The 143,985-nt window shown below is 36.7% G+C and overlaps 1 protein-coding gene across 1 annotated transcript; it reads left to right on the top strand.

Annotated features, from left to right (window-relative positions):
* The first annotated feature begins 61,105 nt into the window (after positions 1–61,105).
* LOC113616556 (terminal nucleotidyltransferase 5D-like) lies at positions 61,106–130,725 on the top strand. The gene is made up of 2 exons (XM_027099951.1): positions 61,106–62,267; positions 130,031–130,725. Exons 1-2 carry the CDS (start codon positions 61,106–61,108, stop codon positions 130,723–130,725), a joined length of 1,857 nt encoding a protein of 618 aa, XP_026955752.1.
* The last annotated feature ends 13,260 nt before the right edge of the window (positions 130,726–143,985 follow it).

The following is a 143,985-nucleotide window of genomic DNA, read 5'->3' as shown; positions in this document are numbered from 1 at the left end:
CTGGCCTCATTTACTCTATCAAACAAAAATTCCTCAAAATTTCTTTCTGGTATGTAGGTATCACTCCAGAGTTTCTAGAGTAAGACTTGTTTTTTATATCATGACTCTGCCACCTTTGACTTCTGGAAAGTTAATTTCCTCATCTATAAAATTAAGATAGTATTATTTTCTTCATACATCTGTTGTAAAGATTAAATGAGATAATATACTTTGCAGTATTTAGCAGACCACAAGAAACACAGCTAATGTTCAATAAAAAGTTAATATTTTATTGTTGAGCAGCAGCAGTAGTAGAATAATTTTAACCGTAGTAATTGTTCTTATCACTATATTTTGTTTTGTCATAGCAATATGTTGTGTCATAGCAAATGTTAACACTTAGTTCACTGATTAATTCATAAGTCTCATTTTTGCTGTTTGATAGTTTCCCATGAGATTTTAAGAAAAGTTGAAAGTATTGTGACTTTCATTATTTATAAAGCTAAATAAGTTTCTCTAGTGGTGGGTGAGAGTGAGAGAGAGAGAGAGTGTGTGTGTGTGTATTCTTTATGGAATTTATTCCACAACCTTAATAATGGAAAAAGTGTTCTTATTGAGAAAATAGTACAAATGTTTTATTTTTCTAGCACTTCGGCTTTAACATAGATCTTATATCGTTTGCTGTATAAATTAACTTTAGGATTTTGCCCGTTTATTATAATGCACTTAAAGTAGTAATACTTTCCAAAAAAAGTAAAAACAGTATTTTTGTCTACAGTTTATTATTTCATTTTTTTGAATAAGGACTTTCTCAGTTATCCTTTGTCTCATAGAAGACACAAGAGCTAAATATTTTTATAGTGGCATACCACATATGCATTTTTCTAAAAGATATAGATATATATTCCATTTGATTTTTAGGAAAGATTAAGAGAATGGATGTCTGATTGAATGCTCACTGTGTATTTTCTCATTTAATCATCAAATAGACATATGAAGTGTATTATTACCCCCATTTCCCAGATAAGAAAACTAAGGTACAAATATTAAGTAACTTATTCATCATAATGTAGTTTATAAATTATAGATACACATTTAAGCCCTGGTGTGTTAGGATTCTGAGACTATCATAATCTTTATCTGCTATATCATGCTGGTTTCATGGGAAACTATCAACATCGATGTGGATAGAAATTATATACAGTTTATAAATGAAAGATGAAAGACTTTAAGAATTTAATTTACTCATGGTTCCATAGCTATTAAATGGCAGAGCTTGAATTTGAATTTATATCAGTTTAGTAATTCCAGAGCCTAAAATATATCATATTTTTTAACCCAGATAGCTGATGAGAAGTCGTCACAATCCAGTAATTATTTGTATTGCTCATAATAATGTAACATGATACTCTTTATTGTGAATCTTAATATTTATCTCACATTAACAGTTCAATTCTGGGTAGAATCCTGATTTTATATCCCTTAGTTCATTTGACATAGTATGGAGATTAATAATACCTTAAGAAAAATGGTTCCAGAAGGATTCTCAAATATATCCAGAGGTTCTTTTGATTTACAAAATGTTTTGATTATTTTAAAACCCATTCAGTATTTTCCAATGTTGTTAAATGTGTTATGCATAGTAGTCAAAATGTCTTATGCACAATCATGAAACACCTGTTAAGCAAATCCAGTATAAAAGTACAAAAAAGTACAAAAAATACAGGAGATAGAGAATGAATGAATGAATTCCTAATACCCTTTATCCTTCTTGGCCTTGAAATTTGGAATCACAAAGTAAACAAGGCTAAAAGCATACCCAAGAAAAGTATAAGCTCTTTTAACCTGCTTTTCTTTTGATTACTGTGGATTTTTTTTAACATCTTCATTGGAGTATAATTGCTTTACAATGGTGTGTTAGTTTCTGCTTTATAACAAAGTGAATCAGTTATACATATACATATGTTCCCATATCTCTTCCCTCTTGCGTATCCCTCCCTCCCACCCTCCCTGTCCCACCCCTCTAGGTGGTTACAAAGCACGGAGCTGATCTCCCTGTGCCATGCGGCTGCTTCCCACTAGCTATGTATTTTACGTTTGGTATTTGTAGTGAGGTGGATGGACCTAGAGTCTGTCATACAGAGTGAAGTTAGTCAGAAAGAGAAAGACAAATACCGTATGCTAACACATATATATGGAATCTAAGAGGAAAAAATGTCATGAAGAACCTAGGGGTAAGACGGGAATAAAGACACAGACCTACTAGAGAATGGACTTGAGGATATGGGGAGGGGGAAGGGTAAGCTGTATCAAAGTGAGAGAGTGGCATGGACATAGATTACTGTGGATTTTAAAAGTCAGTAGAATTTTCTAGCCTATCTATTTAAATGCCAAAGTATGTCTAGTGCTCTGATACACATTTGGTCTGTCATGTTTTCGTGCTTTCTGGCTTTCTGATATACTTGCTATTGTTGCATCACACTGACATTTCCCCAACCAGTAATTTAATTTTGACATATAAAAAATTGCTCAAGGTCAGATGGTCATTGAGGTATATGGTAATTTTCTGATATTCTGCATTTTCTGATTAAGGAAAATTATTCTGCTTGATAGTACAATATACTATTTAACAAGCATGACTATAACAACTGATAATAATAGCTAAAAAGGGATTCCCAGGCTAAATGTAAGCTTCTATAACTGTATTTTTGTTGGCTATAATTATCATTTACTATGGATTTCGTATAAAGAATGACAGTGAAAGGTTGAGGATAACAAGGATTTGAAGAATACACCTGCTAAAATAAGATTTCCCTTAAAAAAAAAGTAATGAGAGGAGTATTTTATTCACATTTTGTGGCAAGTACAGGCACCTAACAATATTTTCAAAGTGGCAAAGAATAGTGGTAAAAATTGATAATGTCTAGAGAGATCAAAAGATTTTAAAATATCAAATTGATATCAGAGAATCCACTTGGTACTAGAATAACAACAACAAAAATAGGGTATCAATAGGAAAACAAAGAAGTATTCAGAAGTAGCTATCAGCTTTTATTCAAATTTACCCATAAAGAGCAGGATAGGAATTAAACTGGACTACAAGTTAGAAGTGCCCAGGCTGAAAAACAAAAATATGATTGGAAAATATGGAAAGTCTTACATTTAGAAAGAACAATGGAAAACCTAGGTTCTTGGTGAAAAAGTCCAAAAGTTATAGGGATATAAATGCATATGATATGCTGAACCTGAGGCTTGATTTTCTAGATAGGCTCAGGAAAGAACATTTCCAAATTGAGGAGGCAAGAAAACAGGTATGAAACATGAAATAATGCCTTAACATTTGCTAGAATTATATGGACTAACTGGTCAATAAATGTTGATGGAACTTCATATTGAGGTCTGAGCACATAAAAATTGGGCAGGATAATAATCATAACTACATAGTTTGGTTCATCTCGTAACCAGAGAAATTAGATTCTAAAATTACTGATGTCATGTGTAAGGCTAAAAAGTCAAATGAATCAATAAGTATTTTGTAAGTATAAGTTAAGTATTTTCTAACTCTTGGTATAATCTAATGCAGCTTTGGAAAGTCGTTTTTGTAGGAATCAGCTCATATATGTAGCTGCTGTGGGGCCTGCTTTATTTAGTTGAACAGCACCATTTCAAGTTACACATTATGGTAATACATGGCATTCAGAATAAAAGGAGAAAGAATACTCAGAGCCTCCAAACTTGAAGCGATCTTAAAGACACAGTAGACCTCTGAACAGTGTGGGGATTAGAGATTCCAAACCCCCGTGCAGTTGAAAATCTGCATATAACTTTTGACTCCCCCAAACTTAATTACTAATAGTCTACTGTTGACCGGAAGACTTACCTATAATATAAACAGCCAATTAACACATATTTTGTATGTTATATGTATTATATACCGTATTCTTAAAGTAAGTTAGAGGAAAGAAAATATTAAGAAAATCATAAAGAAAATACATTTACAGTACTGTACTGTATTTATCAATACCAAAGTTTAAGTTGTCTATTTACAAGATGAATCATCTGTTTGTTAGTACCCACATCAATGTTGTCTTATATGATAGAAAACACTGTAGATGTTTTACATATTACTAACACAAGGCATCAAAAGTGAAAAGATAATGTGAAACAGAAATTCATATTTATTTATAGGTATAACAGTTCATGCATTAATAATGAAGAAGCAGCAATATGATTGATTTATGGTTAGCCTAATAAATAATACAATTGCTTTACAGTAGCCTAGCCTGTACACTAAGGAATGAATCATTATAAAGTTTTTATGGCATACAGTATTACAGACATATTCATAATACAGTATTAGGAACATTGTTACATTTTTTTTAAGAACCACTTAACCATGATTATAGGCTGATATGCAGTTTCTACCATTGAGAGAGAGAGGCATACTGTAGCCTAAGGCTAACTTAAAAATCAGTAAGGAAACTAACACATTATTAATGTTATATTAAATATCACTCACTTTATGCCTATGTAATGATAGGCTATCTACTTCAATACACATCATGCACATGATGTTCCACATGATGAATGCTTAGGCAATGATGATGTTGATGGTGACACAAAGATATCTCATACAGTTCTTGCCATACAGTTATTAGATTTTCACAGACACACATACACAACAGATAAATTTATTATCTGTATGAAATGATGATTATTTACTATTTATTAAGTGGAAGTGTATCATCACAAAGGTCTTCATTCTCATAGTCTTCATGTTGAGTAGGCTGAGGAGGAGGTAGAGGAAAGGTTGGTCTTGCTGTCTCAGGGATGGCAGAGGGGAAAGAGGTGGAGAAGGTGGAAAGGGAGGCAGGAGAGGCAGGCACACTTAGTGGTGTAATTATGGAAATACATCGTAATTTCTGTCTGACATTTTTCCATTTCTCTAAAAATGTTTCTATTTGGTACCAATCCTTCTTCCACCGTTTGCTTTAGTTTCAGTGCCTGTATCATAGAAGGGTCCATGTTGTAAAGTAAGTCAAAAGCAGTCTTGAATAATCAGAACCTTTCTGCCAGATTGTCAAAATCACTTTGTTTTTTGGCACTGCTTTTTCTTTCTTTCTTTTTTTTTTTTTTTTTTTTTTGCGGTATTTGGGCCTCTCACTGTTGCGCCCTCTCCCGTTGTGGAGCACAGTCTCCAGACGCGCAGGCTCAGCGTCCATGGCTCACGGGCCTAGCCACTCCGCGGCACGTGGGATCTTCCCAGACAGGGGCACAAACCCGTGTCCCCTGCATCGGCAGGCAGACTCTCAACGACTGCACCACCAGGGAAGCCCGGCACTGCTTTTTCTATGACTTCTTCCTCATCATCTGGCACTGGTTCTGAAGCACTCGTCTCCATCAAGTTGTCTTCTGTTAAGTCCTCTGGTGTGGTGTCTATCAGCTCTTGAATTTCTCCAAGATCCATATCTTAAACTCTTCACTCCCTATCTTGTTTGCCATATCCACAATCTCTTTCAAAATGTCCTTGATTGGCTCTGTCACAAATTCTGTGAAGCCATGCACAACATCTGTACACAGTATTCCATAGAGTGCCATGTGTAATGAGCCTTAAAGGTCCTTATGACCCCCTGATTTAGAGGCCGTTAGAGATGTGTTTGGGGGCAAGTAGACCACTTTGATGCTTTTGGTGTTGAATTTGTGGGGTTCTGGGTGACTAGGGGCATTGTTCAATATCAAAAAGAACATTAAAAGGCAGTCCCTTACAGCCAAGGTATTTCTTAACTTCAAAGACAAAGCATCAATGGAACCAATCCAGAAAAAGGGTTCTTATTGTCCAGGCCTTCTTGTACAACCAAAAGACTTGCAGCTGGTGTTTATCTTTTCCATTCAAGTCTCAGGGATTAGCAGCTTTATAGATAAGGGCAGTTCTGATCATAAACCCGACTGCATTTGCACAAAACATTAGAGTTAGCCTATCCCTTCCTGCCTTATATCTTGGTGCTTGCTTCTCTTCCTTACTAATAAATGTCCTTTGTGGCATTTTTTTTTCCAGAATAGGGCACTTTCATCTGCATTAAAAACCTGTTCAGGCAAATATCCTTTCTCCTCAATTATTTTCTTAATGGCATCTGAGAACTCATCTACTGCGTCTTGGTTAGCAGAAGCTGCTTTTCCGTTATCTTGACAGTTTTAAGTCAAATCTCTTTATAAAATTATCAAACTATCCTTTGCTGGCATTAAATTCTCCAGCTTTAGCGCCTTCACCTTCCTTTTGCTTTAAGTTGCTATATAGTGACCTGGCTTTTCTTGAATCATGTTAAAGTCTATAGCTATGCCTTTCTTATAGCAATCCTGAACCACATAAAGACTGGACTGTCCATATGACATAAAAAGGTATTTCACAAAAAGTGCAAAGTTTTCATGCCTGCCAGTGTAGCTGCAGTGAAGTCTTCACAAGTTTCCATTAGTTTTTTTTTTTTTTTACAATGGTCCTTACATTGGATTCATTTATCTTGAAATGGCAGGCAACCACAGCTGCAAACCTCAATCTATGGTATATATAAAGAATTCAACTTTTTCTTGTGTGTCATTTACAAGGCTTTTCTTTGCTTCTTGGGAGCACTTCCAGCATCACTAGCCGCACTTTGTATGGATTCCATGGTGTCATTCAAGGTTTACGATATTGTACTAAACATGATGAAAAATACTCGAGACTCAAGAGAGATGACTTTATACTGCAATATGCAATTTGCTGGAGAGAGGAGCTGCTCACATGGAAATTATTAGTGTCACACTGCCTTTTAAGTGGATACTGGCGACACTTGAGCTCACCTCAATAGCAACAGGAGGTGGCTATGAAATTATTACAGTAGTACAGTATGTAGTACAGTTAATTTATGCAGTTATGATTTAATACTACACCTTTACATTTGCTTACATTTCTTTTGACTGCAAATGGCACCATGTATGAGCTGTGTGTGCATAAGTTTTGATAAATTTTAACTTTTTATAATAGATTTGTGTATATTTTATGGTAGTAAATGATAAAATAAACTAGTATATACATATATTTTATACATTCATGACATACCTAACTTTTTCTTATTTTTTCGATATTTCTAGGCTACATGGTTCATCTGAGAGTTTTTAAAAATCGTTGCAAATATCCAATAAATTTTCCAGTACATTTATTGAAAGAAATCCGTGTATAAGTGGACTCAAGCAGTTCAAATCCGTGTTGTTCAAGGGTCAACTGCACTCTGATTTAGCCCATTGTTTAGGTAATTCAGTAGCAATCTCATCTACAATGTGATCAGTAATCTTGTATAACAACAAAACAAAACAAAACTCTGTGGGCAATAGTTTTTCATCTTGATTATTTTCTACATTGTTTAATATCCTTGGCAGCCAAGTAGTCCTTTCTTTGTTTTGTACAGTACAACTTTATTTTAAATCTCTTTCTTTTCCTCTTGTCATTTGTTAAAATGGGGGAAAAGGAGCGGAAGCAAAAACAATATTCAGGTTATTTGCAAGTTTTCTTTGAGCTCAGCTAATTCAGGATCATGGCATAGTGTGTGTGTGTGTGTGTGTGTGCGTGTGTGTGTGTGCATGCGTGTGTGTGTGTGCGTTCATGTGTGTGTAAATACATAATCTATCTTCCTCATAATCGAGAATATAATATAATGTATTTTTTCTCACCAACCAGGAAAATGGTCACAAGTCATTTTCTTAATTTTTAAAAATTCCTCATTAACATTATTCTTCTCCACTGTCCACAGCATTGATGAAATAGACACCTACTCACATGGTAAAAGCTCCATAAGGAGAAAAACACATGGCTATTTTGTCCACCACTCTATGCTCAGTGTTTAGCATTATTCTTGGCAAATAGAAGGCACTCAATAAGATATCTGTTGAATGAATAAAGGAATTTATGGCCCACTGCGTTCTGATTTTCTCTTCCACTACAGAAATTGCTATTGTTATTTATCACTGTTGTTATTTATCTAACTTCCAAGTCTGATGAACATTTTTTTAAACGTCTTATTTTACTAGGTAACACAACTTCATTTCACAATGTTGATTGCACTGTTGATTTCTCTTTGAAACTTTCTACTTCATAGCCCTCTTAAACAAACATTTTTATTGGCTCTCCTTGTACATATTTAACTGTATTTTCTCTATGTATTTCCTGGACTCCTCTTCACCATCTAAATGTAGGTATTCCCAGGATTCTGTTATGCAGCATTTTTCCTGATTTCACACTCTCTCCTTGGGTTAACTAATTTACAATTTATCTTCTGTTACCTATATAATGATGACTCAAAAATCTATATGTCTAGCCCACATTTCTCTCACTTTAGCTTCACACTCCATTATTCAACTCTTGCTGGATATCTCTGTCTCATAGGCACTTCAGCATATCTAAAATTGACCTCATCATTTTTCTCTCAAAAGAGCTCTTCATTCAGTATTTTCAGTCTCATTTAGAGACACCGTTTACACCCAGTTACTCAAACCAGGATTTATCTTTTATTCCTCCTCCTTCATATTGTACATTTAATCAGTCACTAGGTCCTGCTGATTTGATATAACTATTTCTTGAATCTGTTCCTCCCTTTCTATTTCTACTACCACATAGTTCAGCCTCTCACCATCTCTTGTCTGAACTATTACAGCTTCATTCAGTCAGTCAGTCATTTTATTCAACAATATTTGCCTTACCTCTATTCTTATCCCTTTCAAATACATCTACTCTACAGCTACCAGGAAGCTGTGTCTGAAGCAGAAGTCTTATGATGCCACACCTCAGCTTAAAGCCCTTTAATGGTTCCCTATCATTTGCAGCATAAGATTCACTCTCTTTAACATAGTCACATAAGATCCATTATGATTAGGCCTCTTCCTTTCTCTTTTAGCCTTATATTCTACAATTATTTGCTTTATACATTGTTTTATACCAATCCAGAGCTTTGCCTCCAAATCCATATGATGCTATTTATCACTTCTGTGGATTTGCTTTGGACTTTATTCAGCCTGGAATTCCACCTTCTCTAAAACCAGAGTTTAAGACTCGGCTCAGATGTCATCCCTAGAAACCTTTTCATGGCCACCTCACTACCTCCTTGTATAATTATAGCATTCTTTGTACAGACAGATTGATTTATATTTTTTGGTTAGTGCTTCCCACTATATTGAACTTTTTGAAGGTAGTGACTCTATTTAACTTATATTTATCTGAGTCTGTTATAATAATTCATTTGAAGTACCACCTAGTGGTACTTCTCTAGGTGGTACTTCAAAAATATTTATTGTAGTCAATTGATTTATTGTGTGTGTGTGTGTGTGTTTGGTTTTTTATTTAATTTTCTAAAACATTTTTATTGGAGTATAATTGCTTTACAATGTTGTGTTATTTTCTGCTATATAACAAAGTGAATCAGCTATATGTATACGGATATCCCCATACCCAATCCCTCTTGCGCCTCCCTCCCACCCTCCCTATTCCACCCTTCTAGGCGGTCACAAAGCACCGAGCTGATATCCCTATGCTATGTAGCTGCTTTTATCTTTGCCAAAGCTATACCTTTGGGCAGTGATTCCCTAAGGAATCAAGAGCTTTGAGTCATTGCAGGTGATCTCTGTCTTTATTTGCAAAAAAAACAAAAAAAAAACTGACATAGTTTAAATAAAATCCCCAATACACAATTACTTAAAAGTGTTATTGAATTTTTCAAAATTATTATTATTATATAGTTATTCAGTTAGTGACACTGAACATGACAACTACTGTCATGTGGGATTCTGGGAATATTTTCAGTATTAAAAAGGGTCTTGGGCTTCCGTGGTGGCGCAGTGGTTGAGAGTCCGCCTGCCGATGCAGGGGACACGGGTTCGTGCCCCGGTCCAGAAAGATCCCACATGCCACGGAGTGGCTGGGCCCATGAGCCATGGCCGCTGAGCCTGCACGTCCGGAGCCTGTGCTCCGCAACGGGAGAGGCCACAACAGTGAGAGGCTCGCGTACCACAAAAAAAAAAGAAAAAAAAAAAAGATGTCTTCATACTCAGAAGCTTGGGGACTATTATCTTGTATTGTAAATCATGGAAAGCTGGAACTTACTCTTTTTTTTTTTTTACATCTTTATTAGAGTATAATTGCTTTACAATGGTGTGTTAGTTTCTGCTTTGTAACAAAGTGAATCAGTTATACATATACATATGTTCCCATATCTCTTCCCTCTTGCATCTCCCTCCCTCCCACCCTCCCTATCCCACCCCTCTAGGTGGTCACAAAGCACCAAGCTGATCTCCCTGTGCTATGCGGCTGCTTCCCACTAGCTATCTATTTTACGTTTGGTAGTGTATATATGTCCATGCCTCTCTCTCACTTTGTCACAGCTTACCCTTCCCCCTCCCCATATCCTCAAGTCCATTCTCTAGTAGGTCTGTGTCTTTATTCCTGTCTTGCCCCTAGGTTCTTCATGACATTTTTTTTTTCTTAGATTCCATATATATGTGTTAGCATACGGTATTTGTCTTTCTCTTTCTGACTTACTTCACTCTGTATGACAGACTCTAGGTCCATCCACCTCACTACAAATAACTCAGTTTCAGAACTTACTCTTTATATTAACCTCTTTTTTCGTAAAAGACCAGTTACTGGCACTAATGAATGGTAATAATTAAATATTTATTATAGCTATGCTATTTCAGTCAGTGTTAATTGAGCTCTTATTTTTTGCCAGACCTTTCACTAGATGCTATTGAGGGAACCCAGAGATATAAAAGGTATATGGACTTCCCCTTCTGTATGCACAGTGATGATTCTGCTCCAGTTATCTCATAATATTAGATATGAGTGATTTGGAGGGCTTGGACTTTTCAAGTAGTGTCCTATTTTATTTGAATGCTGTTTTCGGAAGCTTAAAAAGGAAGTTTTTCATGGTATGAACATGATTCATTCTATGTTATGACTAAAAGGAAAGAAATGTTTCACAACAAATACAAATGTTCTCATTTGTTTATGTTTGTTTTTATTTCCATTACACTAGGGGTGGATCAAAAAAGATCTTGTTGTGATTTATGTCAAAGAGTGTTCTTCCTATGTTTTCCTCTAAGAGTATTATAATGTCTGGTCCTATATTTAGGTCTTAAATCCATTTTGAGTTATTTTTGTGTATGGTGTTAGGGAGTGTTCTAATTTCATTCTTTTACATGTGGCTGTCCACTTTTCCCAGCACCACTTATTGAAGAGACTGTCTTTTCTCCATTGTATATCCTTGCCTCCTTATGGGACCTAATGAAACTTAAAAGCTTTTGCACAACAAAGGAAGCTATAAACAAGATGAAAAGACAACCCTCAGAAAGGGAGAAAATATTTGCAAATGAATAAAAACACAAAAGATTAATCTCCAAAATCTACAAACAGCTCATGCAGCTCAATATCCAAAAAACAAACAACCCAATAAAAAATGGGCAGAAGACCTAAATAGACATTTCTCCAAAGAAGACATACAGATGGCCAAGAGGCACATGAAAAGCTGCTCAGCATCACTAATTATTAGAGAAATGCAAATTGAAACTACAATGAGGTATCACCTCACACCAGTTAGAATGGGCATGATCAGAAAATCTACAAACAGCAAATGCTGGAGAGGGTGTGGAGGAAAGGGAACCCTCTTGCACTATTGGTGGGAATGTAAATTGATACAGCCACTATGGAGAACAGTATGGAGGTTCCTTCAAAAGCTAAAAATAGAGTTACCATATGACCCAGCAATCCCACTACTGAGCATATACCCAGAGAAAACCATAATTCAAAAAGACACATGCCCCCCACTGTTCATTGCAGCACTATTTACAATAGCCAGGTCATGGAAGCAACCTAAATGCCCATCGACAGATGAATGGATAAAGAAGATCTGGTACATATATACAATGGAATATTACTCAGCCATAAAAAGGAACAAATTTCCTCTCTAGATCCATCTACATGTCTGCAAATGACCCTCTCTATTTTACATTTGGTAGTGGATATATGCCCATATCACTCCCTCACTTCGTCCCAGCTTACCCTTTCCCCTCCCCGTGTTCTCAAGTCCATTCTCTATGTCTGTGTCTTTATTCCATGTTGATGGATTTCTCCTCTTTTTCTAAACCAGGGATTCTCAAGGTATGGCCCCTGGACTAGCAGTATCAACATCACCTAGAAAGTTGGAAATGCGCATTCTCTGATGCCGCTTCAACCTTCCCAATCAGAAATTCTGGGGGTGGGGTCAGCAATCTGTGTTTTGAGAAACCTTCCATGTGATTCTGACTCAAGCTAAATTTGAGAACCAGTATTCTAAATAAAACAGTTTCTGCCATTAGTACCATCATTCTTCTAGTCACCCAGTCTTGAAATCTTGAAGTTATCAAATCATGGAATCTTTGGATTTGGGTGAACTCTATAGAATCTTCTCATTATATAGATAAGGAAACTGAGGCACAGGAAGTTAAATAATTTGACCCAAGCCATATATCTAGTCCTCTCGGTTAACCATTGTTTCCTGATCTCCTGTATATATTCATCACCAACTGTGACTGATTCTAAAGTTATATTTGGTATCTCCCATTCTTCTGTTTTCCCATTACTGTCATCATGCTTCCTGGCTTTTACCTCTTACCCCATCTAATTCACTTTATGTACTGTTTCTAGATTAATCTTCACAACAAACATAATTTTTAACAGTCACTTTCATACTCAGAAAATTTAGTGTCTCATTGAGGCCTAACAATTATATTTTAAATCTATCTGCTACAGTTCTTCTAAATTATATAAACCAGTCTGGTTTACTCTTTGCCTCCCATGTGCCTGCCTGTGTATTCCATTTCTTTCCCTTTGTTACTATTGTTTTTCACATTCTATTTTCACTTGTATGTTTATAATTTTCCCTTCCTGGAACATTCACTCCATCCCCATTACCTGTTTATCAGAATTCTACCTTTTTTTCAAATTAAAACCTAAGGTCCACACCTAGAAGCCTTTTCTCATCACATCCAGTCTCTTCCTTCACTGAACTCTTATATTCATTTTCTGTGCAGTTCATTGGGTACTTAATTATATATACTACTTGCATTGCTAGTTGACTTTTCAGGTGTATATAAACTTATTTTGCTAGCTAACTTGTAAATTTTTTGTAGGCAAGGATAGCGCTTTATGTTTTCTTATGGTCCCTGAAGTGCTTAATGTAACAGGTGCTCAATAAGCTGGTGATTTGTAATATTGCAGAAATGATAACTTGATAAGTTTTGCTGCAATGAAAAATCCTAATTGTGTACCAGTGTAGAGCTATATTTTGTACAGTTTGTATATGTATATCTTCAGTCAGTTTAATTCAAGTGACCTTTTCACCCATTTGTTCTGTGATTATATTTGTTTTCTACCTCCTTTCTGTGCACATTTCTAGAAGACAAGAAAACTTTCTGTGAAAAACAATGTTTCTATGCTAATTTTTAGTGAAAGTTGATGTGGTAATTCAAGCATAGTATTTCTGAAAAAAAATAATAGAAACTTTTAATGACAAAAAATGTTGAAACTCAAATCTTTAGCCTACAGAGTTCTAAAAAAACATAGCCCTATTTTTAGAGTACTGGTATTTTTATTCTCTTAAGAATTTAGCTTTGTGTTTACTCATGTTTCTGGTGAAATGGAATAGCAGATTGTAATAAAGAAGGCAACAAATATTATGTGTCATATGTTGTTCACTTCTTATTTGATAGAAATAGGTTTTTATGCCTCTCTATATTAACTTGAATAACAACCATTTTCTGAAATGTTCACACTGTTGGGCTAGAGAAGAAATTTCAATGTTGATTTTTTGGAGGGTGGTATATGATAGATCTCTAAGACAGTTTGGTATTTTGCTACTTGTAATGATTAAAGTTTATGGCCTAATTGCTTATTCCACTGGACTTTAATTTTCCTCTCTTGAAAGAACAAGAGGTAAATAATCTACTCACTGTATTACAAATCCTTTTTTTTCTTTTTTGTTAATCTCAATTTATAAAATTAATAATGTGCTGAGAAGTTTCTTGTATCTTTAGAGTGTTGCAGTTTTCTCTCTATTATAATTAGAAAATAGTATATGCAACAAAAATATCTGCTAGAAATGGGTACAATCGGAGAGTTATTTCTTTTATGTAAACATTGATGGCTGAAATTTATCTTTTTGTTGAACATACCACTCTTCTTTGTGTATTTTAGTAACTTTTCATCCTCTCCTTCCAATTACTCCCGTCTTGCACATCTTTAAGTCAAACATTATTTTCAGACTTAATAGAATGTGCATTAGGTAAATGTGTCTTTAAAAACCTATTTTGAAATTGGCTATTATCGTTGTAGTCAGGCCTCAATTTTTTATGTGTTGATTATTTTGTGGATAAACTCCTTTCTTGATTTTAGCTTTCTCCATCTGTCATCATGTTATCATGTAGATTTCCTTTGCTGGGTAGCCAATGTATGCATATTCAAGGAATATAATTTAATTTTATTATTTCACCTAATCAGAAATTTCCTTAAAAAGATAAATCTGCTATCAAAAATCGGTAATATAAAGTCAAACATAGTAGTTATTAGGATTATCCATTGTTTTTAATTATCTGTTTCTTTTTACTCTCACACTAGCACTCATAATCAATAGTAAACAATTAACTTCCTATATCATGACACATATTTAATCATAGTGGGAAATTCAAGACAAATTAAGAATATAGTGAGCAACTGAGTTTAGGAGAAGGCACCATCAGTAGGGCTGAAGACTATCATAGGGGCTGCTGGGGCCATTCTGCTTATTTTCCCATTTTTTCCAAGGGTCAACACTAGGTATTAGCAAGGATTTTAAGAAGAATATAATAGACCTACAAAGGTACTGAAAAAATTAACCGTTGTGTGTCCATCATAACTAAGAAATTGTTTCTTGTCAATAATTCAGTTTGTTCCACTATCTATTTTAGTAGAGAGCCTGACTCTCTCTGCAATCTTATCACTCATGTCTCTAAATAGCATAAAATGTTTTCCTCTTTAGCTGCTTCTTTTTCAAGCACAAATATTTACATTTATGTCAAATTCTGAAAATTAGTCTTAATACCTTCATTACAATCCATACCAGCTGTTTGACTTTAAACAAGTCATTTAACCTTTCTGAAACTCATTTTTTTCTGATGTAAATTGAAAGGATTACCTACTTTTGTACATATATACATGCCTGCTTTACACCTGCACATATACCCGCACACACACTCACACACACACACACACACACACACACACACACAGCTAACTAACACAGTATTTAAGGTACTGTTCTAAGTACTTTATATGTAGCTCATATAATCTTCAAAATAACCCATGAAGTGCAGATTATTCTCATTTTACAGATATTGAAACTTATTCAGAGGGACGCAAAATAAGTATCTTAAGGCAAAGCAGCTATAAGTGCTAGAACCTGGAAGTAAATCCAGTTAGACTTCAGAACCTCGCACCCACTTTTACTACTGTGTTATACTACCTCTTCAAAGCGTTTTTAACTTTCCATTTGCCATGAATTTCTCCCTCCCTCCCCCTCCCCTCTTCCTTCCCCACTCCTCGTTCCTTATTTTTTTCTACTCCCCTCTCCTCCTCAGGTCTTACTTTTGTCTTGTATCTGTAATGTTATCCCCTTTCCTCTTCTTAGGTTTTGATTTCTCACTCCATACAACACTGGTTCAAAATTCTCATTTTCTAGGACATACTCCTTGGTAAACACCACCTTATTCTAAACACTCCTTCATGGATATTTATATAATGTTTTAGTACTTTATTACTTGGCTCATTTTTGTTGTTGTTTTTAATTGGATTTACATCATAGCCAGGTATATTTTTGCCTCATCTACAATTCATGTACTTTGTTTCCAAAAATGTGAAAAAAAAATTTAGTAGAATTATAATTTAACTTCATGGGGGAACTCACTAAAGAAACACATGGGGAAATATTTTCTAATATAATCACCCAGTAATTCATCTATTTTGTAAATATTTTGTTTGCTTAAGGAAGAACCAAACTATATATTTGTTTGCACCATATTTTGTGCAAACAGATATATAAACAGCATTTGACATTAATCTATGGAAATTTCTTAGAATGTACTATAGGTTGTGCTTTTAGTTGGATTTTATATGTTTCATCTTTTTTTAAGATGGAAGTATAGTTGATTTCTGTTTCATATATTTTTTAAGGGCAAGAAATGGTCTATTTTTCTCACAAATCATTGGGCCTAGAAAATGGTATGAGCACATAGAGTAGTGGTTCTCACTCTTTGCTGCACATTAGAATCATCTGGGAGCTTTTAGTACTCTCAGTGGCCAGGCCAATTCCATCAGAATCTTTTCTAGGGGACCCAAGCATCAGTATATTTTAAAGCTCTGCAGGTGCTTGTTGCAGCAGGTGCTCAGTGAAAGCTGCTAACAAAGATAACTTGGATAAAAGGAATAGATAATTATAATGAAAAGTATTGGTATTTTTGCTCCCACGTACCTACGTTAAATCCCTGGTAGCTCATTAACTAACTTATTTTAGTCAAGTTACTCTTCTGAGTCTTGGTTTGTGCACTGTAAAATGGAAATAGTAGTAGTATATATCTCATGGGGTTGCTGTGAGATAAATGGGACAATATATGTAAAACACTGAGAATCGTGCCCTTGAATAATAATTGCTCAATACTAGCTTCCTCTTAATTCATAGATGTTTACTTCCTGTTAAAAATGAGGTTGGTCATTAATCATTAGAGAAAGGCAAATCAAAAGTACAATGAGATGTCATCTCACACCTGTCAGAATGGCCATCAAAAAAAAATCTACAAACAATAAATGCTGGAGAGGGTGTGGAGAAAAGGAAACCCTCTTGCACTGTTGGTGGGAATGTAAATTGATACAGCCACTATGGAGAACAGTATGCAGGTTCCTTAAAAAACTAAAAATAGAACTAACATATGACCCAGCAATCCCACTACTGGGCATATACCCTGAGAAAACCGTAATTCAAAAAGAATCACGTACCAAAATGTTCATTGCAGCTCTATTTACAATAGCCAGGACATGGAAGCAACCTATGTGTCCATCAACAGATGAATGGATAAAGAAGATGTGGCACACATATACAATGGAATATTACTCAGCCATAAAAAGAAACGAAGTTGAGTTATTTGTAGTGAGGTGGATGGACCTAGAGTCTGTCATACAGAGTGAAGTAAGTCAGAAAGAGAAAAACAAATACTGTGTGCTAACACATATATATGGAATCTAAAAAAAATGGTCATGAAGAACCTAGGGGCAAGATAGGAATAAAGACACAGACCTACTAGAGAATGGACTTGAGGATACGGGGACAGTGAAGGGTAAGCTGGGACAAAGTGAGAGAGTGGCATGGACATATATACACTACCAAACGTAAGATAGCTAGCTAGTGGGAAGCAGCCACATAGCACAGGGAGATCAGCTCAGTGCTTTGTGACCACCTAGAGGGGTGGGATAGGGAGGGTGGGAGGGAGGGAGACACAAGAGGGAAGAGATATGGGCACATATGTATATGTATAACTGATTCACTTTGTTTTTAAGCAGAAACTAACACACCATTGTAAAGCAATTATACTCCAATAAAGATGTTAAAAAAAAGTAAAAAAAAAATGAGGTTGGTACTGTCACAATGCTGCCATCAGTATCATCATTTTGATGTGTTACAAAATAGAAGCTGGGTATAATCTAAGGATAGGATGCCCCCTTAGGTCATGGTTGGATAATAGCTGTCTGAGTATCATTGAATTACCATGCTATAACTGTTTGGTTGATAAAAGATTTTCTTTAACACATTTGCCAATATACAATCTTTTACACACAGGCTAAATTCATTGCTGTTTCTAAAATAAAAAAAAATATTTGATGAAATCCAAGGCAAATCTCTTTTTTTAATACTTTATAAAAGTAGTTCATGATATTTGTGTGTTTTCAGTGTTTGGGTGCACAATATCTTATTATCTTGGTGTCTTCATTTTAGGCTATAGACTTTGTAGAGCCCTGCAAAAAAAAAAAAAACTGGAAAAACTCTACATATAATAATTGTTTAGTGAGAACTTAAATTCTTTCCTCACAGTTATTAAGATAACTGCAAACATTTCTTTTTTAAAAAATCCAGGCTGTTTCTTTGAGGGAAGAACACTTCAAGCTGGTTAACTATCCTGTACTTCTTCTGTTTATAAAAGTGGTTTCTACTGTGTTCTTGTCTTATATAACTGAATTATAATCAGCTTATGTCACAGCAAGGACCAGCATGTGAGCTACAAAGTCAGAGTGAGCAACACAATGACACACCTGTCAAACATATTGATCTCTATTTGTTCTCATATCAAATCAGCTAGTGCTGCAAATTTTCAGTGGGAGATATTTTCTAGCAAATGGGTCTGATTTTTGGTTTTCTTTTCCTTCTCTGATAGTGACATGGCAATGGCCGTACATCACTTAAGCAAATGAGGAAAATACATATTTTGGTCCCAGCCAAATGTATTGTAAGTGGAAATTTGAAACCTGAGGACTGGTTGGCTATATTTAATTAGTATGCAGTAAATCCCATAAGTTAGAATGCTGGGCAGTGAGTTATTTTGGTTAATGAAATACTGTGGTTAACTTTAAGTTACCACACATACCACTTATGGCTTATTATTTCTCAGAGAAATCAGTTATAGTAACATATTTATCACAATAACTGTTTTAAACTTAATGGTGTGTAATTCAGAAGACATTTGAGAATTTAATAGAATTGAGAATTTAATCTCAGGATCGTAATCAACGTTAACTGATATATATGATGCCATAGATGTATAAGGTATAGCTGAAGCTATACTAACCCTATGACAGATGGTTACTTTTCTCAATAAGTCCCTGATATCAAATTCCCTTTCTGTCATTAACCTTTCGTGAAAAAGAATGTACAAAACATAATAATTCCAGTTGTTTTTAAAGATCTCAATGAACAGGGCTATACAGAATTTATTGTCTTTTCTCTTCCTAAATACCTTCTATTATTCATCTTATTTTACTCACAACATTACGTTACCCTTTCTTTGTGGGATTTTTTCTCACTTTATTCTCTGAATTTCTATCTTCTTTATTTCTATCTTGGTTCACTCTTTTTTTTAAAAAAAAAATGACATTATTGGATGCTGGAGATGTTGACCTAAAACAAATGGACTGTAAGGTATTTCTCCAGCAAAGATGGGCTTATTTGGGGTCAGCAGAGAATTGCAGTTTGGGGTCTGCAACAATGGTAAGCCATGTGCAAGTTCCCTCATGGCAAGGGAAGGAGAACACTTTTATAGAGAGGAAAAGGAAAAGGGAGGGCTATAGTAAACAAAGAGTCTATGGCTTTTCATTGACCTAGTTCTTTCCAGGAAAGAAAAGGAACCTTCTTCCTCCTGGGCTCTGCTGTTGTCACAGGCATGAGAGGTTTCCCTTCTGGTCTCCCAATTCAATTTAACTGAGGTTTCTGTTTATTCATTTTTTACATTTCCTCCTTTTGATCAAGATCTTCCTTGGAAAACATCGCTGATCAAGAGTCAGGTTTTCTAGTTTCAGCAGCTTTTTGTCCTTCAGTGTCTGTAAGGACCTTTCCTGGATGTAGTGTCTCATGTAGGAGGGAAAGTACACAGATTGGAAACCTAGTAAGGTCACATAGTAACAAGGAGGAGTAGGAGGGAGAACTCTCAGGTACTTTTAATCTAAAGTCCATATGTTAGTAAGATCATAGACACTGGAGGTCATCTGAAGTGTTATGCCATCATCAAAGGTTTGATGACAAACCTCCAACAGGTCTAGATATCTTGGGAAAGCTGTCTAATCAGATGCCATCTGCTTCAATACTGGGAAATCTTTACTTTCAGGTCACAGATGATATGCAGGTCCAGTCAGGGTTCAGTGCTTTCCTTATGGTGTCACATGAATCCCAGAGTCTCTTCTTTGGAGTTTGGTGGCACAAAGCTTGGTTAGTAGTACTTGATAGGGCCTTTCCTGGGATGTTGAAGAGAGTTCTTCTGGAGGTGTCTTTTCCAATAGACAGAATCTCTAAGTTGCAAGGTATGATGCTTAAGGTCTTCATCTCCCACACTGTGAAAAGATTGCTCTACCCAATTGTGGTGGTTTTTAATAGAAGCTATTAGGCCTTTGCAATATTGGGGTATCTCTCCTTTAACCAGCTGTGGGTCAAAAGAAGGAGGAGTCAAGTGCATTGGGCATCCTGTGACTATTTCAAACGGTGAGATTATATTAGTTCCAAAAGAGGTGAATCTGAGATTTTTAGAAGGACATACAGCACTGCTTTTGGCAAAAATATTTGGAGGGCCTCTACAAATTTTGTCATTTGAGTCTAATAATGCCATAATTAAGGGAGTTAAACATAGTTAAAGTGTTGTAAAACCGTAAAAACAGTGTAAGACTTTTCAAAGTACCTGGCTAGTAAAATGGGTTCTTCCATCACGATGAAGTTTGAGAGGAGTTTTCCAGGTAGGGATGATCTTTTCCAAAAGGACTTTAACCACAGTAGTGGCATAGCCTGTCTGCAAGGAAAGGCTTCAGACTAGTGTAAAAACATACAGACCATATCTAAAACATATTTATATCCATTATATGGAGGAAGTTGTATGAAATCCATTTGCCAGAGCCTGAATGGTCCATTAGGCAGTTTTAAATATCCAGGAGTAGTATGAACAGGCTTCCCTGGATTGTACTTGGGACAAGTGGAACAAGTGAGGTAGGCCCTGTGCTATACAGTAGGTCCTCATTGATTATCTATTTTATATATAGTAATGTGTATATGTTCATCACAAACTCCTAATTTATCCCTCCCTCCCACCTTTCCCCTTTGGTAACCATAAGTTTGTTTTTGAAGTCTGTGAGTCTGTTTCTGTTTTGTAAATAAGTTCATTTATATCATTTTTCTAGATTCCACATATAAATGATATCATATGATATTTGGCTTTCTCTGTCTGACTTCACTTAGTGTGATAATCTCTAGGTCCATCCATGTTGCTGCAAATGGCATTATTTCATTCTTTTTTATGGCTCAGTAATATTACATTATATATATATATATATATATATATATCTCACAACTTCTTAAGCCAATCTCCTGTTGATGGGCACTTGGGTTCTTTCCATGTCTTGGCTATTATTTTATCAAATCAAAAATTCTCTTTATTAATTTCTTTTTTTTAACGGAGGATAGTCAGAGACTAAAAGTACCCATCATGTACAAAGTTTGGTATGAGGAAGCATTCAAGTGGCAGTTATTATTCTTACTGCTTCAAGAAGTGTTTTGTTCTTGTGGTTGTTTTGTGTGTGTGTGTGTGTGTGTATGTGTATGTGCTTTGATGAAAAACATGAGGAAATTTGTTTACATTTTAATTGCAATACTGTGCAGAAATAATCCAAAAATACTGGAATTTCATGATTTTTAGGATTCTAATCTTTTTAGATTATTAACAATGAATCCTGTATTGTAGAGAAGCTAAATGATAGTTTCTGCTAGAAGTAAAGGTTTCAATTTCTGCTGGATGGTATAATAGACAGAAACCCAGGAATGTCTAGATCCTGCTTTGCCAATTGCCCCTTCTCTTTTTTTTTTTTTTTTTGCGGTACGCAGGCCTCTCACTGTTGTGGCCTCTCCCGTTGCAGAGCACAGGCTCCGGACGCGCAGGCTCGGCGGCCATGGCTCACGGGCCTAGCCACTCCACAGCATGTGGGATCTTCCCGGACTGGGACACGAACCCGTGTCCCCTGCATCGGCAGCCGGACTCTCAACCACTGCGCCACCAGGGAAGCCCTCCCCTTCTCCTTATAGAGTTTCTCTGCAACCAACAACAAAGCAGAATGAGAATCAAAGTTTCTCTTTATTATTAGCTGGTCTAGCACCTGATACCCTACTGTAGGGCTATGCTGCATTCTGTGCTACAGCATGTGGTTTAGGATTAAGATTTTAGGACCAGTGGGGATAGTGACTCCTCTTTACCCTTGGAATTAAAATATTTGCATTAGCGATCTCAAATGGAAATATTTGAACCAGCACCCCATTTCTAGGTCTGGGCAGAAGCAAAAAAAATACAAAAATAAAATAGATGATAGAGTGTGTGAAGCAGATCACGTTTTAACTAAATTGAGGTAGTATAGGGGAAATAGAAAGGAAGAGAGAAAAAATCTGCTCATCCTCTCTTAGGGAAGGTGACCTAAGCTAGATTTGAGGCAGGAAACTGGAGATAGAGATCCCACATTCAGGGATTCTGCATTGCATTAACATTAGAGGGCACAATTCACTTCCTAATCTATGAGAATGGTGTCTTTTAGAGTTAAGCAATATGTGGGCATTTGCAAAACTGATCTTTTTCAAATTTATTGACCATTCACCCATTAGTACCTAGCACAATCTGGGGCCTACACTCTGAACATTCTGAGTAAGAGGGTGACCCAAACCAGGCTTAGCATGGGAAAAGGGAATTGGAGTCTTCTCCTACAATTCCTAACCTAAGAAATTTGTATATGCAAATGTCAATGTACAGTACAGTAAAAGAGGATAATCCACCAGGAACTATGAAACTAGAAATCAAAATAGTAAAAACATGATAGCTCTGAATCTGAAGCTAAATGTTTTAGATGTTGTAAATGTATGATTCATTGTGTACCTGTATGCAGAGGTAAATATAAAGGGATTACAATGGTCAGATTTTTTATTAACTTACCAGCATGGTATTTTTGAATGTTGGAATGTTACTTTAAGTTCCAAACACATTTCCCCCTAAACTTCAGTGAAGTATAGAATATCCAGCCCCATTTTCAGCATTTAACTTAAGCTAATATTAGGAAAAATGCCATTTCCAGAAATTTTCTGGAAAACACTTTACAGGATCCAGTGAAGATGGCTATTTAATATAATCCAAATTGTTCTCTGTTATAGTCACACTTCCATTTTTTCCATCCCCTAATTTACCTCCTTAACAAAATCTATTATATGTTTTTATTATATTTACTATAATTACTATTATTATATGCTTTACTATCAAAGATGAATAAGCTAAGACTCCTGCCATTAAGGAGTACTGGGTATATTTCACTCTTTTCCAATCAAAAGATGTTTATAATTCATATTAAATGCAAATAACTGGAACACATGCTTTGAGGGTATGAATCCTCCACTGGACCATGAGGTACTTGAGGGCAGGGACTGGTCCTTATACATTCTCAAATTTACAGTGTCTGGACTATAGTAAATTTATGCTTTCAATCAGCATATATTTCTTGAGCCTCTACTATGTTCAGGTCAGTATTTTATTTGCTTGGGATACAGCAGTGAACAAAAAGTTTGCCCTTATTTTAACAGTATGGTGGTAGGTAATAAATTAGGTGAATGAAAAATATAGAATATTAGAAAGTAATACATGCTAAGAAGGAAATGGAAGGGAAAGGGAAAAAGGATGAGAGGTATGTGGAGTCAGGACAATTAAAATTTACAAAGGATAGCTAGGGAAGGTTTTACTGAGAAGGTGACTTTCAAGTTAAAACCTGAAGGAAGTAGGGGAGCAACCATGTGGATATATGGTTAAAGCATATTCCAGACCAGAGAACATTCTGAGGTGTTAGTGTGCCAGGCATGTTCACAGAAGAGCAAGAAAGCCAGTGTAACTAGAGTGTATATAAAAAGGAAGAGTAGTTGATGAGATCAGAGAAGTAATGGGGGGCCAAATCATATAGGTCCTTTTAGGTCATAGTCAATACTCTGCTTTTTATGGCGTGAAGCAGGAAACCACTAGAGGGTTTGAGCAGAGAAGTGCATAAACAGACTTCCATTTTTAAAGGATTACTCTGGTTTCTGTATTTTTAAAAATTTGCAAGAATATTAAGGGTAGAAGGAGGGAGATAAGTTAGGAGGCTATTTTGATAATCCAGGTAAAAGATAATGATAGTTTGGGCTTCCCTGGTGGCGCAGTGGTTGGGAGTCCTCCTGCCGATACGGGGGATGCGGCTTCGTGCCGCGGTCTGGGAGGATCCCACATGCCGGGGAGCGTCTGGGCCCCTGAGCCATGGCCGCGGGGCCTGCGCGTCCGGAGCCTGTGCTCCGCGGCGGGAGGGGCCGCAGCGGTGAGAGGCCCGTGTACCGCAAAAAAAAAAAAAAAAAAAAAGATAATGATAGCTTGGACCAAAGTGGGAATGCAGAAGTGGTTTGACATCTGGTTTTATTTTGAAGGTAGAGCTCACAGCACTTGTTGATAAATGTAGGTGTGAGTGAAAGAGATGAGCCCATAATAGCACAGCTAACTGAGATGTAGGCAACTTGCATGAGGATATGTTTTGAGGTCTTGAACTCTATCATAAACTCAATTTTGAAATTGTTAAATATGAGAAGCATATTCAACATCAAAGTAATTATGCCAAGGAGGCAGTTAGATATACAAGTCTGCAGTTCAGGGTAGAGGTTGAGCCTGGAGATTTATATTGAGGAGCAGTCATCATATAGATGGTATTTAAAGCCATGAAACTGATACAGTTTCTCAAGGAGTAAAAGTAGCTTTAAAAAAAATCCTATCCCACCCCTCTAGGTGTTCACAAAGCACCGAGCTGATCTCCCTGTGCTATGCAGCTGCTTCCCAATAGCTATCTATTTTACATTTGGTAGTGTATATATGTCAATGCCATTCTTTCACTTCATCCCAGCTTAGCCTTCCCCCTCCCCGTGTCCTCAGGTCCATTCTCTACGTCTGCATCTTTATTCCTGTCCTGCCCATAGGTTCTTCAGAACTTTTTTTCTTTTAGATTCTATATATATGTGTTAGCATGCGATATTTGTTTTTCTCTTTCTGACTTACTTCACTCTGTATGACAGACTCTAGGTCCATTCACCGCACTACAAATAACTCAGCTTCATTTATTTTTATGGCTAATATTCCATTGTATATATGTGCCATATCTTCTTTATCCATTCATCTGTCAATGGACAGTTAGGTTGCTTTCATGTCCTGGCTATTGTAAATAGTGCTGCAATGAACATTGTGGTACATGACTCTTTGAATTATGGTTTTCTCAAGGTATATGCCCAGTAGTGGGATTGCTGGGTCATATGGTATTACTATTTTTAGTTTTTTTTTTTTTTTTTTTTGCCATACGCGGGCCTCTCACTGTTGTGGCCTCTCCCGTTGCGGAGCACAGGCTCCAGACGCGCAGGCTCAGCGGCCATGGCTCACGGGCCCAGCCACTCCGCGGCATGTGGGATCTTCCCGGACCGGGGCATGAACCCGTGTCCCCTGCATCGGCAGGCGGACTCTCAACCACTGCGCCACCAGGGAAGCCCAATTTTTAGTTTTTTAAGGAACCTGCATACTGTTCTCCATAGTGGCTTTATCAATTTACATTCCCACTGACAGTGTAAGAGGATTCCCTTTCTCCACACCCTCTCCAGCATTTACTGTTTGTAGATTTTTTTGATGATGTCCATTCTGATTGGTGTGAGGTGATACCTTATTGTAGTTTTGATTTGCATTTCTCTAATAATTAGTGATGTTGAGCATCTTTCCATGTGTTTTTTGGCCATGTGTATGTCTTCTTTGGAGAAATGTCTATTTAGATCTTCCACCCATTTTTTGATTGGATTGTTTGTTTTGTTGACATTGAGCTGCATGAGCTGTTTATAGATTTTGGAGATTAATTCTTTGTCAGTTGCTTCATTTGCAAATATTTTCGCTAATTCTGAGGGGTGTCTTTTCCTTTCCTGTGCAAACAGTTTTGAGTTTAATTAGGTCCCATTTGTTTATTTTTGTTTTTATTTTCATTACTCTTGGAGGTGGGTCAAAAAAGATCTTGCTGCAGTTTATGTCAAAGAGTTATCTGTCTATGTGTTATAGTATCTGGACTTACATTTATATCTTTAAATCACTTTGAGTTTATTTTTGTATATGGTGTTAGGGAGTGTTCTAATTTCATTCCTTTGCATGCAGCTGTCCATTTTCCCCAGCACCACTTATTGAAGAGACTGTCTTTCCTCCATTGTATATTCTGGCCTCCTTTGTCATAGATTAGTTGACCATAGGTTTATCTTTGGGCTTTCAATCCTGATCCATTGACCTATATGTCTGTTTTTGTGCTGGTACCATAGTGTCTTGATGACTGTAGCTTTGTAGTATAGTCTGAAGTCAGGGAGCCTGATACCTCTAGCTCCATTTTTCTTTCTTAAGCTTGCTTTGGCTATTCAGGGTCTTTTGTGTTTCTGTACAAATTGTAAAACCTTTGTTCTAATTCTGTGAAAAATGCCATTGGTTATTTAATAGGGATTGTATTGAATCTGTAGATCGCTTTGGGTAGTAAAGTCATTTTCACAGTGTTGATTCTTCCAGTCCAAGAACATGGTATATCTGTCCCTCTGTCTGTGTCATCTTTGATTTCTTTCATCAGTATCTTATAGTTTTCCATGTACAGGTCTTTTGCCCCCTTAATTAGGTTTATTCCTAGGTATTTTATTCTTTTTGTTGCAATAGTAAATGGGATTGTTTCCTCAATTTCTCTTTCTGATCTTTCATTGTTAGTGTATAGGAATGCAGGAAATTTCAGTATATTAATTTTATATCCTGCTACTTTACCAAATTCATTGATTAGCTCTAGTAGTTTTCTGGAGGCATCGTTAGGATTTTCTATGTATAATATCATGTCATCTGCAAAAGTGACAGTTTTACTTCATCTTTTCCAATTTGGATTCCTTATATTACTTTTTCTTCTTTGATAACTGTGGCTAGGACTTCCTAAACTATGTTGAATAATGTTGAATAATAGTGAATAGTGGTGAGAGCAGACACCCTTGTCTTGTCCCTGATCTTAGAGGAGATGCTTTCAGTTTTTCACCATTAAGAATAATGTTTCCAGGCTTCCCTGGTGGCGCAGTGGTTGAGAGTCCACCTGCCAATGCGGGGGACATGGGTTCATGCCCTGGTCCGGGAAGATCCTACATGCCGCGGAGTGGCTAGACCCGTGAGCCATGGTCATTGAGCCTGCACATCCAGAGCCTGTGCTCCACAACGGCAGAGGCCACAACAGTGAGAGGCCCACATACCGCAAAAGAAGAAAAAAAAAAAGAATAATAATGTTTCCTGTGGGTTTATCATATATGGCCTTTATTATTTGGAGGTAGGTTCCCTCTGTGCCCACTTTCTGGAGAGTTTTTATCGTAAATGGCAGTTGAATTTTGTCTAAAGCATTTTCTGCATATATTGAGATGATCATATGGTTTTGATTCTTCAGTTCATTACTATTGTGTATCACATTGTTTGATTTGCATATGTTGAAGAATCCTTGCATCCCTGGGATAAATCCCACTTTTTCATAGTGTATGATCCTTTAAATGTGCTGTTGGATTCTGTTTGCTAGTATTTTGTTGAGGATTTTTGTGTTTATGTTCATCAGTAATGTTGGCCAGTAATTTTCTGTTTTTGTGATAACTTTGTCTGGTTTTGGTATCAGGGTGATGGTGGCCTTGTAGGGTGAGCATGAGAGTGTTCCTCCCTCTTCAATTATTGGAAGAGTTTGAGAAGGATGGGTGTTAGCTCTTCTCTAAATGTTTGATAGAATTCACCTGTGAAGCCATCTGGTCCTGGACTTTTGTTTGTTGGAAGATTTTTAATCACATTTTCAATTTCATTACTTGTGATTGGTCTGTTCACATTTTCTATTTCTTCCTTTTTCAGTCTTGGAAGGTTGTCCTGTTCTTAGAATTTTTCCATTTATTCCAGGTTGTCCATTTTATTGGTATATAGTTGCTCGTAGTAGTCTCTTATGATCCTTTGTATTTCTGTGGTGTCAGTTTTTACTTCTTTTTTATTTCTAATTTTACTGATTTGAGTTATCTTCCTTTTTTTTCTTGATGAGTCTGGCTAAAGGTTTATGAATTTTGTTTATCTCTTCAAAGAACCAGCTTTTAGTTTCATTGATCTTTGCTATTGTTTTCTTCACTTCTATTTCATTTTTTTCTGCTCTGATCTTTATGTTTCTTTCCTTCTACTAACTTTGGATTTTGTTTGTTCTTCTTTCTCTAGTTGCTTTACATGTAAGGTTAGGTTGTTTATTTGAGATTTTCTTGTGTTTTGAGGTAAGATTGTATTGCTATAAACTCCCCTCTTAGAACTGCTTTTGCTGCATCCCATAGGTTTTGGGTCATTGTTTTCTCATTGTCATTTGTTTATAGATATTTTTTGATTTCCTCTTTGATTTCTTCAGTGATCTCTTGGTTATTTAGTAGCATATTGTTTAGCCTCCTTGTGTTTGTGTTTTTTACAGTTTGTTTTCCCTGTAATTGATTTCTAATCTCATAATATTGTGGTTGGAAAAAATGCTTGATACTATTTCAATTTTCTTTAATTTACAGAGGATTGATTTGTAACCCAAAATGTGATCTATCCTGGAGAACGTTCCGTATGCACCTCAAAAGAAAGTGTGTTCTGCTGTTTCAGACGGAATCTCCAATAAATATCAATTAAGTCTATCTGGTCTATTGTGTCATTTAAGGCTTGTGTTTCCTTATTAATTTTGTATCTTGATGATCTATCCATTGGTGTAAGCAGAGTGTTAAATTATCCTACTCTAACTGTGTTACTGTCGATTTCCCTTTTATGGCTGTTAGCATTTGCCTTGTGAATTAAGGTGCTCCTATGTTGGGTGCATAAATAGTTACAATTTTTTTTTTCTTTTTTGCAGTACGCAGACCTCTCACTGTTGTGGCCTCTCCCGTTGCGGAGCACAGGGTCCGGACGCACAGGCTCAGTGGCCATGGCTCATGGGCCTAGCCGCTCTGCGGCATGTGGGATCTTCCTGGACTGGGGCACGAACCCGTGTCCCCTGCATTGTCAGGCAGACTCAACCACTGTGCCACCAGTGAAGCCCAAATATTTACAATTTTTATATCTTCTTCTTGGAATGATCCCTTGATCATTGTGTATTGTCCTTCCTTGTCTCTTGTATCAGTCTTTATTTTAAAGTCTAGTTTGTCTGATATGAGTATTGCTACTCCAGATTTCTTTTGATTTCCATTTGCATGGTATATCTTTTTCCAGCCTCTCACTTTCAGTCTGTATGTGTACCTAGGTCTGAAGCACATCTCTTGTAGACAGCATGTATATGGGTCTTGTTTTTGTATCCATTCAGCCAGTCTGTGTCTTTTGGTTGGTGCAATTAATCCATTTACATTTAAGGGAATTATCGATACATATGTTTCTTTTGCCATTTTCTTAATTGTTTGGGGTTTGTTTCTGTAGGTCTTTTTCTTTTCTTGTGTTGCCCACCTAGAGAAGTTCTTTGAGCATTTGTTGTAAACCTGGGTTGGTGGTGCCGAATTCTCTAAGCTTTGGCTTGTCTGTATAGCTTTTGATTTCTCCATCAAATCCAAATGAGTGCCTTGCTGGGTAGAGTAATTTTGGCTGTAGGTTTTTCCCTTTCATCACTTTAAATATATCCTGCTATTCCCTTCTGACCTGCAGAGTTTCTGTTGAAAAATCAGCTGATATCCTTATGGGGATTCCTTTGTATATTATTTTTGGCTTTTCCCTGGCTGCTTTTAATATTTTTTCTTTGAATTTAACTTTTGTTAGTTTGGTTAATATATGTCTCAGCATGTTTCTCCTTGGGTTTAATCTGTATGGGACTCCCTGTGCTTCCTGGACTTGGGTGACTATTTCCTTTCCCCATTAGGGAAGTTTTCAACTATAATCTCTTCAAATATTTTCTCAGACGCTTTCTCTTCTTCTTCTGTGATCCCTGTTATTCAAATGTTGGTGCATTTAATGTTGTCCCAGAGGTCTCTGAGACTGTCCTCATTTTGTCTCATTATTTTCCTTATTCTTCTCCATGGCAGTTATTTCCACCTTTCTATCTTCCAGCTCACTTATCTGTTTTTCTCACTCAGTTATTCTGCTATGGATTCCTTCTAGTATATTTTTCATTTCATTTAATGTGCTGTTCATCACTGATTGCTTGTTCTTAATTCTTCTAGGTCTTTTGTAAACATTTCTTATATCTTTTTGATCCATGCCTCTATTCTGTTCCTGAGATCTTGAATCATCTTTACTATCATTACTGTGAATTCTTTTTCAGGTAGATTACCTATTTACTCTTCATTTATTTGGTCTTGTGGGTTTTTACCTTGCCCCTTCATCTACAATGTATTTCTCTGTTGTCTCATTTTGTCTAACTTTCTGCATTTGTGGTCTCCTTTCTGCAGGCTGCAGGGTCATAGTTCCTCTTGCTTCTGTTTTCTGATCCCTGGTGGATGAGGTTGGTCCAGGGTCTTTTGTAGGCTTCCTGGGAGGAGGGACTGGTTCCTGCACTCCTGTGGGTGGAGCTTAGTCTTTTCCCTCTGATGGGCAGGATCTCGTCATGTGGTGTGTTTTGGGCTGTCTGTGATCTTAGTACGACTTTAGGCAGCCTGTCTGCTTGTGGGTGGGGCTGTATTCCTGTCTTGCTGGTAGTTTGGCATGAGGTGTCCAGCACTGGTGCCTGCAGGCAGTTGGGTGGAGCCGGGTCTTGGTGTTGAGATGGATACTCCAGGAGAGCACATGCCAATTAATATTCCCTGGGCCTGGGAATTCTCTGGTGGTACAGCATCCTGGATTCAGCATTTCCACCCTGGAGGCCCAGGGTTGACCCCTGGCTGGGGAACCAAGAACCTGCAAGCTGCATGGTGCATCCATAGAAGAAAGGAAAACAAAGGAAAAGAAATGAAACAACAAAACCCCAAGACAAATAGCAAAATCAAAAACAAACAGCAGCAACAACACAATAAAAAGGAAGAAAGAAAACAGACAAACCAAACCCAAGATAAGTGATAAAAAGAAAACCAAACAAACAGAAACAAAGAAACGGACTATAAAGGCAAAAAACCCCACAAAACAGGGCTTCCCTAGTGGCGTAGTGGTTAAGAATCTGCCTGCCAATGCAGGGGACACGGGTTGAAGCCCTGCTCCTGGAAGATCCCACATGCCATGGGGCAACTAAGCCCATGCGTCACAACTACTAAGCCTGCACTCTAGAGCCCATGAGGTACAACTACTGAGCCTGAGTGCCACAACTACTGAAGCCCGTGCACCTAGAGCCTGTGCTCTGCAACAAGAGAAGCTACCCAATGAAAAACCCATGCACTGCAATGAAGAGTAGCCCTCACTCACCACAACTAGAGAAAAAAGCTCGCATGCAGCAACAAAGACTCTAGACAGCCAAAAATTTTAAAAATAAATAAATAAATTTATTTTTAAAAGTAATAAATAAAACACATAGAAACAATCAAAAAAAGAACAAAGACAAGAAAAAACACAGAACAACAAAAAAGTAAATAAAAATAGAAAAAATATATTAAAAATAATATTAAAAAAATAATAAAAACATCAACTGAACAAAATGAAACAAGCAACAAAGGAATAATAGTAATAAGAATGTTTTCCTGGCGCCTCCTCTGTCAGCATCCTTGCTCCCACAGTGAGCCACAGCCATCCTCCACCTCCCCAGGGAGCCCTATAATACCTCTAGGTAGGTCTTTGGACCTGCTGTGGGCACTGTGGGGACAGCTCATAATCTGACCTGGCCCAACTCTCACGTGTACTTGCCCCCAAAGTCCACTGATTTTAATGCTAGACTGGTCTCAGTTTTAGGAACACTTGTTGTCTATTCAGATATTTCAGAGATGTAGGATTTACCAAGCCGATTGTGTTGATTTAATCTGTGGCTATGCAGCTGCACAGAGATATTTCAGTTCCTCTTCCTTAGTCGCACCATCCCTGGGGCTCAGCTTTGGTTTTGGCCCCAAGTCTGCATGTTTGCCACCCTTAGGTATCTGTTCCCTGCCCAGGCGATAGTGAGTGAAAGCAGTGGCTGATTGGGGCACACTTACTCAGGCCAGGGAGGGGTACGTTGGCCACAACTGGGGTGTGCACAAAGTGCCTGCAGCAGCAGTGACCAGCAGACAGTTGCAACAGACTGGGGCATGCTCACTCTGGTGGGAGTCCCTCCCAGTGCTCGCGGAGGCATGGACTGGTGTGTGGGGGCTGTAGTGGCCCCACCTCTTATGTGCCACTCAACAATGACACCTCGTTTCCTAGGCAGACCATGTTTCCTCTAGGGCATTCCAGGCCATGGAGCCCCTCACTCCTGTTCCCTCTGTTGTATCTGTGCAGCCAGCAGTGGTCCTCTCCCCAGATCTGCTCTCTCTCTCTTTTTTTTTTACATCTTTATTGGAGTATAATTGCTTTACAATGTTGTGTTAGTTTCTGCTGTATAACAAAGTGAATCAGCTATATGTGTACATATATCCCCATATCCCCTCCCTCTTGAGCCTCCCTCCCACCCTCCCTATCCCACCCATCTAGGTGGACACAAACCACTGAGCTGATCTCCCTGTGCTATGCAGCTGCTTCCCACTAGCTATCTATTTTACATTTGATAGTGTATATGTCAATGCTACTCTCTCATTTCATCTCAGCTTCCCTTTCCCCACCACCCCCATGTCCTCAAGTCCATTCTCTACGTCTGCATCTTTATTCCTGTCTTGCCACTAGGTTCATCAGAACCATTTGTTATTAGATTCCATATATATGTGTTAGCATATGGTATTTGTTTTTCTCTTTCTAACGTACTTCACTCTGTTTGACAGACTCTAGGTCCATCCACCTCACTATAAATAACTCAATTTCATTTATTTTCACAGCTGAGTAATATTCCATTGTATATATGTGCTACATCTTCTTTATCCATTCATCTGTCAATGGACATTTCGGTTGCTTCCACTCTCTTAACCCCACACTTTAGCACTCAGCCCCTGCCAACATTGGCAGATTCACATCTCAAGCAGGGGCACCCAGGGCTGATTCTGGAGGAGGCTTTGTGATGGGCAGCACTCAGGACCTTGGAGCCTACACGGGCAGAGGCGGCCTTGGCTTGAGGGGTGGGTGAGCCTGCTCAGATGGGTGTCCCTCCCAGTACCCACGGAGGCTGAAGCCAGCGGGTGGTGAAGGGGGTTGCAGTGATGGCTCCACCCCTTGCACACCACTCAACAATGACTCCTTGTTTCTATGGTGTCCCGGGCTTCCTCCGCCAACTTTCCCAGTCATGGAGCACCTTACTCCTGTCCCTTTGGGCTGTCTTTTCACAGCCAACAGCTGTCCCTGCCCTGGGTCCATGCTCCAAACCCCACTTTCCAACACCCATCCCCCCTCTGCAACAGGAGACACATGACTCCAGCTGGGGTGCACAGGGCTGCGACACAGACCATGAGCGCAGTTTTTACCCTGACCTGCCTTCCACAGACTGTCCGCTGCATTCCCCTTTGATCCCCTGAAGGTCTCTCTGTCCCAGCTACTTTCTCCACCATGTGGGGAGGTTTTTGAGTGCGGGAACCTCTCCTCACCTTCAGCTTCCTGCCAGAGTTACTGGTCCCTTTTTTGATTCCTCTTTTCTTTTTTCTTTCTTTCATCTTACCCAGTTGTGAGGGGATTTTTCTTGTCCTTTTATGTGTCCGAAGTCTTCTGCTAATGTTCAGCAGGTGGTCTGTGAGAACTGTTCCATTTGTAGATGTATTCTTAATGTACTTGTGAGGAGAGATGAATTCCGCATCCTCCTATTTCATCATCTTAAATGGCCATGCCTTCTTTTTGGAATTCAGCGTATTTATTAGTCCTCTTCTTGGTTCCACTTTTGAAGAAATTCACAGTCCAAAGAAAGTGTTGCTTCAGCATCCCCAGGAGAAGCTCTGGTCCAAGTTCTGATTGGAATTCCAGGCGAGGCTGCTTGCTGAGCCCTGCCTACTCTACCTATGCTGGGAAGCCCTCAACTGCCTCTGCAGCCAACCATTCAACTGAATGTCTGTCCCACAGCTTTTGAATGCACCATTTTCTATCATATTCTTTCTCCCTCTCCTCATCCTTCTTCCCCTCTTTTTGTCCTCCCTTCCCTCCACCCCACTGTGTTTTAGTTTAGATAATTTCTATTCATCTGTCTCCAAGTTCACTGATTCTTTTCATAAATATATATTATTTATATTTGAATCTCTTTCTGTTCTATTGTTTTCTCTTTCCTTTTTTTTAACTCATAATTATTTGCTTTATAATTGAACAGAATGTATAGGACAGAAGAGACTAGTGTAAATCATATTTATGCCTGGAAATGAGCATGTCTCTTTGGTTAGGCCTTTAGTGTTGGGAATTTGAAATAATCTAATCAGGAATTGAAGTGGATGTGAAATTTGGTCTTGCTGTGATTATTCTCAGTGTACCACCTGCTTCAAATTCCTCTAGATCCCTTGTGCTTAGGTGAGTGCTACATTGCTGGGGGATTTTTCCAGTGTTCATATCACACCTTCAGCTTTAGCCTTTCTTTGTGGTCCTGTGCTTCAGAGAAGGTATTTCTCCACATTTTTACTTGAAACATGACTCTGCTGATGGGGGCAGGTGAGGATATTCTCTATTGTCTTGTTTTAGGTTCTGTCCTCCATAGGCCCTGTGCCCCTGGTTCTCCTGAAGAGGGCTTTCTCAGTGATCTAGCCCTTTTCCCAGTGTTAGAGGCTGTTTTTGTTTTGTTTTGTTTTCTATTACTTTCCTCTAGCCACAGTGGGTCTTCAACTGTGCCCTAGGGATGACAAGGTTTGCTGTCCTTCCCCTAGCAACTTAGGCTTTTGTTCCAGAAGGTAAAGTGTTCTGGGCAGAGATTCATGTTTTTCCCACATTGGTAACCACTCCTTTCCCCCAGGTCTATACCATGAGGTAGGCTTTCTCTGGTCTCCTGCCCTGCCCTCAATGTTTTGTTTTGTTCTTGTTTATTGCTGTTGTTTTTTATGGGAAGCCATAGAGGTTTGTGGAGAAAAGCCTGCAAGTTGGGTTAGAGCTTTCCATAGTCTATAGATCTCAAGGGTTCTATATTTTCATGCTAGCTCACATACAGCCTTCAGCAATTTGTTAAAAAAATATATCTGAACTTTTCCCTGCTTGTATGGCAGCCTATTACCCTCCCATGTACTTCTGCAAATTAGCCAGTGCTCATGTTCCATTCTTGGAAGCACCTGTCTTTCCTTAGATTTCAGGCCTGCTTGTTGCCCTGTGACCTTGACTCTCTGATAGGTTCATGGAAATTTATAATTGTGTATATTATCCAGTTTATCTTATTGTAACAGTGGGAATGATTCTCTTTCCAATTTTCTGCATACCAAGTGGAAGGCAAAATAACCCCTACAATGTTTTTGTTAGAATAATAAGATCTAGCGATATGTAAAAGTTGTGGAAAGAATGTAAAAATCACAGAAAGTAGAGCAAACATAGCTATAATAGAGCACATTTGGACAGCTATTAGGAAATTAAAAGGAAAAGAAGATAGAGAAATTAAGACAGTTTTTGTTATAAAGTGTAAATGCTTTAAGCCTTAGTGATATAAAAGTGATGGCATAGCTAATAACAAGCATGAGTGAGATAAAATGTCAGTATGCTAATTTCATTATCTTTCATAGCATGGAATCAATAAATTCCAATAAAGTTAAAATAAGTAGTTAAAAATACAAAAATATTTTAATGTCAATGTAGTAGAGTTGTTTTACTTTAGAAGAATCTTAAAAGCTAGTCTACATTGCTGTCTACTAAATTAAAATTGATTTAATATTTTATTATAAATAATATTATAATATCCTTTTGTAGTAAAATCATTTATTTCTAACTTTCCATATGATATATGCACAGAGAGAACAAAGTGCTTCAGATTGTGTTTTCTCAAATTTTAGCACTGGTAGGATTCAAGATAATTTGTTTCTATCCTATTTGCAATTTTTACTGTTGCTTAAATATTTTTAAGTGAACATGTATCATTTTTACTAAAAGGAAGTCAATGTGCTTTAAAAAATCAATTAAATGCATTTTGAGTAAAAATTAAACTGTCTGATTACTTCTTAGAGTTTAAAAATTGAATCTGCCACAAAAATCAGCAAGATAACAATGTGAAATACATTTAATATACTGTTAATTACCTACTAATATGCTATTATTTTCCTTTCTTAAACCAGGAATTTCTGACAGTTTTACATGGAGTCTTATGTTTCAGAGACCTTAGTATCCTTTACTAGCAGTACTTCTCATTGAATTTAAGTAAATGTCTGTGTACTTCCTAATAGCACAGGGTTCTCAACCTTGACACTACTAAAATTTAGGCTGCATAATTCTTTATTGTGGGAAGCTGCCCTGTGCTTTGTAGGATGTTTAGAACATCCCTAGCCTCTACCCACTATGTGCCAGTAACAATCCCCTGTCCACTATTGTGACAACAAAATATATCTCCAGACATTGCCAGATATACTCTAGGGGGGAAAATTACTCCTCGTTGAGGACCATGTAATAACAACACTTTAGAGGAACTATTCATTTTTTCCACAGCTTTAATAATTGAAGAAAAGTTATGGGATTTTATCTCACTGACTCTAATCAGCCATAAATAATTAATAAGCTCTTGCCCCAAATCTTCCTCTGACCTTATTGTATGAATCATTATACTTTTAATTTACCATCATATATCTTGCTGTTTTCATGCTTTATTTTCCCCCAGTAGATTATAAGATCTCCGAAGTCAAGAATGGTCATCTACTTCATATATACATAACCTTGCCTTGTACCTTATGCATTATGTGACTTCAGTAAATGCTTATAGGTTTAAATCAACCTATTCTTATTGAGAAAAGCATTGTGCTAGGCCTTGAAGAGCATACAAATATGGGAAAGCCTAGTCTGCTCCTTCAAGAAGCATATTAGGAACAGAACTAAAATAAATATATTAAAAATTAGTAGAAAGGAGAATATGCTAAAAGCCATAAGAAAGATACAAGCAAATGCCAAAGGTAAGAGAGATCAGGAAAGGCTTCAAGGACAAAATGGGTTTTGAAATGGGCCTAAAGGATGGCTGTTAGGCAGGTTTATGGAGAGTAGAGGGTAGAGAAGGGTTTTTATAGGCATAGTTTAAGGGAAGCGTTGAGGAACAAATTACTGGAGATAGAAAAGCTTAAAAGTATGTTTTGGAAATAGCAAGAAATGATGATATAAAACCTATTGGATCTTTCGTGATTAAAGTCATATTCTATTTTTTATTTCTGCCAGACATAAAACATCTTTATCATCAAAGAAATCATGGTGTTCTATGTAAGGGATTTGTATTAATTTGCTGGAAGTTTTATTAGTATAGTGAACATTTGGAATAATGTTAAAGCAAAGGGGTTCTTATGCAGCTTTATTTTCTATCTTAAAAATGAAAGTTATTTAAAGTTATCATTTATGAGTTTTATACAGTTTTTCTTTCTGTTTGTTTATTTCATTTTGAATTATCACTGTACACAGTGAACTATGATTTTATATTTACTAAATATTTTCTGTTCATTTTTCCGTCCCTTGTAATGTGAGTTTGCTCATCCAAGTGGCAGTAGAGAGTTATATAGCGCTGGCATATAGATGAATTGGGGAAGAGAAAATAGCTATTAGATTGTAGTTACCCTTTTCCCATAGGAACAGCAACAAAAATCTTCCTGTTCAATAAAAATATTTAAAATTTCATTATGTAAAGCATACAGTAACCTAAATTAAGCTTTGGGTGCAAATAAAAATCAATGGGAAACTCATGCTTTTAGATTGTCCTTTTGAGTAGCTCTCAAAGTGTAGTCCAAGGACCCCTAAGAGGCCCCAAGATCTTACTGGAGATCCATGAAGTCAAACTATTTTCATAATACTAAAACATTATTTTCATTATGCACTATGTTGACATTTTCACAATGGTACAAAAACAACAACTAAAACTACTATTGCCTGAGCATGAATCAAAACACTGGTACTAAACTATAGTAGTAGTAATTTGTATTCTTCACCACAATGCACTCAGAGGGGGAAAAGAAGCCAGTTTCACTTAATGTCTTTGATTAAGCAGTAAAAACTATTAATTTTATTTGATCTAGACCTTTGAATATATATCTCTTTAATTGTACAACAGAATGGAAAGTAGGCAGAAAGCACTTCTTCCTCACACCAAGTATGGTGGTTGTCTCCACATAAAGCACTTAGAAGATTGTTTGCATTGTCAAACTTTCCTAGCTGCTTTTTTCATGGAATACCATTTTTATTTGAAAGAACTAGTAACAAACTATGGTTATTCTGATTTGGTTATTTGACATATTTTTTTCAAAAATGAATGACTTGAGGCTTTCACTTCAAAGAAGACAACTGATGGTATTCATTAGCAATGCCAAAATGTAAGTTTTCAAGCGAAAATTGGAATTTTGGAATTAAAAAATAATTCTCAGTTTTCAGATTTACAATATTGCATTAGTTTCAAGGTGTACAGCAAAGTGATTCAGTTATACATATATTTTTCAGATTATTTTTATTGTAGGTTATTACAAGATACTGAATGTAGTTCCCTGTGCTATATGGTGAATCTTTGTTGCTTATCTATTTTATATAAAGTAGTTGTTATCTGTTAATCCCATACTCCTAAATTATCCCTTCCCCCTCCTTTTCCCCTATGGTAACCACAAGTTTGTTTTCTATGTCTGTGATTCTGTTTTGTATATACATTCATTTGCATTATTTTTAGATTCTACATATAAGTAATATATAATATTTGTCTTTCTCTATCTGACTTCCTTCACTTAGTATGATATTCTCTAGGTACATCCACGTTGCTGCAAATGACAATCTTTCATTCTTTTTATGGCTGAATAATATTCCATTGTATATATATACCACATCTTCTTAAAGCAATCATCTGTTGATGGGCACTTGGGTTGTTTACATGTCTTGGCTATTGTAAATAGTACAACTATGAACACTGGGGTGCATATAGCTTTTTAAATTAAAGTTTTTTTATCTTTTTTGGATAAATGCCCAGGATTGGGATTGCTGGATCGTATGGTAGCTCTAGTTTTAGTTTTCTAAGGAATCTCCATACTGTTTTCCATAGTGGCTGCACCAATTTACATTCTCACTGAAAGTGCACAGGGGTTCCCTTTTCTCCACAACCTGTCCAATATTTATCGTTTGCAGACTTTTTGATGATAGCCATTGTGACGGGTGTGAGGTGATACCTCCTTGTGGTTTTGATATGCACTTCCCTAAGAATTAGAAGTGTTGAGCATCTTTTCATGTGCTTGTTGGCCATCTGTATGTCTTCTTTGGAGAAATGTCTATTTATCTTCTGCCCCTTTTTTGATTGGGTTGCTTGATTTTTTGATATTGAGTTGTATAAGCCATTTGTATATCTTGGATATTACGCCCTCATCAGTCACATCATTTGCAAATATTTTCTCCCATACCATAGGTTGTCTTTTCATTTTGTTGATGGTTTCCTTTGCTGTGCAAAAGCTTTCATGTTTGATTAGGTCCCACTTGTTTATTTTCACTTCTATTTATTTTGCCTTGGGAGATTGATCTAAGAAAATATTGCTACGATATATGTTTTAGAAAGTTTTGTCTATTTCATGTCTCATATTTAGGTCTTTAAACCACTTTGAGTTTATTTTGGTATATCGTGTGAGGAAGTGTTCTAATTTCATTGATTTACATGTAGCTGTCTGCCATTCCCAACACAACTTTTTTTTTTTTTTCTAACATCTTTATTGGAGTAAAATTGCTTTAAAATGGTGTGGTAGTTTCTGCTTTACAACAGGGTGAATCAGCTATACATATACATATATCTCCATATCTCCTCCCTCTTGCATCTCCCCCGCACCCTCCGTATCCCACCCCTCTAGGTGGTCACACAGCACCAAGCTGATCTCCCTGTGCTATACGGCTACTTCCCACGAGCTATCTATTTTATATTTGGTAGTTTATATAAGTCCATGCCACTCTCTCACTTCATCCCAGCTTACCCGTCTCCCACCCAATGTCTTCAATTTTGTTTCTTTTTATGGCTGAGTAATATTCCATTGTATGTACATACACATCGTCTTTATCCATTCACCTGTCGATGGACACTTAGGTTGCTTCCATGTCCTGGCTATTGTAAATAGAGCAGCAATGAACATTGTGTTACATGACTCTTTTTGAACTATGATTTTCTCAGGGTATATGCCCAGTAGTGGGATTTCTGGGTCGTATGGTAGTTCTATTTTTAGTTTTTTAAGGAAGCTCCCTACTGTTCTCCATAGTAGACTTATCAATTTACATTCCCACCAAAAGTGCAAGAGGGTTCCCTTTTCTCCACAACCTCTCCAGCATTTATTGTTTGTAGATTTTTTGATCATGGCCATTCTGTCTGGTGTGAGGTGATACCGCATTATAGTTTTGATTAGCAATTCTCTAATGATTAGTGATGTTGAGTATTCTTTCATGTGTTTGTTAGCAATATGTATATCTTCCTTGGATAAATGTCTATTTAGGTCTTCTGCCCATTTTTGGATTAGGTTGTTTGTTTTTTCTTTTTCATATTGACCTGCATGAGCTGCTTGTAAATTTTCGAGATTAATTCTTTGTCATTTGCTTCGTTTGCAAATATTTTGTCACATTATGAGGGTTTTTGCTTGTCTTGTTTATGGTTTCCTTTGCTGTGCAAAAGCTTTTAAGTTTCATTAGGTCCCATTTGTTTATTTTTGTTTTTAAGTGCATTTCTCTAGAGGTGGGTCAAAAAGGATCCTGCTGTGATCTATGTCATAGAGTGTTCTGCCTATGTCTTCCTCTTAAGGGTTTTATAGTGTCCGCCCTTGCATGTAGGTCTTTAATCCATTTTGAGTTTATTTTTGTGTATGGTGTTGGGGAGTGTTCTAGTTTCATTCTTTTATATGTAGCTGTCCAGTCTTCCCAGCACCATATACTGAAGAGGCTGTCTTTTCTCCATTGTATATTCTTGCCTCCTTTATCAAAAATAAGGTGACCATATGTGTGTGGGTTTATCTCTGGGCTTTCTATCCTGTTCCAATGATCTATATTTCTGTATTTATGCCAGTACCATACTGTCTTGATTACTGTAGCTTTGCAGTTTAGTCTAAAGTCCAGGAGCCTTTTCCCTGCAGCTCATTTTTTCTTCCTCAATATTGCTTTGGCTATTCAGGGTCTTTTGTGTTTCCATACAAGTTGTGAAATTTTTTGTTCTAGTTCTGTGAAAAATGCCATTGGTAGTTTGATAGAGAGTGCATTGAATCTGTAGATTGCTTTGGGTAGTATAGTCATTTTCACAATGTTGATTCTTCCAGTCCAAGAACATGGTATATCTCTCCATCTGTTTGTATCATCTTTAATTTCTTTCATCAGTGTCTTATACTTTTATGCATACAGGTCTTTTTTCTCCTTAGGTAGGTTTATTCCTAGGTATTTTATTCTTTTTGTTGCAGTGTTAAATGGGAGTGTTTCCTTAATTTCTCTTTCAGATTTTTCATCATTAGTGTATAAGAATACAAGAGATTTCTGTGCACTAATTTTGTATCCTGCTACTTTCCCAAATTCATGGACTAGCTCTAGTAGTTTTCTGGTAGCATCCTTAGGATCCTCTATGTGTAGTATCATGTCATCTTCAAACAGTGACAGATTTACTTCTTTTCTGATTTGGATTCTCTTTATTTCTTATTCTTCTCTGATTTCTGTGGCTAATATTTCCAAAACTGTGTTGAATAATAGTGGTGAGAGTGGGCAACCTTGTCCTGTTTCTTATCTTAGAGGAAATGGTTTCAGATTTTCACCATTGAGAATGATGTTGGCTCTGGGTTTGTCATATATGGCCTTTATTTTGTTTAGGTAAATTCCCTCTATGCCTACCTTCTGGAGGGTTTTTATCATAAATTGCTGTTGAATTTTGTCAGAAGCTTTTTCTGCATCTGTTGAGACCGCATATATTTTTTCGACTTCAATTTGTTAATATGGTTTATCTCATTGATTGATTTGCGTATATTGAAGGATCCTTGCATTCCTTGGATAAACCCCACTTGATCATGGTGTATGATCATTTTAATGTGCTGCTGGATTCTGTTTGCTAGTATTTTTGTTGAGGATTTTACATCTATGTTCATCAGTGATATTGGCCTGTAGTTTTCTTTCTTTATGACATGTTTGTCTGCTTTTGGTATCAGGGTGATGGTGGCCTCATAGAATGAGTTAGGGAGTGGTCCTCCCTCTGCTATATTTTGCAAGAGTTTTAGAAGGAAAAGTATTAGGTCTTCTCCAAATGTTTGATAGAATTCACTTGTAAAGCCATCTTGTCCTGGGCTTTTTTTTTGTTGGAAGATTTTTAATCACAGTCTCAATTTCAGTGCTTGTGATTGGTCTGCTTATATTTTTGATGACTTCTTGGTACCTGGTTCTTCTGAGAAGGTTGTGCTTTTCTAAGAATTTATCCATTTCTTCTAGGTTGTCCATTTTATTGCCATATAGATGCTTGTATTGATCTCTCATTATCCTTTGTAGTTTGCAGTGTCAGTTGTTTCTTCTCCGTTTTCATTTCTATTTCTATTGATTTGAGTCTTCTCCTTTTTTCTCTTGATGCATCTGGCTAATGGTTTATCAATTTTGTTTATCTTCTCAAAGAACCAGCCTTTATTTTTATTGATCTTTGCTATTGTTTCCTTCTTTTCTTTTTCATTTATTTCTGATCTGATCTTTTTGATTTCTTTCCTTCTGCTAACTTTGGGAATATTTTGTTCTTCTTTTTCTATTTGCTTTATGTGTAAGGTTAGGTTGTTTATTTGAGATGTTTCTTGTTTCTTAATGGAGGATTTTACTTCTATAAACTTCCCTCTTACAAGTACTTTTGCTGCATCCCATAGGTTTGGGTCGTCGTGATTTCATTGTCATCTGTCTCTAGGTATTTTTTGATTTCCACTTTGATTTCTTCAGTGATCTCTTGGTTATTAATTAGTGTATTGTTTAACCTCCATATGTTTGTATTTTTTACAGATTATTTCCTGTAACTGATACCTTGTCTCATAGCACTGTGGTCAGAAAAGATACTCGATAAAATTTCAATTTTCTTAAATTCACCAATGCTTGATTGGTGACCCAAGATATGATCTATCCTGGAGAGTGTCCCATGAGCACTTGAGAAGAAAGTAGTGTATTCTGTTGTTTTTGGATGGAATATCCTATAAATATCAATTAAGTCCATCTTGTTTAATGTATCATTTAAAGCTTTTGTTTCCTTATTTATTTTCATTTTGGATGATCTGTCCATTGGTGAAAATGGGGTGTTAAATTCCCCCACTATTATTGTGTTACTGTCGATTTCCCCTTTTATGGTTGTTAGAGTTTGCCTTACATATTGAGGTGCTCCTATGCTGGGTGCATAAATATTTAAAATTGTAATATCTTCTTCTTGGATTGTTCCCTTGATCATTATGTTGTGTCCTTCTTTGTCTCTTGTAATCATCTTAATTTAAAGTCTATTTTGTCTGGTATGAGAATTGCTACTCTGGCTTTCTTCTGATTTCCATTTTCATTGAGTGTATTTCTTTATCCCCTCACTTTCAGTCTGTACATTTCCCTAGATATGAAGTGGGACTTTTGTAGATAACATATGCACAGGCCTTGTTTTTGTATCCATTCATCCAGTCTATGTCTTTTGGTTGGTGCAATTAATCCATTTACATTTAAGGTAATTATCAGTATGTATGTTCCTATTAACATTTTCCTAATTGTCTTGGATTTGTTATTGTAGGTCTTTTCCTTCTGTTGTGTTTCGTGCCTAGAGAAGTTCATTTAGCATTTTTTGTTAAGCTGGTTTGATGGTGCTGTATTCTCTTAGCTTTTGCTTGTCTGTAAAGGTTTTAATTTCTCTGTCGAATCTGAATGAGATCCTTCCTGGGTAGAGTAATTTTGGTTGTAGGTTTTTCCCTTTCATCATTTAAATTTGTCTTTCCACTCCCTTTTGGCTTGCAGAGTTTCTGCTGAAAGATCAGCTGTTAACCTTATGGACATTCTCATGTATATTATTTGTTGTTGTTCCCTTGCTGCTTTTTATATTTTTTATTTGTGTTTAATTTTTGATAGTTTGATTAATATGTGTCTTGGCATGTTTCTCCTTTGATTTATCCTGTGTGGGACTCTCTGTGCTTCCTGAACTTGATTAACTATTTCCTTTCCCATATTAGGGAAGTTTTCAACTATAATCTCTTCAAATATTTTCTCAGATCCTTTCTTTTTCTCTTCTGCTTCTGGGACCCTTATAATTCGAATGTTGGTTCATTTAATGTTGTCCCAGAGGTCTCTAAGACTGTCCTCAATTCTTTTCATTCTTTTTTCTTTATTCTGCTCTGCAGTAGTTACTTCCATTATTTTATCTTCCAGGTCACTTATCCGTTCTTCTGCCTCAGTTATTCTGCTATTGATTCCTTCTAGAGAATTTTTAATTTCATTTATTGTGTTGTTCATCATTGTTTGTTTGCTCTTTAGTTCTTCTAGGTCCTTGTTTAACGTTTATTGTGTTTTCTCCATTCTATTTCCAAGATTTTGGATATGTTTACTATCATTAATCTGAATTCATTTTTAGGTAGACTGCTTATTTCCTCTTGATTTGTTTGTTCTGATGGGTTTTTACCTTGCTTCTTCATCTGCTGTGTGTTTCTCTGTCTTCTCATTTTACTTAATATGTTTGGGGTCTCCTTTTTGCAGGCTGCAGGTTCATAGTTCCCATTGTTCTTGGTGTCTGCCCCCAGTGGGTAAGGTTGGTTCAGTAAGTTTCGAAGGCTTCCTGGTGAAGGGGACTAGTGCCTGTGTTCTGGGGGATGAGGCTTGATCTTGTCTTTCTAGTTGGCACGACCACATCTTGTGGTGTGTTTTGGGGTGTCTGGGACCTTTTTATGACTTTAGGCCACCTCTATGCTAATGGGTGGGGTTGTGTTCCTGTCTTGCTAGTTGTTTGGCACAGGTTGTCCAGCACTGTAGCTTGCTGGTCGTTGAGTTGAGCTGGGTCTTATCCTTGAGTTGGAGATCTCTGGGAAAGCTTTCACCATTTGATATTACATGGACTTGGGAGGTTTCTGGTGGACCAGTGTCCTGAACAAGGTCTCACACCTCAGAGGCACAGGCCTGACATCTGGCAGGAGCACCAAGACCCTTTCAGCCACACGGCTCAGAAGAAAAGGGAGAAAAAAGGAAAGAAAGGAAGAAAATAAAATAAAATAAAAATTAAAAAATAACTATTTAAAATTTAAAAAATTAAAAAGTAATTAAAAAACAGAAGAAGCAAAGCAGAGAGCAACCAAACCAAAAACAAATCCACCAATGATAACAAGCTCTAAAAACTATACTAAATACAAAAAACAAAGAAACAAAAAAGAAATGGGCAGGCAGAACCCTAGGACAAATGGTAAAAGCAAAGCTATACAGACAAAGTCACAGAAGGAAGCATACATATACACACTAACAAAAAGAGAAAAAGGAAAAATATATATATATAAAGGAGGAAGAGAGCTACCAAATCAATAAACAAATCTACCAATGATAATAAACTCTAAATACTAAACTAAGATAAACATAAAACCAGAAAGAAATTAGATGCAGAAAGCAAACCTCAAGGCTACAGTTGCTCCCAAAGTCCACCACCTCAATTTTGGGATGATTCGTTGTCTATTCAGGTATTCCACACATGCAGGGTATGTCAAGTTGATTGCGGAGATTTAATCCACTGCTCCTGAGGCTGCTGGGAGAAATTTCACTTTCTCTTCTTTGTTCACACAGCTCCTGGGGTTCAGCTTTAGATTTGGCCCCGCCTCTGCATGTAGGTCGCCTGAGGGTGTCTGTTCTTCACTCAGACAGTACAGGGTTAAAGTCGGACCTAATTAGGTGGTTCTGGCTCACTTAGGCTGGAGGGGAGGGTGGGGTACAGAATTCAGGGTGAGCCTGCAGCGGCATAGGTCTGCGTCTGCATAGGTCTGCATGACGTTGCAACAGCCTGAGGCATGCCATGTGTTCTACCGGGGAAGTTATCCCTGGCTGTGGTGGGCTGCATAGGCTCCTGGGAGGGGAGGTATGGATAGTGACCTGTGCTTGCACACAGCCTTCTTGGTGGTTGCAACAGCAGCCTTAGTGTTTCATGCCTGTCTCTGGTGTCTGCACTGATAGCCACAGTTCACGCCCATCTCTGGAGCTCCTTTAGGCGGTGCTCTGAATCCCCTCTCTTCACGCACCCTGAAACAATGGTCTCTTGCCTCTTAGGCAGATCCAGACTTTTTCCCGGCCTCCCTCCTGCCTAGTTATGGTCCACTGGCCCCCTTCAGGCTGTGTTCATGGATCCAACCCCAGTCCTCTCCCTGGGATCTGACCTCTGAAGCCCAAGCCTCAGCTGCTAGCCCGCACCCATCCCAGGGGGTGAGCAGACAAACCTCTCAGGCTGGTGAGTGCTGGTCGGCACTGATCCTCTGTGCAGGAGTCTCTCTGCTTTGCCCTCTGCAGCCCTGTTGCTGCACTCTCCTCTATGGCTCTGAAGCTTCCCCCCTCTGCCACCCACAGTCTCAGCCCACGAAGGGGCTTCCTATTGTGTGGAAACATTTCCTTCTTCACAGCTCCCTCCCAGAGATGCAGGTCTCCTCCCTATTCTTTTGTCTCTATTTTTTTCTTTTTTCTTTTGCCCTACCCAGGTACGTGGGGAGTTTCTTGCCTTTTGGGAAGTCTGAGGTCTTCTGCCAGCGTTCTTCAGGTGTTCTGTATGAGTTGTTCCACATGTAGATGGATTTCTGATGTATTTGTGAGGAGGAAGTTGATATCCACATCTTACTGCTCTGCCATCTTGAAGGTCCCCCCCCAACAAGGTCCCCCCCCAACACAACTTATTGAAGAGACTGTTTTTTTTTTTTTTTTTTTTTTTTTGCGGTATGCGGGCCTCTCACTGCTGTGGCCTCTCCCATTGCGGAGCACAGGCTCCGGACGCACAGGCTCAGTGGCCATGGCTCACGGGCCTAGCCACTCCACGGCATGTGGGATCTTCCCAGACCGGGGCACGAACCCGTATGACCTGCATCGGCAGGCGGACTCTCAACCACTGCACCACCAGGGAAGCCCAAGAGACTGTCTTTTCTCCACTATATATTCTTGCCTCCTTCGTTGTAGATTGACTGTATGTGTGCAGGTTTATTTCTGGGGTCTCTATTCTGTTCCATTGATCTATATATCTGTTTTTGTGCCAATATCATGCTGGGTTTTTTTTAACATCTTTATTGGAGTATAATTGCTTTACAATGGTGTGTTAGTTTCTGCTTTATAACAAAGTGAATCAGTTATACATATACATATGTCCCCATGTCTCTTCCCTCTTGCATCTCCCTCCCTCCCACCCTCCCTATCCCACCCCTCTAAGTGGTCACAAAGCACTGAGCTGATATCCCTGTGTGATGCAGCTGCTTCCCACTAGCTATCTATTTTACATTTGGTAGTTTATATATGTCAATGCTACTCTCTCACTTCGTCCCAGCTTACCCTTCCCCCTCCCTGTGTCCTCAAGCCCATTCTCTACATCTGCATCTTTATTCCTGAATCCTGGACTATTTTGTCTATTACTCTACTCATTAATTTACTTTATAACTTGTTCTCTATGTTTTTTTCACATGAATCTTGGGCCCTTCTGATTTTCTTTACATTCTTTTGAGTGAGAGTTAAATGAGTTAATTAAAGCACTTAGTACCTGACACACTATAAGCATTACATAATTTTTAGTTATTGTCACCATTTAAATACATGTTTAAAAATTATACACTTAGTACGTTAAAGTTTAAAAATCTATATTAAGTATTACATATCACGAAGTGTCATGCAATGTCTATATTTTTCCCTTAGAAAATCTACAGATATATTTTTCTTTTCAAATTAAGCTCTGTTTAACATTATTTTTATATACTTGGTTTATACTCTTAGATCTAATTCAAAAATTGTTTCTTCTTTTTTTTACATATATTATAGTACCAGAAAAAAAACTAAAGAGAAACAAGCAGGTATCTTGTTTTATCTTGGCCCTTCTAAAATGTACTTAGTCTATTCTCTCTATTATACTGCAAAATGACATACATGGGCTCTCCAAAACATATCCTATGGATCATTGGCTTTGACAACTGATTTGCTTCCTATATCTATTTGCTTGCCTATCTTTTCAATTTTTATATTTTTATTAAAAACAGTTATAGGATGATTTCTATAAACTGGACATATTGTAACAAGACACTATGTTGGGAAAAACTTTGTCTTTTAAAATGGTTTTGTATTAATCTTTGGTATTCCACACAATTATCGAATGCTTATCAACGACCATAATTTTTAACTGTTTGAGGATTTTTGAAACACTGTTCATTTGGGGGATAAAAATTAAATAGAAAATATTTCCCCAAAGTCTGTATTTCAAAAATTACAGCTTAATTTTGATTTCACATATAGATAGTTACAATAAAACAAAAGTATTTACCTATCTGCATATATCTGTATGGGTTATTTATTTACCTCTACTATGTTTTATTAAAGTCAAAGTAACTTGAGGAATGTTTTTAATCCTTAATATTGTTTTACTTGAGATTTGGGATTCAGAATTGCCCCATATAAATTGTTCATTTGAAAATACTCTTAACTATAAGAGCATTAATGATGCAACAGTAATATTCTTGGTCTCCTGGCAACGGTATCCATGTGGTTGTGGCAAGTGAGGTGCAGAGAATGTGGGGAGATCAGTTGATGGGGAACTAATGGAGAAGGAAATTAGTCTTCAGAGTCGGTGGTGTTAAATTCAATAAAGTGTGCTAGCAAAAGCATGGTGAGAAATCCTATAGAAAAGGAATTTTGTTACTTTTCCTTTTAGTTTTAACTATAAGTAGACATTGAAATTACATTTTATTCAGAAACTGATTTTATTTGACTAAAATATATATACTGACTTTCTTAGAAAATTAACTCTTTTATTAATAATTGTGTCTATATGGCTGTGGTAAAGTTGAACTTAATGTGCTGAAGAAAGCATCAGTAATTATTTTAATATTTTATTTTCTGTGCTGAGTAAACAGTAATAAATGGGAGATGTAATATAACTGATATGTTGATGTAGTATCAAGAATTATGTTTATTCACAACTCCAAGGTAAGGGAAATACAAAATCTCCTAGATTAATTGACTAACACATTGACATCTCAATAAATAGCCTGATAGTGAATGATTTTCAAAATTTAACTTCAGACATTTCTAAAATGAAGTATTAAAGGTCTGTACCTCTTTTTTTAGATATCAAGTATGTTTAACTACTACATATCAGTGAATGAAAATTATAACCAGATAATCAAGTATGTTTACATATATATGTATATATATATGTGTGTGTATTTTTTCTTTAATCCTGAACTTCATTTTGAGATTTTTTTTCTTCCATAAAGCACTCATTAGTTATCCTTTTTTTAATAGAGTCTTTGAGTACCTTAAAAGTGAACTCTATTTTATGCTAGTAGAATAATTTAATGCAAATAAAGTTTAGAAATAATAATCAGATTAATACATTTAATATTACCAATCATAAACTTAGTAGATTTCATTAAAGTAATTGTATTTTAAACTATCAAAGACTGCACTTTGAAATTGTATTTTTAAGGAATGCCATCCACCTGTTTTCACTTATGAGAAGTGGCTATAGATATGGGAAATATCATAAGGACCTAAATATTTCTAGCAAAACAGAGAACAGAATGTATTAAAGTAAGGGAGGGAACTCCTCATGATAAACAGAGTTAAGGATAAAAGACACTAGAGAAAAGCCACTTGTTTCAGAAAAACTGCATTCCGAATTTAAGTTTGTGTTCATGTTGGCAATGATTAAAGAGGTGGGGGAGGAGTTACTCATTTGTGTGTGCGGGGGAAGTTGGATGGGTGGAAGGTAGAAAAGACACAGTCAAGACACTATTTGTGGGAATGAGAAGAAATCTCCCTCCCTCCCATTGCAGGAAGGGAGAAAAGGTAGTATTATTCCACTGGAGAAAGTTCAGCACTAAAGGAAAAAGGAAAGTAGTGGAGAGATCGCCAGCCTGGGGAAAGTGGAATTTATGACTCAGTACTACAGACCACCTTAAATCGTGTGACCACAGGTTACCATGGAAATGGTTTTATGCTACAGGGCGGGTTAAGCCTGGGAGGAAGGGAAGTCTGTGGAGTGGATGAGTTGGACTAGAGAAGTGTATTGGGGAAAGTCATTTCAGCACCCAGTTGCCTTTGGACAGCAGCGGTTCAGCGGCCCTGGCAGCTGTTGCAAGTGCTGGCTCTCTGTGTTCTCTTTCCTTTCTTCCTTAATTTCGTTTTCTTTTTTCCTTCTACCCTTATTTCTTCCTTTTTATTTTAATTTCTGCATTTTTATTTTTCTCTATTTGCCACCCCTCCCCTTCTCCTGTGTGCTTACCAGCAGGCCCCCTCCAAAGCTTCACTCTAGCGCCACATAACTGCCCCCTTCTTTAGTTGCTCCTTGCCTGGATGAATTTGAAGAGAGCAGCAGTTGGTGAAGTGAGTTCTTACAGCCTGCCAGAGGGTTCGGTGAGGGGAGAGGGGGAGAGATGCTAACAGAGATTAAAAAAAAAAAGCTGAGGCTTTTTCCTTGAGCATTCCGGTGAGTTCCTACGTCCCTGTTTCTTCAGATAGTGTTGCTGAGTCATGTGGAAGGTGTATATGGTGTTGGCTCTAATTCGGAAGGCCCCTTCAGTCTCCAGAGAATCCTTGATCCCTTGAGTGTTGGCAGGGTTATCCACAAAAGGGTAAGACATCTGGAATGACTCAGGGAATACTTACCTGGTTACTGGGTTATTCCAAGAGTCATGAGGAGCTGAACAGGGTCCAGTGCAGAAGGGATGGTGCTTTGGTCTCACTACATAGTTTTAGCTCACAGCTTGCCCAGAAGCCTGTTGCACTTTAGAATCTTCTCAGTGATATCCCCACCCAGTCACTCCCTCCAAAGGGAACTGGAGTTCTCTCTAGTCAGCTCCCCTCACTGAGATTAATGGCAATTTGGAGAGGCAGCAAGTCTTTTCATTAGGTACATCAGAAGTAAAAGAAGCCTGATTTGGTGGCTGTTGAATTTGCATAGCTATCAACCTCCACCAGCCATGTAAGAAACTAGGAGAATGAGGAAGGAGGCAGTGCTGCTGCAAGCTCTCACACTTCCCATGGTAACGGATTGGTGCTAAAACTAAAAGGAGTTGGGAGACGATTTCCTTAGAACGGTGCACACTTTTAACACTTAAAAGCAACAAACAATATACACAACAACACAAAAAAATTAAAACAAACACAAGAAAGTGTATGTATGTGGATTGGGGCAGAGGGAAAGAAAGTGATAAGATTTCTCAGGGATTAGGGGCAGAGGTTTAACCGAGGGAAGACAGTTCCTTTTTTTTTTTTTTAACATCTTTATTGGAGTATAATTGCTTTACAATGGTGTGTTAGTTTCTGCTTTTTATTTATTTATTTATTTTTTGCGGTGCACAGGCCTCTCACTGCTGCGGCCTCTCTCGCTGCAGAGCACAGGCTCTGGACGCGCAGGCCCAGTGGCCACGGCTCACAGGCCCAGCCGCTCCGCAGCACGTGGGACCCTCCCGGACCACGGCACGAACCTGCGCCCCCTGCATTGGCAGGCGTACCCCCAACCACTGCGCCACCAGGGAAGCCCCTAGTTTCTGCTTTATAACAAAGTGAATCAGTTATACATATACATATGTTCCCATATCTCTTCCCTCTTGCATCTCCATCCCTCCCACCCTCCCTATACCGCCCCTCTAGGTGGTCACAAACCACCGAGCTGATCTCCCTGTACTAAGAGGCTACTTCCCACTAGCTATCTATTTTACGTTTGGTAGTGTATATATGTCCATGCCACTCTCTCACTTTGTCACAGTTTACCCTTCCCCCTCCCCATATCCTCACGTCCATTCTCTAGTAGATCTGTGTCTTTATTCCTGTCTTGCCCCTAGGTTCTTCATGACCTTTTTTTTTCTTTATTTTCTTAGATTCCATATATATGTGTTAGCATATGGTATTTGTTTTTCTCTTTCTGACTTCACTCTGTATGACAGACTCTAGGTCCATCCACCTCACTACAAATAACTCAGTTTTGTAATATTCCATTGTATATATGTGCCACATCTTCTTTATCCATTCATCCGATGATGGACACTTAGGTTGCTTCCATGTCCTGGCTATTGTAAGTAGAGCTGCATTGAACATTTTGGTACATGACTCTTTTTGAATTATGGTTTTCTCAGGGTATTTGCCCAGTAGTGGGATTGCTGGGTCATATGGTAGTTCTATCTTTAGTTTTTCAAGGAACCTCCATACTGTTCTCCATAGTGGCTGTATCAATGGCCATCATCAAAAAATCTAGAAACAATAAATGCTGGAGAGGGTGTGGAGAAAAGGGAACACTCTTGCACTGTTGGTGGGAAGGCAGTTCGTTTTAAGCTTCTGAGCATCATGCCTTTAAATTCAGAGCTGCTCCTCTTTGGGACCTTTGTGTTCTTTTCTCTAGGTGCCTGGCATGTTTATCTTTATTGTCCCAATGCACTTTTCACCTGAGCTTTTCCACTCAAAAGACATTCTTTTAGCATGGTACTACCCATATATAAGAATTTCACGAACAAGTTATTTCCCTATTCATCAATGGCAGGAAACTGAGAATTCATGTAAATTCTCAGTCAGTAAGAGCACTGACTTTTAGAATGGGAAATGGATCTAAGCATAATATTTGAGAGAAATCGTTCATGAAAGGAAGAATCCATTGATGTGGCAAACTTCACTGTCTCAAGAAATTGCCACAAGCACTCCAACTTTCAGCAGTCACCACACTTTATCAGTCAGCAGCCATCAACACTGAGGCAAATGATTCATTGTAGGCTCAGATGATGGTTAGCATTTTTTATCAATAAAGTATTTTAAATTAATGTATGTACATTGTTTTTTTAGACAATGCTATTGTACACTTTAATAGACTACAGACTAGTGTAAACACAAATTTTACGTGCACTGGGAAACCAAAAAATTATGTTACTCACTTTATTGCAATATTCACTTTATTTATTTATTTATTTATTTATTTATTTATCTATCTATTTTAATAAGACACACCTAGCTTCTCATTTGACTTCAAATCTTTATTTATTTCTCCCTGCATTGTTGTCTCTGTTCTAGCTCTAAGACCTCAGTGTGAAGGAGGAGTGGCTTCTTCATGCCCCCCCCCACCCTTTTTTTTGGCCACACCACTTAGCTTTTGGGATCTTAGTTCCCTGACCAGGGATTTAACCCAGGCCCTTGGCAGTGAGAGCACGGAGTCCTAACCACTGGACCACCAGGGAATTCCCAATATTCACTCTATTTTGGTGGTCTGGAACCAAACCCTCAATGTCTCTGAAGAGTGCCTGTAATCTGAAATATTCTATGGAGTTATCTCTGTCTCTGTGAAGGGATATCTGTTTGGATTTGGTGGCCATTCTAAGCATTGCCTTAAGATTATGTAGGTAGATGTTGTAGGCATTCAGAAAAGGTAATATGCATAATTACTGTGGACTCAAGATAGCTGAGATATATAGATAAATTGTTGGTATGTAGTGATAACTGCAAAATGCTCATCTTTCAAGGAAAAGTGAGATAAAAGTACATTAATTTTAAATCTCAGTCCTATCGATATTATGACTATTAGAAATAGACTTCCACTTTTAATTTGCATTCTCTGTAATCAGGCAACAAAATCACTGGAGCTCTCTATTGTTACAGAGATCACTTTTATCCCATTTGAAGCAACTCACTTTGCCTTTCACTGCTTTTATTATCTCTGGCTGGTATCATGTGCTTTGGGTTAGCACCAGAAACAAGCAAGAAAAAATGTTTTCTGCTGGGAATTCTTTTTTTTTTTTTAAGTCTTGGGAATTTTTTTAAAAACATCAAACCTGACTTAAGATACTTTGGTTAAAAAGATTTTTTAAAATTTATTTATACATAGCTATTGCAATACTTTATTCCTTCTACAATTACTCCTGTACTCCCCAGCAATTATTAAATCAAAAGAATATGGTTTAGGGGCTTCCCTGGTGGCGCAGTGGTTGAGGGTCCGCCTGCCGATGCAGGGGATGCGGGTTTGTGCCCCGGTCCAGTAAGATCTCACATGCCGCGGAGCGGCTGGGCCCGTGAGCCGTGGCCGCTGGGCCTGCACGTCCGGAGCCTGTGCTCCGCAACGGGAGAGGCTGCAGCAGTGAGAGGCCCTTGTACTGCAAAAAAAAAGAAAAGAAAAGAAAAGAATATGGTTTGAGTAGCCAACAACTCGATTGACGTCACTATATTTGTGAAAGGCAAAAGTACAAAACAGTAGACATCTTACATTTTTTAAATCACAGAGCCAGACACAAAGTATTGACCATGATGGCTTATATGTTCATTGATATCCCAGTTAGTATTTTATTAAATTTTCTCTCAGATTTGAATGAGTCGGATATCAATAAGAGTTTTCTCTTAGGTTAATGTAATACTTCACTCTTTTCTTTTGACAGGGTGAAAATAATGTGAGACATTTCTGTGAGATGATTAATGCTTGTTTCATAGATTTTCTTTTAATTTAGTGCATTATACTATGAATGTTGGCTAGGGTATTCTACCATCTTATTGAAAACCACATGGAAACATCAAAGTAATATCATTTGTAATCATAATGTTTTCTTCTTGATATACAAAAATACTACTTTTTTTCTGAAATAGGTATCTGTATTTTTAAAGGAATAATGGTTGTTTGTGAGTAAACCATTGCTTAATTAAATACTGCATTGTCACTTCTTAGCATTTCTCACAGACATTAACATTCTTTCTTGGAAACAAATGCAGTATACTAGATAAAATATCCAACACCTTTTTCCAGTCTGCAAATAACACTTCTTTGGACTGGTAAAATATATATGATCAAAAACTCTTTGTTGGGCTTCCCTGGTGGCGCAGTTGTTGAGAGTCCACCTGCCGATTCAGGGGACACAGGTTCGTGCCCCAGTCCGGGAAGATCCCACATGCCGCGGAGCAGCTGGGCCTGTGAGCCATGGCCGCTGAGCCTGCACGTCCGGAGCCTGTGCTTTGCAATGGGAGAGGCCACCACAGTGAGAGGCCCACATACGGCAAAAAAGCAAAAAACAAACCAACAAACAAAAAAAACCAACTCTTCGTCTGTTTATCTATATGTAGGCATATGTGTATATGTCTTAAGTGTTCCTAAAGCACAGGAGTCCGTTTCTATATATCATCATTTATGATAGATAGTGGTACAAGTTAGACTTATATTTTAGAATTATAATACAAACTTTTTAAAGATTTTCTATTACCTTTAATGTTTATTTGAAAAAATAATATTGGACTGTTACAAGGTAAAAATAGGAAGTCTAGATGTTTAAAGGAACATTCACTTTGATCAGAATTATCTACATTATTCAATGTAATGCTTTAAATTAAATAGAAATAGCCAAATTCTATGAGGGACTAGTTATTGCTATTGGGACTACTGTTCCTTTACTCTTCTTTCTGAGTTTATTTTAGATTAATGATTATTAAGTGTGGTTCTCTTACCAGCAGCATCAACATTACCTTGGAAGTTGGTAGAAATGCAAATATTCAGGCCCTACCTCCAACCCGAAGAAGAAACACTGGAGTTGGGACCCAGAATTCTATGTTTACAGATCCTCCATGTAATCCTGATGTATCCTAAGTGTGTATGTGCGTGTGATATATGTATGTGTGTGTGTGTGTGTGTGTGTGTGTGTGTGTGTGTATATATATATATATATATATATATAATTTGTAGGACTACTGGCCAGCAGTCATCATATTACTTGTATATAACATTATTAAATGACTATTATTACTTGCTTTTTTCTCCCTGCATTCCTGGTTGATTCATGACTTTATTTAGTGATCAGATGAAAATTCTTATCTTCACTGAAGGATCCACTGAATCATCATATCAATTCAACTATAGTGCATCCTTGAAACTATTCCTTCAAAGTAAATCTTAAGACTTTTTCTCTTTGAAAATAACATTCTAATATTAATACAAATATGAAAACGATGGCTAAGTTCTTCATTTCCCATACAGTAGTGGTAGGGGGAATAATTATATTTTATTATACGAGTATCTATTCACAGTCCTTTGTGAAATCTTGGCAACTCACTCATTTTACCTTGCATTACCAGGTGAATTTAACCCACTGAATAATGGAAGCCACTTTGTTTTGAATTCAGTGTTTACTAAAGTTGGATACACTAATATTAGTTAAGTTAGATGTAAAAAGTGGTAGCTTTAAGGATAAGTAAATTGCAAGAAGGCAGAGAGTCAGAACAAGATTTATATGCTCTGTTAAAATAGTGAACTACTGCTGATCCTCATATTTGGAGAATAATTAGGAATTTCAGATTTTGGGCTTCTGTTTGGGCTTATGTGGCAAATTATTGAAGAATTTCTGCCTTGAATTTGAGTTATTAGTCCATGAAAATATACCTCATGCTCAATAAATACACTTTCAGTAACTAAGAATTGTACTGTGCTCAAGACAGAAACATAAGCAATATTGATGGCTTTGTTGGAGTTTTCAAACTTCTAATATGATAGTCATCCAAAGTCTATATTTAGCCATGCTTTCTGGTTCATCAAATCAAATCAAATTTCCCGACAAGTTTTGTTACTTTTTTGTCTTTGATATAAAGTATTTGATTCTGCTATATGAGGTGTGACAGTTAAATGCTGAACCATAATCTACACATGAAAGATAAATCATTATTTTAATGTTATATTTGAAATTTGTACTTATAGCATTAATTGATATTGTACATTATGTGAAAATTAATAGTAGATGTGCCAAAGAAGCATAACATTACTCTCAAATCTTGATTATCCATGTTAATAGAAGTGAGCATTAGTGGAAGTGTGTATAGATTTCAGATCAATATAAGTGACATATTTATTCCATTCTGACATATATTTCATTATATTTTGTGTGCTCATATATGTGTGTATGTGTGTCTGTATCACAGATTTATTATCATAGATAATAATGTGTGTATCATAGATGTATTTTTATAATTATTTTCCTAAGTCTATTTTTAAAAATTCTAATTTGCATTTCCTGTGCATGAAGCTGTAGAGGTGTTCAGTGAGATGGTGGCTCAGAAATCTTTGGTTGTTAATGAGGTATTAATTCAATAGAAAAATAAGCTTGATTTAAAAAATAATTGTATGTAGTTATAGCTAAAGAAAGGTAAAAATACTAACTGGTTTTTAAAGCCCTGATTTTGAACAATTAAGTAATATATTGCTCAATCTAGGACACAGGTTTCCCACATCCTAGCAAGTTGGCTTCACTGTTACCTTTTTTAACAAGAAATACTAGGCCTGAAATATTCTATATGTGTATTTTTTAAAGCTCTCTAGATAATTCTGAAGACCATAAAGTTTGGGTATCATTAACATAGGTAATTAAGCATCAACTAGATAGTTGCACAATTATGATCAGTTTTCCTGCACCACTTTCCTATTATAAAGTGAAGTTAAACTTTGGACCTCTTTCTTTTTTTATTTTAATTTTACTGGAGTATAGTTGATTTACAATGTTGTATTAGTTTCAGGTGTACAGCAAAGTGATTCAGTTACACATATACATACATTTATTCATTTTCAGATTCTTTTCTCATATAGGTTACCACACAGTATTGAGTAGAGTTCCCTGTGCTATACAGTAGGTCCTTGTTGGTTATCTATCTTATATATAGTAGTATGTCCATGTTCATCCCAAGCTCCTGATTTATCCCTCTCCACCACATTTCCCCTTTAGTAACTATAAGTTTGTTTTCGATATCTGTAAGTCTGTTTCTCTTTTGTAAATAAGTTCATTTGTATCACTTTTTAAATTAGATTCCACATACGAATGATATCATATGATATTTGTCTTTCTCTGACTTACTTCACTTAGTATGATAATCTCTAGGTCCATCCATGTTGCTGCAAATGACATTATTTGATTCTTTTTTATGGCTGAGTAAAAATCCGTTGTATATATGTACAACATCTTTATCCATTCTTATGTTGATGGACGTTTAGGTGGCTTCCATGTCCTTGCTATTGTAAGTAGTGCTGCAGTGGACATTGGGGTGCATGTATCTTTTCAAATTATGGTTTTCTCCAGATATATGCCCAGGAGTGGGATTGCTGAATCGTATGGTAGTTCTATTTTTAGTTTTTTAAGGAACATCCATACTGTTCTTCATAGTGGTTGTACTAGTTTTACATTCCCACCAATGGTGTAGGATGGTTCCCTTTTCTCCACACCTTCTCCAGCACTTATTGTTTGTAGACTTTTTGATCATGGCTGTTTTGACCAGTATGAGGTGATACCTTGTAGTTTTGTTTTGTATTTCTCTAATAATTAGTGATGCTGAGCATCTTTTCATGTGCCTTTTGGCCATTTGTATGTCTTCTTTGGAGAAACTGGACCTCTTTCTCATCTTTGCAAGATCTTACTGTGATTCTATCCAGGAAACAAAATTATGTCCCTTCCTTTCCTCTAATATCTATGAGAAGATTCAACATATAAAGCAAGGCTTATGATTTCTTGATCTGAAAGGTACCTTTTTTTTTTTTTTTTTTTTGCGTTACGCGGGCCTCTCACTGTGTGGCCTCTCCCGCTGCGGAGCACAGGCTCCGGACGCGCAGGCTCAGCGGCCATGGCTCACGGGCCCAGCCGCTCCGCGGCATGTGGGATCTTCCCAGACCGGGGCACGAACCCGTGTCCCCTGCATTGGCAGGCGGACTCCCAACCACTGCGCCACCAGGAAAGCCCCTGAAAGGTACCTTTTTGATAAAGGACTCCTGCTTTCTGGCAATTAGAAAGTTAAATTATTCATATTTTAGATGGTTTTATTTGCACATAAAGGTCCTGGAAACTTCTGTATGGAAAAGAATTTGGTAACTTCAGTAATGTCAGTATGACAATGTAAATGATCTCCTTTATTTTCAGATCATTGGTGATTAGAAGTATAGATTAAATGGGGATTGTAGGCCTGGGATTAGGCCATTGAATGTTTTTGTTTTTTTGGCCACACCACGTGGCTTGTGGGATCTTAGTTCCACGACCAGGGGTTGAACCCGTGCCCTTGGCAGTGAGAGCATAGAGTCCTAACCACTGGACCACCAGGGAATTCCCTAGGTCATTGAATTTTTAACTTTTAGCTAATATTGACACAGGAAATTTGCCATTAAGGAAAATAAAATTTCCATTTGCAAAAGAAATTTGCATATTAAAAAGGAATTTGGGAACTTTTTTCTATAACAATTAAAATTACATAGTTTATATGTGATATTTCTAAAATATTTATTAGGTAAATGATTGAACTCCATAAAGTCTTACATGAAGCCAGCCAATGTTATTAACTATTACTTTTCCAGATGGAGAATTTGAGGATAACAAACTTTATTAGCTTCAAATAATTCAGTGATAATTCCAGGAAATTAATTAGAAAATAAGCATGCCAGTTCTTATTGCATATTCTATCCTTCATGTAGCATTTTGTTCTTTCCATTGTCCTAAAGACACTATAAAGATCATTTCACTTGACGGATGAATGACCAAAATCCAACAACCTGATGTGTAGTCAGTTCAGTTCATTCATCTTTAAGGATTGATTTGGATATTGACATAGCTGATAAAACTGTATGAACTTTGGCAATTAATGTGGCTTAAAATGAAACACACAGCACATTATATGGGCCATTTCATCACATAATAAAAATAAATACTCTAATTCATATACATGGGGATTTCATATAGAGAAACAAAACAGGTTTAGCCTTCTCACTGACAGATCTGCCATTGCTTAATTGGCCTTTTGCAAAATTCTTGGGCTGTCAAAGTTGGTTTTACAGATGTGAAATAAGATGATTCTCTTTGCTCTAGTTCTACTGGGGAAATGTAGAAATATACAACACCAAATTCTAAATATTTATATTCTGTTCTAATGGCTCTCTAGATAAGCAAAATATGAATACTATCTATACAAATCTGTCATAAGCTTTGTATAATTTTTATTTCTGGAATTCAGGAAAGAGTGCCTAAACCCAGAGCTACAACCATAATGAACTTTACTTACTAGATTTATTGCTTAAATAGCTTAAGAGTATTTGAAGGTCCATGTAATAACTGTAATTGTACCTAATTATATAATAGTATAATTATATTTAATTATATTTATAGTGTCTATAATTTTAGCTTCCTAATATTCCCCCAACTGTAAAATTTTCTGAGCATGTCATATTACACATCAGCAGAAAACATTTTTTTAAATTAGGAATCTTATGCTTTTGTATATTCTTGCTCATTTTGGAGACAAATTTAGTAACACTATTTGTTTTCTATTTTAAAATGACATTCATTATTTCCTTTAACCAACAATTCTTTAAGGGCTACCAGGAACATAGAGGAGGTGTTGCATTAGGTACTCTCCTTATCCTCAAGCAATTCAAGGAATTAATAATCTAATAATGGACTTCAGTAGCATTCTTTAAAACAAGAGCAGTAATATATATAAAATTTAATAATAGAATGCTCTGATGCTTTTGGATTAAAGATGCTATATATTGCTTTTAAACATTATGCTGTTCAGTCAATTGGGTCTACCACACACAGACATGCTATCTGATCTCACTTTAAATTCATGACAGTTAACCTCAATTATGTGCTCTGATTATCTCATGAACAAAATTTATACCACCAAACAAATATACTTGTTATAGTACTTACATGAGGAAAGATTGAGAAAGGCCACCGTTTCACATCAAAAATAATTCCAACTCTAACAAATCCCTGAGAATGTCTGTTTACATGCACCAATCAATCTAACAAATTTGATATAATCATAGTGCTTTTATTTCACTTATAGATTTGAACACAATTAGATACATTGATAATTTACTGCCTAATATTAGTTTGATTTATGTTGAAGGTAAGTCTATTTTTTACTTTTCATGTGCTTTAGCTGTAACACTGATATCAAGATGCTAAATTTCTTCTCAATATTTTGCTTACTTTCTAGTTGACCTACTGACTTCATAATGTCTGAAATCAGATTCAGCAATCTCACTTGGGATCAAGTTATAACACTGCATCAAGTGTTAGATGAAGTAATTCCAATTCATGGAAGGGGGAATTTCCCCACATTGGAGGTGAAACCGAAAGATATCATTCATGTTGTGAAAGATCAACTGATAGAGCAAGGAATTATTGTTAAAGATACCCGATTGAATGGTTCCACAGCAAGTTACATACTTGCAAGCTACAATGGCATGAGCTATAAGGATCTGGATGTTATTTTAGGTATTGAACTACCAAGCGATCAGGAATTTCAGCTTGTTAAGGATGTAGTTCTAGGTTGCCTACTCGACTTTTTACCAAAAGGTGTTAAAAAGGAAAAGATCACCCTAAAGACTATGAAAGAGGCTTACGTGCAGAAAATGGTCAAAGTTTGCAATAAGCATGATCGTTGGAGTCTTATCTCTCTTTCTAATAACACTGGGAAGAATGTAGAGCTAAAATTTGTGAATTCACTCAGACGACAATTTGAATTTAGTGTAGATTCCTTTCAAATTATCTTGGATCCCATGTTAGATTTCTACAGTGACAAAAGTGGTACGCTAACCAAAGAATTATATCCTGTTGTGGTAGCTGAAAGCATGTATGGAAACTTCCAAGAAGCAATGACACACTTGCAGCACAAGCTTATATCTACCAGAAAACCTGAAGAAATTAGAGGTGGTGGCCTTCTGAAATACAGTAACTTGCTGGTTCATAACTTTAAGCCAGTTTGTGAAGCAGAAATCAAGACCCTAGAACGTTATATGTGTTCTAGATTCTTCATTGATTTTCCTGATATAGAAGAACAGCGAAAGAAGATTGAATCATACCTCTACAACCATTTCATAGGTGAAGAAAAGAGAAAGTATGACTACCTCATGACCTTGCATGGAGTTGTGAATGAAAGCACTGTTCTCCCCATGGGTCCTAAAAGAAGACAGACCCTCAATATGATCACCCTTATGGCTTTAAAAGTACTTGGAGAACAGAATGTCCTACCTAATACAGGCAAGGTAACTTGCTTTTATCTGCCTGCTCCATACCTTGCTGCTTGGGGAGGGTCCCCTACGTATTATGTAACATCTGTACTACCACCTACATTGTTTCAGCCATACCACCCACTACACTTTCATGTGCCAAATGGTATGGCTTTTAAAAAAACACAGTAGAAACTTTGCTTTAATTAAACACCTCTTAAAAGCAATTTTCCAATTTCCATAAAATTTAAGCTCTATTTTTATTTTTATGCAGTTACCAACAATTTTTCATCAATTATAGCTTAAACCATCACAGTAAATACAATATCATCTGTGAAATGACCTCTTTAAATGATTTTCAAATGTTATCAATTATCTATAACAACTTTCAAATGTTGTGGACCACTTAAAATGATTTTTAAGTCTGACTGACTACTTATGACTTTCAAATTTTCTATGACAAATACATTAGAGATGCCTGCAACTTTGATTAAATTACAAAAGAACAGACTCATATTTTAAAATCCAGATGTACAGTAAAGACCAGTGCAAACTTTTTTGTATTCAGTCAATTCCTTTGTTACCTTTACTTAATTTTTTGCTAGTGAATATTACCATCAATGAATTTTCAGTGCCTAACAAAAATGCCTAATTTCAAAGACAACAGATTCAGAAGATATTAAAACCCTGGACTTTGTAAGCATATATTTCGTTTCTCAATTGAATTGGGTTAGATACAATATCCTACTATAGTTTGAAGGAACACTGAAAAAATGATTCTGGAAAACATTGGCCATTAGTAATTTATCAACTATCAAATAAGTTGACTTGTGGATCTGAAGAATAGTACCGTCCAGCTGGACAACCAATACTGTGATCACTTATACAGATTTCTTCATTTTCCCCCAAACAAGTGGAAAAGAATGAAAATGACCAACTCTGAATGTGAAAGTTTTCTATCATCATCTGTTAAAAAGAGACTCTACATGTCAAACAGCAAAAAGCAGGCAGAGGTTTTTAGCTATTGCATTTACCATTTTTATGACCGACTTGACCAACATCTTAATATGTGGAGACGTTCAATGTTAGTAAGTGAGAATATTTTCATTACTAAATGAGGCTTTTTTCCATCTTGCCTTTCCAAAGATCAGTTTCTAACACGACACTCAAGTGCCTCATCATATGAGATTTTGCATAATGCTGTAATTTATTCAACAATTGTATATGTTCATCATGTATCTGAATATCTACTCACAACATCAGATACGCAGCTAGCAAATCTTCCAGTGGGATTAAAACTGTATTTTCTTCCTGTAATGAAGAAAATAATCCATGACCAAGATTACCTGGGATGACAGAAGGGGAGGAGCTGTCCTGAATGAATATAGATAAGACCATCAGATAACTTCACTATTTTTGCTTGCTTCTAATTTTTTATGAGTTTCCATCTCAGTTTTCATTGACCGTCACAAGGTTTTCCATCACAACATGATCCAACAGGCATATTCTGAGAATTTGTCACTTATAGACTGTGCTTAATCTGTCCTCTCTATATTACAGTATTGGACAAAAGAAGTACACCAAAGATGGCATTTTCAAATAACAAATATTTATGAAATGTTTTATACCACAGTACCACTGGCCATCAGTATATGAATATATATATATATATATATATATATATATATATATATATATATATCTCATAACCGTGAAGCTTTAAAACATTGTATGGATTCACTTCCTTGCTTGGGACAAATAAAGAATTTTAAAATGCTATATTAAAGAGAAAATTCAGTCATCTATCAGTATAATGTATGGGCTAAAAATGATTGATCTTTCTGCCCTAAGTATACTGTTTAGTTTTCAGTTAATGAGAGTGTGTCTTTTTTTTTTAACATCTTTATTGGAGTATAATTGCTTTACAATGGTGTGTTAGTTTCTGCTTTATAACAAAGTGAATCAGTTATACATATACATATATCCCCATATCAATGAGAGTGCTTCTACATAAAACTGAAGGATTTTATGCTATATTAACAGTACCAACAAATTTACAAAAGATATAGGAAAAGTATTTAAGAATAAAAGAACTATGATAGTGATGAGTCAGGGGTAAAGGTTCAGTATTTTCCAGAGTAGCATTTTATGCTGAACAGCAGAATTTTGAAGCTATTTGGAAACATCTTACCATCCATGTGCTCCCTTAGTTTCCTTTGGTCCTTTTGAGAATTTGAACTCCTTCCCTAAAAAGCAAATCCCCTATGGTATTCTCCTGATGGGAAAATGGCCTGAAAGCTATATGCTTCCTCCTACCATGTCAATCATGTGTTTCCATTATAGCAAAGAAGCTCAGAATTGGCATTTTAAAAGTTCAGATTTTTCTCAAGAGAGAGAATCCAAACTTGTTGAAGGGAATGGTATCACTAAAGAGAAAGCTATAGCTTTATCTATCATGGCTTTCTTTCTGTTGATACCATCATCAAGCTAGGCTGTCCTCTTTGCTCCCAACTCAAGCAGAAAAATATTTATCTTCTATAGTGTATGAATATATCTCCAAGATTAGGCTAGTTGGGTTGAGAAGCACTACTATCTCATTCTGTTCATTAGGATAATAAATGGAATTTTTTAAATGAGTGCTAGCCTCTTGTCCTAAAGGAGCTAATAGAAGTTAGTTAAAAATATAACTCTATAGCATGTCATCCCATTACAAGAGAGAAATGATGCTGTCTTTTCTTATTTTATTTTATACAATTCAAGACTGAGTCTTGGCTCAGGAGTTTTGTTTTGTTGTTGTTGTTTTCCCTCCAGAAACCTAACCAAAACCAAAAAAAGAAAAACCTTTTGATATACTTCTAGCATTCATATCAGTGGGACATATTTGGTGTCAGTTATTGGTACATATTTTTAAAAACTAAAATATTCTTGCATTTCACAAATATTCACGTTATTATCAAAGTTTCACTACTAGAGTATTTGTAACTTTTATTTTTTTTTTATTTTCTTATTTTTTATTTTATTTTTTTTAGGTTATAAAATTATTTTCTCTGGCATCTTTTTTTTTTTTTAACATCTTTATTGGAGTATAATTGCTTTACAATGGTATGTTAGTTTCAGCTTCACAACAAAATGAATCAGTTATATATATACATATATTCCCATATCTCTTCCCGCTTGTGTCTCCCTCCCTCCCACCCTCCCTATCCCACCTCTCCAGGTGGTCACAAAGCACCGAGCTGATCTCCCTGTGCTATGCGGCCGCTTCCCACTAGCTATCTACCTTACGTTTGGTAGTGTATATATGTCCATGCCTCTTTATCGCTTTGTCACCGTTTACACTTCCCCCTCCCCATAGCCTCAAGTCCATTCTCTAGTAAGTCTGTGTCTTTATTCCTGTTTCACCCCTAGGTTTTTCATGACATTTTTTTTTTAATTCCATATATATGTGTTAGCATACGGTATTTGTCTCTCTCTTTCTGACTTACTTCACTCTGTATGACAGACTCTAGGTCTATCCACCTCATTACAAATAGCTCAATTTCGTCTCTTTTTATGGCTGAGTAATATTCCATTGTATATATGTGCCACATCTTCTTTATCCATTCATCCGATGATGGACGCTTAGGTTGTTTCCATCTCTGGGCTATTGTAAATAGAGCTGCAATGAACATTTTGGTACATGACTCTTTTTGAATTATGGTTTTCTCAGGGTATATGCCCAGTAGTGGGATTGCTGGGTCATATGGTAGTTCTATTTGTAGCTTTTTAAGGAACCTCCATACTGTTCTCCACAGTGGCTGTATCAATTTACATTCCCACCAACAGTGTAAGAGGGTTCCCTTTTCTCCACACCCTCTCCAGCATTTATTGTTTCTAGATTTTTTGATGATAGCCATTCTGACTGGTGTGAGATGATATCTCATTGTAGTTTTGATTTGCATTTCTCTCATGATTAGTGATGTTGAGCATTCTCTCATGTGTTTGTTGGCACTCTGTATATCTTCTTTGGAGAAATGTCTATTTAGGTCTTCTAATAGAGACTGATGTCCAGTTTAGTCAAAGAAAACTGAAGAGAAGGATTAAGTATTGTTTTAAATGAGAGCCCAGCTAAATTAAAGACAAAATATCAGAGCTAGAAAAGTTGTGAATATCTTTTTAAAAAGTGGGAAAGCTCCTGGACCCAAATTCCTTTTTTTGTATTATCTCAGAAAGGCTCTATTAAAATACCTCCAAATTGAAGTGATTTTAAAATTTGCCTTTAGCCACCTTTTTGTTTTAGACATTGATAAAGATATCAATATGCAAAACTCCTGAGATCTGATTAAAACTCCTTTCATTCGATGGATCTATTATCTGAAAATATTCACCCAATTTTAAAAATATAAATTAAAGTGTATAATTGAGAAAATTTTTGAAGTTTAAAGATTGTAATGCTTTTCAAAATTATATCAATATATGAATACAGCAGTTCCATTTATAGAAGATTTTTTTAAAATAAGTAACTCTGTAAATTAACATTGCAACAGGATTGGGAGATATGTGGGACTACAGTTTGGTAAACTTTTTTTTTTTTTTTTGGTGGTACGCGACCCTCTCACTGTTGTGACCTCTCCCGTTGTGGAGCACAGGCTCCGGACGCGCAGGCTCAGTGGCCATGGCTCACGGGCCCAGCCGCTCCACGGCATGTGGGATCTTCCTGCACCGGGTCACGAACCCGTGTCCCCTGCATCGGCAGGCGGACTCTCAACCACTGCACCACCAGGGAAGCCCTGGTAAACATCCTTATGAAGTCCATTTCAGCAAGGCATAAAACCCGACATTTTAACCTGCTTTGGGATTAATTTGCTTTACCATTATAAAAGAAATACATTAATGTTTTGTTTTCAGTTCTGCTATTATTTTAGTGGTTCTATTTTATATATTATAATGATAAAATTTATGTAATAAGTATAGGAAATTGTATTGCTAATCCACTGCTTCATTTATGAACATATTTTCAGCATGTGTAATTGGAGGCAGCTAATTTGTTGGAACATCAGCTCTTAAGTTTTCCTTGAATTTTTTGAGTTTGAGCAAAATATACTATTTTGAATATATGCTGTCTGGAAACCAATTTAACATGTAACAGGTGATCTTTAAGCTCAACTCATTGTACTTTTTGTTTTGCTTTGCTTTAATATGGGGAACTGTAAGGTTATTTTTCACACAGTTGTTGTGTCTACATGGATTGTATTAGTGTTTGAAACAGCAACAGAAACGCTTTTTGTTTAGATTTAGCCCTTGAAAGAGCAACAGAAAATTTATAAATGACTTTGTGGTATTGGGTTGGCCAAAAAGTTCGTTCGAGTTTTTGGTACCATCTTATGGAATGACCCGAACATACTTTTTGGCCAACCCAATACATGTGCTTTTTATGACCCTTCAAAATAAAAAGAAATCAAACTCCCTATTCTAGAAAAATAATACTATATTGATATACCTCTCAGTACTTTATGGCCAAGATGTTAACCCCTATAAATGCATAAGCGGCTTTCCCAAGAGAGAAATATCTTGAGAGGGCCCTCTTGGAAAATTCTCTCTCATGACTCCTAGTTAAAAGTGATGGATTGACTAACCCTGTTAAATCCAACTCAAGTAGTTTCATGATGATTTATGAAAATTTACATTTTATACATTCTAGACTGGTGATAGTATTTGAACCATTCTTTAAAATTCTAATAAGTAGTCCATTTCCCTTATAAATAAAGTATGACCAAGTCACACTTGGTCCTTTGGCTCAACTAGAGAACCCAGAAGCCTAAGATTGAATCCTGTTTCAGCACTGATGCAGCCCTGGAGAATCAGTAGGGGAGATTTGGTCACCATGAAAATGACAGTAGAGCATGGTATGAGGTTCAGACTACTATATGATTCAGCAATTTTACTTTTATCATAGGACAACATTTAAAACAAATGCTTTTCTATATAGAATGTGGCTTCAATCCCAAATGAAAAAATGATATTGTAATATCTTCAGCTTGTAAAACTAGAGTTAAAAAGGGAATTCCATGTATTTGTAGTAGTGACTTCTAAAATGTTTCTTTAAAATAAAAGCCGGTATTAGCCATTGAGGTTTAAAATTTCTGCTTAAATTTTTTTTACAAATGTTCACCTTTCCCCAATAAAATTGAATAGTCAACCCAAACATATATTAGTGGATATTTGAATAAAGAGGATTGAAAATAATGTTCTTTAAGCCTTACAAGTGACCTCCTTGAACAAAATGATTTTTACAAAAATGATTTTCTTTACTGTTTTGTAAGTTTTCTAGGGTAGCTTTGGGACACTTAAGATTAAATGCCTCCAAAAAGCAATGGTTGCTCAGACAGTGAACGCCAAATAACTATTGTCTCATTGCAATTCCTCCAGATTTATTATCAGGTAAAATTCTTTCAGATAGTGTCAGCAGGTAAAAAATGTAAATTAACAGTTTGTAAGGTGAAAAATCTTCTTTTAAAAGCACCTAAATACATTTTTAAAATAAAAGGCATCATCTTCTAGGTAAATAATATATATACTGAAATAGAAACCATGGCAGGGAGGTTATGTGCTTTAGAAATGCAGAGAACTATATTTAATATGCTGCAATAGACTCATATGAAATTCAGTAACCGTTTATTTAGTCAAGGAGTGTACCTCTGAATAAGAGATGTACAAATTGTATTCCTGACAGTTTACAAAAGGGGGCACATTTCCTGACAAGTTTTTAATTCCTGAAGTTTTTCTTCTACCTTCTCCTCGTTTACAAAAATGACATCTTTCTGTGCTCACAGTGATAAGATGCAAAAAAATGAAGTCTAGGGGCAATTTATTACTGTTTATATTACCAAAAGATAAAATGACACTGTTCCAAGTTTAGTTCTTAGTGAGAGGAGAGCCTGGAAATATCAGAATTATTGACTCAGGTAGGATTGTGATGGTAGATGTTCCCATTTTAGAGAATAAAGTTTTCATATGTGCTTTGTGGAGAATCCAATTTTAGGATCTCTGATTTTTCAAGATGTCTCTTAACTAGGATGTACTAACAACACTTTGATTCAAAGGCCATGATTCTAGAGATAAACACACACTTTTCCGTTGTTTAAGAACCCTGAAATTCTAAGCAACTAAATGTGAAGAAATCACTTACATGGCTTACTGTATCATTCAGAGTTCAGACTGGAATAAATTATAAATTAACTTTTTTAGTAAGAAATAGTCAACATTATTTTAAACATTGTTATGTGCTCTTGTATAATTCTTGGGAATTTTTTAAAGTTAGATGAGAAGTTGCATTTTAATTAGTACATGTAAAAATTTTAAGTCAAACCAATTAAACTGTTTTAAAATCAAAACCCCGTATCAATTTAGATTTCATGCATAAAATTATATTTAAAAGTATACAAACTTACAAAATTTTTAAATTCCTACAGAATTAATGCCATGTTAAAATATAAAACTATTAAGATTCACCTTCATTAATTACAATGCAGTATCACATTTATTGAAAAATTTTAGTATATTTTATGTATTTCACTCAAAAATCTTAAGCATTTTCCAATAAATATTGGAAATAACCTGTTGGATTATCTTCATTTCCCAGGTTTCAATCCATTATGATTTGATAGTATTGTCCTATGACTATCTTTTCCAATTTGTCTTTAAGTTCCCAGTTTACAAATGACATGTTAAAATATAGCAAACTCTTACTTGCTCTTTAAATAAATATATTCTTCCATTTTAAAACAAATCCCATATATGTACTTTAATACATAAATCTACATTAACCCACACACTGCTACTAGATTTAATTGAAAAATAAAGTTCCCTTTGAACAGTTGTGACTAATTGTTTCATCTCACGTAGTCCCTGTTTAGATTGAGTGAAATCGGTATTAGTAACTTTCTTCTAGTTGGAAAAGCATGAGCAAGAAGAAAGCTTTAACATTCTTCTGGATGTTTAATGAGTGTCTCAACCTACAAAACAAAAAATTTAGGTAATTACCAAGATAATTCAGACCAGAAACATATCATTAAGTAATGAACAAGGAAAAGTGAACCTAAATTTTTATGATCCAAGTCATTCAATAACTGCAATTATCCCATAGAGATCAGACCAAAAATAACTATTAGATATGAAAAAATCCTACAATATCATTTCACTAGATGTAAAACAATTAATCCAATAAAGAATAAATTTAAAATTAAAATAAAGCTTTGAAAGCTTAGCAAACAAATTGAATCTATAAGCATTTATCTTAAAGATGTGTTTCAGGTTTCAGCTAATTCAAATCCAATTGTTTAGCATTACAGAAAATATCAGTGAAAGGACTTGCAATCACTGAGTGGGAAATGAAATAGAAACATCAAAATGTAATTACCCAGCAACCAGGAAAATTACTGATATGATTTCCTACACTACTTCAAGACAGACCTACATTTTAACATTAAATATTTCAGCATTTTAGGAAAGCAGTGAATATAATTATAGCCTTATTAATACAAATGTTTTAGGTACCTTTTTAGCATTATGGTTCACACGACAAATTTTAATCTATTACTGCAAAATTTTTGAAGTGTTCTTAAGAACTTACTGTGTTTCTGTAAATGAAAATTTCAAGAGTATTAATGAAGTGTCTAAGAGATGACAGGAATGTCCAGAACTGAGTGAAATGTGCATTTTCTTAACATCTTTATTGGAGTATAATTGCTTTACAATGGTGTGTTCTTTTCTGCTTTATAACAAAGTGAATCACTTATACACATACATATATACCCATATCTCTTCCCTCTTGCGTATCCCTCCCTCCCACACTCCCTAACCCACTGCTCTAGGTGGTCACAAAGTACCGAGCTGATCTCCCTATGCTATGTGGATGCTGTCCACTAGCTATCAGTTTTACATTTGGTAGTGTATATATGCCCATGCCACTCTCTCACTTTGTCCCACCTGACCCTTCCCCTCCCTGTGTCCTCAAGTCCATTCTCTAGTAGGTCTGTGTCTTTATTCCCGTCTTGCCCCTAGGTTCTTCATGACAATTTTTTTTTTAGATTCCATATAAATGTGTTAGCATACAGTATTTGTTTTTCTCTTTCTGACTTACTTCACTCTGTATGACAGACTCTAGTTCCATCCACCTCATTACAAATAACTCAATTTCATTTCTTTATATGGCTGAGTAATATTCCATTGTGTATATGTGCCACATCTTCTTTATCCATTCATCTGTTGATGGACACTTAGGTTGCTTCCATGTCCTGGCTATTGTAAATAGAGCTGCAATGAACATTCTGATACATGACTCTTTTTGAATTATGGTTTTCTCAGGGTATATGCCCAGTAGTGGGATTGCTGTGTTGTACGGTAGTTCTATTTTTAATTTTTTGAGGAACCTCCATATGTTCTCCATAGTGACCGTATCAATTTACATTCCCACCAACAGTGCAAGAGGGTTCCCTTTTCTCCACACCCTCTCCAGCACTTAATGTTTGTAGATTTTTTGATGATGGTCATTCTGACTGGTGTGAGATGATATCTCATTGTAGTTTTGATTTAAATTTCTCTAATGATTAATGATGTTGAGCATTCTTTCATGTGTTTGTTGGCAATCTGTATATCTTCTTTGGAGAAATGTCTCTTTACGTCTTCTGCCCATTTTTGGATCCGGTTGTTTTCTTTTTGATATTGAGCTTCATGAGCTGTTTGTAAATTTTGGAGATTAATCCTTTGTCAGTGGCTTCATTTGCAAATATTTTCTCGCATTCTGAGGGTTGTCTTTTCATCATGTTTATGGTTTCCTGTGCTGTGCAAAAGTTTTTAAGTTTCATTAGGTCCCATTTGTTAAATTTTGTTTTTATTTCCATTTCTCTAGGAGGTGGTTCAAAAAGGATCTTGCTGTGATTTATGTCATAGAGTGTTCTGCCTATGTTTTCCTCTAAGATTTTGATAGTGTCTGGCCTTACATTTTCGTCTGTAATACATTTTGAGTATATTTTTGTGTATGGTGTTAGGGAGTGTTTTAATTTCATTCTTTTACATGTGGCTCTCCAGTTTCCCAGCACCACTTACTGTAGAGACTGTCTTTTCTCCATTGTATACTCCTGCCTCCTTTATCAAAGGGAAGGTGATCATAAGTGTCTGGGTTTATGTCTGGGCTTTCTATCCTGTTCCATTGATCTATATTTCTGTTTTTGTGCCAGTGCCATACTGTCTTGATTAATGTAGCTTTGTAGTATAGTCTGAAGTCAGGAAGACTGATTCTTCCAGCTCCGTTTTTCTTTCTCAAGATTGTGTTTGCTATTCAGGGTCTTTTGTTTTTCCATACAAATTGTGAAAAATTTTCTTCTAGTTCTGTGAATATGCCATTGGTAATTTGATAGGGATTGCATTGAATCTGTAGATTGCTTTGGGTAGTATAATCATGTTCACAATGTTGATTCTTCCAATCCAAGAACATGGTGTATCTCTCCATGTATTTGTATCATCTTTAATTTCTTTCATCAGTGTCATAATTTTCTGCATACAGGTCTTTTGTCTCCTTAGGTAGGTTTATTCCTAGGTATTTTATTCTTTTTGTTGCAATGGTAAATGAGAGTGTTTTCTTAATTTCATTTTCAGATTTTTCATCATTTGTGTATAGGAATGCAAGAGATTTCTGTGCATTAATTTTATATCCTGCTACTTTACCAAATTCTTTGATTAGCTGTAGTAGCTTTCTGGTAGCATTTTTAGGATTCTCTATGTATCATGTCATGTCATCTGAAAACAGTGACAGCTTTGCTTGTTCTTTTCTTATTTGGATTCCTTTTATTTATTTTTCTTCTCTGATGGCTGTGGCTAAAAATACCAAACCTATGTTGAATAAGAGTGGTGAGAGTGGGGAACCTTGTCTTCTTCCTGATCTTAGTGAAAATGTTTTCAGTTTTTCACCATTGAGGATTATGTTGGCTGTGCATTTGTCATATATGGCCTGTATTATGTTGAGGTAAGTTCCCTCTATGCCTACTTTCTGGAGGGTTTTTATCATCAATGTGTGTTGAATTTTGTCGAAAACTTTATCTGCAAATATTGAGATGATCATATGGTTTTTCTCCTTCAATTTATTAATATGGTGTATCACATTCATTGATTTGCCTATATTGAAGAATCCTTGCATTCCTGGGAAAAAACTGACGTGTTCATGGTGTATGATCCTTTTAATATGCTGTTGGATTCTGTTTGCTATTATTTTGTTGAGGATTTTTGCATATATATTCATCAGTGATATTGGCCTGTAGTTTTCTTTCTTTGTGACATCTTTGTCTGGTTTTGGTATCAGGGTGATGGTGGCCTCATAGAATGAGTTTGGGAGGGTTCCTCCCTCTGCTATATTTTGGAAGAGTTTGAGAAGGATAGGTGTTAGCTCTTCTCTAAGTATTCAATAGAATTGCCCTGTGAAACGATATTGTCCTGGGCTTTTGTTTGTTGGAAGATTTTTATTTTTTTTTCGGTACACAGGCCTCTCACTGCTATGGCCGCACAGGCTCAGCGGCCATGGCTCACCGGCCCAGCTGATCCACGGCATGTGGGATCCTCCCAGACTGGGGCACGTACTCGTGTCCCCTGCACCGGCCGGCAGTCGCTCAACCACTGCACCACCAGGGAATCCCTTTTGGAAGATTTTTTTTTTTTTTTTTTTTTTTGTGGTACGCGGGCCTCTCACTGTTGTGGCCTCTCCCATTGTGGAGCACAGGCTCTGGACATGCAGGCCCAGCGGCCATGGCTCACGGGCCCAGCCGTTCTGCGGCATGTGGGATCTTCCCAAACCGGAGCACGAACCCGTGTCCCCTGCATCGGCAGGCAGACTCTTAACCACTGCGCCACCAGGGAAGCCCTAAGTGACACTCTTAACCCCTCTCCTCGTGCACTAGGAAACAAAGAGGCAAGAAAATGTCTATTGCCTCTCAGCCAGTTCCAGACTTTTCCCAGGACTCCCTTCTGGCTAGCTGTGGTGCACTAACCCCTTCAGGCTGTGTTTACTCCGTCAACCCCAGTCTGCTCCCTGGGATCTGTCCTCCGAAGCCCGAGCCTCAGCTCCCAGCGCCCCCTCCCCGGCAGGTGAGCAGACAAGCCTCTTGGGCTGGTGAGTGCTGGTCGGCACTGATCCTCTGTGCAGGAATCCCTCCACTTTGCCCTCCGCACCCCTGTTGCTGCACTCTCCTCCATGGTTCCAAATCTTCCCCCCTCCACCACCCGCAGTCTCCACCCATGAAGGGGCTTCCTAGTGTGTGGAAACTTTTCCTCCTTCATAGCTCCCTCCCACTGGTGCAGGTCCTGTCCCTATTCTTTTGTCTCTGTTTTTCCTTTTTTCTTTTGCCCTACCCAGGTACGTGGGGAGTTTCTTGCCTTTTGGGAGGTCTGAGGTCTTCTGCCAGCGTTCAGTGGGTGTTCTGTAGGAGTTGTTCCACATGTAGATGTATTTCTGATGTATTTGTGGGGAGGAAGTTGATCTCCACATCTTACTCTTCCACCATCTTGAAGCTCCTCTCTAGATGACTTCTTAACCCGTCAAAATGTGCATCTTTGCTTTCATGTTGACTATATGTTAACTCCAATTAATGTTAACTCAGATTAGTTTTTTTTTTAGCCATGTTATTGCTCATTATATAGTTCTAACTGAGACATATATACACTATTTTGGAAAATGTATTTTACTGTTGACAAAAATTTAATGTTATATGAACAGTGCAGGGGTTTTTTGGTAGAAACTACTTTTAAATGAATTATACCACGATAATTGTATCTCATTATTTACTTAGTAGCTCTTATACCTGTTTCATTTGCTTCGTCTCATGCTTTTGTACAGTTTGTTGAAAAAGCACTGTAGAGATTATTAGATTAAATGAGTTTTTGAAGTAAAATCACTGTGAAACATGCAGCGATGTACCAACTGAAAAATAGGTAAATGCCTATTATTTCATATACCACCAAATTAATTTTTTGCAGTGTGTTCAAAAAAGTACTTAGAAATGAACTTTACCCTTGAATTTGTACAGAATCCCTATTAATAGTGTGAAGGGACTGACCATCAGTATATTATGGTCTATATAATTGACTTTAACCTTTATAATAGATTAACTGACAGATAATCCCATTTTCATAGCTTAATTATATAAAAAGTGTGTATTCATTCATTTCCAAAACTTCATTTGTGTTTACATTGGTAAAATGTACTTATCCTCTCCTCCCTCTCAAATAGATGGTACCTACAATACATTGGATAAGAACATAATTGGTGGTGAAGTGAATAAAATGGCAGTATTACTCAAGGAATTGAGTCAAACGATATGACACTGTATTGAATCCTCCTCCCAAAACACACACACACACACACACACACACACACACACACACACACACCAGCACCATAGAGTTAGCTGAGCCAGATAGTGTCTCAATTCACCTCTGTATGCTGATCACATATCCAAACAATGATCTTAGTGATCACTCTTTGGAGTGACAAATAGGTTAGAATACAGCATGTATTAGAAGAATAAAGAACTGTGGTAAAAATGATTGGAGAGATGAAATTCCACTTGATATGGTTTGCTTGAAGTTTCTACAGCTATAGCAACAGCCTAGCATCTCTAGAGGATTAAGTATCTTATGTGAAATATGAAGCAAGATATCAGTAAATACCCTTATGCTAAAAATCACATATTTTCTCTACATAATGTAAGTTATCAGATGACTAAACCTTAAGCTAAAATAGATGATTACAAGGAAAGAACAAAATGACCCAGTGACACAATCAAGACAGCTTTTTTTTTTTTTTTTTTTTTTTTTTTTTTTGCGGTATGCGGGCCTCTCATTGTTGTGGCCTCTCCCGTTGCGGAGCACAGGCTCCGGACGCGCAGGCTCAGCGGCCATGGCTCACGGGCCCAGCTGCTCCGCTGCATGTGGGATCCTCCCTGACCGGGGCATGAACCCGTGTCCCCTGCATCGGCAGGCGGACTCTCAACCACTGCGCCACCAGGGAAGCCCCAAGACAGCTTTTTAATCCTTTAATATGCAAGGATAAATTGTGCCTTCTTTGTTACTTCAAACTTTACCAGAAAGCATATATACTATACACACATAAAAATAGCCAACTTTAAATTTGGTAACAAACAGTGACAAAAAACAAATGCAAGCCAAAAATATTCTTATTTTTGTCCCACAGTGTTTTGCTTGTAAATGTGCCAGTTAAATCATGGGTGATAAAAACCACCATTATATTAATATAGTATATTTTACCAAGCACTGTAACACTATATCATTATTAAACATAGAAACGAGATTGGTAGAAGTGAGATTCATTTACTTTGAGATGCCTGACAGTGATGCCATTAAAGTACATACATATTACAAAATTTCTTATTGGACTTGGTGATTGCTGTACTTGTCCTCTACCAACATTATTTCCAATAGTAAAACAAAGTGGAGACACACTATTGTTCTATCTGCTCTCATACCCACCTAAATCAGGTCTGGTCCTTAGTAGGAATATCTAAAATTATCTACTTGCATGATTTCTTCAAAGGTATACTTTGTTCATTTTTTCCTAAAACTTTAACCATATTTTCACATATTTAAAAATAAAATTGTAAAGGCATAAAAAGATGATGAGTAGCAGTATATTTCCCATTGCTGCTCACATTACATGTTGTCCTTCCCAGCTGCTTCCATATTCATCTTTCATATCATGTGTTATTACAGAATGTCCATTTCTAAAATCACAATTAGTTGCTATGGAAAGAATTACAACATTAAAATATAATTTGAATAATGTGATCAAACAGAAAATTGAGTCTCCTGTAGAGTATACATATATCTGTGAATGGGCTCCACATTTCTTTTAGCTATATTACAGACTCCCTTCCCCCACATCCACATATACAAGGATATGAAAATGTAGCAGGTACTTTTGATATACATGTCATGGAGGAAAATCACCTCTTCAGTTTCAAAGGGAGACTGAAAACTGCTATATATGATAATGGTCTTAGGTTATAATTAAAATATTTCGTTGAAACTGATCATTTTTTCTAGGCACACAGAGATAGGGATAAGACAGTGGCTGAGCTGAGAGGCATTACCAACTAATATTATAGAAAATTGGTTAAAAAAAAAGAGAAAGGAAATCAGGGAAGGCCCCTAAGAGTAGTTCTATGGGAAGTTAATTATCATATTCTTATAGGTTTCTGATACCTTTGTAGATTCTAAAGGAGACTCAAAATCACCTGAATAACACTCGTTTGAGCATGTCTGGGTATCTTCTTGCAAAACTCATTCAAATATCACTATCTCTGGATTGGTGACTTCCTTCATCCATCTCAATGCCTAAGTGAAATAACTTTGAACATCCCCATTGGGGATGTCCTCAGGGTAATTGTTAAGCATGGTTTTATCACTCCCTTCCAAAGACTCAAGCCCCTATGCATTTGAATCTGTACCCTAGCACTCCCCTCCACACTTCACCCAGCTCATACATATGTACATCCTGATGTGATTTCCCCTCCATAGGCTGCACTTAATATACACCTCCATAAAAATATTAGTGGCCCATGGTATCATCTCCTGTCATGTTAATTCTTTTAACTTTTCTTTACTTGTACAAAATGTCCAGGGTAAAGTCAGTAAAAATGGTGGAGTAAGGACTTCCAAATATTAAATTATTGATAAAAGCAATGAAGAATGCAAAGATTGTTGGAGTTAACCTTTTCAGAACCCTTGAAATTATCCAGAGGCTTGCAGCAACACAGAGAGAAAAATGGTTGAATCTTAGTAAGAACATAAGTTTTGTGGCTTTTAAAAAAATAGACAATCTTTAAGAGCATTTGTAGATTCACTGCAAAATTGAGTGGAAAGTGCAGAGAGCTCCCACATATCCGCTGCCCATACACATGCCCAGCCTCCCCTGCTGTTAACATCTGCACCAGAGTGATGCATTTATTAAAATCAATGAACTTACATTGACATACTATTACCAGCCAAAGTTATAGTTTATATTAGAGTTCAACCTTGATGATGTACATTCTATGGACTTGGACAAACTTAAAAGACATGTTCCCACCATTATAGTATCATAAAGAATAGTTTTGTGTACTCGGCCTATTTATCCCTCCCTCCCCCTAAACTTTGGCAACCACTGATCTAACTGTCCCTAGTTTTGCCTTTTCCAAAATGTCATATACTTGGAATCTTACAGTATGTAACTTTTCAGATTGGCTTCTCTCACTTAGTAATATGTATTTAAGTTTCCTCCATGTCTTTTCATGGCTTGATAGCTCATTTCTTTTTAAACATTGAATTATATTCCATTGTCTGCATGTGTCACAGTTTATCCATTCAGGTTTTGGCAGTTATGAATAAAGCTGCTATAAATATCTGTGTGCAGATCATTGAGTGAACAAAATTTTGAGTAAATACTAAGGAGCAGGTTTTCTGGATTGTTTGGTAAGAATATGTTTCTTTTTTTTAAAGGAACTTCCAATCTGTCTTCCAAAGTGGATGTACCATTTTGCATTCCCATGAGCAATGAATGCAAGTTCCTGTAGCTTCACATCAGGGCCATCATTTGTTGTTGTCAGTGTTTTAGAGTTGTGCCATTCTAATTGGTGTGTAGTGATATCTCACTGTTTTAATTTGCAATTCCCTAATGATATGGTGTTGATTATCTTTTCATTGCTTATGTGTCATCTGTATATCTTCTTCAGTGAGGTGTCTGTTCAGATCTTTTGTTCAATTTTTTAATCAATTTTTTAAAATGTTCTTCCTGTTGAGTTTTAAGATTTCTTTGTTTATTTTGGGTTACAGTTGTTTATCAGATGCTTTTTACAAATATGTTCTCCAAGTCTGTGGCTTGTCTTCTCATTCTCTTCACAGTATTTTTCACAGAATAGAAGTTTTAAATTGTAATGAAGTCCAGCTTATCAATTATTTCTTTCATGGATTTTGTATTTGGTACCTTTGGTGTTGGATCACCAAACACAAGGCCAACTACATTTTCTCTTGTGTTGTCTTCTAGGATTTTTATAGTTTTGTGTTTTACATTTAGATCTATTATACATTTTGAGTTAATTTTTGTGAAGAACATAAGATCTGTGACTAGATTAATTTTTTTGCATGTGGATATCCAGTTTTTCTAGCATTATATGTTGAAAAGGCTTTTCTCCATTGTACTGCCTTAGCTCCTTTGTCAAAGGTAAGTTGACTGTATTTGTGTGGCTCTACTTCTGGGCTCTCTATTCTGTTTCATTGATCTATTTGTTCTTTTGCCAATACCACACTGTCTGGATTAATATAGCTTTATAGTAGGTCTTGAAGAATGGTGGTGATAGTACTCTAACATTTTTCTACTCCTTCAAAACTGTGTTATCTCTTCTGGATCTTTTGTCTCTGCATATAAATGTTAAAATCTGTTTGTCAATATCCACAAAATAATTTGTTGGGATTTTAATTGGGATTGCATTGAATTTAGAGGTCAAGTTGGGAAGAACTGACAGCTTGATAATATTGAGTCTTCCTATCCATAAACACGGAATATCTCCTCTTTTTTTTTTTTCTTGATTTCTCTCATCAGTTTCATAGTTTTCCTTGTACAGATCTTGTACACATTTTGTAAGAATTATACCTAAGTATTTCCTCTTTTGGTGCTAATATAAATGGTATGGTGTTTTTAATTTCAAATTTCACTTGTCCATTGCTGGTATATAAGGAAGTGATTAACTTTTATATATTAAACTTTCTATCTATCAACCTCAGTATAATCACTTATTAATACTAGTTTTTAAAATATTGATTCCTTTGAGTTTTCTACATAGAAAATCATCACATCATCTGCAAACAAAGACACTTTTATATCTTCCTTCCCAATCTGTATATCTTTTATTTTATTTTCTTGTCTTATTCCATTAACTAGGAGTTTCAGTAAGATGTTGAGAAGCAGGGGTTAGTGGGGACATCCTTGACTTGTTTCTGATCATAGAAGGGAAGAGTCTAATTTCTCACCATCAAGTATGATGTTAACTATACGTTTTTTGAAGATATTCTTTGTCAGTGGAGGAATTTCCCCTATATTCATAGTTAACTGAGAGTTATTATCATGAATATATGTTGTATTTGCCAAGTGCTTTTTCTACATCTATTGATATAATCATGTGATTTTTTTTCTTCTTTAGCCTGTTGATGTGATGGATTACATGAATTAATTGTCACATGTTGAACTAAACTTGCATACTTGGAATAAATCCCATTTGGTCATGGTATATAATTCTTTTCTTTTTAAACCACTTTATTGAGGTATTATTGACATACAAAAAGCTGTACATATTTCACATGTACAAAATGATGGGTTTGAAGGTAAATATACATCCATGAAACAATCACCACAATCTATGCCATAAAAATACCCATTATCTTCAAAATCTTCCTACCACTGTCTTTATTATTTTCTTTTAAGTAAGGCTTTTAGGAGTGAGTCAGTTTTCCTGGGTCTCTCCCATGTATACATCTTATTAAACTTTGTTTGATTTTCTCATGTTACTTTTCTTTCAAGAACTCTTAACATAAAATCTACCCTCTTAGCCAAATTTTGTCTACAACACACTGTTGTTTATTATAAGTACTGTGCTGCACAGTAGACTTCTAGTTCTTGTTTGTCTTATATAATTAAAATTTTATACCATTTGAGTAATACCTTCTCATGTCTCCTTACCCCAGTCCCTGACAACCACCATTCTCCTTTCTGCTTCTATGTTTGATTATTTTAGATTCTTCATATAAGTGGTATCATGTAGTATTTGTCCTTCTGTGTCTAGTTTATTTCAGCTATCAATGTCCTCAACATTCATCCATGTTGTCACGGATGGTGAGGTTTCCTTCTTTTTTTAAGGATGAATAATATTCCATTGTTTGTATTTGCCACATTTTCTTTATCCATACATCCATCAAATGGTCATTTGGGTTGCTTCCATGTATTGCTTATTGTAAATAATGCTGAAATAAACATGGGAGTTCAGATATCTCTTAGGGATACTGATTTAAATTCCTTTGGATATAGAACCAGAACTAAGTTTTCTGGATCATATGGTAGGTCTATTTTTAAGTTTTACAGTTACCACCATCCCGTTTTTCATAGTGGTTGCACCAAATTACATTTCCACCAACAGTGTATAAGGGTTACCCTTTATGCACATCCTCAACCATGCTCTATTTTTTTAAAAAAATAATAGCCATTCTAACAGGTGTGAGGTGAATATCTCATTGAGGTTTTGATTTGCAATTTCCTAATAATTTATAATGTTATGTACCTTTTTTCATATACCTGTTAGTCATTTGTATGTCTTCTTTGGAGAGATGTCTATTCAAGTCCTTTCCCCATTTTTTAAATCAGATTATTTGGTTTTTATTGTTTCTTTGTTTGCTATTGACTTATAGGTGTTCCTTATATATTTTGGATATTAACCTTTTATCAGGTATGTGGTTTTCAAATAATTTTTTCCCATTCCATAGGTTACCATTTCATACGTTTATTGTTTCCTTTGCTGTGCAGAAAGTTTTAGATTTCCAGGATTCAGTCTTCATAAGTTGTATGTTTTTAGGAACTTATCCATTTCTTTTAAATTATCTAGTTTGTTGGTGTATAATTGTTCATAGTAATGTTTTATGATCCTTTGTATTTCTGTGGTATCAGTTATAATGTCTCTTCTTTCATTATAATTTTATTAACTTTAGTCATCTCTTTTCTTAGTTATTTTAGCTAATGGTTTGTCAATTTTATCTTTAAAAAAGTCAGTTTATTTTTTTGTCCTTTGAGTCACTATTTCATTTATTTCTGCTATAATCTACATTTTTTACTTCCTTCTGATAGCTGTGGGCTTAGCTTTTACTTATTTTTCTAGTTCCATGAGGTGTAAAGTTAGATTGTTTTATTATTTTTATTAATGTAGGCATTTATTTGTATAAACTTCCCTATTAGAACTGCTTTTGCTGCATACTATAAGTTTTGGTATGTTGCATTTCCATTTTTGTTTGTCCCAAGATATTTTTTTGATTTCTTCTTTAACAAATTTGTTGATCAGAGTGTTTTGTGTTGTTTAATATGCATATATTTGTGAATTTTGGGGCTTTTCTCCTGTTATTTATTTCTAGTTTTATACCATTGTTGTTAGAAAATATACTTGATATGATTTCAGTCTTAAATTTGTTAAGACTTGTTTTGTGACCTAAAACATGATCTATCTTGGAGAATATTCTGTGGACACTTGAGAAGAATGTGTATTCTGCTGCTGTTGAATGTAATGTTCTGTATATATCAGTTAGATCTGTTTGGTCTAAAGTATAGTTCAAGTCCACTATTTCCTTATTTATTTTCAGACTGGATGATCTATTCATTATCTATTCATTGCTGAAAGTGGGTTATTAAAGTCCCCTACAATTATTGTATTGTTGTATATTTTTGCCTTCAGATCTGTTAATAATTTTTTAATATATTTAGGTGTTCTACTATTGTGTACATATATATTTACAATTGTTATATCCTCTTGATAAGTGGACCATTTTATAATATATGATGACCTTCTTTGTGTCTTGTTACAGCTTTTGACTTAAAGTCTATTTTGTCTGATATAAATATAGCCACCCCTGATCTCTTTTGCTTTCTGTTTTTACGGAATATTTTTTTCTATCTTTTCACTTTTAGCCTATGAACATCCTTATAACTGAAGTGAGTCTCTAGTAGGCAGCATATAGTTGATTCTTCTTTTTTTATTCATTCAGCTACTCCATGAATTCTAATTGATGCATTTAAACCATTTACATTTATAGTAACATTGATAGATAAGAACATACTAGCAACATTTTCTTACTTATTTTCTATCTTGTAGCTTTGTTGTTTCTTTCTTCCTCCCTTGCTGTCTCTGTGAATTGATGCTTCTTTGTAATTGCAGCTTTGATCCTTTTCTCTTTATCATTTGTGTAGCTTTATAGGTTTTGCCTTGTGATCACCACAGAGCTTTCATAATACATCTTATAATAGTCTATTTTAAGCTGAGAACAAATTAACTTCAACTACATAAAAAATTTCTACACATTTACTTGCACTCAGCCACATTTTATATGTGTACTAATTTAAATATTTTTATATTGTTTATCCATTAACAAAATATTGTAGCTATAATTATTTTTAATACTTTTGACTTTTAATCTATATTCTGGAATTCAAATTAATTTATACACCACCACTGCAGTATTATTTTGAATTTGTCTATATATTTCCCTTTACCAGTGAATTGTGTAATTTCATATGTTTTCATGTTACTATGAAAGGACTAATGTCCTTCCATTTCAGCTTGAAGAACTTCCTTGAATATTCCATTTAGAGGAGGTCTAGTGGTTATAAATTCCCTCAGCTTTTGTTTGTCTGGAAAAGTTTTTAACTCTCTTTAATTTCTGAATGACAACCAAGTGTTCTTAGTTGACAGTTTCTTCTTTGAGCACTTTGAATATATCATCCTACTCTCTCCTGGTCTGCAAGATTTCTCTTGAGAAATCTGCTGAGAGCCTTATTGGGGTTCCCTTGTATGTAATTAGTCTTTTTTCTCTTGCTGCTTTCAAAATCCTTTCCTCATCTTTGATTTTTGAGAGCCTGATTATACTGTCTTGGTGCAGATCTCTTTGGGTTAAATCTATTTGTGAATCTTTGAGTTTCAGTACCTGGATATACCTGGATGGCCATATCTCTCCCTACATAGGGAAGTTCTCAGCTATTATTTCTTTACATATGTTTTCTGTCTCTTTCTCTCTCTCCTCCTTCTGGGACTCACATAATGCAAATATTGTTTCTTTTGATGGTGTCCCACAAGGCACACAGACTTTCTTCACTTGTTTTCATTCTTTTTTCTCCTCTGATTGGATAATAGCAAGAGATCTATCTTCAAGTTTTCAGAGTCTTCCTTCTGCCTGATTGGGCCTGATGTTGAAGCTCTCTTGCATTTTCCATTTTCTTTATTATTTATTTCTATTTTTTTAATTTTATGATTTATATCTCTGTTGAACTTATTTTGTTCATACATTGTTTTCCTGTGTTCATTGAGTTGTCTATCTGTATTCTTTTGAATCTTGCTGAACTTCCTTAAAATAATATTTTGAATTCTTTTTTTCAGGTAACATGCAGATCTCTATTTGGGGGGATCAATTATTGGAAAATTATTGTGCCCCTTTGATGGTGTCATATTTCTTTGCGTTTTTGTGTTCCTGATGGCTTTGCATTGATATCTGCACATTTGAGGAAGCAGTCACCTCTTCTAGCCTCATCAGACTGGCTTTGGTGGAGAAAGACTTTCACTTGAAGGTGACCATGGGCCCCAACTGGATAGGGTGCAGCATCTCTGTTTCATGGGGAGGCACAGTGGTGTAGTCTTCATGTAGCTCTATCAGCTGAGGTAAATGTTGGTGAAGACTGCAGAGGTCTTCTGTGGCCTAGGCTGCAGAGGCCCTGTGAATGGCAATGGCAGCTCAGGCTATTGAGGTTCTTGAAGTAGGAGGCTGCTGGGGTCCACTTGTTCAATAGTTTTCCTGTGAGAGGAATTTATATCTATTGGGAGAAATCCCTCTTGGCACCAGGTCTGGTGTGTTGATACCCAGAGCTATAGCACAGCTGGTTTCCTGTCATCAGGCACATGTGGAACTACCACATCACCTGAGTTCTGGGGCACAGTTGCGCTTGCTTTAACAATGGTGTGGCTGTCTGGGTGTGGGCATAGGCAGATATGCTATGAAACTGGGGTCTGGATCACTGGTGCTTGATACAGTGACTCAGGCCGGGGAGGGGGTGGTACATAGCAGCAGCACTGGCTGTGGAATGACAGGGTGAAGCAGTGGCTTGGGCCCAGGACCCAGGATACAGTAGTGGTACAGTCTGGTGATGTTGTGTCAAGTCCCAACTTTAACCTCAAGGTGAAGTGGAAGATGGCCTGGTTATGGAGTGTCAATGTCCCAACTTTGGCCCCAGGGGCTAGTCTCATAACAACAACAGTATGTCCTTGGTGATGGCCTATTAAAGGTCACACGTCAGGACATAGGGGGTCAGATGTAGAGCAGTGACAGCACAACCCTGGTAAGGGTAGGTCAAAGCCTGACCTTAGACCTGGGGGTGGGTTTCAGAGAAGTAGCAGCTACACCCCAGCAATGATGGATCAAAGCCATGATCTTGGACACAGGGTTGGAACTCATAACAGCAGTAGTGTACACTGGTAGTGTCAGGTCAAAGTGGGACTTGGGTCCTGGGGAGCAGGGCACAGAGCAGTGACAGTACAGCTAGATACTTGCTGATCAAAGCTGCAACCTGGGATCTGGGGGTGGGACTTGGAGCAGGGCAGCTCCAGTACCATAGATGGTGAGGTGCTGTGGTGTACTGATCCTGGAGAGTGGAGCACAGCAGCAACTAGAACCCCTGGGGACAGGTCTCTCTGCAGTGTCATCTCCAGCCCATAGGAGGAGATGTAGTGGCAGGGACTCTGGACAGCTCCATCAGCTGGGATTAGCATTGGTGAAGACTGTGGGAGTCCTCAATAGAAAAAGCTGCAAATGACCACTGTGGTGAGGCTTGCTAGGGTAAAATCCTTTTGAGGGACTCCCTCCTTGCTCTGAACTGCTGTGGACTCAAGGATGAGAAGACATAGATAAAATGCTTCCTATACTTTTCTATGTGACCATCCTTAGGTTTTGAGCTCTGTAAGGTTTCTGTTGCTTCTTCCTTGTATTCCAGAGTTTTATTTCCAGAGCTATTTTCATTGCTTTGTAGTTGTTTATTTGTTTCTGTGGGGAAGACAAGTATTGTGATCTCCTAGCCCTCCATCTTGCTAATTAACTTACCCTGCCAAAAGTTTTTGAATGTTGTGTTTTTGTTATGCTTGTTTTGAGCTATTTTCTAACTTCTGCTATTTTCTCTTTGACCTAATGATTGTTCAAGAGTGTATTATTTAATTTCCATTTATTTGTGACTATTTCTATTTTCCTTTTACTCCATTGTGGTTGGAAAAGACACTTTAAATTATTTCAATCTTCTTAAATTTGTTAAGACTTGTTTTGTGACCTAGCATGTAAAATATTCTGGAGAATGTTTCATGTGTGCTTGAGAAGCAAGTGTATTTTGCTGCAGCTTGTTGGAAAGATCTGTATATGTCTGTTAGGTTCATTTGTTCTATAGTGTTGTTCAAGTTCAATGTTTCCTAACTGAATGTTTTGTCTGGATGATCTATCCATTATTGAAAATAGGGTATTGAAATCTTCTACTATTATTGTATTGCTATCCATTCTCCCTTCAGATCTCTCAATGTTTGCTTTATATATTTAGGTGCTCTGATATTGTGTGCATGTATGTTTATAATTGTTATAGCTTCCTGGTGCTGAATTGGCCCTATTATCATTATGTAATGATCTTCTTCATCATTGTGAAAGTTTTTGACTTAAAGTCTACTTTGTCTGATGTAATATGGCCACTCCTGCTCTCTGAGTTTCCATTTTCATGGAATAACTTTTTCTATCCCTTCACTTTCAGGATATGTGTGTCCTTACATCTGAAGTGAGTCTCTTATAGATAGCATATAGTTGGAATTTTTTCCCAGTGGGAGAAGTCAGGCTGAGGAGATCTCTCTCAGCACTGTGCTATGACAACTTGGGGGAGTGGTGACGTGGGTCAGATTAAACTGTTCTTCTTACACTTTTAATGTGTCTTTTCTTATTTCTGTGCTCCATGGGGGAGCCATAACCTCTCATCTGGATTCAAGAACTTTTATAAAGTTTTTTCTTCATTTCTGGAAGGTTGTTATGTGTGGGTATTTTTTTGGGGGGAAGAAGGTTGGTACCTCCTATTCCACCATATTGCTGACATTACTGCCTGTATAATTATTTTTATATACTATTGGATTCAATTTTCTAATATTCTGTTGAGGATTTTTGCATCTACGTTCAAGAGAGATGTTGTTCTGTAGTTTTCTTTTCTTGTAATATCTTTGTCTGCTTTTGGTATTAAGGTTATGCTGACCTCATAGAATAAGTTAGAAAGTAAAGGCATCCTGGTTTTATTGCATTTTGCTTTATTGCACTTCACAGATATTGTGTTTTTTACAAATTGAAAGTTTGTGACAACCATATGTCAATCAAGTCTATTGGCACCATTTTCCCAACAGCATTTGCTCACTTCTCTGTGTCACATTTTGATAATTCTTGCAATATTTCAAACTTTTTCATTATTATTCTATTTATTATGGTGGTCTGTGATCAGTGATCTTTGAGGTTACTACTATGACTTGCTGAAGGCTCAGATAATGGTTAACAGATTTTAGCTATAAAGAATTTTTAAATTAAGGCATTTTTAGACATAATGCTATTGCACACTTATTAGACTGCTGTATAATATAAAACATAAGTTTTATATGTACTGGGAGACTAAAAATATTGTGTGACTTGCTTTATTGCAATATTCACTTTGTTGCAGTAATCTGGAACCAAACCCTTAATATCCTCAAGGTATACTTCTATTTCCTCTGTTTCTATTTTGTGGAAGAGATTGTAGAGAATTGATATAATTTCTCCCTTAAATGTTTGATAGAATTCACCAGTTAATCCAGTGGGACTGATGATTTCTGTTTTAGAATATTATTAACTATTGATTCAATTGATTTGATGGATATAGGCCTATTCAGATTGTCTGTTTTTTCTCATGTGAGTTTTAGCAGATTGTATCTTTCAAGGAATTGGTCCTTTCCATCTAGGTTATCAAATTTGTGAGCATAGAGTTGTTCTTAGTATTCCTTTGTTATCCTTTTAATGCTCATTGGATTTGTAGCAATGACCCCTCTTTCATTACTAATATGAGTAATATGTGTCTTCTCTCCTTCTTTTCTTAGTTAGCCTGGCTAGAAGCTAATTGATTTCACTGATCTTTTTAAAGAACCAGCTTTTTTTTTTTTTTTTTTTTTTTTTTTTGCGGTACGTGGGCCTGTCACTGTTGTGGCCTCTCCCGTTGTGGAGCACAGGCTCCGGACGCGCAGGCTCAGTGGCCATGGCTCACGGGCCCAGCCGCTCTGCAGCATGTGGGATCTTCCCGGACTGGGGCATGAACCCGTGTCACCTGCATCGGCAGGTGGACTCTCAACCACTGCGCCACCAGGGAAGCCCAAGAACCAGCTTTTTTATTGAGTTTATTTCTCTATTGATTTCCTGTTTTAGTTTCATTGATTTCTGCTATAATTTTATTGTTCTTTTCCTACTTACATTGGATTTAATATGCTCTTCTTTTTCTAGTTTTCTAATGTGGAAGTTTGAATTATTGATTTTTAAATGTTTCTTCCTTTCTATTATATGCATTTAATGGTTTTTAAAAAACCCTCTAAGCACTGCTTTAGTTCATCTCACAAATTTTGATAAGTTGTATTTTCATTTTACTTTACTTCAAAATATTTTAGGGCTTCCCTGGTGGCGCAGTGGTTGAGAGTCCGCCTGCCGGTGCAGGGGACACTGGTTCGTGCCCCGGTCCGGGAAGATCCCACATGCCGCAGAGCGGCTGGGCCCGTGAGCAATGGCCGCTGAGCCTGCGCGTCCGGAGCCTGTGCTCCGCAATGGGAGAGGCCCGCGTACAGCAAAAAAAAAAAAAAAAAAAACAAAAATTAAACATTCTCTTGATAAATATTCACTCATGTATTCATTTTTTCATGGTTTAATTCATTTGGCAATCATTTATTGGTGCTGATTATGTGCCAGTTATTATACTATAATACACTGTGAAGAATTAATGGATTACATTCCCTCAAGGAGTTCACTATCTACTGGGGAAAATGAGGCATGTGTATACGGAACAATAATACAAGGTGAAATGGTATGTTCTATGAGAGAAGGACAATATTCCATGGGCATTCCAATGAGTTAGAGGTCACTTGTAACTGGGAAACATCTAGGAAATCCTCATGCATGAAGGTGATTAGATGTATACCAAGGAACTACTAGAAATGACTTGAAAAGATGAGCAAGGCTTCTTACCCCAAAACGTCTTCCTGCAATGTGAGTTTACTGTTGGACTTTTACAGAATTGCTTATATAATAATATTTTTCTAACATTGACAGTGCCATGAAAATCATGCTCTCTGCAGATGACATACACGAATATTATTGTGTCCTTGTATTTATTTGCTTTCATGAGGAGAGAGTCACCTTTGGGATTCCTAAGGCCACTGTCATGGTTGCTATTCTCACAACTCCTTAATGTATTATGACAAATAATGCGATTTAGCTGCATGTTTGGAAAACATATATAATCATTTTATTTTCTTTGAAAATACATAACTCAAAGATGTCAAAATTATCTATTTCTCATGAACTCAGCTTGAGCCTCTATGATGTTCTTGATGAAGGATATAACTTATAGATGAAATAGTCTTTAGTCTAGCAGAAGTTGTTGATACCTCATTCTATAACTCCTTGGTCTACCTCTGAGTTCACTTTCAGCCTCAAATCTCCTCTATGCTAAGAGACAAACAGCTTATGTATCTTTGCTTCTCTGCCTGAGGGCATTCTTTTAAAACAGGATAATTTGCTTATCCCACAGCCAGTTTCCTCAATTTAGGGACTATTGAAATTTTAAGCCAGATAATTCTGTGTTGTGTGGACTGTCCTGCACATTGTAAATTGTTGAGCAGCATACCTGGCCTCTACCCACTAGACACCAGTTACACCCCTCTCCCCAGTCATGACAACTAAAACCATTTCCAGACATTTCTAAATGTCCCCTGGAGGGAAAAATTGTTCCAGATTGAGAATCAATGGCCCAGAAGCAGAACAGTCAGAAATGCATGGGAGTTAATGCCTTCAGGGACAACCCTCAACTAGTGAGGAAAGCGAAGTTGGTTCCCTGTTCTTCAGTAGGACAATTCTGAGGCAAATCATACAAAAGTCCTCAGAAAATCCCCAACAAGATTGAGCCCCAGTTACCCATAGTAGTACCTGCTCATTAATGCATATACTATGGGTTTTTCTTCCTTCTATGTCTCATTTTTCCACCTCCTTACTTGTGTTTCCTGGGATCACCTCTCAAATGATGCACCTACATCCAATTTTTTGTCCCTGGAACTGATTTCATAAAACCCTAAGAATGCATCTTGATTGCATTATTAAGGTCTATTAAGATCACTTTTTAGTTGATTCCCATATCTAATGAATTTGGCATGAATTACAGATATTCATGTGAGGCTTTTTCTCCTTCAGAAAAATGTCAAATCACTGGGTCATTTGGAAGGCTGTGCCCTCATACTTTCTACAGAGGCATGGTTGTGAACTCAGACATATTTGTCTATCTCCTTTGATCCTTGAATTCTAAATAACTCCTTTAACAATTCAAAGTTGTTTCCAGAGATTCCAATTAAAGTAATGAAAAGATGTAATAAATGGTACCAGTATTGCCATAGAGCTTATTGGTCGCAACTATTAGGGAGAAAGGAGAGTGCTTGGACCAAGCCAGGATCAGTGTGGGCAGAGACTAGGGTTCAAAAAACCAAGTCTAAAAAACTCTGACAAACTTAGGTATGATCTAGCCCAAGGTTACTGTCTGGGAGGTATCTGATTAAAGGAGCAGATACTGATACTTTGGTTCATATATATGTTCCAGGATAAATGGAGACTCTAGATTATCTGTGATGAGACTTGCCCATGTATTAGAAATTATATAAAAAAGTAGAACCTAATCCCAGTTAAAAGGGCTAGATGAAAGGATCAAACTGTTCAGACTTGTCCCTAGGATTTAGGGCTAGAATCATATTCACATGTAAATCAAAGCGTTCTGAACACGTGGAACCTAGGAAAACAGGTCAGGATTTCAGGTTAGATAAGGAAGCAGCAGCTTAATATTTCCTTAGCCCCCCAGAGGGCAAAGCCTATTCTTGAGGCTGCTAGTAATTGGAGCAAAAGACAATTTCTAGACCCCAGTGCAGAGAGAGTGGGACTCCTGTTGCAGCTGACCTTACTATTATTGTTCCAGGGTCTATTTGGGGCTGAGTCTGTGGTGGTAGCTTGGGCTAGATTAGTGTAGGCAAGGATGGTTAAAAGGGAATCTAACTCATTTTAAGTTGGTAACAGGAAGACTTTCCAGCTAAAATGAAACTGTGAGAAGTGGCAAGCTTCTTAAATAACATCAGAATATAGTTCAGAGAAATTCTCAGAGCATCCACTTATTTCTTTTCTACCTATAGACATTTACAGACTCATTCGATTGAACGACAGTATTTTGTGAACCTGTAGAGGGGGAAAACCTTGCATAAGGAATGAACTCATGGAGTGCATTAGCTAATTAATAAGGAAGTGGCACATATAATGTACTATATAATGGCTGATATTTATTAATAGGATGCTGAGCAAGGCTTGACATTTTCTACAGACCTCGGTGCCATCCAAAATTTGGTTCAATCCTTTTATCGGCAGAGGATCATCAGGAGTTGATATATTCTCCATACTGGATGCTATTATTTTCCAGTGACTTGGTATAATGTTTTCTGCTGTCGTTACAGCCATGTCCCTGACTAAATGAGTTATTATTCCCATTTCTTCTAAGTCTTCTCATATACATCAAATAGAGCTCACAACTCTTCATATAAATGATAGTACCAGTAGAAGAGAAAAGACCAACACCAAATTTTCCTATGTTTGGATCAATCTCCTTTCTGAGTGGCTACTATTTTTTAAGCCATTAAGAATTGTTGCAAGGGACATTTTCTTAATTAATTAATTAATTGATTGATTGATTATTTATTTATTTTGACTGCATTGGGTCTTTGTTGCTGCATGCGGGCTCTCTCTAGTTGTGGCAAGCGGGGGCTACTCTTCATTGTCGTGCATGGGCTTCTCACTGAGGTGGCTTCTCCTGTTGTGGAACACGGACTCTAGGTACCTGGGCTTCAGTAGCTGTGGCTCGCGGGCTCTAGAGAGTAAGCTCAGTAGTTGTGACACATGGGTTTAGTTGCTCCTCGGCATGTGGGATCTTCCCAGACCCATGTCCCCTGAATTGGCAGGCAGATTCTTAATCACTGCACCACCAGGGAAGTCCTGGACATTTTTTAACATGAGCAAACATTGCTTGTGTTTGCTCATGTTTGATTAGCAAACCGATTTGCTTCTGCATCAAGTGACCTGGGGAAGTCATTCTTCACTTGTTTCCAAACAAGAAAGATAGGACAAAATATTTTCTGACACTGAAATCAGCTCATGGTCAAGGGAAGTGGCTATCAGAAAGGATGCGACATTTTCTTCCAAATATATTCTGCTTTTCCTCATTTCTATTTTTGCAGATCTTACTCTGCAGTATAATATTTCTCTCTCTAGGAGATGTGGAGAATATATCTGAGTGTGCAATCTGGCACTGATGAAATTGCCCCCAATACATACTGTGAACATGGGAGGGGTAGAATCAATTTGCAGGCAAGGGTTGGGGAAAGAGAAAGTCCTACAGATGGTCTTAAAAGCGAAGCTCCACACTTTGTTGGGGTGGAATGACCAATACTATTGTAGACACAGGATGATTAGAGTGTGGTAGGAAGCTGACACTTATTGAACACTTCCAGTAACCCAGGCACTGTGTTAAGCACTTTACATATATTATCTTAGTTGATGCAAGAATCAATACTATAGCTGTTGTCCTTATTTTACAGACAAGAAAACTAAATGTGTGGTGTGAGTTGGGGGTGGATTGGAGTGATTGAGAAGCAGATTTTTCTGGCTCCCTACCCATCTAGGTGTTGCCTTGCCTATGAGGCAATGCCCAGTCACCTTCCAAACCAAAGGAAATGGAAATTCAGCATTTGAACAGAAAAAGAAGAAACAATCTAGAAACCCAAATCTGAAAAAAGAGTTAGATTAATGTATCCCTTTGATGTAGAAGTTTCCTCCTCATCTCAAACCCTTCCCTAAGATCTTTCACATGAGTAAAAGCCAACTTAATAAAAAGGGTGCTACTTTTATTTTTCAGAGTAGTTAAGTTCTGTCCAAAAACAAGTAATGTTATTTGAAATGAGATTATTTCCTATTTACTTCTGATAAGATTAAAATAAACTTTAAATTTTCCATGCAAAAAACACTCGTTGGTCACAATGATTTTCTCACTCAACCCAGTATAGTTCAAGTTCAGTGCTACTGACTTTCTTCAGCTTCCTAAAGTTTCCTCAGCTAGTATGTCAGAACAGTGATGTAAGAATTCCCCTTGCATTTTGTAGAACATCTTATGCAAATAATTACCAAGATTAACAAATTCTTCTCTATCTATGAAGAATTACCAAGATTAACAAATTCTTCTCTATTTGCAAGACATTTTTTCATAGCCTGAAAAGACAGCCCTTCTAAACGTTTCTTTTAATCAATACAAGATGCTCCTAAGGGCACTGCCTATTTTGACCAGCTTGAGAAGCCTAACTGTAAGCTAACATTTTTTTAAATAGATCTTTATTGGAGTATAATTGCTTCACAATACTGTGTTAGTTTCTGTTGTACACCAAAGTGAATCAGCCATATGCATACATATGTCCCCATATCCCCTCCCTCTTGCGTCTCCCTCCCATCCTCCCTATCCCACCCCTCTAGGTCATCACAAAGCACTGAGCTAATCTCCCTGTGCTATGCTGCTGCTTCCCAACAGCCAACTATTTTACATTCAGTAGTGTATATATGTTGATGCTACTCTCACTTTGCCCCAGCTGCCCCCTCCCACCCTGTGTCCTCAAGTCCATTTTGTGTGTCTACATCTTTATTCCTGCCCTGCAAATAAGTTCATCAGTTCCTTTTTTTTTTAGATTCCATATATATGCGTTAGAATACAGTATTCCTTTTCCTCTTTCTGACTTAGTTCACTCTGTATGACAGACTCTAGGTCCACCCACCTCACTACAGATAACTCAATTTCATTCCTTTTTATGCCTGAGTGATATTCCATTGTATATATGTGCCACATCTTATTTATCCATTCATCTGTTGATGGACGTTTAGGTTTCTTCCATGTCCTGGCTATTGTAAATAATACTGCAATGAACATTGTGGTACATGTTTCTTTTTGAATTATGATTTTCTCAGAGTATATGTCCAGTAGTAGGATTGCTGGATCATATGGTAGTTCTATTTTTAGTTTTTTAAAGAACCTCTGTACTGTTTTCCATAGTGATTCTATCAATGTACATTCTCACAAACAGTGCAGGAGGGTTCCCTTTTCACCACATCCTTTCCAGCATTAATTTTTTTAGATTTTTTCATAATAGTCATTCTGACCAGCATGAGGTGGTACCTCATTGTAGTTTTGATATGCATTTCTCTAATAATTAGGTGATGTTGATCATCTTTTCATGTGCCTCTTGGCCATTTGTATATCTTCTTCACTTTCAATTCATCCCAGCTTACCATTCGCCCTACCCATGTCCTCCAGTCCATTTTCTACATCTGTGTCTTTATTCCTGTCCTGATGCTAGGTTCTTCAGAACCATTTGTTTCTTTAGATTCCATATATATGAGTTAGCATACAGTATTTATTTTTCTCTTTTTGACATTTCACTCTGTATGACAGATTCTAGGTCCATCCACCTCACTACAAGTTATTCATTGTGGTTTTGATTTGCATTTCTCTAATGATTAGAGATGTTGAGCATCCTTTCATGTGTTTGTTGCCCATCTGTATATCTTCTTTGGAGAAACGTCGATTTAGGTCTTCTGCCCATTTTTAGATTGAGTTGTTTGTTTTTTTGATATTGGGCTGCAGGAGCTGCTTCTATATTTAGGAGATTAATCTTTTGTCAGTTGTTTCATTTGCAAATATTTTCTCCTATTCTGAGGGTTGTCTTTTCATATTGTTTACGGTTTCTTTTGTTGTGGAAAAGTTTTAAGTTTCATTAGGTCCCTTTTGTTTAATTTTTGTTTTTATTTCCGTTACTCTAGCAGGTGGATCATAAAGCATCTTGCTGTGATTTATGTTATAGAGTGTTCTGCCTATGTATTACCCTAAGAGTTTTGTAGTGTCTGGACTTACTTTTAGGTCTTTAATCCATTCTGAGTTTATTTTTGTGTATGGTATTAGGGACGGTTCTAATTTCATTCTTTTACATGTAGCTATCCAGTTTTCCAAGCAGCCCTTATTAAAGAGGCTCTCTTTTCTCCATTGTATACTTTGCCTCTTTTGTCATAGATTAGGTGTGGATAAGTGTGTGGGTTTATCTTTAGGCTTTCTATCCTGTTCCATTGATCTATATTTCTGTTTTTCTGCTGGTACCATACTGTCTTGATTACTGTAGTTTTTTAGTATAGTCTGAACTCAGGGAGCCTGATTCCTCCCACTCTGTTTTCTTTCTCAAGATTAGTTTGACTATTCGGGGTCTTCTGTGTTCCCATAAATATTGTAAAATTTTTTGCTCTAGTTCTGTGAAAAAGGTCATTGGAAGTTTGATAGGGATTGCATTGAAACTGGAGATTACTTTGGGTAATACTGTCATTTTCACAATGTTGATTCTTTCAATCCGAGAGCATGGTATACCTCTCCATATATTTGTATTGTCTTTGATTTCTTTTTATTTTTAACATCTTTATTGGGATATAATTGCTTTACAATGGTGTGTTAGTTTCTGCTTTATAACAAAGTGAATCAGTTATACATATACATATGTTCCCATATCTCTTCCTTCTTGCGTCTCCCTCCCTCCCACCCTCCTTATCAAACCCCTCCAGGCGGTCACAAAGCACTGAGGTGATATCCCTGTGCTATGCGGCTGCTTCCCACTAGCTATCTACCTTACGTTTGTTAGTGTATATATATCCATGCCTCTCTCTCGCTTTGTCACAGCTCACCCTTCCCCCTCCCCACATCCTCAAGTCCATTCTCCAGTAGGTCTGTGTCTTTATTCCTGTCTTACCCCTAGGTTCTTCATGACATTATTTTTTCTTAAATTCCATATATATGTTTTAGCATACAGTATTTGTCTTTCTCTTTCTGACTTACTTCACTCTGTATGACAGACTGTAGGTCTATCCACCTCATTACAAATAGCTCAATTTCGTTTCTTTTTATGGCTGAGTAATATTCCATTGTATATATATGCCACATCTTCTCTATCCATTCATCCGATGATGGAAACTTAGGTTGTTTCCATCTCCGCACTATTGTAAATAGAGCTAAAATGAACATTTTGGTACATGACTCTTTTTGAATTTTGGTTTTCTCAGCGTATATGCCCAGTAGTGGGATTGCTGGGTCATATGGTAGTTCTATTTGTAGTTTGTTAAGGAACCTCCATACTGTTATCCATAGTGGCTGTACCAATTCACAATCCCACCAGCAGTGCAAGAGTGTGCCCTTTTCTCCACACCCTCTCCAGCATTTATTGTTTCTAGATTTTTTGATGATGGCCATTCTGACTGGTGTGAGATAATATCTCATTGTAGTTTTGATTTGCATTTCTCTAATGATTAATGATGTTGAGCATTCTTTCGTGTGTTTGTTGGCAGTCTGTACATCTTCTTTGGAGAAATGTCTATTTAGGATTTCTGCCCATTTTTGGATTGGGTGGTTTGTTTTTTTGTTATTGAGCTGCATGTGCTGCTTGTAAACTTTGGAGATTAATCCTTTGTCAGTTGTTTCATTTGCAAATATTTTCTCCCATTCTGAGGGTTGTCTTTTGGTCTTGTTTATGGTTTCCTTTGCTGTGCAAAAGCTTTGAAGTTTCATTAGGTCCCATTTGTTTTCTTTTGTTTTTATTTACATTACTCTAGGAGGTGGGTCAAAAAGGATCTTGCTGTGATTTATGTCATAGAGTGTTCTGCCTAGGTTTTCCTCTAAGATTTTGATAGTTTCTGGCCTTATATTTAGGTCTTTAATCCATTTTGAGGTTATTTTTGTGTATGGTGTCAGGGAGTGATCTAATCTCATACTTTTACATGTAGCTGTCCAGTTTTCCCAGCACCACTTATTGAAGAGGCTGTCCTTTCTCCACTTTACATTCCTGCCTCCTTTATCGTAGATAAGGTGACCATAAGTTTGTGGGTTTATCTGTGGGCTTTCTACCCTGTTCCATTGATCTATGTTTCTGTTTTTGTGCCAGTACCATACTGTCTTGATTACTGTAGCTTTGTAGTATAGACTGAAGTCAGGGAGCCTGATTCCTCCAGCTCCATTTTTTGTTTTCAAGATTGATTTGGCTATTCAGGGTCTTTTGTGTTTCCATACAAATTGTGAAATTTTTTGTTTTAGTTCTGTGAAAATGGTCATTGGTAGTTTGATAGGGATTGCATTGAACCTGGAGATTACTTTGGGTAATACTGTCATTTTCACAATGTTGATTCTTGCAATCCGAGAGCATGTTATACCTCTCCATATATTTGTATTGTCTTTGATTTCTTTCATCAGTGTCTTATAGTTTTCTGATTAGAGGTCTTTTTTCTCCTTAGGTAGATTTATTCCTAGGTATTTTATTCTTTTCATTGTAATGTAAATGGGAGTGTTTCCTTACTGTCTCTTTAAGATTTTCCATTGTTAGTGTATAGGAGTGCAAGAGATTTCTTTGCATTAATTTTGCATCCTGCTACTTTACCAAATTCATTGATGAGCTCTAGAAGTTTTCTGGTACATCTTTAAGATTCTCTATGTACAGTATCATGTCATCTGGAAACAGTAACTGTTTTACTTCTTTTCCAATTTGGATTCCTTTTGTTTCTTTTTCTTCTCTGACTGCTGTGGCTAAAACTTCCAAAACTATGTTGAATAATAGTGGGGAGAGTGGGCATCCTTGTCTTTTCCTGATCTTAAAGGAAATTGTTTCAAATTTTCACCATTAAGTATGATGCTGGTTGTTTGTTTATTGTATATGACCTTTATTATGTTGAGGTAGGTTCCCTCTATGCCCACTTTCTGGAGGGTTTATATCATAAATGAGTGTGGAATTTTGTTGAAAGCTTTTTCTACATCTATTGAGACTATCATATTATTTTTATCCTTCACTTTGTTAATCTGGTGTATCACATTGATTGATTTGCTTATATTGAAAATTCCTTGCATTCCTGGGATAAACACCACTTGATCATGGTGTACGATCATTTTAATATGCTGTTGGATTCTGTTTGCTAGTATTTCGTTGAGGATTTTTGCATCTATGTCCATCAGTGATATTGGCCTATAGTTTTCTTTTTTGTGATATCCTTATCTGGTTTTTGTGGCATGGTGATAGTGGCCTTGTACCATGAATTTGGGAGTGTTCCTCCCTCTGCTATATTTTGGAAGATTTTGAGGATAGGTATTAGCTCTTCTCTAAATGTTTGATAGAATTCACCTGTGAAGCCATCTGGTCCTGGGCTTTTTTTTGTTGGAAGATTTTAAATCACAGTTTCAATTTCAGTGCTTGTGATTGGTCTGTTCATATTTTCTATTTCTTCCTGATTCAGTCTTGGCAGGTTGTGCCTTTCTAAGAATTTGTCCATTTCTTCCAGGTTGTCCATTTTATTGGCATAGAGTTGCTTGCAGTATTCTGTCATGATCCTTTGTATTTCTACAGTGTCAGTTGTTACTTCTCCTTTTTCATTTGTAATTGTGTTGATTTGAGTCTTCTCCCTTTTTTTCTTCATGAGCCTGGCTAATGGTTTACGAATTTTATTTATCTTCTCAAAGAACTAGCTTTTAATTTTATTGATCTTTGCTATTGTTTCCTTCATTTCTTTCCCTTTGTTTCTGATCTGATCTTTATGATTTCTTTCCTTCTGCTAACTTTGTTGTTTTTTTGTTGTTGTTGTTCTTTGTCTAATTTCTTTAGATGTAAGATTAGGTTACTTATTTGAGATTTTTCTTGTTTTTTGATGTAGGATTGTATTGCAATATACTTCCCTCTTAGAACAACTTTTGCTGCATCCCATAGGTTTTGGGTCAGCCTGTTTTCATTGTTATATGTTTCTAGGTATTGTTTGATTTCCTATTTGATTTCTTCAGTGATGTCTTGGTAATTTAGTAGCATATTATTTAGCCTCTATGTATTTTTATTGTTTACAGTTTTTTCTCTGTAATTGATATCTAGTCTCATAGCATTTTGGTCAAAAAAGATACTTGATACAATTTCAGTTTTCTTAAATTTACTGAGGCTTTTTTTGTGACCCAAGATATGATCTATTCTGGAGAATGTTCCATGTGCACTTGAGAAGAATGTATTCTGTTGGTTTTGGATGGAATGTCTATTATATATCAATTAAGTCCATCTGGTCTAATGTGTCATTTAAAGCTTGTGTTTCCTTATCAATTTTCTGTCTGGCTGATCTGTCCATTGGTGTGATTGGGGTGTTAAACCCCCTACTACTTTTGTGTTACTGTCAATTTCCCCTTTTGTGGCTCTTAGAATTTGCCTTATGTATTGAGGTGCTTCTATGTTAAGTGCATAAATATTTACAATTGTTATATCTTCTTGGATTGATCCCTTGATTATTATGTAGTGTCCTTTGTCTGTTGTAATAGTCTTTATTCTGCAGTCTATTTTGTCTGATATGAGTATTGCTACCCCAGCTTTCTTTGGATTTCCATTTGCATGGACTATCTTTTTCCATCCACTCACTTTCAGGCTGTATGTGTCCCTTGGTCTGAAATGGGTCTCTTGTAGACCACATACATACATTCTTTTATTTGTATCCATTCAGCTAGTCTGTGTCTTTTGGTTGGAGCATTTAATCCATTTACATTTACAGTAATTATTAATATGTATGTTCTATTACCATTTTTTAATTGCTTTGGGTTTGTTTTTGTAAGTCCTTTCCTTCTCTTGTGTTTCCTGCCTAGAGTAGTTCCTTTAGCATTTGTTTTAATGCTGGTCCTGTGGTGCTGAATTCTCTTAACTTTTGTGTGTCTGTAAGGTTTTAATTTCTCCATTGAATCTGAATGAGATCCTTGCTAGGTAAGTAATATTGGTTGTAGGTTCATCCCTTTCATCACTCTAAATATGCCCTGCCATTCCCTTCTGGCTTGCAGAGTTTCTGCTGAAAGATCAGCTGTTAACCTTATGGGGATTCCCTTGTATATTATTTGTTGTTTTTCCCTTGCTGCTTTCAAATTTTTTCTTTGTATTTAACTTTTGTTTGTTTGATTAATATATGTCTTGGCAAGTTTCTCCTAGGATTTATCCTGTATGGGACTCTCTGCACTTCCTGGACTTTACTTACAATTTCCTTTCCCATGTTAGGGAAGTTTTTGACTACAATCTCTGCAAATATTTTCTCAGATCCTTTCTTTTCCTCTTCTTCTGTGACCCCTATAATTCGAATGTTGGTCCATTTAATATTGTCCCAGAAGTCTCTGAGACTGTCTTAATTTCTTTTTATTCTTTTATCTTTATTCTTCTCAGCAGCAGTTATTTCCGCTATTCTACCTTGCAGGTCACCTCTCCGTTCTTTTGCCTCACTTATTCTGCTATTGATTCCTTCTAGAATATTTTAAATTTCATTTATTTTGTTGTTCATCATTGTCTGTTTGCTCTTTAGTTCTTCTAGGTCCTTGTTAAGCATTTTGTATATTTTCTCTGTTGTTTTTCCAAGATTTTGGATCATCTTTCTATCATTACTCTGAATTCTTTTTCAGGTATACTGCCTATTTCCTCTTCATTTGTTTGGTCTGGTGGTGTTTTACCTTGCTCCTTCGTCTGCTCCATATTTCTCTGTCTTCCCATTTTGTTTAACTCACTGTGTTTTGGGGTCTCCCTTTCACAGGCTGCTGGTCCATAGTTCCCAGGTTTTTTGGTGTTTGCCCCCAGTGGGTGAGGTTTGTTTGTTTGCTTGTGTAGGCTTCCTGGGTGGGGGTGACTGGTGCCTGTGTTCTGGTGGGTGGGACTGGATCTTGTCCTTCTGGTGGGCAAGGCTGCATCTGCTGGTGTGTTTTGGAGTGTCTGTGAACTTAGTATGAAGTTAGGCAACCTGTCTGCTAAGAAGTGGGTTTGTATTCCTGTCTTGCTAGTTGATTCGCATTGGGCGTGCAGAACTGGAGCTTCCTGGCCATTGGGTGGATCTGAGTCTTAGTGTCGAGCTGGCAATCTGTGGGAGAGATCTCTCTGATTAATATTATTTGGGGCTGGGGGGTTTCTGGTGGTCCAAAACCCCAGACTCAGCTCTCCCAACTCAGAGGCTCAGGTCAGACACTGGCTGGAGCATCAAGACCCAGCCAGCTGCACAGCATGGGAGAAAAGAAAAACGAACAGACAGAACCCCAAAACAAATGGTAAAAGTAAACAGAAAAAAATCACACAAAGAAACATACACACACACACTCACATAAAGGAAAAAAAAACAACAAAATGAACAGACAGATCCCCAAGACAAACGGTAAAAGCAAAACTGAACAGACAAAATCACACATAGAAACATATACACACACACTCATAGAAAGAGAAAAAAAAAAAGGAAGAGAGCAACCAAATCAATAAACAAACCCACAAATGAAAACAAGCACTAAAAACTAAAATAAGATAAACATAAAACCAAATCAAACACAGAAAGCAACCCCGAAGTCCACAGTTGCCCCCGAAGTCCACAGTTGCCCCCAAAGTCCACTGCCTCAATTTTGGGAACATTTTTGTCTCTTCAGGTATTCCACAGATGCCAGGTTTACCAAGCAAATTACAGGGATTTAATCCACTGCTCCTAAGGCTGCACGGAGAGATTTCCCTTTCTCTTCTTTTTTCGCAGAACTCCTGGGATTCAGCTTTGGTTTTGGCCCTGCCTCTGCATGTAGGTTGCCCTCAGGCTTCTGTTTCCTGCCCAGAGAGGAGGGGCTTAAAGCAGCTGCCGATTAACGTTCTCTTGCTGACTCATGCTGTGGAGAGGGAGGAGTATGGTACTTGTAATTGGGATGTGGGGACTGTCTGCAGAGGCAGAGGCTGGCGTGAAGTTGCAAAAGCCTGAGGCACTCCCGGGGAAGTTGGCCCTGGATCACAGAACCTTGACAGTGGTGTGCTGCACAGGCTCCTGGGAGGGTGTGAGTAGTGACTTGCACTTGCACACAGGACCATTGGTGGCACCAGTGGCAGTGGTAGCAGTCTGTGCCTGCCTCTGTGATCTGAAATGATAGCTGTGGCTCACGCCCATATCTGGAGCTTGCTGAGGAGGTGCTCCGCCATCTGTGGGCACACGGAGCAGGAAGACCCTCTCCTTGTCCACCCTGAAAATTGTCTCTTGCCTCCCTGGCAGGTCCAGACATTTTCCCGGACTCTCTCCAAGTTAGCTGTGCCACACTATCCCCTTTCAGTCTGTCTTCACACAGCCAACCCCAGTCCTTTCCCAGGGTTCTGAATTCTGAAGCTGAAGCCTGAGCTCCCAGCCCCCACCCACCGCGGTGGATGAACAGACAAGAGTCTCAGGCTGATGAGTGCTTGTTGGCACCAATCATCTCTGCAGGAATCTCTCTGCTTTGCCCTCTGGACCCCTGTTCCTGCACTCTCCTCCATGGCTCCAAATCTTCCCCCCCACCAGTGAAGGGGCTTCCTAGTGTGTGGAAACTTTTCCTCCTTCATAGCTCCCTCCCTGAGGTGCAGGTCCCATCCCTATTCTTTTGCCTCTGTTTATTCTTTTGCCCTACCCAGGTACATGGGGGAGTTTGTTGCCTTTTGGGAAGTCTGAGATCTTCTTCCAGCGTTCAGTAGGTGTTCTGTAGGAGTCCTTCCACATGTAGATGTATTTTTGTTGTATTTGTGGGGAGGAAGGTGATCTCCACATTTTACTCCTCTGCCAATTTGAAGGTCCAGAGTCATTCACATTTCACCTTTATGATTGTTGTTATATGTGTGTACCACCTGTACTAAAATTACCTAAAACTTTTCCTTTAAGTAAACATTTTTAAAATTTTAATCAGTGTTCAACAACTACATTGATGAGTATAAATCTGTAGAGTACAAGTAGAACCAACTGTATTATTTTTAAACTCCCATTGTTGCTTTAATCTGTTCCATGGGTTATATCTTAACTTGCCCTTGGATGAAATTTTAGGCAACTGTTTTTTTCTGTCAGTCTTGAATAATAAAAATGTACCTGGTCACTTTTAATCACAAATCAGACTCACCAACAATCTTATCAGTTATTTTAGTCATTTAAATATCCCAGAATTTTCAATAGTCCAAACTATAACATTTCCATAAAGTTAAACTCCCCCCACCCCCGAACCAGCTCTAACCTGCATCAGATTTGAAGTTTTTGGTACCATTTTGATCTGATGTTGGTTTCCTCTGAGCTTGTTGGGTGTTTAAAACTGATTCACTTATTTATGTTTTTTACATCTTTATTGGAGTATAATTGCTTTACAATGGTGTGTTAGTTTCTGCTTTATAACAAAGTGAATCAGTTATACATATACATATATTCCCATATCTCTTCCCTCTTGCATCTCCCTCCCTCCCACCCTCCATATCCCAACCCTCCAGGCGGTCACAAAGCACCAAGCTGATCTCCCTGTGCTATGCAGCTGCTTCCCACTAGCTATCTACCTTACGTTTGTTAGTGTATATATGTCCATGCCTCTCTCTCTCTTTGTCACAGCTTACCCTTCCCCCTCCCCATATCCTCAAGTCCATTCTCTAGTAGGTCTCTGATTCACTTTTTGGTGGATTGTTTCCATGGGTTCTTGGGCAATGTCCCTCATAGTGCTACAACTTTGGAATGGGTCTCCTAAAATGATTCAGGTCACCTTTCATCTGTGGGGTTCACATCTGTCCCAAAGTAATTGAAACTCATACTTTTGTCCCACCATAGGTGACAAGATATTTGACTGCCAGTGCAGCCCTCACCTCCCCATCACTACACTGCTTCTTTTCTAGCTTTTAGACTATATACTTTTTAAGCTGTTAATCAGAACATAGTTTTATATTCACCAAACTTTAGGGGACACATAAAATTCTCTGAGTGATGTTCCTGAAGCCCTTTTCACAAGGTCTGATGAGATGAAGGGAAAAAATCCCATAGTACTTCAACAACTTTCTCCAAAGAAATTCCTTCTCCAGTTCTCTTCCTATTCAACTATTTTATGTGCTGGAGGTGGTGTGTAGAAATAAAGGTTATAAAACTGATTTCCAGCCACCTCCACTGTAAGCTACATATGCTTGCTTTAGAATCCACTAGGTGCATATTGATACTTATCATTTACTTCTCAAGTTTTGAGGCTTCAGCAAAAAATGGAACATAGAGAGCTTTGTTTTAACATCTTGTTACAAATACATTTAGAAACAAATGTTATATCACGACCACAAATGTATAATAAAACCAGAATCACTTACTATAAAGGGAAAGAAACTATAAAGGGAAGAATAAGAAAGCAGTTATTACATTTTTTAATAAAACTTAAACAATGAGATATACATAAAAATAAATACTTAATTTACAAAAATTCAGAGTAAAGTTAATTCCTTGAAGAAAAGAATGGAGCTATTTGTGATACATTGGTAACAAAGCAATGTTTGTTTAGATGTTGTTTAACTTGAGATGAAGATGAATCTCTATATCAATTAGATTTTTTTTTCATTTTGATGATATCAACAACAAACATCCAACCCACATATCAGAAAGGGCAATATAATAGAGGCCTCAAGGGAAGGAAAACTAACAAATTTTAGCATTTCAAATGACTTCTTTTCTCCCTCCAAGTACTAGAGTTTTCCACTAAGGCCTGACAAAGCTTTCACTAGGGCAAATGATCAAGGCTGAGGTGAGGATCCTGTGGCTTAACCATTTATTTTTTGTTTACTTGACTCCTTGCACTGCTCCTGGTTGTAGAAGAACATGATGCCTTGTGTGGTCAAAGTGCTGTTAACAGAACATAGGCATTCACCTCTACTGGGCTAAATACTCAATGATGCTTCCAGAAGGGAGACAACTGGCCAAGACTCAGGGAAGAAGAATCTAGAGCCTCTTCAGTGTATTCAGCAGGAAGTCCAAATATTCTTTTGTATATCATGCAAAATCATCTCATATACCACCAGTAGTACATGTACCACATCATAGGAAATATTTTCTAATATCATGCTGTTTTCTCCATGAAGACTTTATTGTTTTTCCCAGGAAGTTAAATTTGTTACTTTCTAATGTCTTATAGCACCTTTTTCAAACTTCATTGGATCACTTATCACATTACTGTAATTATTTTTTATGTGTCTGCTTCCTCCACCAGCTTGTAAGTATTTTGAGAGCAGGACACTATGTTCTACTCATCTATGTATTGCTAGTATCTAACACAATGCCTGGTCTTTTAACTGTTTATTGAATAAGTGACACGAACAATATTGCATGTTATAGAGGTGGTGGTGGATGTAATCAATAGACTTCATTAAATTAGTGTTTAAGCTAGGCTCTAGGCTAGATAGTGGTGATAAACTGGTGAAAATCAAGACATGGATGTCTGTCTGTATGGGGATCACAATCTAGTTGGAGAGGAAAGACAAGAAATTAGTAAGCAAGTGAAAGTATACATAATTGTAAATTGTAATAATTTGTTGGTAATAACTGAAAGGGGGGGGGAAGTGAATCACAAAAACATAACTACTCTATATAAGACAGTCAGGAAAGGTCACTTTGAGGATGAGACCTAAGGAGTCACTGTGGACTAAGTGATTTCAAAGAGTTCTCAGTACTGGGTATATTTCCAATGGTAGATTGAAGAGAGTAGCCAATGGGAAGCCACTGAAATTTATTGAGCAATGAGTTGCAAGATTAACCATGCAAAATAAAATTCCAAGTATTTGAGACTAGAATTAAGAACACAAGCATTAATGCATTAGTTTAGGAATGATAATAAGGAGGTAAAGTAGAATAGTGGTAATGGAAATGGAGAGGAGTAGGTGGATATGAGAGACACTTAACTCAGCAAAAATGGAACCACATAGAGGAAAGGGCACAGACATGGATGTTAGGAACCTGGGTTCTAGTCCTGGAACTACTGTGCAACTGTGGGCAAGGTACATCTTAGTTTCCCAATTTATAAAAATAAAAGGTTTAAATTCTGTAGCTAATACTGCTAGGTGATCCCCAAACACATTTGCTTTACATTCTACAACAATAAATTAATTTCCATCTTATCTTGCAGTTAGGTGTGACCAGCTAACCAAGTTCTAGCTAATGAAATACAGACAGAAGTGATATTTGAAATTATTCTTTTAGTCCTGGGTCATTAAATCTCCCTAGTCATAATTTTTCGTGCTTTTTCCCTTTCTCTACCAGGTTACTGTGGGTTTTTTGCATAACAAACCACCCCAAAAATTAATGGCTTATAACAACGAGTTATTTAGCTCACTACTCTTTGGATCCACAATTAGGGCTGGGTTAAGCTGGATAATCCTTCAGGTCTTGACTAGACACACTCATGCATCTGTGTTCTGCTGCCAGGTTGAATGAGGGTTACCTGAGCTAGGATGATCTTGGTTCAGTCATCTTGACTTTATGCCATATGATCTTTCATCCTCTGTCACACTAGTCCAAGCTTATTCACAAGGTGGATAGGCAAGATTCCAATAGAACCAATGGAAATGCACAGTGCCTTTTGAGGCCTCCATGTGGAATAGGCATATCATTATGTCTTCTGCATTCTATTAGCCAAAAGAAGCCATAGGATCAGATCAGTATTATCAAAATCTATGCCTCTTGTGCACCTATCTCCCACAGTGGCCAGTCTGCAACCTTGGTAGGGGTCTACACCTCTACACCATATTTCAACTTTAAAAGCCTTTGGTATGCCATTTGCGATCATTTCCATGCATGTGCAGCCCAGAAGTGAGCCTTGGATTTCACAGGCAGCTTCAGGGGATCTCTTGATTGAACCCCCTCTTTTGTGTAATTTCCCCCACACGCAGTAGCTCCCAGGGATCCCCTTTTCTATGCTCTGGCTCAAAAGCTATAATTTTAGCCTCCTCATGCTGCCATGCATTTCCACAACTGATTTCATCTCCAAGGAAAAAGTTGCAAGAAGAAAGAGAGAAAAAGAAAATGGGTACTTCCACCTACACTCTTAAAACTACAGGTATATTTTTTCCCAATTCTTTTGGTCAGGGAGAAAGATACTTTTCTTTTTCTCAGAGCATTTGGTGCCTATAAGGCCATGGATGCCTTACCTATACTATCACAGGAGTGCAGCTTGAAGTCTGGGACTTTCCAGTAAACAAACACACAAATAAAAACCAAAAATGAAAATTTCCCCACTGTCTCAATCCCACAACTGAGTCACCCCTATTTCCAGCCCATCTCATAGACATCTGACCATAAAAAGAATGTTTCTGGGAGAAGGCGGAAGATGGCGGAAGAGTAAGACGCGGAGATCACCTTCCTCCCCACAGATACACCAGAAATACATCTACACGTGGAACAACTCCTACAGAACACCTACTGAAGGCTGGCAGAAGACCTCAGACCTCCCAAAAGGCAAGAAACTCCCCACGTACCTGGGTAGGGCAAAAGAAAAAACAGAGACAAAAGAATAGGGACGGCACCTGCACCAGTGGGAGGGAGCGGTGAAGGAGGAAAAGTTTCCACACTCTAGGAAGCCCCTTCGCGGGCGGAGACTGCGGGAGGCGGAGGGGGGAGCTTCGAAGCTGCGGAGGAGTGCACAGCAACGGGTGCGGAGGGCAAAGCGGGGAGATTCCCGCACAGAGGATCGGTGCCGACCGGCACTCACCAGCCCGAGAGGCTTGTCTGCTCACCCGCCGGGGCGGGCGGGGCTGCGAGCTGAGGCCGGAGCGCAGGGAGAGGACTGGGGTTGGCGGCTTGAACATAGCCTGAAGGGGTTAGTGCACCACAGCTAGCCGGGAGGGAGTCCGGGGAAAAGCCTGCACCTGCAGAAGAGGCAGGAGACTTTCCCTTCCCTCTTTGTTTCCTGGGGCGTGAGGAGAGGGGTTTAAGAACGCTGCTTAAAGGAACTCCAGAGACGGGCGCGAGCCGCGGCTAAAAGCGCGAACCCCAGAGACGGGCGCGAGCCGCGGCTGAAAGCGCGGACCCCAGAGACGGGCGCGAGCCGCGGCTGAAAGCACGGAATCCAGAGACGGGCGCGAGCCGCGGCTGAAAGCGCGGAATCCAGAGACGGGCGCAAGCCGCGGCTAAAAGCGCAGACCCCAGAGGCGGGTGGGAGACGTTAAGGCTGCTGCTGCCGCCACCGAGGGGCCTGTGTGCGAGCACAGGTCACTCTCCACACCCCTCTTCCGCGGAGCCTGTGCAGCCCGCCACTGCCAGGTTCCCGGGATCCAGGGACAACTTCCCCAGGAGAACGCGCAGCGCGCCTCAGGCTGGTGCAAAGTCACGCCGGACTTTGCCACCGCAGGCCCGCCCCACACTCTGTGCCCCTCCGTCCCCGCCGGCCTGAGTGCGCCAGAGCCCCCAATCAGCGGCTCTTTTAACCCCATCCTGTCTGAGCAAAAAACAGACGCCCTCCAGCGATCTACACTACACGCAGTGGCAGGGCCAAATCCAAAGCTTAGCCCTGGGAGCTGTGAGAACAAAGAAGAGAAAGGGAAATCTCTCCCAGCAGCCTCAGAAGCAGCGGATTAAAGCTCCACAATCAACTTGATATACCCTGCATCTGTGGAATACCTGAATAGACAACCAATCATCCCAAATTAAGGAAGTGGACTTTAGGAGCAAGATCTATGATTTTTTCCCCTTTCCTCTTTTTGTGAATGTGTATGTGTATGCTTCTGTGTGAGATCTTGTCTGTATAGTCTTGCTTCCACCATTTGTCCTAGGGTTCTATCCGTCCATGTTTTTTTTTTAATTTTTTTTCTTAATAATTAATTTTAATAACCTTATTATACTTTACCTTCGTTCTTTCTTTCTTTCTTTCCATCCTTCCTTCCCTCCTTTAGACAACGAATCATCCCAAATTGAGGAGGTGGTCTCTGACAGCAAGATTTAGGATTTTTCCCCCTTTACCTCTTTTAGTGAGGGTGTATGTGTATGCTTCTGTGTAAGATTTTGTCTGTATAGCTTTGCTTCCAACATTTGTCCTAAGGTTCTTTCCGTCCCTTTTTTTTTTTTTTTCTAAATAAGAAGTTTTTAATTCAATAACTTTATTATACTTTATTTTATTTTTACTGTATCTTCTTTCTTTCTGTCTTTTTTCCTTCTTTCCCTCCTTCCTTCCTTCCTCCCTCCCTCCCTCCCTCCTTTCTTTCCTTCTTGCCTTCTTTCCTTCTTTGCTTCTTTCTTTCTTTCTTCCTTCCTTCCTACCCTCCTTTCCTTCTTTCTTTCCTCATACTTCTACTAATTCCCTCTACTTTTTCTCCCTTTTATCCTGAGCCTGTGGATGAAAAGCTTTTGGTGCTCCAGCCAGGAGTCAGGGCTCTGCCTCTGAGGTAGGACAGCCAACTTCAGGACACTGATCAACAAGAGAACTCCCAGCTCCACATAATATCAAACGGCGAAAATCTCCCAGAGACCTCCATCTTAACACCAGCACCCAGCTTCACTCAACGACCAGCAAGCCACAGTGCTGGAAAACCTATGCCAAACAACTAGCAAAACAGGAACACAACCCCACCCATTAGCAGAGAGGCTGCCTAAAATCATAATAAGGCCACAGACACCCCCAAACACACCACCAGACGTGAACCTGCCCACTAGAGAGACAAGATATAGCCTCCTCCACCACAACACAGGCACTAGCCCCCTCCACCAGGAAGCCTACACAACGCACTGAACCAACCTTAGCCACTGGAGACAGACATCAAAAACAGGAGGAACTACAAACCTGCAGCCTGCAAAAAGGAGACCCCAAACACAGTAAGATAAGCAAAATGAGAAGACAGAAAAACACACAGCAGATAAAGGAGCAAGATAAAAATGCACCAGACCTAACAAATGAAGAGGAAATAGGCAGTCTACCTGAAAGAGAATTCAGAATAATGATAGTAAGGTTGATCCGAAATCTTGGAGGTAGAATGGACAATAGATTGGACAAAATGCAAGAATCAGTTAACAAGGACCTAGAAGAGATAAAGATGAAACAAGCAACGATGAACAACACAATAAATGAAATTAAAAGTACTCTAGATGGGATCAATAGCAGAATAACTGAGGCAGAAGAACAGATAAGTGACCTGGAAGATAAAATAGTGGAAATAACTACTGCAGAGCAGAATAAAGAAAAAAGAATGAAAAGAACTGAGGACAGTCTCAGAGACCTCTGGGACAACATTAAACGCACCAACATTCGAATTATAGGGGTTCCAGAAGAAGAAGAGAAAAAGAAAGGGACTGAGAAAATATTTGAAGAGATTATAGTTGAAAACTTCCCTAATATGGGAAAGGAAATAGTTAATCAAGTCCAGGAAGCACAGAGAGTCCCATACAAGATAAATACAAAGAGAAATACGCCAAGACACATATTAATCAAACTGTCAAAAATTAAATACAAAGAAAGCATATTAAAAACAGCAAGGGAAAAACAACAAATAACACATAAGGGAATCCCCATAATGTTAACAGCTGATCTCTCAGCAGAAACCCTACAAGCCAGAACGGAGTGGCAGGACATACTGAAAGTGATGAAGGAGAAAAACCTGCAGCCAAGACTATACTACCCAGCAAGGATCTCATTCAGATTTGATGGAGAAATTAAAACCTTTACAGACAAGCAAAAGCTGAGAGAGTTCAGCACCACCAAACCAGCTTTACAACAAATGCTAAAGGAACTTCTCTAGGCAAGAAACACAAGAGAAGGAAAAGACCTATAATAACGAACCCAAAACAATTTAGAAAATGGGAATAGGAACATACATATCGATAATTACCTTAAATGTAAATGGACTAAATGCTCCCACCAAAAGACACAGATTAGCTGAATGGATACAAAAACAAGACCCTTATATATGCTGTCTACAAGAGACCCACTTCAGACCTAGAGACACATACAGACTGAAAGTAAGGGGATGAAAAAAGATATTCCATGCAAATGGAAGCCAAAAGAAAGCTGGAGTAGCAATTCTCATATCAGACAAAATAGACTTTAAAATAAGGACTATTAAAAGAGACAAAGAAGGACACTACATAATGATCAAGGGATCGATCCAAGAAGAAGATATAACAATTGTAATTATTTATGCACCCAACATAGGAGCACCTCAATACATTAGGCAAATACTAACAGCCATAAAAGGGGAAATCGACAGTAACACATTCATGGTAGGGGACTTAAACACCCCACTTTCACCCATGGACAGATCATCCAAAATGAAAATAAATAAGGAAACACAAGCTTTAAATGATACATTAAACAAGATGGACTTAATTGATATTTATAGGACACTCCATCCAAAAACAACAGAATACACATTTTTCTCAAGTGCTCATGGAACATTCTCCAGGATAGATCATATCTTGGGTCACAAATCAAGCCTTGGTAAATTTAAGAAAATTGAAATTGTATCAAGTATCTTTTCTGACCACAACGCCATGAGACTAGATATCAATTACAGGAAAAGATCTGTAAAAAATACAAACACATGGAGGCTAAACAATACACTACTTAATAATGAAGAAATCACTGAAGAAATCAAAGAGGAAATCAAAAAATACCTAGAAACAAATGACAATGGAGGCACAACGACCCAAAACCTGTGGGATGCAGCAAAAGCAGTTCTAAGGGGGAAGTTTATAGCAATACAAGCCCACCTTAAGAAGCAGGAAACATCTCGAATAAACAACCTAACCTTGCACCTCAAGCAATTAGAGAAAGAAGAACAAAAAAACCCCAAAGCTAGCAGAAGGAAAGAAATCATAAAAATCAGATCAGAAATAAATGAAAAAGAAATGAAGGAAACAATAGCAAAGATCAATAAAACTAAAAGCTGGTTCTTTGAGAAGATAAACAAAATAGATAAACCACTAGCCAGACTCATCAAGAAAAAAAGGGAGAAGACTCAAATCAATAGAATTAGAAATCAAAAAGGAGAGGTAACAACCAAATGGAAATCGAAAGGAAGCTAGAGTAGCAATACTAATGTCAGTCAAAATAAACTTTATAATATATAAAGAGATAAGGAATGACACTACATAATGCTCAAGGGATCAATCCAAGAAGAAGATATAACAATTGTAAATACATATGCACCCAACATAGGAATGCCTCAATACATAAGGCATATGCTAACAGCCATAAAAAGGTAAATCGACAGTAACACAGTAATAGTGGGAGACACTAACACTACACTTACACCAATGGACAGATCATCCAGACCAAAAATTGATAAGTAAACACAAGTCTTAAATGACACATTAGACCAGATAGACTTAATTGATATTTATAAGACATTCCATCCAAAAGCAACAGAATATACATACTTCTCAAGTGCACATGGAATATTCTCCAGGATAGATCATACATTGGGTCACAAATCAAGCCTCAGTAAATTAAAAGAAAAAAAATGAAATCATATCAAGCATGTTTTCTGACCACAACACTTTGAAATTAGAACACAATTACAGGAAAAATAATACTGTTTAAAACACAAACATATGGAGGCTAAATAATATATTACTAAACAACCAAAGGATCACTGAAGAAATCAAAGAGGAAAACAAAAGAAACTTAGAGACAAATGACAATGAAAACATGATGATCCAAACCCTATGGGAGGCAGCAAAAGCAGTTCTAAGAGGGAAGTTTATAGCAATACAATCTTACATCAGGAAACAAGAAAAATCTCAAATAAACAACTTATCCTTACAACTAAACCAACTAGAGAAAGAAGAAAAAGCAAAACCAAGATTTAGTAGAAGGAGAGAAACCATAAAGATCAGAGCAGAAATAAATGAAATAGAGACAAAGAAAACAGTAGCAAAGATCAATGAAACTAAAAGGTGGTTCATTGAGCGGATAAAAAACATTGATAAACCTTTAGCCAGACTAAAGAAAAAAAGGGAGAGGACTCAAATCAATAAAATTAGAAATGTAACAGGAGAAGTTACAATGGACACCACAGAAACACAATGCATCATAAGAGACTACTACCAGCAACTATAGGCCAATAAAATGGACAACTTAGAAGAAACTGATAAATTCTTAGAAAGGTACAACCCTAAAGAGTGAACCAGGAAGAGATAGGAAATAACAGAGCAATCACAACTACTAAAATTGAAACTGATGAAAAATCTTCCAACAGGGGCTTCCCTGCTGGTGCAGTCATTGAGAATCTGCCTGCTAATGCAGGGGACATGGGTTCAAGCCCTGGTCTGGGAGGATCCCACATGCCGTGGAGCAACTAGGCCAGTGAGCAACAACTACTGAGCCTGCGCATCTGGAGCCTGTGCTCTGCAACAGGAGAGGCCGCAATAGTGAGAGGTCTGCTCACCGCGATGAAGAGTGGCCCCTGCTTTCCACAACTAGAGAAAGCTCTCACACAGAAACGGAGACCCAACACAGCAAAAATAAATAAATAAATAAACTCCTACCCCACCCCCCAAAAAAATCTTCCAACAAACAAAAGCTCAGGACCAGATGGCTTCACCAGCGAATTCTATCAAACATTTAGAAAAGAGTTAACCCTACCCATTGGAAACTCTTCCAAAAATTCGCACAGGAAGGAACACTCCCAAGCTCATTCTACAAAGCTATAATCACCCTGATACCAAATCCAGACAAAGATACCACCCGAAAAAAAAAAAGAAATTACAGGCCAATATCACTGATGAACATAGACGCAAAACTCCTCAACAAAATACTAGCAAATTGAATCCAACAACACATTAGGGCTTCCCTGGTGGCGCAGTGGTTGAGAGTCTGCCTGCCGATGCAGGGGACACGGGTTCGTACCCTGGTCTGGGAAGATGCCACAGAGCGGCTAGGCCCGTGAGCCATGGCCGCTGAGCCTGCATGTCTGGAGCCTGTGCTTCGCAACGGGAGAGGTCACAACAGTGAGAGACCCGCTTACCACAAAAAAAAAAAAAAAAATTGAATCCAACAACACATTAAAAGGATCATACACCATGATCAAATGGAATTTATCCCAGGGATGCAAGGATTCTTCAATATACACAAATTAATCAAAGTGATACACCGTATTAAGACATTGAAGAATAAAAAGCATATGCTCATCTCAATAGATGTAGAAAAAGCTTTTAACAAAATTTAACACCCATTATGATAAAACCTCTCCAGAAATGGGGCATGGAGGGAACCTACCTCAACATAATAAGGCTATGTATGACAAACCCTCAGCAAACATCATTCTCAGTGGTAAAAACTCAAAGCATTTCCCCTAAGATCAGGAACAAAACAAGGATGTCCACTCTCACCACTATTATTCAACATAGATTTGGAAATCCAAGCCATGGGAATCAGAGAAGAAAAAGAAATATATAAAAGGAGTCCAAATTGGAAAAGAAGAAGTAAACTGTCACTGTTTGCAGATGACAGGATACTAAACATATAGAATCCTTAAAGATGCTACCAGAAAATTACTAGATCTCATCAACAAATTTGGTAAAGTTGCAGGATACAAAATTAATACACAGAAATCTCTTGCATTCCTATACACTAACAACTAAAGATCAGAAAAAGAAATTAAATAAAAAATCCCATTTATCATTGCATCAAAAAGAATAAAATACCTAGGAATAAACCTAACTAAGGAGGCAAAAACCTGTACTCAGAAAACTATAAGATACTAAGAAATAAAAAAGAAATAAAGAAAGAAATAAAAGACAACACAGATGGAGAGATATACCATGTTCTTGGATTGGAAGAATCAATATCGTCAAAATAACTATACTACCCAAGGCAATCTACAGATTCAATGCAATCCCTATCAAATTACCAATGGCATTTTTCACAGAATTAGAAAAAAAAATTACAATTTGTATGGAATTAAAACAGACACCCCCAAATAGCTAAAGGAATCTTGAGGAAGAAAAACAGAGCTGGAGGATTCAGACTCCCTGACTTCAGACTATACTACAAAGCTAGAGTCACCAAAACAGTATGGCATTGTCACAAAAACAGAAATATAGATCAATGGAACAGGATAGAAAATCCAGAGATAAACCCACACACCTATGGTCACCTAATGTATGACAAAGGAGGCAAAAATATACAATGGGGGAAAGACAGTCTCTTCAATAAGAGACGCTGGGAAAACTGGACAGCTACATGTAAAAGAACAAAATTAGAACACTCCCTAACACCATACATAAAAATAAACTCAAAATAGATTAAAGGCCTAAATGTAAGTCCGGATACTATAAAACTCTTAGAGGAAAACATAGGCAGAACACTCTTTGATGTAAATTGCAGCAATATCTTTTTTGATCCACGTCCTAGAGTAATGAAAATAAAATAAGCAAATGGGGTCTAATTAAACACATTTTTACAGCAAAGGAAACCATAAAACAAAAAGACAACCCTCAGAATGGGAGAAAATATTTGCAAATGAAGCAACTGACAAGTGACTAATCTCCAAAATATACAAACAGCTCATGCAGCTCAATATCTAAAAAATAAACAACCCATTCAAAAAATTGGATGGAAGTTCTAAATAGACATTTCTCCAAAGAAGACACACAGATGGCCAAAAAGCACATGAAAAGTTGCTCAACATCCCTAATTATTAGAGAATTGCAAATCAAAACTACAATGAGGTATTACCTCACACTGCTCAGAAGAGCCATTGTCAAAATATCTGCAAACAATAAATTCTGGAGAGGGTGTAGAGAAAAGCATAGCCTCCTACACTGTTGATTGGCATGTAAATTGGTACAGCCACTATGGAGAACAGTGTGGAGGTTACTTAGAAAACTAAAAATAGAACTACCATATGACCTGACAAACCCACTCCTGGACATATACCCCGAGAAAACCAGAATTTGAAAGATACATGCCCCCCAATGTTCATTACAGCATTATTTACAATAGCAAGGACACAGATGCACCCTAAATGTCCAACAATGGAGGAATGGATAAAGAGGATGTGGTACATATATACAATGGAATATTACTCAGCCATAAAAAAGAGCAAAATAATGACTTTTGCAGTAACATGGATTGACACAGAGATTATCATACTGAGTGAAGTAGTCAGAGAAAGACAAATATCATATGATATCACTTATATGTGGAATCTAAATAAAAGGTACACATGAACTTATTTACAAAACAGAAATAGAATCACAGATGTAGAATACATACTTATGGTTACCAAGGAGTAAGGAGGGGAAGGATAAATTGTGAGACTGGGATTGAAATATACACACTATATATAAAATAGAGAACTAATAAAGACCTACTGTATAGCACAGTGAACTCTACTGAGTACTCTGTAATGACCTATATGGGAAAAGAATTTAAAACAGAGTAGATATATGTATATATATAACTGACTCACTTTGTTATACATCTGAAACTAATACAACATTGTAAGTCAACTATACTCCAATAAAAATGTTTTAAAAACAATAACATATTGTACATATAAAATTTGTTTAAAAGTAGATCTCATGTTAAGTATTCTTTCCACAAGAAAATAAAATAAAAATAAGTATTAAAAAGAAAAATAAAACCTATGTGTGATTTTTTTCAGGCTTAACTGTAGGCAATTATAAAGGCTTTTCCTGGCAGGTCTCATGTGGAAACTGCCTTCTTTATGCCAGACATGATGTACCGACAATGCTTTGCAGTCTCTGAGGAGAGTTGTAGTCAAGGTTTCAGGCCCTCTGACTGTCATGCTCTTTCACATATTTACATGTCTACGTTGGGCAACTTCATTTCTATTACTCTTTATCTGATTCCATGCAATCTTGTGCTGTTCAGACCCTCTGCTGAGACCGCCTCAGCAGGGAAGACGTGAATATACTTTTCCCTACTCTGATTCACTCCACTCCTATCCCTACACTCTCATCCTTACCAATCTCACCTGCCCACATCCTCAAGGTCCATGAAACTGTGGAAGCCTTTTGTTGGGGCTTCCTCAATTGTGACACAAACTCCACACCAGTGCTGATACAACTATTACCAGTGGGTTATTCCATGGGGAAAAAAGGAAAAGGGGGAGTTGGCACTTCCTCCAGCTTTAGCTTTATGCTTATACTATTAAATAAGTGATTAAAAGACTTAACTCTTTCATTGTTTTTTGTTTGTCTTTTTTGTGTGCTTTAAATTTTTTTCCAGCTTTATTAAAGTCTAATTAACAAATAAAAATTGTATATATTTAAAGTGTACAATGTGATTTTTTATATATGTATACATTGTGATTGATTACCACAATCAAACTAATTAATATATCTATCACCTCACAAATTTCCTTTTGTGTGTGTTGGGGGGGCAAAAACATTTAAAATCTATTTCGTTAGCAAATTCCAAGTATACAATACAGTATTATTAAATGTAGTCACAATGCTGTACTTTAGATCTCTAGAACTTACTCCACTTGCATAACTGAATGCACCCTGAGACCAATATTTCCCCATTGTCCCAAACCCCCAGTAGCTGGTAACCACCATTTTATTTTCTTCTTTTATAAGTTTGATTTTTTTAGATTCCACACATAAATGAGATTATGCAGTAGTTTTCTTTCTGACTCTGCCTTATTTCACTTACCATAATGTCTTCCAGGTTCATCCATGTTGTTGCAATGACAGAATTTCCTTAAAGACTGAATAACATTCCATTATATATACTGGAGGTTAGGATAAAGCTATATACTAGGACATAGTGTGATACATATAGATATCACATTTTCTTTATGCATTCATTTGTCCACAGAGACTTAGGTTGTTTCCATACTTTGGCTGTTGTGAATAATGTTGCAATGAACAGAAGGCAGATAACTCTTCAAGATACAGATTTTATTTCCTTTGGATATACACCCAGAAGTGGGATTCCTGTGTCATATAGTAGTTCTATTTTTTTAATTGTTTGAGGAACCTCCATACTTTTTTCATAATAGCTATACTAATTTACATTCCTACCAACAGTGTATAAGAGCTCCCTTTATATTTTTTGTAATTCTTTTATTTTTTCCAGGTTTACTGAGGTTAAATTAAATTATAAGATATTTAAAGTGTACAATATGATGGTTTGATATACATATACATGATGAAAGGATTCCTCCTATCAAGCTAATTAACACATTTATCATCTCACATATTTAAATTTCTGTGACATTTTGTTTCACTCTCTTAGCAAATTTCACCTATACAATACAGTGTTATCAACTATAGTCATCAGGTTATACATTAGATCCTCAGACTTTATTCATTATAACTGAAACTTTATACCCATTTACCAACCTATGTCTATTTCTCCCAACCCTCATATTCTGATAACCACTTTTCTACTCTCTGTATCCATGAATTCAACTTTTTTTTTAGATTCAACATATAGGTGATATAATGCAGTATTGTCTTCCCCTGCCTGGCTTATTTCACTAAGCATAATGTGCTCGAATTCATTGCAAATGACAGAATTACCCTCCTTTTAGGGTTGAATAATATTCCATTGTACATATCTATTCATCCATTGATGGACACACTTAAGTTTTTTCCGTACCTTGACTATTGTGAATAATCTGCTATAAATTTGGCAATACAGTTACATCTTTGTGATAATGATTTCATTTCATCTGGCTATTTACCCAGGATTGGAATTGCTAGATCACAGGGGAGTTCTATTTTTAATTTTTTGAGGAATCTCCACACTGTTTTCCATAGTGGCTATACCAGTTAACAATGCCTCCAACAGTGCACAAGTGTTCCCTTTGTGCCACATCTTCACAAATACGTGCTATGTCTTGTCTTTTTATAATAGTCATTCTAATCGGTGTGAGATGATATCTCATTGTTGTTTGATTGCCTCTCCCTGATGATTAGTGATTTTGAGCACCTTTTAATGTATCTGATGGCCATTTGTATGTCTTAGCAGTGTCCCAAAGGTTTCTGGTAGGTTGATTTTTTTTAAATATGTTTTGAGATATTCTTTGATTTCCCTTTTGATTTCTTCTGTGACCCATTAGTTGTTCAGAAATGTGTTGTTTAGTTTCCACATGTTTGTAGATTTTCTAACCTTCCTCTTGTTGTTGATTTCTAGTTTCATATTATTGTGATCAGAAAAGATACTTGGTACAATTTTAATTTTCTTAAATTTGTTAAGACTTATTTTGTGTTGCATCATATGATCTATCCTTAGAAATGTTCTGTGTGTACTTGAGAAGTATGTGTATTGTGCTGCTGTTGGATGAATAACTGTTATGTCCATTCAATCTACTCTATGGTTCAAGTCCATCATTTTCTTGTTGATTTTCTGTCTGAATGATGTAACCATTGTTGAAAGTTAGCTATTGAAACCCCCTACTATTTTTGTATTATTCTCTATTTATCTCTTCAGATCTATTAGTATTTGTTTAATATATTTAGGAGTTCCAATGTTGGGTGGGTATATATTTATAATTGTTATATCTCCTTGATGGGTGGATCCTTTTTCATTATATAATAACCTTCCTTGTCTCTTTTTACTGTTTTTGGCTTTAAGTCTATTCTCTCTGATATAAGTATAGCTAACCATGTTTTCACTTACATGGAATATCTTTTTCCATTCCTTCACTTTGTCTAAGGGTGTTCTGAAATTGATATGGGTGTCTCATAGACAGCATAGAACTGGGTTGTTGTTGTATTCATCAATTCTGCCACTCAGTGCCTTTTTGTTGGTGAGTTCAATCCATTTACATTTATTGTAATATTGGTATGTAAGTATATATTAATGTCATCTTATTAATTTCTTTCTGGTTGTTTTGTATTTCTATTGTTTCCTTCTTCCTCTGTCTCTGCCTGATTTCTTAAATTGGTTAATTTCTGTGGTGGTGCATGCTGTTTTGCCTTTCCTTTTTCACTTGTGGGTCTACTCTAGGTTTTTCTTTTGTGGCTACCTTGTGAATTACCCAAAACACCTAATAGGTAAAACAGTCCTTTTTAGGACTATAGCAAGTCATCTTCAAACGCTTAAAAAGCTCCACCATTTTACTTCACCCTTTAATATTATTGATGTTATAATTTACCTTTTTTATATGTTGTGCATTTGTTAACAACTTGCATAGCTATAGTTATTGTTACTAATCGTTCCATTTAACTTTAACTTTTTTAACTTTTACACTATAGTTAAGTGGCAAACACATCATCTAATACAAAGTCACTGCTTTCTAAATCTGTTTGTCTATTTTTTACCTTTACCAGTGTGTTGTGTACTTCTATATGTTTTTATGTCATTGATTAGTGTGTTTTCATTTCAGCTTGAAGAACTCCTTTCAGCATTTCTTGCAAGACAGGTCTAGTGGTGATAAACTCTCTCAGCTTTTGTTTGTCTATGAAAGCCTTGTTTCTCATATCTGAAGGATAACTTTAACAGATAAAGTATTCTTGACTGGCAATTTTTATCTTTCAACACTTTAAACGTGTCATTTCACTCTCTCTTAACCTGTAGAGTTTCTGCTGAGTAAACCACTCTTAGCCTAATGGGAGTTTTTTTGTAGGGCACTTTCTTTTTATCCCTGGCTGCCTTTATGATTCTTTCTTTGTTGATCTTGACATTTATTATAATGTGTCATAAAGAAGGTCTTTTTGCATAGAGATAATCAGGTGTTCTATCAGCTTCGTGGACTTGTATGCCCAAGTTTTTCCTCAGGTTTGGGAAGTTCTAAACTATTATTTCTTTAAATAAACTCTTTGCCCCCTTCCCCCTCTCTTCTCTTTCTGGAACACTTATATTCAAATATTTCCCTTTCTGATAGAATCAGATAGCTCTCACGGTCTTTCTTCGCTCTTTTTAAACCTTAGTTTCCTCTCCTCTTCTAACTATATTATTTCTACATTCCTATACTCCAAGTCGTTTATTGTCACTTCCATCTGGTCTGCCCTACTACAGATGTTCTCTATTGCATTCTTCATCTCATTCATTGAATTCTTCAGCTCTAAAATTTCTGTTCCTTTATTTTTTGTTTCAGTCTCTTTGGTAAAGAAGTCTCTCTATTCATTAATTTTATTCCTGATTTCATTGAATCATATTTTGAAATTTTCTTGTAGTTCACTGAATTTCCTTATAACAGCTATTTTCAAATATTTATCAGTTATATCACAATATTCTATGATCTTGGTTTAGTTGCTGGAAAGTTATAATTTTCTTCTTATGATGCCACATTTTCTTGATTTTTCCTATTGCTTCTAGTCATGCATTCTGCTTCTGCATTTGAGGTAACAGATACCTCTTTAAATAAGCTTTTATGTGTTCTTTAGTTCTTACAATTCTCCAGGTTGTCTATTAGGAACCTCTCTTTTGTTTTCCGGAAGGTGGCATTATAGCTCAAGTTTATGGTTTCTCCCTTGGTTACCAACTGTTTCTTGTTTTTGGCCATGTTAATTGTCTACCAGAGCTCTCAGGAGCTTGCTCTCTCAGATGCACCTGAGATCACACCCAAGAAGAGGTTAGCAGAGTGGGAAGAAGTGTGGGTGTAGCACTCAGTGTGTTTGGCTATTGTAGACATGGTAAGAAATTCCCCAGAGATGGTACACCCAGAGACATGTGGGTGGACTTTCTACTGAGAATAATTATTTTAAAGCCATTTGAAATTCTTATCTGTCTTTTCTCAAGTATCTTCCCTCCCCCCAGTCACAGTGCTCCCACCTTAGTACTTTAGATGCTGGTGGAGAGAAATGGCTTTCTCCTGCTGCATCCCATCCAGCTGGAGTAAGCAGACCCTCTCTCACTGCTCTCTTGTTTCCCTGAAGGATAGTTTCTGTTAGATGAATCAGCCCCAATCAGTGCCTTCTTGGGGATGAAGAGTTCTAGGAAAGTTTTCTCTTACCACCTTTGCTGGAACCAAACTTATCTTTGCTGTGGCAAGATGTATATTTTTCTTTATTTTTTTCTCTAATGGTGTGTTGGAGTCTCCCTTCAGGAGGGCTGGTGTTCTGCAAAAAATTCTTTTTCATGGGTAAATGCTGCCCAATTCAGCACTTACTCAATCCTTGCCAAACAGCAGCAAGAGAGGTCCAGACAGTCCTGTTGCTTCTGTTGGTTCTGCAGAATGTATGGAGGTTTGAATATCTCCTACCATCTGCACTCATGGACAAGATTCTTCTTGGTTCCCTTGGAGCTAAATGCAAACTCCCACAAAGTGGTCTTTGTTCACACATGGATGCCTACTTTATTGACTAAAAAGGCTTATATTAAAGAGGAATGTCTTATGCAAGTTACTGCCATCACTTTAAATCCATTTAGAGTTTATTTTGTTTATGGTTTAAGATAGGAGTCTAGTTTTACTCTTATTCATGTGGCTATAGAGTTTTTCCACCACTGTTTATTGAAGACACTATCCTTTACTGATTGTGTAGCCTTGGCACCTTTGCAGTAAATTAATTGATCATATATGCATGGGCTTATTTCTAGGCTTTCCATTCTGTTCCATTGTTCTATGTGTCAGTTTCTATGCCAATACCATACATTTTTGAAGCATAGTTGATTTACAATATTGCATCAGTTTCAGGTGTATGGCAAAGTGATTATACAAACATTTTTTCAGATTATCAGCCATTATAGGTTATTACAAGATATTGAATATTGTTGCCTGAATTATATGTTAAATCCTTGTTGCTTATCTATTTTATATATAGTCATGGGTATCTGTTAATCTCATACTCCTAATTTATCCTCCACTTTCCCCTTTGGTAATCATAAGTCTGTTTTCTATGTCTGTGAGTCTGTTTCTGTTTTGTAAATAGGTTCTTTTGCATTATTTTTTAGATTCCAACGTAAGTGATATTATATAATATTTGTCTTTGTCTGACTTGCTTCACTTGGTATGACATTCTCTAGGAACATCCATGTTGCCACAAATGGCAACATTTCATTCCTTTTTATGGCTCAGTAATATACTATTATGTATATATGTGCCACATCTTCTTTGTTTTTGTTTTGTTTTGTTTTGTTTGTGGTACTCAGGCCTCTCACTGTTGTGGCCTCTCCCGTTGCAGAGCACAGGCTCCAGAAGCGCAGGCTCAGTGGCCATGACTCACGGGGCCAGCCACTCCGCAGCATGTGGGATCTTCCTGGACCGGAGCACGAACCCATGTCCCCTGCATCGGCAGGCAGACTCTCAACCACTGTGCTACCAGGGAAGCCCCACATCTTCTTTATCAATGATCTTCCCACGGACTTTTAGGTTGCTTCCATGCATTTGCTGTTGTAAATAGTGCTGATATGAATATTGGATTGCTTGTATCTTTTCAACCTAGAGTTTTCATTTTTTACAGATATATGCCAAGGAGTAGAATTGCTGGATCATATCATACCAAACGTTTTTTGATTATCATAACTTTCTAATATAATTTGAACTCAGGAAGTGTGATACCTCCAGCTTGCTTTTTTTTAAAGACTGCTTTGGTTATTCACTGTCTTTTTTCTTATTTAAAGTATAGTTGACTTACAATGTTGTGTTACTTTCTGGTGAACAGTAAAGTGATTCAAAACCAATGGGTATTTTTCAGTTCTTATTGTATCTTATTTCTCTGCAGCATTTCATATAGTTGAATGTTCCTTTCTTGAAATATTCATTCTCTGTATTTCTAGAAAGAGTCTTACTTCCCAGATTATTTATTCCTCTCCTAGCTATATGATCATTTAGCTTCAATCTTATCTGAGGACTCTTGACCATTCCAAGAACTTTAACTTTTAGAATTTCTTAAGGTCCAGACTTGGCTCTCTCTTTTAAATTATTTCCTTAAGAAAACTCACCCAGACACCTGAATTCAATTGACTTGTAAAATAATTTACTAAAACATATTTTAATATTATGTGAACAAAGTTATTAATTCTGAATATTTCATTTAGAAACTTGAATATCTTGGAGATAGGTCAATTTAGTTAGATGAAAAGGCACCTAAAAAAATGAAAAGTTGGCAGATGCAGTTGGCCCTGGTAGCAGTTGGATGGATGAAAGAGCAATACTTCCATCTGCAGGAGCATGCGCCCCAATTCCAAAGTCTCCCAGCATGACAGTGACTCAGAGAAACTCCTCGGATGTCAAGAATCCTGTGGATACTACTCTGAATGAAAGCAAAAGTGAAGAGCATTCAAAGTGAGAGAAAAATATTTTACACCTATACAACCCACTGAACCAACATTAGCCACTGTAGGCAGACACCAAAAACAACAGGAACTATGAACCTGCAGCCTGCAAAAAGGAGACCACAAACAGAGTAAGTTAAGCAAAATGAGAAGACAGACAAACACACAGCACATGAATGAGCAAGGTAAAAACCCATCAGACCAAACAAATGAACAGAAAATAGTGAGTCTACCTGAAAAAGAATTCAGAGTAATGACAGGAAAGATGATCCAAAATATTGGGAAAAAAATGGAGAAAATACAAGAAACGTTTAATAAAGACCTAGAAGAACTAGAGAGAAAACAAACAGTGAAAAAGAACAAAATAAATGACATTAAAAATTCTCTAGAAGGAATTAATAGCAGATTAACTGAGGCAGATAAGTGGCCAGGAAGATAAAATAGTGGAAATAACTACCGCAGAGCAGAATAAAGAAAAAAGAATGAAAAGAACTGAGGACTATCACAGAGACCTCTAGGACAACATTAAACACAACAACATTAGAATTATAGAGGTCCCAGAAGAAGAGAAAAATAAAGGGACTGAGAATATATTGGGAGAGATTATAGTTGAAAACTTACCTAATATAGGAAATGAAATAGCCAATCAAGTCCAGGAAGTGCAGAGAGTCCCATACACGATAAATCCAAGGAGAAACACATCAACACACATATTAATCAAACTATCAAAAATTAAATACACACACAAAAATTAAAAGCAGCAAGGAAAAAACAACAAATAATATACAAGGGAAACCTTGATAAGGTTAACCGCTGATCTTTCAGCAGAAACTCTGCAAGCCAAAAGGGAGTAGCGGGACATATTTAAAGTGATGAAATGGAAAAATATACAACCAAGATTACTTGACCCAGCAAGGTTCACATTCAGATTTGATGGAGAAATTAAAACCTTTACAGAAAAGCAAAAGCTAAGAGAATTCAGCACCACCAAACCACCATTACAACAAATGTTAAAGGAACTTCTCTAGACAGGAAACATAAGAGAAGGAAAAGACCTAAAATAACAAACCCCAAAGAATTAAGAAAATGGGAATAGGAACATACATATTGATAACTACATTAAATGTAAATGGATTAAATGTTCCAACCAAAAGACACAGACTGGCTGAATGGATACAAAACAAAGACCTGTATATATGCTGTCTACAAGACACCAACTGCAGACATAGGGACACAAACAGACTGAAAGTGAGGGGATGGAAAAAGATATTCCATGCAAATGGAAATCAAAACAAAGCTGGAGAAGCAATTCTCACATCAGATAAAATAGAATTTAAAATAAAGACTATTACAAGAGACAAAGAAGTACACTACATAATCATCAAGGGATCAATCCAAGGAGAAGATAGAACAATTGTAAATATTTATGCACCCAATAAAGGAGCACCTCAATATATAAGGAAAATGCTAACACCCATGAAACAGGAAATCGACAGTAACACAATCATAGAGGAGATTTTAACAACACACTTTCACCAATGGACATATTATCCAAAATGAAAATAAATAAGGAAACACAAGCTTTAAATGATACATTAAACAAGATGGGCTTAATTGATAATTGTAGGACATTCAATCAGAAAGAAAACAGAATACACTTTCTTCTAGAGTGCTCATGGAACATTCTCCAGGATAGATCATGTCTTGGGTCACAAATGAAGCCTTGGGTATATTTAAGAAAGTGAAATAATATCAGGTATCTTGTCAAACCACAACACTATGAGACTAGATATCAATTACAGGAAAAAATCTGTAAACAATACAAACACATGGAGGCTAAACAATACACTACTAAATAACTAAGTGATCACTGGAAAAATAAAAGGGGAAATCAAAAAATACCGAGAAACAAATGACAATGAAAACACGATGACCTAAAACCTATGGGATGCAGCAAAAGCAGTTCTAAGAGGGAAGTTTATAGCAATACAATCCTACCTCAAGAAACAAGAAACATTTCAAATAAACAACCTAACCTTACACCTAAAGCAATTAGAGAAAGAAGATCAAAAAAACCCCCAAAATTAGCAAAAGGAAAGAAATCATAAAGATCAGATCAGAAATAAATGAAAAAGAAATGAAGGGAAAAAAAGCAAATATCAATAAAACTAAAATCTGATTCTTTGAGAAGTAAAACAAAATTGATAAACAATTAGCCAGACTCATCAAGAGAAAAAGGGAGAAGACTCAAATCAATAGAATTAGAAATGAAAACGGAGAAGTAACAACTGACACTGCAGAAACACAAAGCATCATGAGAGATTACTACCAGCAACTATATGCCAATAAAATGGACAACCTGGAAGAAATGGACAAATTCTTAGAAAATCACAACCTTCTCAGACTGAACCAGGAAGAAAGAGAAGATATAAACAGACCAATCACAAGCACTGAAATTCAGACTGTGATTAAAAATCTTCCAACAAACAAGCCCTGGACCAAATGGTTTCACAGGTGAATTCTATCAACCGTTTAGAGAAGAGCTAACACCAATCCTTTTCAAACTCTTTCAATATATAGCAGAGGGAGGGACACTCCCAAACACATTCTATGATGTCACCATCACACTGGTACCAAAACCAGACAAAGATGCCATGAAAAAAGTAAACTACAGGCCAATATCACTGATGAACATAGATGCAAAAATCCTCAACAAAATACTAGCAAAGAGAATCCAACAGCACACTAAAAGGATCATACACCATGATCAAGTGATGTTTATCCCGAAATCCAAGGATTCTTCAATAAACACAAATCAATCAATGTGATACACCATATTAAGAAGGATAAAAACCATATAATCATCTAAATAGATGCAGAAAAATCTTTTAACAAAATTCAAAACCTATTTATGATAAAAACCCTCCAGAAGGTAGGCATAGAGGGAAATTACCTCAACATAATAAAGGCCATATATGACAAACCCACAGCCAACATAGTTCTCAATGTTGAAAAACTGAAACCATTTCAACTAAGATCAGGAACAAGACAAGGTGTTCACTCTCACCACTATTATTCAGCACAGTTTTAGAAGTTTTAGCTACAGCAATCAGAGAAGAAAAAGAAACACAAAGAATCCAAGTTGAAAAAGAAGAAGTAAAGCTGTCACTGTTTGCAGATGACATGATACTAAACATATAGAATCCTAAAGATGCTACCAGAAAACTGAGAGCTAATCGATGAATTGGTAAAGTAGCAGGATACAAAATTAATGCACAGAAATCACTTGCATTCCTATACACTAATGATGAAATATCTGAGAGAGAAATTAAGGAAACACTCACATTTACCATTGCAACAAAAAGAATAAAATACCTAGTATTAACCCTACCTAAGGAGACAAAAGACCTGTATGTGGAAAGCTGTAAGACACTGATGAAAGTAATTAAAGATGATACAAACTGATGGAGAGATACACCATGTTCTTGGATTGGAAGACTCAGTATTGTGAAAATGAATATACTACCCAAAGCAATCTAAAGATTCTATGCAATCCCTATCAAATTACCAATGGCATTTTTCACAAAACTAGAACAAACATTTCACAGTTTGTATGGAAACAAAAATAACCCCGAATAGCCAAAGCAATCTTCAGAAAGAAAAACGGAGCAGGAGTAATCAGGATCCCAGACTTCAGACTATATTACAATGTTACAGAAATCAAGACAGTATGGTACTGGCACAAAAACAGAAATATATATCAATGGAACAGGATAGAAAGCCCAGGGACTAACCCACACACATATGGTCAGCTTAATTTTTGATAAAGGAGGCTAGAATATATAATGGAGAAAAGACAGCCTCTTCAATAAGTGGTGCTGGGAAAAGTGGACAGCTACATATCAAAGAATGAAATTAGAACACTCCCTGACACCATACACAAAAATAAACTCAGGATAGATTAAAGACCTAAATGTAAAGCCAGACACTATAAAACTTTTAGAGGAAAGCATAGGCAGAACACTCTATGACATAAATGACAGCAAGAATCTTTTTGACCCCCCTTCCAGAGAAATGGAAATGAAAACAAAAATAAACTAATGAGACCTAATGAAACGGAAATTTTTTTCGCAGCAAAGCAAACCATAAACAAGACCAAAAGGCAACCCTCAGAATGGGAGAAAATATTTGCAAATGAAGCAACTGACAAAGGGTTCATCTCCAAAATATACAAGCAGGTCATGCAGCTCAATATCAAAAACCAAACCACCCAATGCATAAATGGGCAGAAGACCTAAATAGACATTTCTCCAAAGAAGATATAGCGATTGCCAACAAACACATGAAAGGATGCTCAACATCACTAATCATTAGAGAAATGCAAATCAAAACTACAATGAGGTATTATCTCGCACCAATCAGAATGGCCATCACCAAAATATCTACAAACAATTAATGCTGGAGAGGGTGTGGAGAAAGGAGAACCCTCTTGCACTGTTGGTGTGAATGTAAATTGATACAGCCACTATGGAGAACAGTATGGAGGTTCCTTAAGAAAACTAAATATAGAACTACCATATGACCCAGTAATCCCACTACTGGCATATACCCTGGGAAAACTATAATTCAAAACATGTCATGCACCACTATGTTCATTGCATCTCTATTTACCATAGCCAGGACATGGGACCAACCTAAGTGCATCGACAGATGAATGAATAAAGAAGCTACGACACCTATATACAATGGAATATTACTCAGCCATAAAAATAAACATAATTGAGTTATTTGTGGATGGACCTAGAATTTTTCATACAGAGTGAAGTCAGAAAGATAAAAACAAATACCATATTCTAACACATATATATAGAATCTAATAAAAATAAAATGGTTCCAAAGAACGTAGGGGCAGGACAGGAATAAAGACGCAGATGTAGAGAATGGACTTGAGGGCACAGGGAGTGGGAAGGGCAAGCTGGGACAAAGAGAGTGGCATGGACATATATACACTACCAAATGTAAAATAGATAGCTGGTGGGAAGCAGCTGCATAGCACAGTGAGGTCATCTCGGTGCTTTGTGACCACCTAGAAGGGTGGGATATGGAGGGTGGGAGGGAGATGCAAGAAGGAGGAGATATGGGAATATATGTATATGTATAGCTGGTTCACTTTGTTATAAAGAAGAAACTAACACACCATTGTAAAGCAATTATACTCCAATAAAGTGTTAAAAAATAAAATAAATTAAAAAATAAAAAAATGATTGTTCCAGCCCCTTGAGGTAAATTTAGAACTATAAATTATTTATGCTTACTAAATACATTCATATAATTGAGACAGAGATTCTTAAAGCTTGAGTTAAGCATTATTTGAAATGGAATAAATGGCCTTGCTAAGTTCAGAATTTCGATATTAATTGTCTTCAAGAAAATTTGTAAAAAACTAGCATAAGTGCTATCTGTGCTTAATAGTCAGTAGTTTTGGTTTATTTGAACAAATTAAGAAAACTGTAAAATATTTAGAGTGGAGCATGTGCTGACAGTTTTCTTGGAAAAAATATCGTGTTTAATTCTAAAAAAGTAAAAAAGCCAAATATTATAAATTAGTTAATTAAATAGAATAAGACAATAGACATTTATTTTTACTTTAGTTGTATTTATTTGTTTACTTTTCATCCATCTAAACAGCCTCACCTGGTCTTATTCACCAGAACTATATCCTATAGCTTTATGACGGATCAGGATACTACTTGCTTCAATTTCAGGAATCTCCATTTTGGCTTTGGGTACACATTGTTCTTTAGTTTTGAATAGCAGAACACGTTTTCTAATTGCTTCCATCAAGGCCCTCTTTGCTTTATTGATCATCCATAGAGTTGATGGAGGAAATTGCTTTAAACCAGGACAAACTACAGCTGATGAAGATCAGGAAACTGATAGAGCCCAAGGGCTTGATATGGAAGATGGTGATTTTAGGAAAGTAAACAGTGATTATAGAGTGGAAGATTTTGTTGAATTCAAACTTGGTGATATTGGGTGTGGTGTAATCAAATGTCCTGTTGGTTGTGCAACTGAAGATCTTGGTAACTGTAAACTGAAGATCTTGATGACTGTGTATCTAAACATCCTGATAATTGGACAAATGAATGTCTTGTTGACTGGGCAACTGAATGTTTTGATGATGGAATTAAAGATATTGATGTTTGTGGACCTGAAGAAACTGATGGTAGTGGAACTGAACTTTGTAGTATTTGTGGAGTTGAAGATATTGGTAATGGTGCAATTGAAGATGTTGATGCTGGTGGAACCACATATTTTGGTGGTGGTGGAAGTGAAGATCTTAGTCTTGATGGAACTGAAGATCTTGGTGATTTTGCAACAAAAAGTCTTGATTTTGCAGATGAAGGTCTCACAGCTTGAAAAGCTGAAGATCTTGGTAATTGTACAACTGAAGCAGAGTCAGTTAGATTTGCAACTTCAGCCCTTGATTGAAATCTAGGTGAAGTTACTGAAGAAGGAGATAAAGGTGGAGGCATTTCCTGATATTCACTTTGTGGGACTAGATCATCTGGTATCAGTTCATTATATTGGAAAATTTCAGGTATTGGAGGAGAGAACTCTGTTTGAGGTGGTGTAATTAGAAGAGCTGCATCAAGAGTAGTCTGAAGGCAATCAGGAGGTGGTGATGCTGCTGGATTCCTGAAAACAGTTGATGTAAGTTGAGTTGGGGAGTGTATTATTGAGGGAATACTTATCCTCTTTGAAGCTCTTAATAGAGCTAACCAATCAGGTGGTAGTGGAGGTGGTGAATTTGGTGCAGTGGGACTCACAAACACCTCTGTTTTAAGATGAGTTTGAGGTTGGGATTGCAACTATTCTCCCATTCCAGTTCCATAATTGATATAGCTATGTGAATGCTTCACATCACCAGATCCATGCATTGGCTGTTGTAGAGGGCAGGATAACACTTTTTCTACAGGTTTTGTTAGAAGTTTACTGATTTCACTAAATAAGAAGGTGGAAAATATACTTTCGGATGGTTGATCTACATATGAATGAGAGGTCTCACTACAAGCATCTGCGATATGGTCCACTGTAATATTATCTTCTATCAATTGACTTTGAGGCACACATTCTATCTCAAAGGGATAATCTAGGTGCTTCTTTTGCTTGAAATTCCCTCCCTTTTGTTTTTCTTTTCCAGATATAATCTTTTTTTAGAAACTTCAAAACAATATGAAGCAGGATAAATCTTTAAACTTTCTCTATTATCTTGGCAGTAATGAGCAGGCATAGTAAGAGTTGATGTCTGTACACAAGCATCATGTTTTTCACATATTTTAACAGGTATGGAAGAGTATACAGGCTGTGTTTGAAAAACTGTACTTCGAAACATTTTCCTTGATTTTCTAACTTGCAAGGACACTCCTTCATTTGGATCCTTGTGGGTAATGCCATCAGTTAACTGGATTACGCTCTGTTGTAAAGTCTTAAGTTTGAAAGAGACGCTATCAATCTCTTTGGTTAGTTCCCCAAATAAGTATTCAGCATATTTATTTAGATCATTTACTTGTCTAGCTATATTGTTTAAAGATGTCTGGATTACATAAACTAATTCATCTTGAATTTTTCTGGGCATTGCTGATAGACTCAGATGCCCTTCATCTTTTTCTTCATTTAACGACATTTTAGATGTTTAGATGTTAGGTCAATAAAAAAGTTGAGGGAGCACCCCTGCCTCACCCACTTTTGAGCATCCACTGTGCTTTTCAGATCTGCTGCAAGCTTCACAGGGTTTTGAACTTTGCCAGCAACATCTGGCAATTGGCAGACGCTGACTGTATGTGAAAATAAAAGCTCTTGCCTCCAGTTTTTGAGCTGTAGTAACCTGGCAACCAAGCTCTGTGTCAGAAGCTTAAGGTTGCCCGAGCAGTGAGAGAACAATGCCTTCAAATCATTGCCACGCCCCTCTGGTCACCCTCTCTAGAACTAGTTTCACAGAGATGGAGAGAGACCAGCTGGAGAGGAAGAAAAAAAGCTATAACCTAACCTCTCATTTAATGTTTCTCTAAGTGTGACCCTAGAGTTGAAAACAGACTATCTCATGTGACCACCAGCTTATTTCATTGACTTCAAGTAACATTTTTCTCTCATCTGATTCCAAAAATTATCTTCCAGTTGAAATGTTTATTCTGAGCCCCGTTTGGATATCACACAGCCATCTCAATCTTGTACTTTGGTATCTTATTCTACCCACCCCTGCCTCTCCTCCCTGCATCTCTTATTCCTGAATATGGCAAGTCCATCCATCCAGTTACTCATGTCAAAAATCTGGTAATTAACTCTGTCCTCGACACTTCTCTTATTTCCACACCCAGTCTACAATATGGTCAGTTCTATTCCAAATTATATCCCAAAATGTATCCACTCCTCTCCACCTACCTTACCACTAGTAGAGTAAATTTCACACCATCTTCCACCAGAATGACCAGAACAGTCTCCTAAATATTTTGCTGATCCTCTCTTTTCCTCTTCCAATCTGCTTTCCTTCCTCATTCCATCCATGTGTCCATTAATCCATGTATTCATTTTAAAATATTCAATCTGGAAAGACCTCTGAATAAGATGACAGAGTATAGTCAAATGACAAAAAAAAATCCTTGAAAAATAAGTGATATGGACAAAAATGAATTTTAAAATGAAAAAATAAATACTTCAGCACTATAAAAAAATAAGGGGCATAATCTCCTACCATGCATTCTGGAAATTTTTGTCCAAGGATATATAGACCAGGGATTTTAGCTACTGGCACATAACTTCTATCCACATTGCTTGAGGAGTGGTTCGATATTGGGGCTGAGGGGTGGTATTGGGTGCACGAAAGTGGACTGCATTTGGGAAAGTGTCACTCATACCTCCTAATCTATAAGGAAAGAGACTGAAAAAGGCAAATGAGTTTCCTGGGTGAAAGGTAGAAAGTGTCTCTCCATCCTCCATACTTCCACACTGACACAGAGTTAAAAAAAAATGTCAGTACTCTTTAGCTGGGAGAAATATGGGAAAGAGAAGGCAGAAGGTCTTAAACAATCAGACCTAATTAGCTGTAACAATAAGAGATTTACCAAATTTGAGGATATAATACAGATAACTATGAAGTGAGTGGGTAGCCATTTGGGAAAAGGCACAAAGAAAGTGTCAGTATAAATCTGTCTCCCCAACTATGGGCTAATAGTACCTTGGCCAACCACCAAAACTATAACATCATGGCTTCAGAACAAAATATAAGTATTATAAACTTGAAAATATACATTTAGTACTATAAAGAAAAAAATTGGGAGATAAAACACAAAAGTTTAAAAGTTGTAATCATGTTAATTTTTTTTCATTTTTATAGCAAAAATCGAATAGATACCTAAATCTAGAGACAGAGGTTCAAATATAATATAAAATGATAACTATAACTATTCAGTTATGCAGCAATGTTTTTAAGTGCTAGCATGTGCTATTCATGGGAGAGAGAAATTTCCACCCAGATATAAAATCATATGCAAATACTCTGAGGCAAGAACTAAAATATCCTGAATGAGACACTGCAAGAGGGCCTGTGGCTAAGAAATGGTATGAGGTGAGCTTTGAAGGATTTATAAATCTTATATTTGAAACACATGATAAAAAGTTTGGGTTTTAATCTGAGGATCAAGGGAATCCATTGAAGGATTTAAGCAGAGGAGATATGTGATCCATATTATTTTTTGAAAGCTCACTGTAGCTCCTGGGCACAGAGTGGATTGTGGAGTGTTAAGAGTGGAGGCAAGGAAACCAGTTGCAGTAATCCATGCAAGAGATGATAGTGGATGTATCAGGACTGTGTTAGTGGTAGAGATGGTGAGAAGTGACTTCATTCAAGGTGTATTTTGGAGAGGAAGAGCAAGTTTGTGACAAAGGATGTGGAAATAAAGTGTAAGCAATAAGAATAGTCAGGTGTTCTGAGGCAAGTTTAGGCCTGAAGATGAGCATTTTGTAGTTATTAGCATGCAGATTGTGTTTAAACCCATGGAACAGAATGAGAAAATCTAGGATGAAAGTACAGGTAGAAAAAATAGTTACATCCTTCAATTATCATAAGGCACATAAACATATATTTTAAAAAAATAAATCATAAAAGATGTAGCAAAAGCTAAAAAGCTAAAATATGAAGAACAGTAATAACATAAAATCATGATAGAATTAAGAAAAGTATATTTCATATCAACAAATTTCAATGGTATAAACACATTTATTAAAATCAACAGTGAAGTGTTTGAAACATCAGGGATACAGTAATGAATAGTACAGGTAAAGTCTCTGTCCTCATGGGGTTCACATTCTACTGAATGTGAGTAAAATAAGTAAGTAAATCGAAATATAATATAACTTCAGATGGTGATATGTTCTATCAAAGAATATAGAGCCAGTTGAGGAGATAGATGACTATTAAGTTAGGCCTCTCTGAGGAGATAATATTTGTAGAGAATCTTAAATTCAAGTTACAAGAGGGATCTAAAGCAATGACTCAGAAAGATGACAGTAAAAGTATAGGCATCAACATAAAGAAAGTTGTAGGTATAATATTGATGTCAACCAAAATTGAATTTATATACAAGTTAAACAAAACATAGGAGAAATACTTCATTAAAAGTATAATTCAAAATGAATTTCTAAAGGTTATGATATTATATAGAAAATAGCACAACATTAAAATACATCAAGAAAAAATGGAATAAATACCAAAAAAATAGAAACACAATTGACAAAATTTAGAAAATTTGGAGAGAATCCAAATAAATAAACTGAATAAAACTGGTCTAATAGGTCTATATCAATCCTTGCTGCCTGATATCAGAAAATGCACATTTTTAATTTTTTAAAATTTAATTTTATTTTTTTTTATACAGCAGGTTCTTATTAGTTATCCATTTTATAAATATTAGTGTATATATGTCAATCCCAATCTTCCAATTCATCACATCTTTTTTACTTAATAATGGATATTTACATATATTGGGCCACTACAAAAATCTCAATAATTAAAAAAATATACAAAAACAATAAAGACTACATTATTTTTAATACTTTCTTATTATATAATCACAAGTATTTATTTTCTATATTTTAATGCCATTATTTTCTCATATACATTTATTACAGTAACAGCTTCACTGTGCAGTTAACACTAAAATATTATGGATTGACCTGTAGCCCCACATAGTGCTTTCTCCCTTTAAATCATTTTTCTGATGTTAATATGATTATTTCTGGGTTCTTTTGTATCATATACTTTATATTTTTACTTTAAGAGCCTATATAACATAGTGATTAAGAGCATATGTTTTGAAATCAGTCTGCCTGGATTAAAATAAAAATTATGTCACTTGATAGTCCTGGGACCTAAGAAAATTTTCTCATCCTTTCCATTCCTCAGTTCTGGTTTGTTAAATGGTGTGAAAATTGCACCAATCTCATAGAGCTGTTCTGAGAATTAAAGTTAATTCATTCATGGAAAGCATTTATGAAGAGTGTCTGCCACATAATGAGCCCATACTAAATGTTAGCTATTATTATTACTTTCATTCTTTATGGGTCATAGTGTGTCTCTTGATAGAATGAAGTAATATTTTTGACCATTTTTTCTTATAATTGAGGTTTCAAAGATTTATTTTTATAATACTTATATGGTTAGACTTAATTGTGTTAGCTTTTTCAATATTTTCTGTTGATGAATGCCTTCATTTGAGTTATTATCTCTTGTCCTTTGATTTCAAATTTGAAGACTCCTTTAATAGTTCTTATACAGCATATTTGCTAAAAATGAATTATCCAAGGTTTTTTTTATTTTTATTTTTTATTTGAGAACTCTTAGTTTCTCCAGAAGGAGAAATTTGGTATGGAATTATTTGTTGACTTTTTTTTTCTGTCAGTATTTTGAATGTTATCTGGCCTCCACTGTTTCTGATTACAAATCAGCTGTTGAGCCTCATCCAAGAGAGGACAGACAACAGAAGCAAGAAGAATTATAGTCGTGCAGCCTGTGGAATGATACCCACATTCACATAAAGACAGACAAAATGAAACAGCAGAGGACTATGTACCAGAGGAAGGAACAAGATAAAATCCTAGGAAAACAACTAAATGAAGGGAAGATAGGCAATCTTCCAGGAAAAGAATTCAGAATAATGATAGTGAAGATGATCCAGGACCTCAGAAAAAGAATGGAGGCAAAGATTGAAAAGATGTAAGAAATGTTTAATAAAAACCTAGAAGAATTAAAGAACAAACAAACAGAGATGAACAGTACAATACCTGAAATGAAAAATACAATAGAAGGAATCAATAGCAGAATAACTGAGGCAGAAGAACAGATAAGTGACCTGAAAGACAGAATGCTGGAAAAAACTGCTGCAAAACAGAATAAAGAAAAAAGAATGAAAAGAAATGAAAACAGCCTGAGACCTCTGGGACAACATTAAATGCACCAACATTCACATTATAGGGGTCCCAGGAGGATAAGAGAGAGAGAATGGACCCGAGAAAAATATTTGAAGATATTATAGTCAATAACTTCCATAACATGAGAAAGGAAATAGCCACCCAAGTCCAGGAGGCACAGGGAGTCCCATCACAATAAACCCAGAAAGAAACACACCAGGACAAAAAGTAATCAAATTAACAAAAATTATTAAAAGCAACAAGGGAAAAATGACAAATAGCATACAAGGAACTCCAATAAGGAAAACAGCTGATTTCTCAGCAGAAACTATACAAGTCAGAAGGGAGTGGCACGATATATTTAAAGTGATGAAAGGGAAGAACATACAACCAAGATTACTCTACCTGGCAAGGATCTCATTCAGATTTGACAGAGAAATAAAAAGCTTTACAGACAAGCAAAAGCTAACAGAATACAGCACAACCAAACCAACACTATAACAAATGCTAAAGGAACTTCTCTAAGTGGGAAACACAAGGGAAGAAAAGGATCTACATAAAAAAACAAAACAATTAAGAAAATGTTAATAAAAACATACATATTGATCATAACCATAAATGTGAATGGATTAAAGGTTCCAACCAAAAGACACAGGCTGCCTAAATGGATACAAAAGCAAGACCCATATATATGTTGTCTACAAGAGACCCACTTCAGACCTAGGGACACATACAGAATGGAAATGAGGCGACGGAAAAAGATATCCCATGCAAATGGAAAGCAAAAGAAAGTGGGAGTAGCAATATTCGTATCAGATAAATTAGACTTTAAAATAAAGACTACTCACAGTTTCAATTTCAGTGCTTGTGATTGGTCTGTTCATATTTTCTATTTCTTCCTGATTCAGTCTTTGCAGGTTGTGCATTTCTAAGAATTTGTCCATTTCTTCCAGGTTGTCCATTTATTGGCATAGAGTTGCCTGTAGTAATCTCTCATGATCTTTTGTATCTCTGCACTGACAGTTGATACTTCTCCTTTTTCATTTCTAATTCTATTGATTTGAGTCTTCTCCCTTTTTTCATTGTGGAGTCTGGTTAATGGTTTATCGATTTTGTTTATCTTCTCAAAGAATCAGCTTTTAGTTTTATTGATCTTTGCTACCATTTCCTTCATTTCTTTTTCATTTATTTCTGATCTGATTTTTATGATTTCTTTCCTTCTGCTAACTTTGTTTTTTTTTGTTGTTCTTCTTTCTCTAATTGCTTTAGGTGTAAGGTTACATTGTTTATTTGAGATGTTTCTTCTGTCTTGAAGTAGGATTCTATTGCTATAAACTTCCCTGTTAGAACTGCTTTTTCTGCATCCCATAAGTTTTGGGTCATCGTGTTTCCATTGTCATTTGTTTCTAGGTAATTTTTGATTTCTGCAGTGATCTCTTGGTTATTAATTAGTGAATTGTTTAGCTTCTACGCATGTGAATTTTTTACAGATTATTTTCCAGTAATTGATATCTAGTCTCATAGTGTTGTGATTGGAAAAGTTACTCGATATGATTTCAATTTTCTTAAATTTACCAAGGCTTGAATTGTGATCCATGATATGATCTATCTTGGAGAATGTTCCATGAGCACTTGAGAAAAATGCGTATTCTGTTGTTTTTGGATGGAATGTCCTATAAATATCAATTAAGTCCAACTTCTTTAATATATCATTTAAAGCTTGTGTTTCCGTATTTATTTTCAATTTAGATGATCTGTCCATTGGTGAAAGTAGGGTGTTAAAGTCCCCTACTATGAATGTGTTACTGTCAATTTCCCCTTTTATAGCTGTTAGTATTTGCCTTACGTATTGAGGTGCTCCTATTTTGGGTGCATAAATATTTACAATTGTTATATCTTCTTCTTGGATCGATCCCTTGATCATTATGTAGTGTCCTTCTTTGTCTCTTCTAATACTCTTTACTTTAAAGTCTATTTTGTCTGATATGAGAATTGCTACTCCAGCTTTCCTTTGATTTCCATTTGCATGGAATATCTTTTTCCATCACCTCACTTTCAGTCTGCATGTGTCCCTAGGTCTGAAGTAGCTCTTTTGGAGAAAGCATATATATGGATCTTATTTTTGTATCCATTCAGCCAGTCTGTGTCTTTTGGTGGAAGCATTTATTCCATTTACATTTAAGGTAATTATTGATATGTATGTTCCTATTCTCATTTCTTAATTGTTTTTGGTTTGTTATTGTAGGTCTTTTCCTTCTCTTGTGCTTCCTGCCTAGAGAAGTTCCTTTAGCATTTGTTGTAAAGCTGGTTTGGTGGTGCTGAACTCTCTCAGCTTTTCCTTGTCTGTAAAGGTTTTGATTTCTCCATCAAATCTGAATGAGATCCTTGCTGGGTAGAGCAATCTTGGTTGCAGGTTCTTCTCCTTCATCACTTTAAATAAGTCTTTCCAGTCCCTTCTGGCTTGCAGAGTTTCTGCTGAAAGATCAGCTGTTAACCTTATTGGGATTCCTTTGTGTGTTATTTGTTGTTTTTCCCTTGTTGCTTTTAATATGTTTTCTTTGTATTTAATTTTTGATAGTTTGATTAATATATGTCTTGGCGTGTTTCTCCTTGGATTTATCCTATATGGGACTCTGTGTGCTTCCTGGCCTTGATTAACTATTTCCTTTCCCATATTCGGGAAGTTTTCAACTATAACCTTTTCAAATATTTTCTCAGTCCCTTTCTTTTTCCCTTCTTCTTCTGGGACCCCTATAATTCGAATGTTGGTGCATTTAATGTTGTCCCAGAGGTCTCTGAAACTGTCCTCAGTTCTTTTCATTCTCTTTTCTTCATTCTGCTCTGCAGTAGTTATTTCCACTACTTTATCTTCCAGGTCACTTATCCGTTCTTCTGCCTCAGTTATTCTGCTATTGATCCCATCTAGAGTATTTTTAATTTCATTTATTGTGTTGTTCATCATTGCTTGTTTCATCTTTAGTTCTTCTAGGTCCTTGTTAAATGTTTCTTGCCTTTTCTCTCTTCTATTTCCAATATTTTGGATCATCTTTACTATCATTATTCTGAATTGTTTTTCAGGTAGACTGCCTATTTCCTCTTCATTTGTTAGCTCTGGTCGGTTTTTATCTTGCTCCTTCATCTGCTGTGTGTTTTTCTGTCTTCTCATTTTGCTTATCTTACTGTGTTTGGGGTCTCTTTTTCCAGGAAGGACACTACATAATGATCAAGGGATCCATCCAAGAAGAAGGTATAACAATTATAAATATATATGCACCCAACGTAGGAGCACCTCCCTACATAAGGCAAATGTTAACAGCTGTAAATGAGGAAATCAACAGTAACACAATAATACTGGGTGATGTTAACAATTCATTTACACCAATGGACAGATCATCGAGACAGAAAATAGATAAGGAAACACAGTCTTTAAATGACACTATAGACCAGATACACTTAATTGAAATTTATAGGACATTCCATCTGAAAACAAGAGATTATAATTTCTTCTCAAGTGCACATAGAATATTCTCCTGGATAGATCACATGTTGGGTCAGAGTTCAAGCCTCAGGAAATTTAAAACTATTGAAATCATATCAAGCATCTTTTCTGACCACAACCCTGTGAGATTAGAAAATGTAAAAAACGTAAAAAAAAAAAAGTGTAAAAAACACAGACAGATGGAGGCTAAACAATACGTTACTAAATAACCAAGAGATCACTGAAGAAATCAAGGAGGAAATCAGAATATACCTAGAGACAAAAGACAAGAAGAACACCATGATCCAAAACCTGTGGGGTGCAGCAAAAGCAGTTCTAAGAAAGAAGTTTATAGCAATACAATCCTACCTCAAGGAACAAGAAAAATCTCAAATAAGTAATCTAATCTTACACCTAAATGATCTAGAGAAAGAAGAACAAACAAAACCCAAACTTAGTAGAAGAAAAGAACTCATAAAGACTAGAGCAGAAATAAATGAAATAGAAACAAAGAAAACAATAACAAAGGTCAATAAAAATAAAAGATGGTTCTTTGAGAAGATAAACAAAACTGATAAACCATTAGCCAAACTCAACAAGAAAAAGAGGGAGAGGACTCAATTCAATAAAATTAGAAATGAAAAAGAAGTTAAAACTGACACTGCAGAAATACAAAGCATCATAAGTGACTACTACAAGCAACACTATGCCAATAAAATGGACAACGTGGAAGATATGGACAAATACTTAGAAAGGTATAACCATCCAAGACTTAACCAGGAAGAAATAGAAAATATGAACAGACCAATCACAAGTAATGAAATTGAAACTGTGATAAAAAATATTCCAACAAAAAAAGTCCAGGACCAAATGACTTCAGAGGTGAATTCTATCAAACACTTAGAGAAGAACAAACGCCCATCCTTCTAAAACACTTCCAAAATATTTGCAGAGGAAGTAACAAACCAAATCTCATTCTATGAGGCCACTATCACCCTGATACCAAAGCAAGACAAAGATACTAGAAAAAAAGAAAATTACAAACCAATATCACTGATAAATATAGATGTAAAAATTCTCAACAAAATAGTAGGAAACAGAATCCAACAACACATTAAAAGGATCATACACCATGATCAAGTGGGATTTATCCCAGGGATGCAAAAATTCTTCAATTATGCAAATCAATCAATGTGATATGTCATATTAATAAATTGAAGAATAAAAACATATGATCACCTCAATAGATGCAGAAAAATCTTTTGACAAAATTCAACCCACATATATGATAAAAAAAACTCTCCAGAAAGTGGGAATAGAGGGAACCTACCTCAACCTAAGAAAGCCCATATATGACAAACCCTCAGCAAACATCATTTTCAATGGTGTAAACCTGAAAGCATTTCATCGAAGATCAGGAACAAGACAAGGATGTCCATTCTTGCCACTATTTTTCACCATAGTTTTGGAAGTCCTACACATGGCAATCACAGAAGAAAAAGAAATAAAATGAATACAAATTGGAAAAGAGGAAGTAAAACTGTCACTGTTTGCAGATGACATGATACTATAAGCAGATAATCCTAAACATGCCACCAGAAAACTACTAATCAATGAGTTTGGTAAAGTTGCCAAATAAAAAAAATAATGCACAGAAATATCTGGCATTGCTATGCACTAACAATGAAATATCAGTAAAAAATTAAGGAAACAATCCCATTCACCATTGCAACAAAAAGAATAAAATACATAGGAATAAACCTACTTAAGGAAGTAAAAGACTTGTACTGAGGAACCTATAAGACATTGAAGAAAGAAATCAAATATGACACAAACAGATGGAGAGCTATACCACGTTCTTGGATTGGAAGAATCAATATTGTGAAAATGACTATGCTACCCAAAGCAAACTACAGATTTAATGTAATCCCTATCAAATTACCAATGGCATTTTTTTAAAAAGTAGAACAAAATGTGTTAAAATTTGTATGGAGACACAGAAGACTCCAAATAACGAAAGTAATCTTGAGGGAAAAAGAACAGAGCAGGAGGAACCAGGCTCCTTGACTTCAGGCTATACTACAAAGCCACAATAACCAAGACAATATGGTACTGGCACAAAAACAGAAATATAGATCAATGGAATCGGATAGAAAGCCCAGATATAAGCCAATACACCTATGGTCCACTAATCTATGACAAAGGAGGCAAGGATATACACTGGAGAAAAGACAGTATCTTCAATAAGTGGTGGTGGGAAAACTAGACAGCTACATGTAAAAGAATAAAATCAGAACACTGCCTAATACCACACACAGAAGTAAACTCAAAATGGATTAAAGACTTAAATGTAAGACCAGACACTATAAAACACTTAGACGAAAACATAGGAAGAACACTCTCTGACATATATCAAAGCAAGACCTTTTTTTGACCCACCTCCTACAGTAATGGAAATAAAAATAAACAAATGGGACCTAATGAAACTTAAAAGTTTTTGCACAGCAAAGGGAACTACAAACAAGATGGAAAGACAGCTCTCAGAATGGGAGAAAATATTTGCAAATGAATCAATAGACAAAGGATTAACCTCCAAAATATATAAAAAGCACATGTAGCTCAATATCAAAAAAACAAACAACCCAATCAAAAAATGGGCAGAAGACCTAAATAGACAGTTCTACAAAGAAGACATACAGATGGCCAAGAAGAACATGAAAAGTTGCTCAATATCACTGATTATTACAGAAATTCAAATTAAAACTACAGTGATGTATCACCTCACACCAGTTAGAATGGGAATCATCAGAAAATCTAAAAACAACCAATGCTGGAGAGGGTGTGGAGAAAAGGGAACCCTCTTGCACTGTTGGTGGGAATGTAAATTGATACAGCCACTCTGGAGAATAGTATGGAGGTTCCTTAAAAAACTACAAATAGAACTACTGTATTACCCAGCAATCTCACTTCTGGGCATATACCCAGAGAAAACCATAATTCAAAAAATTACATGCACCTCAATATTCATTGCAGCACTCTTCACAAAATCCATGTCATGGAAGCAACCTAAATGCCCATCGACAGACAAATGGATAAAGAAGATGTGGTACATATATACAATCGAATATTACTCAGCCATAATGAACAAAACTGGGTCTTTTGTAGAGACGTGGATGGACATAGAGACTATCATACAGAGAGAAGTAAGTCAGAAAGAGAAAAACAAATATACATAAACACATGTATGTGGAATCTAGAAAAATGTTACAAATGAGCCAGTTTACAAGGGAGAAATAGAGACACAGATGTAGAGAACAAACATATGGACACAAAGGTGGGAAATCAGGGGGTGGGGGGTGCGAGTTGCACTGGGATGAATTGGGAGATTGGGATTGACATATATACACTAATGTGTATAAAATAGATAACTAATAAGAACGTGCTGTATAAATAAATAAATAATATTCCAAAAAAAAAAAAAAAAGAAACAAGCTGTTAATCTTTTTTTTACATCTCCATTGGAGTATAATTGTTTTAAAATGGTGTGCTAGTTTCCACTGTATGAAAATAAATCAGTTATACATGTACATATGTTTTCATCTCTCTTCCCTCTTGTGTCTCCCTCCCTCCCACCCTCCCTATACCACCCCTCTAGGTGATCACAAAGCACCAAGCTGATCTCCCTGTTCTATGCAACTGCTTCCCACTAGCTATCTATTTTATGTTTGATAGTATATATATGTCCATGCCACTCTCTTGCTTTGTCACAACTTACCCTTCCCACTCCCCATATCCTCAAGCCCATTCTCTAGTAGG

The sequence above is a fragment of the Aethalodelphis obliquidens genome, unplaced genomic scaffold, assembly GCF_003676395.1.
Source record: "Aethalodelphis obliquidens isolate GAN/ISIS:26980383/991018 unplaced genomic scaffold, ASM367639v1 scaffold155, whole genome shotgun sequence".
Taxonomy (NCBI): domain Eukaryota; kingdom Metazoa; phylum Chordata; class Mammalia; order Artiodactyla; family Delphinidae; genus Aethalodelphis; species Aethalodelphis obliquidens.
This window is presented reverse-complemented; position numbering and strand designations above follow the sequence as displayed.

Bases quoted from the DNA above. Each gene is read 5' to 3' on its own strand.
- LOC113616556 (XM_027099951.1), top strand. From the start codon at position 61,106: ATGTCTGAAATCAGATTCAGCAATCTCACTTGGGATCAAGTTATAACA. The intron at 62,268-130,030 runs GTATGGCTTTTA...ATTGTTCTTTAG, and splicing joins ACACTTTCATGTGCCAAATG to TTTTGAATAGCAGAACACGT.